Source organism: Mustelus asterias, chromosome 1 (genome assembly GCF_964213995.1).
Source record: "Mustelus asterias chromosome 1, sMusAst1.hap1.1, whole genome shotgun sequence".
Taxonomy (NCBI): domain Eukaryota; kingdom Metazoa; phylum Chordata; class Chondrichthyes; order Carcharhiniformes; family Triakidae; genus Mustelus; species Mustelus asterias.
The window spans coordinates 196190419-196297267 of record NC_135801.1 but is presented as its reverse complement, the minus strand read 5'-3'; the positions used below and the strand labels follow the sequence as shown (position 1 = coordinate 196297267).

General features: G+C 49.7%; 1 protein-coding gene across 1 annotated transcript; it reads right to left on the bottom strand.

Moving 5' to 3' along the window:
• Nucleotides 1-33828: 33828 nt before the first annotated feature.
• LOC144505314 (heat shock 70 kDa protein 12B-like) lies at nt 33829-102773 on the bottom strand. The gene is made up of 13 exons (XM_078231466.1): nt 102558-102773; nt 92057-92131; nt 80593-80693; nt 77857-77981; nt 76330-76516; nt 72895-72999; nt 70042-70158; nt 67593-67764; nt 60760-60846; nt 56442-56546; nt 47425-47683; nt 45307-45410; nt 33829-35698 (listed from the first exon to the last, which is right to left on the bottom strand). The coding sequence occupies exons 1-13, from the start codon at nt 102586-102588 to the stop codon at nt 35058-35060; spliced, it is 2109 nt and encodes a 702-aa protein (XP_078087592.1). The 5' UTR covers nt 102589-102773; the 3' UTR covers nt 33829-35057.
• Between the last annotated feature and the right edge of the window lie 4076 nt (nt 102774-106849).

Genomic DNA, 106849 nt, shown 5'->3' with positions numbered 1-106849 from the left:
AAAGTCCCAACCTATTCAATCTCTCTCTGTAACTCAGCTTCTCAAGTCCCGGCAACATCCTTGTGAACCTTCTCTGCACTCTTTCAATCTTATTTACATCCTTCCTGTAACTAGGTGACCAAAACTGTACACAATACTCCAAATTCGGCCTCACCAATGCCTTATATAACCTTACCATAACACTCCAACTTTTATACTCGATACTCCGATTTATAAAGGCCAATGTACCAAAGGCATTCTTTACGACCCTATCCACCTGTGACATCACTTTTAGGGAATTCTGTACCTGTGTTCCCAGATCCCTCTGTTCAACTGCACTCTTCAGAGTCCTACCATTTACCCTGTACGTTCTACTTTGATTTGTCCTTCCAAAGTGCAATATCTCACACTTGTCTGTGTTAAATTCCATTTGCCATTTTTCAGCCCATTTTTCGAGTTGGTCCAAATCCCTCTGCAAGCTTTGAAAACCTTCCTCACTGTCCACTACACCTCCAATCTTTGTATCATCAGCAAACTTGCTGATCCAATTGACCACATTATCATCCAGATCATTGATATAGATGACAAACAACAATGGACCCAACACCGATCCCTGCGGCACACCACTAGTCACAGGCCTCCACTCAGAGAAGCAATCCTCCACAACCACTCTCTGGCTTCTTCCATTGAGCCAGTGTCTAATCCAATTTACTACCTCCCCATGTATACCTAGCGACTGAACCTTCCTAACTAACCTCCCATGAGGGACCTTGTCAAAGGCCTTGCTGAAATCCAGGTAGACAACATCCACCGCCTTCCCTTCATCCACTTTCCTGGTAACCTCCTCGAAAAACTCTAATAGATTGGTCAAACATGACCTACCACGCACAAAGCCATGTTGACTCTCCCTAATAAGTCCCTGTCTATCCAAATATTTGTAGATCCTATCCCATATCACACCTTCCAATAACTTGCCCACCACCGACGTCAAACTTACTGGCCGATAATTTCCCAGATTTCTTTTGGAACCTTTTTTAAACAATGGAACAACATGAGCCACCCTCCAATCATCCGGCACCTCCCCCGTGAATACTGACATTTTAAATATGTCTGCCAGGGCCCCTGCAAGTTCAACACTAGCTTCCCTCACGGTCCGTGGGAATACCCTGTCCGGTCCTGGGGATTTATCCACTCTGATTTGCCTCAGATTTAACCCCTAAGCTAGTCCCAATTGCCTGCATTTGGCCCATATCCCTCTATACCCCATCTTACCCATGTAACTGTCTAATTGCTTTTTAAAAGACAAAATCATACCCGCCTCTACTACTACCTCTGGCAGCTTGTTCCAGACACTCACCACACTCTGTGTGAAACAATTGCCCCTCTGGACACTTTTGTATCTCTCCCCTCTCACCTTAAACCTATGCCCTCTTGTTTTAGACTCCCCTACCTTTGGGAAAAGATATTGACTATCTACCTTGTCTATGCCCCTCATTATTTTATAGACCTCTATAAGATCACCCCTCAGCCTCTTACGCTCCAGGGAAAAAAGTACCAGACTATCCAGCCTCTCCTTATAACTCAAACCATCAAGTTCCAGTAGCATCCTAGTAAATCTTTTCTGCACCCTTTCTAGTTTAATAATATCCTTTCTATAATAGGGTGACCAGAATTTCACACAGTATTCCAAGTGTGGCCTTACCAATGTCTTGTACAACTTCAACAAGATTTCCCAACTCCTGTATTCAATGTTCTGGCCAATGAAACCAAGCATGCTGAATGCCTTCTTCACCACTCTGTCCACCTATGACTCCACTTTCAAGGAGCTATGAACCTGTACATCAAGATCTCTTTGTTCCATAACTCTCCCCAACGCCCTACCATTAACTGAGTAAGTCCCGCCCTGGTTCGATCTACCAAAATGCACCACTTTGCATTTATCTAAATTAAACTCCATTTGCCATTCGTCAGCCCACTGGCCCAATTGGCCATTCTCAATTGCCCCTTAATGTCGAGGGGTGGGTTAGTGAGGTAAATACATGGTGTTACGAGGATGGGACTTGGGTGGGATAGTTGTCGGTGCAGTTTCGATGGGTTGAATGGCCTCCTTCTGCACTGTAGGGATTCTATGATTAGACTAGGCCTCTCGATTACCAGTCCAGTAACATAGTCATAGAGTTTGACACCGCAAAAAGATGCGCTTCAGCCCATCATGTCTGCACTGGCTATCAAGCACCTATCTGTTCTCATCCTACTTTCCAGCACTTGCTCTGTATGCTATGGCGTTTCGAGTGCTCATCTAACTGCCTCTGAAATATTGTGAGTGTTCCCACCTCTACCACCCTGCTGCAGATTTAAAGAATTTAAATGCCCTGTTTGTGAACATGACTCCACTCACCTGATGAAGTAGCAGCGCTCCGAAAGCTTGTGGCTTGTGCCACCAAATAAACCTGTTGGACTTTAACCTGGTGTTGTGAGACTTCTTACTGTTCTTACCCCAGTCCAACGCTGACATCTCCACATAAGGAAACCAACCCCAGCCTAACCAGCCTCTCTTCAAAGCTGAAACACTCCAGCCCAGGCAACATTCTGGCGAACCTCCTCTGCACCCTCTCCAGTGCGATCACATCCTTCCTATAGCGTGCTGACCAGAACTGCACACAGTTTAAGAAACTACAAATGGTCGTGAACGTAGCCCAGTCCATCACGCAAACCAGCCTTCCATCCATTGACTCTGTCTACACTTCCCGCTGCCTCGGCAAAGCAGCCAGCGTAATTAAGGACCCCACACACCCCGGACATTCTCTCTTCCACCTTCTTCCGTCGGGAAAAAGATACAAAAGTCTGAGAACACGCACCAACTGACTCAAGAACAGCTTCTTCCCTGCTGCTGTCAGACTTTTGAATGGATCTACCTTGATCTTTCTCTACACCCTAGCTATGACTGTAACACTACATTCTGCACTCTCTCCTTTCCTTCTCTATGAATGGTATGCTTTGTCTGTATAGCGCGCAAGAAACAATACTTTTCACTGTGTGTTAATACATGTGACAATAATAAATCAAATCAAATCAAATGAAACCAGTACTCCAGCTGTGGGCTAATGAGTGTTGTACACAACTCCAACATAGAAATCCATAGAAATCATAGAAACCCTACAGTGCAGAAGGAGGCCATTCGGCCCATCGAGTCTGCACCGACCACAATCCCACCCAGGCCCTACCCCCACATATTTTACCCGCTAATCCCTCTAACCTACGCATCCCAGGACTCGAAGGGCAATTTTTTAACCTGGCCAATCAACCTAACCCGCACATCTTTGGACTGTGGGAGGAAACCGGAGCACCCAGAGGAAACCCACACAGACACGAGGAGAATGTGCAAACTCCACACAGACAGTGACCCGAGCCGGGAATCGAACCCGGGACCCTGGAGCTGTGAAGCAGCAGTGCTAACCACTGTGCTACCGTGCCGCCCTCCCTGATGATGAATAACATCTCCCTGATGCTATTGTATTGATGGCACTTTAAATATTGAGTACTCCGATCATTATTGTTACATTGTACCAGCAAATTGCAGTGGGAAGAATCTGGATAGCTCAGTAAGACGAGGAACAGAATTTGGCTCAGACTGGAGCTTACTGCTGTTAAACACTGGATGAGTTCACACAGATATCAGTTGTGAGGCTGAAGATATTCTAGATCCATAGTTTGCTGTTTGGAAGGTTAATTTATACCAACCGTTGAAAGTTAAGTGTGACCATGAAGAGTGACTGATGAGTATCAAATATACTGTCTTATGTTAGAGGGTGGCACGGTGGCACAGTGGTTAGCACTGCTGCCCCACAGCGTTAGGGACCCAGGTTCAGTTCCCGGCTTGGGTCACTGTCTGTGCAGAGTCTGCACGTTCTCCCCGTGTCTTCGTGGGTTTCCTCCAGGTGCTCCGGTTTCCTCCCACAGTCCGAAAGATGTGCTGGTTAGGTACATTGGCCATGCTAAATTCTCCCTCAGTGTACCCGAACAGGCGCCGGAGTGTGGCGACTAGGGGATTTTCACTGTAACTTCATTGCAGTGTTAATGTAAGCCTACTTGTGACACGAATAAATAAACTCAAAAAAAGGAAATGGTTTGGATCTAATAGTTTTAGTGAGGCACTTTCACTACTGCTATGAATGCTGGGATGGCCAACCTTTCATATTTCTTCATAGTTACCTTACCTTTCACAGAGGATATAATGCCAGTATTCTCCAGTGGTGTCGGGCCAGTGCTAAGCAGAGACCGGGAGAGAAAGTCATTGAGATGGCCTTTAAGGAGAGTATAGCCACTGGGGAGTGGTTTGAAAGTGAGGTGAGAGTGACAGCCCTTAACATCAAGGCTGCTTTTGACCGAGTGTGGCATCAAGGAGCCCGAGCGAAACTGGAGTCAATGGGAATCAGGGGAAAACCCTCTACTGGTTGGAGTCATACCTGGTACATAAGTCCAAAGTCCAAAAATGTGCGGATTACATAGAACATAGAACAGTACAGCACAGAACAGGCCCTTCGGCCCACGATGTTGTGCCGAGCTTTATCTGAAACCAAGATCAAGCCATCCCACTCCCTATCATCCTGGTGTGCTCCATGTGCCTATCCAATAACCGCTTAAATGTTCCTAAAGTGTCTGACTCCACTATCACTGCAGGCAGTCCATTCCACACCCCAACCACTCTCTGCGTAAAGAACCTACCTCTGATATCCTTCCTGTATCTCCCACCACGAACCCTATAGTTATGCCCCCTTGTAATAGCTCCATCCACCCGAGGAAATAGTCTTTGAACGTTCACTCTATCTATCCCCTTCATCATTTTATAAACCTCTATTAAGTCTCCCCTCAGCCTCCTCCGCTCCAGAGAGAACAGCCCTAGCTCCCTCAACCTTTCCTCATAAGACCTACCCTCCAAACCAGGCAGCATCCTGGTAAATCTCCTCTGCACTCTTTCCAGCGCTTCCACATCCTTCTTATAGTGAGGTGACCAGAACTGCACACAATATTCCAAATGTGGTCTCACCAAGGTCCTGTACAGTTGCAGCATAACCCCACGGCTCTTAAACTCCAACCCCCTGTTAATAAAAGCTAACACAATATAGGCCTTCTTCACAGCTCTATCCACTTGAGTGGCAACCTTTAGAGATCTGTGGATATGAACCCCAAGATCTCTCTGTTCCTCCACAGTCTTCAGAACCCTACCTTTGACCCTGTAATCCACATTTAAATTAGTCCTACCAAAATGAATCACCTCACATTTATCAGGGTTAAACTCCATTTGCCATTTTTCAGCTCAGCTTTGCATCCTATCTATGTCTCTTTGCAGCCTACAACACCCCTCCACCTCATCCACTACTCCACCAATCTTGGTGTCATCAGCAAATTTACTGATCCACCTTTCAGCCCCCTCCTCTAAGTCATTAATAAAAATCACAAAGAGCAGAGGACCAAGCACTGATCCCTGCGGCACTCCGCTAGCAACCTGCCTCCAATCCGAAAATTTTCCATCGACCACCACCCTCTGTCTTCGATCAGACAGCCAGTTACCTATCCAATCGGCCAACTTTCCCTCCCAATCGGCCAACTTTCCAATTTAGGTTGATTGGCCATGTTAAAATTACCCCTTAGTGTAGGTTAGAGGGATTAGTGAGTAAAATATGTAGCGATATGGGGAGTATGGCCTGGGTGGGATTGTGGTCGGTGCAGACTCGATGGGCCGAATGGCCTCTTTCTGTACTGTAGGGTTTCTATGATTTCTATGATAGGAAGATGGTTGTGGTTGTGGAGGGTCAGTCATCTCAGCTCCAGGACATCTCTGCAGGAGTCCGTCAGGGGAGTGTCCTAGGCCCAACCATCTTCAGCTGCTTCATCAAGGACCTTCCCTCCATCATAAGGTCAGAAGTGGGGATGTTCGCTGATGATTGCACAATGTTCAGCACCATTCGCAACTCCTCAGATACTGAACCAGTCCATGTCCAAATGCAGCGAGACCTTGGACTGACAAGTGCCAAATAACATACTCACGACGCAAGTATTAGGCAATGACCATCACCAATGAGAGAGGATCTAATCATCGCCCTTGACATTCAATGGCATTGCCATCGCTGTACCCCCACTACCAACATCCTGCGGGTTGCCACTGACCAGAAACTGAACTGGACTAACTAATACTGTGGCTACCAGAGCAAGTCAAAGGCTAGGAATCCTCACCTCCTGACTCCCAAAGCCTGTCCACCATCTACAAGGCACAAGTCAGGAGTGTGATGGAATACTCCCCACTTGCCTGGATGGGAGCAGCTCCAACAACACTCAAGAAGCTCGACACTATCCAGGACAAAGTAGCCCCGCTGGATTACCATCCCATTCACAAACTCTCATTCCCTTCACCACTGACAAGAGGTGTGTACCATCTACAAATCTACAAGATGCCCTGCAGGAACTCATCAAGGTTCCAAAGGCAGAACCTTCCAAACCTTGACCATCTTGAAGGACAAGGGCAGCAGATACATGGGAACTCCACCACCTGCAAGTTCCCCTCCAAGCCACTCACCATCCTGACTTGGAAATATATCGCCGTTCCTTCGCAGTCGCTGGGTCAAAATCCTGGAACTCCCTCCCTAACTGCACTGTGGGTGTACCTACATCACATGGACAGCAAAGATTTAGGAGGGGCAACTAGGGATGGGCAATAAGTGCTGAACCAGCCAATGACGCCCATATCCCATTAAAGGATAAGGAAGATGGTGCAGAGTGAGGAGAGCTGGCTGAAGAGCCCTCCATTAATGGGGGATGGGTGGAGACGGCTGAGCACATTGGAACGAATGATGAGTTGGAAAGTTGCAGAAAGTTCATTAAACTGAAGACAAGACTGAGGAAGGGAAAAAAAACAGGCCATCTTCTTCATCCTCCCTCACTATCCTCTCCTCCAAACACTCCTCAACCTCTCTTCCTCCCTTTCCATTCTTCCCCTCTCTCCCTCAACTCAACCTCTGGCTGCCTCCCATCCCCCCCTCACTATCCCCTCCACCCATCCCCTTCCCCCCCCCCCCCAACTATCCCCTTCACCCACACTCTCCCTCTCCCTCACTATCCCCTCCTCCACACTCCCTCCTCTCTCCCTCTTGCTGCCCTCCTGCGATAGCTCTGGATTCCAGAGGAAGGAGCCTGAGACAGGTTGCGAGATGCTTGATAGGATCCGTCTGAGGGTCTGACCCTGTCTGAGGGTCTGACCCTGTCTGAAGGTCTGTCTGAAGGTCTGTCCCAGGGTCTGTCTCAGGGTCTGTCCCTGTCTGAAGGTCTGTCTGAGGGTCTGTCTGAGGGTCTGACTCTGTCTGAGGGTCTGTCTGAGGGGCTGTTTGAGGGTCTGTCCCTGTCTGCGGGTCTGTCTGTGGGTCTGTCTGCGGGTCTTTCTGAGGGTCTGTCTGAGGGTCTGACCCTGTCTGGCGGACTGTCTGCGGGTCTGTCTGCAGGTCTGTCTGAGGGGCTGTCTGAGCGTCTATCCCTGTCTGCGGGTCTGTCTGCGGGCCTGTCCCTGTCTGAGGGTCTGTCCCTGTCTGAGGGTCTGTCCCTGTCTGCGGTTCTGTGTGTGAGTCTGTCTGAGGGTCTGTCCCTATCTGAGGGTCTGTCCCTGTCTGAGGGTCTGTCCCTATCTGAGGGTCTGTCCCTGTCTGTGGTTCTGTGTGCGAGTCTGTCTGAGGGTCTGTCCCTGTCTGAGGGTCTGTCCCTATCTGAGGGTCTGTCCCTGTCTGTGGTTCTGTGTGCGAGTCTGTCTGAGGGTCTGTCCCTGTCTGAGGGTCTGTCCCTATCTGAGGGTCTGTCCCTGTCTGAGGGTCTGTCCCTGTCTGAGGGTCTGTCCCTGTCTGTGGTTCTGTGTGTGAGTCTGTCTGAGGGTCTGTCCCTGTCTGAGGGTCTGTCCCTATCTGAGGGTCTGTCCCTGTCTGTGGTTCTGTGTGTGAGTCTGTCTGAGGGTCTGTCCCTATCTGAGGGTCTGTCCCTGTCTGAGGGTCTGTCCCTATCTGAGGGTCTGTCCCTGTCTGCGGGTGGTCTGGGTGGGATTGTGTCACTCTCTCTCAGGGAGGAGCTGCGATGCAGGAAGCTAAGAGTTGGAGTTCTTGGCTTGGATTTTGTCATTTGGAAATTTCCCCTGCTGTTGAACCCTGCCTCCTGCCCTGTGATTACGCTGTTGGCCTCTCTTGGACACGCGCCATTACATACTCATGCGTATCATCAACTTTATTTCCTGAATGTTTACTTCTCTTGTATGTAATTACCCGAATTCCTTCAGTGCTTAGTAAACACATTCTGCGCTGCTGTGGGTCTCGGGGTTACACTTACCGATCGCAGGCCTCCATCCATGATCTGCAGCAATGGTGTTACGGAGTGACCCGGTGTGTCCACAGGCAGGCTGCGACTGGAGGTTTCACCTGGCTCGCTCTATCCCTCTCTCCCCGTCCCACTTTCCTGCTCCCTGTCCCTCTCTCCTGCCCCCAGTCTCCCTTTCCCTCTCTCCCTGTCTCCCTTTCCCTCTCTCCCCGTCTCCCTATCCCTCTCTCCCCGTCTCCCTATCCCTCTCTCCCCGTCTCCCTATCCCTCTCTCCCCGTCTCCCTATCCCTCTCTCCCCGTCTCCCTATCCCTCTCTCCCCGTCTCCCTATCCCTCTCTCCCCGTCTCCCTATCCCTCTCTCCCCGCCTCCCTATCCCTCTCTCCCCGCCTCCCTATCACTCTCTCCCCGTCTCCCTATCCCTCTCTCCCCGCCTCCCTATCACTCTCTCCCCGTCTCCCTATCCCTCTCTCCCCTTCTCCCGATCCCTCTCTTACCTTCTCCCTGTCCCTCTCTTCTGCTCCCTGTCTCCCTATCCCTCTCTCCTATTCCCTGTTTCCCGATACCTCTCTCCGACTCCCGGTCTCACTGTCCCTTTCTCTTGCTCCCTGTCTCTCCGTCCCTCTCTCCTGCTCCCTGTCTCTTCCTGACTCTCTGTCTCTCCTATTCCCTGTTCCTCTATCTCTCGCTCCCTGTGTCTATCTCTCTCCCATTCCCTGCATCTCCCACAATCTCTTTTTCTATCTACATCGTGCTCTCTCTCTTTCTCTCTCCCTCTCTCTATACTTTCTCCCCACCTGTATCTCTCTTATTCTAACTGTATCACTCTCGCTCCCACAATCTGATGCGCTTTGCGTCCCTTTCACGGTCTCTCGGTCTTTATCAATCCGAACTGTCTCCCCTGTCTTGTTCTCCCTTGGCTTCTCCCAGTCCGCCTCCTCCCTCCCTCTACCTGTGTCTCCTCAGCCCTGGTTCTTTGCGTGCTGTACCATCCTGTGTCGTTCAGTCAGGAAGCACCTCACAGCGAAGGGCCCCAAACCCTACACCAGTGAGTAACTGCTACCGAGGGAAATGACATCAGAGATGGCCGATTAACCTTGGTTGCCCGAGGGTGTGAGGGCAGAGTTACACTGTTCATGCCAAACACTGCTCCGAGTTACAGTTTCATACCAAACACTGCTAGGTGTGGCATTGTAACCTGCTCAAAACACTGCGCAGGCAGCGGGAGAGAGACTACGCAAACATTTCAACGGCATTTGCTCCCGAAGCTTCTAGAAATTTCCTCAACTTTTTTTTAAACTTGCCTGTGTCGAGGTAAGAGATATCAAACCCGGAGAAATTCCTCAGGTACAGCACGGGGTTTGAACATAGGAACACAGGAACAGGAGTAGGCCATTCAGCCCCTCGAGCCCACTCTGCTATTCAATAAGAATAATGGGGAGGCGATGGCCTAGTGGTATTATCGCTAGACTATTAATCCAGAAACTCAGCTCATAGAACCATAGAACCATAGGGATCCGGTTCTAGGGATCCGGGTTCAAATCCCGCCACCGCAGATGGTGGAATTTGAATTGAATTTTAAAATATCTGGAATTAAGAATCTACTGATGACCATGAAACCATTGTCAGGAAAAACCCATCTGGTTCACTAATGTCCTTTAGGGAAGGAAATCTGCCGTCCTTACCCGGTCTGGCCTACATGTGACTTCAGAGCCACAGCAATGTGGTTGACTCTCAACAGTCCTCGGGCAACTAGGGATGGGCAACAAATGCTGGCCAACCAGCGACGCCCATGTCCCATGGATGAATAAAAAAAATCATGGCAGCTCTGTAGCCTGACTCCATGAGCCTGCCCTTCGGCCCAAACCCCTTTATACACCTGCTCAATAAACATTGAGGAAGAGAGTTCCAAAGCTCCACCATTCTCTGCATGTAAAGATGTTTTCTAACATCCCTCCTGAACGGCTTGGCTAGGTTCGATTCCCAGCTTGGGTCACTGTCCGTGCGGAGTCTGCACGTTCTCCCCGTGTCTGCGTGGGTTTCCTCTGGGTGCTCCGGTTTCCTCCCACACTCCAAAGATGAGCAGGTTAGGTGCATTGGCCGGGATAAATTCTCCCAAGTTAGAACATAGAACATAGAACAGTACAGCACAGAACAGGCCCTTCGGCCCACGATGTTGTGCCGAGCTTTGTCTGAAACCCAGATCAAGCTATTTCCTCCCTATCATCCCCAAGTACTCCATGTGCCTATCCAATAGCTTCTTAAATGTTCCTAAAGTTTCTGACTCCACTATCCCTGCAGGCAGTCCATTCCACACCCCAACCACTCTCTGTGTAAAGAACCTACCTCGGACATCCTTCCTATATCTCCCACCATGAACCCTATAGTTATGCCCCCTAGTTACCGCTCCATTCACCCGAGGAAATAGTCTTTGAACATTCACTCTATCTATCCCCCTCATCATCTTATAAACCTCTATCAAGTCTCCTCTCAACCTCCTCAGCTCCAAAGAGAAAAGCCCAAGTTCCCTCAACCTTTCCTCATAAGACCTACCCTCCAAACCAGGCAGCATCCTGGTAAATCTCCTCTGCACTCTTTCCAGTGTCTCCACATCCTTCTTGTAGTGAGGTGACCAGAACTGCACACAATATTCCAAATGTGGTCTCACCAAGGTCCTGTACAGTTGCAGCATAACCCCACGGCTCTTAAACTCAAATCCCCTGTTAATGAACGCCAACACACTATAGGCCTTCTTCACGGCTCTATCCACTTGAGTGGCAACCTTCAGAGATCTGTGGATATGGACCCCAAGATCTTTCTGTTCCTCCACATTCTTCAGAACCTTACCTTTGACCCTGTAATCCACATTTAAATTTGTCCTACCAAAATGAATCACCTCGCATTTGTCAGGGTTAAACTCCATTTGCCATTTTTCAGCCCAGCTCTGCATCCTATCTATATCTCTTTGCAGCCTACAACAGCCCTCCACTTCATCCACTACTCCACCAATCTTGGTGTCATCAGCAAATTTACTGATCCACCCTTCAGCCCCCTCCTCTAAGTCATTGATAAAAATCACAAAGAGCAGATCCCTGTTGCGTAGGTACGTTGGATTAGGGGTTACGGGAATCGGGCAGGGGGTTGGGCCTGCGTAAGATGCTGAGTCAGTGCAGCCTTGATGGGCCGAATGGCCTCCTACTCCTACTATAGGGATTCTGAGGTTCTGTGAAATGATATTGTGCGGGCACTGTGAAAAACCCAACACACTGACGGAAAAGAGATTGTCTTGAGGTGTACAGATGATGAGTCACAGAGTCATAGAGATTTACAGCATGGAAACAGGCCCTTCGGCCCAACTTGTCCATGCCGCCCTTTTTTTAACCGTTAAGTCAGTCCCAATTGCCCGCATTTGGCCCATATCCCTCTATACACATCTTACCCATATAACTGTCTAAATGCTTTTTAAAAGACAAAATTGTATCCGCCTCTACTACTACCTCTGGCAGCTTGTTTCAGACACTCACCACCCTCTGTGTGAAACATTGCCCCTCTGGACACTTTTGTATCCCTCCCCTCTCACCTAGGAGAGGTCAATAACTAGGAGGCACGGATTTAACAAAATTGGTGAAAGGATGAGTGTGTGCGGTGAATGTGTGCGAGAGTGATACAGTTAGAATAAGAGAGATACAGGTGGGGAGAAAGTATAGGGAGAGGGAGAGAGAAAGAGAGAGAGCACGATGTAGAAATTCTCTGTGGAGGTAATCAGAGGAATGGCAGGACGAGGCCACATTGGCACTTTCTGACAAGGGTTCGACAAGGTTCCGCATCATAAACCTCTCAGTAAGAGTGTGCGAGCGTTAGTCTGTGAAGGAAGGTTGATGGTGGGCTCAGTGTCGTAGGACAGAGGTGAATGAAAGCTGGAGTGGATGGCGGAGTGAGCTTTCATATTTTATTCTTTCATGGGATGTGGGCATCGGTGGCAAATCAGCATTTGTTCCACATCCCTAATTGCCCCTGAACTGGCCTGCTAGGCCATAGGCATTTAGAAATTGACTAGAATTAAGCTACAGGGAGGCACTGTGGCACAGTGGTTAGCACTGCTGCCGCACAGCGCCAGGGACCCGGGTTCGATTCTCGGCTTGGTCACTGTCTGTGCGGAGTTTGCACATCCTCCCCATGTCTGTGTGGGTTTCCTCCGGGTGCTCTGGTTTCCTCCCACAGTCTGAAAGACGTGCTGGTTAGGGTGCATTGACCCGAACAGGCGCCGGAGTGTGGCGACTAGGGGATTTTCACAGTAACTTCATTGCAGCGTTAATGTAAGCTGACTTGTGACACTAATAAATTGGCTGGAATTCTCCCATCCGCCCACTACAATTCCCGTGGACCATGTTAAGATCCATCGACCTCGCCTGGGGTTATCCAGTTTGGAGGCAAGCACGGCCGGAGAATCCCATCCATAATCTTTAGATTCAAACTGTAAGACAAAGTTTTTTTAAATCATTCACGGGATGTGAGTGTCAGTAGCTGGGCTGACCTTTATTGAAGCATACTCTTGACAGCTGAGTGGCTTTCTGGGCCTTTTCAGGGGGCCTTTATGAGTCAACCACATTGCTGTGGCCCTGGAGTCACATGTAGGCCAGACCGGGTAAGGACGGCAGATTTCCTTCCCTAAAGGACATTAGTGAACTGGATGAGTTTCTACAGTGGATTGTGGAATTAAGGAATCGCAGATACGATAATGACTTTTAAGGGGCGTCTGGACAAATACATGAATAGGATGGGATTGGAGTTCCCGGAAGGGCTTTAGTTCAGTCGGGCAGCATGGTGGGTGCAGGCTTGGAAGGGCCGAAGGGCCTCTTCCTGTGCTATAACTTTCTTTGTTGTTTGTCAATGTGATTGAGGCTCAGCTGCCCCTCTGGAATGGCCCAGCCAGCCACCCAGCTGTGAAGAAGGCGGCTCACCACCACCTTCTCAAGGGGCACTAGGGGTGGGCAATTAATGCTGGCCAGCCAGTGACGCCCAGGTCCCATGAATGAATAAAAAGGAGCGAGGGGAGTAGGGAAGGCAAGGGAGAAGCAGAGAGGGGGGAGGCTGGCGGAAGGAAATCAAGGGGGCAGTCTGGTGAGAGAAGGCATGATATTGTATTAAATATTATGTAGGATGTGGGTCCAAGATAAGAATTGTTCCTCTAAAGCGGGCGATCGCTGTCTGTCAGGGCTGGGTTTGTCACTGTGTCACACCTGCTCTCTTACCTTGGGCTTCAGAGCAGGAGGAAGGCGGCTTTAGAGTGTGCTCACTGCTGACACAGGTGAGCTTGGTATCAACTTCTGGAGCAGAGTTGGCAGACCAGTGGAGTAGATTCACCACGTGACACTTTGCCATCTTTACAATCTGATCCTCGACTATTCACACCTCCATCTTCAATTCCAATCACACCCCGCGGGCCATCGTTCACACAGTGTTATGGAACATAGAACATAGAACATTACAGCACAGTACAGGCCCTTCGGCCCTCAATGTTGCGCCGACCAGCGAAACCAATCTAAAGCCCATCTAACCTACACTATTCCAATATCATCCATATGTTTATCCAATAACCATTTGAATGCTCTTAATGTTGACGAGTCCACTACTGCTGCAGGCAGGGCATTCCACGCCCTTACTACTCTCTGAGTAAAGAACCTACCTCTAACATCTGTCCTATATCTCTCACCCCTCAATTTAAAGCTATGTCCCCTCGTGTTAGCTATCACCATCTGAGGAAAAAGGCTCTCACTATCCACCCTATCTAATCCTCTGATCATCTTGTATGCCTCTATTATCTCTGTAAGTGTGTCATTGTTTGGGTTGTAGGAATCTTGGCTCCTCTTGTAGGATATCCAGCCGTGTGCAGAAAGATATCCACCTTGGAAATACTGGCTCAGATCACAGCACTGAATGTTAACATCGAAACAAGGAAAATAGGAGCAGGAGGAGGCCATTTGGCCCCTCAAGCCTGCTCCGCCATTCAATATGATCATGGCTGTGTGGAGTTTGCACAGGGCAGTGCAGTGGCACAGTGGTTAGCACTGCTGTTTCACAGTGCCAGGGACCCGGGTTCAATTCCCGGTTTGGGTCACTGTCTGTGTGGAGTTTGCACATTCTCCCCGTGTCTGCGTGGGTTTCCTCCGGGTGCCCCGGTTTCCTCCCACAGCCCAAAGATGTGCCGGTTAGGTGCATTGGCCATGCTAAATTGTCCCTTAGTGTCCTGGGATGCCGAGGTCAGAGGGATTAGCAGAGTAAATGTTCTTATGTAAATACATGGGATTTTGGGGAGAGGACCTGGGTGGGTTTGTGGTCAGTGCAGACTCGATGGGCTGAATGGCCTCCTTCTGCACTGTAGGGATTCTATGATTCAACTCAATATCCTGATCTCGCCTTCCCCCCATATCCCATGATCCCTTTAGCCCCAAGTGCTATATCTAACTGCGTCTTAAAAATATACAGGGGCGAATTTTCCGTTCTCATAGAAATCATAGAAACCCTACAGTGCAGAAGGAGGCCATTCGGCCCATCGAGTCTGCACCGACCACAATCCCACCCAGGCCCTACCCCTACATACTTTACCCGCTAATCCCTTTAACCTACGCATCCCAGGACTCTAAGGGGCAATTTGTTTAACCTAGCCAATCAACCTAACCCGCACATCTTTGGACTGTGGGAGGAAACCGGAGCACCCGGAGGAAACCCACGCAGACACGAGGAGAATGTGCAAACTCCACACAGACAGTGACCCGAGCCGGGAATCGAACCCGGGACCCTGGAGCTGTGAAGCAGCAGTGCTAACCACTGTGCTACCGTGCCGCCCACTACGGGTGATGGGCGGACCACGGAGAGGTTCGTTGATCTGGGGCGCTATTATCTGGTTTTGGGGCGGGGGGCAGCCGGAAATCCCACCCACAATGTTTTGGCCTCAGTTGTTTTCTGTGGGAGTAAATCGCACAGGCGGATGAGCACTGTCTGGTGACCACTCCTGAAGATGTTTGATAAGATCTGGGTCAGGAACCACACTGCATGCTCAGCATTTACTCAGGAAGATTCAACTAGGGATGTGCTGAAGCTAACTGGCCAGACCCTGAGGACAATGTCTTTATCAAAGAACAAAGAACAGTACAGCACAGGAAACAGGCCCTTCGGCCCTCCAAGCCTGTGCCGCTCCTTGGTCCAACTAGACCAATCGTTTGTATCCCTCCATTCCCAGGCTGCTCATGTGACTATCCAGGTAAGTCTTAAACGATGTCAGCGTGCCTGCCTCCACCACCCTACTTGGCAGCGCATTCCAGGCCCCCACCACCCTCTGTGTAAAAAACATCCCTCTGATATCTGAGTTATACTTCGCCCCTCTCAGCTTGAGCTCGTGATCCCTCGTGATCGTCACCTCCGACCTGGGAAAAAGGTTCCCACTGTTCACCCTATCTATACCCTTCATAATCTTATACACCTCTATTAGATCTCCCCTCATTCTCCGTCTTTCCAAGGAGAACAACCCCAGTATACCCAATCTCTCCTCATAGCTAAGACCCTCCATACCAGGCAACATCCTGGTAAACCTTCTCTGCACTCTCTCTAATGCCTCCACGTCCTTCTGGTAGTGCGGCGACCAGAACTGGACGCAGTACTCCAAATGTGGCCTAACCAGCGTTCTATACAGCTGCATCATCAGACTCCAGCTTTTATACTCTATACCCCGTCCTATAAAGGCAAGCATACCATATGCCTTCTTCACCACCTTCTCCACCTGTGTTGCCACCTTCAAGGATTTGTGGACTTGCACACCTAGGTCCCTCTGTGTTTCTATACTCCTGATGACTCTGCCATTTATTGTATAACTCCTCCCTACATTATTTCTTCCAAAATGCATCACTTCGCATTTATCCGGATTAATTCCATCTGCCACCTCTCCGCCCAATTTTCCAGCCTATCTATATCCTGCTGTATTGCCCGACAATGCTCTTCGCTATCCGCAATTCCAGCCATCTTCGTGTCATCCGCAAACTTGCTGATTACACCAGTTACACCTTCTTCCAAATCATTTATATATATCACAAATAGCAGAGGTCCCAGTACAGAGCCCTGTGGAACACCACTGGTAAGAAGTTTAACAACACCAGGTTAAAGTCCAACAGGTTTATTTGGTAGCAAAAGCCACACAAGCTTTCGAGGCTCTGAGCCCCTTCTTCAGGTGAGTGGGAATTCTGTTCACAAACAGAACTTATAAGACACAGACTCAATTTACATGAATAATGGTTGGAATGCGAATACTTACAACTAATCCAGTCTTTAAGAAACAAAACAATGGGAGTGGAGAGAGCATCAAGACAGGCTAAAAAGATGTGTATTGTCTCCAGACAAGACAGCCAGTGAAACTCTGCAGGTCCACGCAACTGTGGGAGTTACAAATAGTGTGACATAAATTCTGATTCTAGGATCGCATGATAAAGACTCAGGAGGAAAAAAGCAGAAATATTTATGTGAAATAGTGTGACATAAACCCAATATCCCGGTTGAGGCCGTCCTTGTGTGTGCGGAACCTGGCTATCAGTTTCTGCTCCGCGACTCTGCGCTGTCGTGTGTCGCGAAGGCCGCCTTGGAGAACGCTTACCCGGATATCAGAGGCCGAATGCCCGTGACCGCTGAAGTGCTCCCCAACAGGAAGAGAACAGTCTTGCCTGGTGATTGTCGAGCGGTGTTCATTCATCCGTTGTCGCAGCGTCTGCATAGTTTCCCCAATGTACCATGCCTCGGGACATCCTTTCTTGCAGCGTATCAGGTAGACAACGTTGGCCGAGTTGCAAGAGTATGTACCGTGTACCTGGTGGATGGTGTTCTCACGTGAGATGATGGCATCTGTGTCGATGATCCGGCACGTCTTGCAGAGGTTGCTGTGGCAGGGTTGTGTGGTGTCTTGGTCACTGTTCTCCTGAAGGCTGGGTAGTTTGCTGCGGACAATGGTCTGTTTGAGGTTGTGCGGTTGTTTGAAGGCAAGAAGTGGGGGTGTGGGGATGGCCTTGGCGAGATGTTCGTCTTCATCAATGACATGTTGAAGGCTCCGGAGGAGATGCCGTAGCTTCTCCGCTCCGGGGAAGTACTGGACAACGAAGGGTACTCTGTCCACTGTGTCCCGTGTTTGTCTTCTGAGGAGGTCGGTGCGGTTTTTCGCTGTGGCGCGTTGGAACTGTTGATCAATGAGTCTAGCGCCATATCCTGTTCTTATGAGGGCATCTTTCAGCGTCTGGAGGTGTCTGTTGCGATCCTCCTCATCCGAGCAGATCCTGTGTATACGGAGGGCTTGTCCGTAGGGGATGGCTTCTTTAACGTGTTTAGGGTGGAAGCTGGAGAAGTGGAGCATCGTGAGGTTATCCGTGGGCTTGCGGTACAGTGAGGTGCTGAGGTGACCGTCCTTAATGGAGATGCGCGTGTCCAAGAATGCAACCGATTCCGGAGAGTAGTCTATGGTGAGCCTGATGGTGGGATGGAACTTGTTGATGTCATCATAGAGTTGTTTCAGTGATTGTTCACCATGAGTCCAAAGGAAGAAAATGTCATCGATGTATCTAGTGTATAGCATCGGTTGAAGGTCCCGTGCGGTGAAGAAGTCTTGTTCGAACCTGTGCATGAAGATGTTGGCATATTGAGGTGCAAATTTGGTCCCCATGGCTGTTCCGTGTGTCTGGATGAAGAACTGGTTGTTGAAGGTGAAGATCTAGGTGTATGTGTGCATAGATCCCTGAAAGTTGGGAATCAAGTAGATAAGGTTGTTAAGAAGGCATATGGTGTCTTGGCGTTTATTGGTAGGGGGATTGAATTTAGGAGTCGTAGCGTTATGTTGCAACTGTACACAACTCTGGTGCGGCCGCACTTGGAGTACTGTGTGCAGTTCTGGTCCCCACATTACAGGAAGGATGTGGAGGCTTTGGAGAGGGTGCAGAGGAGGTTTACCAGGATGTTGCCTGGTATGGAGGGGAGATCCTATGAGGAGAGGCTGAGGGATTTGGGATTGTTTTCGCTGGAAAGGCGGCGGCTAAGAGGGGATCTTATTGAAACATATAAGATGATTAGAGGTTTAGATAGGGTGGATAGTGATAGCCTTTTTCCTCTGATGGAGAAATCCAGCACGAGGGGGCATGGCTTTAAATTGAGGGGGGGTAGTTATAGAACCGATGTCAGGGGTAGGTTCTTTACCCAGAGGGTGGTGAGGGATTGGAATGCCCTGCCAGCATCAGTAGTAAATGCGCCTAGTTTGGGGGCGTTTAAGAGATCCGTAGATAGGTTCATGGACGAAAAGAAATTGGTTTAGGTTGGAGGGTCACAGTTTTTTTTTTTAACTGGTCGGTGCAACATCGTGGGCCGAAGGGCCTGTTCTGCGCTGTAATGTTCTATGTTCTATGTTCTATGTTCTATATTGTGGTCCAGGATGAAGCGGATGAGTTGTAAAATTGCATCTGGAAACTGGCAGTTGTTGGCGCTGAGCACTGAGGCCGTTGCAGCAATGCCATCATCGTGGGGGATGCTGGTGTAGAGTGCCGAGACATCCATTGTGACGAGGAGCGCTCCTGGTTCAACTGCTCCATGTGTGCCGAGTTTCTGTAGGAAGTCCGTCGTGTCGCGACAAAAGCTGGGGGTTCTTTGTACAGAGTTTCACTGGCTGTCTTGTCTGGAGACAATACACATCTTTTTAGCCTGTCTTGATGCTCTCTCCACTCCCATTGTTTTGTTTCTTAAAGACTGGATTAGTTGTAAGTATTCGCATTCCAACCATTATTCATGTAAATTGAGTCTGTGTCTTATAAGTTCTGTTTGTGAACAGAATTCCCACTCACCTGAAGAAGGGGCTCAGAGCCTCGAAAGCTTGTGTGGCTTTTGCTACCAAATAAACCTGTTGGACTTTAACCTGGTGTTGTTAAACTTCTTACTGTGTTTACCCCAGTCCAACGCCGGCATCTCCACATCATGAACACCACTGGTCACAGACCACTGATCACTGACCACAGTGTTAGGCGCTGGGCCTAGATACAGTATAATTACCCAGATATACACCATACGGTGTAATTATCCTGATTCCTCCTCCCAGCAACACTGCTTACCCCCCTCCGACACTCACCCCCCCAACACTGCTCACCCCCTCACCCCCCACCCTGACACTGCTTACCCCCCCAACACTGCTCACCCCCTCACCCCCCACCCTGACACTGCTTACCCCCCCAACACTGCTCACCCCCTCACCCCCCACCCTGACACTGCTTACCCCCCCAACACTGCTCACCCCCTCACCCCCCACCCTGACACTGCTTACCCCCCCAACACTGCTCACCCCCTCACCCCCCACCCTGACACTGCTTACCCCCCCAACACTGCTCACCCCCCAACACTTCTCACCTCCTCACCCCCCCACCCTGACACTGCTCACCCCCCCCAACACTGACCCTCAACACTATCACAACTCCTGGCGAGCACGGGGTTAGATACAGAGTAAAGCTCCCTTGACACTGTCCTCACCAAACACTCCCAGGAAAGGTACAGCACGGGGTTAGATACAGAGTAAATCTCCCTCTACACTGTCCCCCATCAAACACTCCCAGGACAGGTACAGCAAGGGGTTAGATACAGAGTAAATCTCCCTCTACACTGTCCCCCATCAAACACTCCCAGGACAGGTACAGCAAGGGGTTAGATACAGAGTAAATCTCCCTCTACACTGTCCCCATCAAACACTCCCAGGACAGGTACAGTATGGGGTCAGCTACAGAGTAAAGCTCCCTCTACACTGTCCCCATCAAACACTCCCAGGACAGGTACAGCATGGGGTTTGATACAGAGTAAAGCTTCCTCTACACTGTCCCCCATCAAACACGCCCAGGACAGGTACAGCATGGGGTTTGATTCAGAATGACCCCATTTTAGTTAATAGAATTGTTAGAGTAGTTTGATAATAAACTCCAATATAAACTGATGTAAGGGAAGGCAGTGAGTGTCTGTAATGCCTGAAGTTAGATATTTCAGACAGTGTAAGTCAGTTAATAAATGAACACACCTCTCCCCATCTGTGAAAATAAATTTATTGTAAACAGGATAGGTCTCTGGGCAACCGCTCAGAAAGCCTGGAAAGTTAAATCATTCTAACCGCTATAAACCTTCTCTCCCACACCCTGCACCATCTACACACCTCAATTCAGCAATGACCTCCAAACACTCTCGAAACCAGCCTCGAGATGAAAGAATCCTCCCTCAGCTTAAAGGTCAATTCATGGCAAATGGAAATCCACTCAGCCGAGGGCGGAATGGGATGGTGGAGTCTTCCTCAATCCCAGCCTTTCCCAGATGTTGCTGCCGGGCTGCCAATGTGTGTTACACTCCTGAAATTTACAGAGGGCAGGGAAAATCCCAACAGGAGCACTCTGAGCAACATTTCATGTTTGGTCACGGGATGTGGGTATCACTGGCTAGGCCAGTGTTTATGCCCATCCCTAACTGCCCTCCAGAAGATTGAGGTGAGCTGCCTTCTTGAACCGCCATAGTCCATATGTTGTAGATACACCCACTGTGATGTTCGGGAAGGAATTCCAGGATTTTGACCCAGCGACGTTGAAGGAACGGCGATATATTTCCAATTCAGGATGGCGAGTGGCTTGGAGGGGAACCTCCAGGTGGTGGTGTTCCCAGGTATCTGCTGCTCTGGATGGTAGAGGTCGTGGGTTTGAAAGGTGCTGTCGAAGGAGCTCTGGTCAGTGGTTGTAGTGTTTGTAGATAGTACTGAACGTCAAGGGAAGATGGATGAACTTTCGCTTGTTGGAGAAGCTAACTGCCAGCCACTTGTGTGGCACAAACATCACTAACTATTACCAACCTAAGCCTATATATTGTCCAGGACTTGCTGCATTTAGATATGGACTGTTTCATAGAAAAAAAGAACAAAGAACAGTACAGCACAGGAACAGGCCCTTCATCAGACCATAAGAACTAGGAGCAGGAGTAGGCCATCTGGCCCCTCGAGCCCACTCCGCCATTCAATAAGATCATGGCTGATCTTTTCGTGGACTCAGCTCCACTTACCCACCCGCTCACCATAACCCTTAATTCCTTTACTGTTCAAAAATGTATCTATCCTTGCCTTAAAAACATTCAATGAGGTAGCCTCAACTGCTTCACTGGGCAGGGAATTCCACAGATTCAACCCTTTGTGTGAAGAAGTTCCTCCTCAACTCAGTCCTAAATCTGCTTCCTCTTATTTTGAGGCTATGCCCCCTAGTTCTAGTTTTACCTGCCAGTGGGAACAACTTCCCTGCTTCTATCTTATCTATTCCCTTCATAGTCTTATATGTTTCTATAAGATTTCCCCTCATTCTTCTGAATTCCAAGAGTATAGCCCCAGTCTACTCATAAGCCAACCCTCTCAACTCTGGAATCAACCTAGTGAATCTCCTCTGCACCCCCTCCAGTGCCAGTATATCCTTTCTCAAGTAAGGAGACCAAAACTGGACACAGTACTCCAGGTGTGGCTTGACCAGCACCTTATACAGCTGCAACATAACCTCGCTGTTTTTAAACTCCATCCCTCTCGCAATGAAGGACAAAATTCCATTTGCCTTCTTAATTACCTGCTGCACCTGCAAACCAAATTTGCGTTTCCTGCACAAGGACACCCAGGTCCCTCTGCACAGCAGCATGCTGCAATTTTTTATCATTTAAATAATAGTCGATAATGGAGTTTGGATGTGTGGAGTTTGCACATTCTCCTCGTGTCTGCGTGGGTTTCCTCCGGGTGCTCCGGTTTCCTCCCACAGTCCAAAGATGTGCGGGTTAGGTTGATTGGCCAGGTAAAAAAAAAAAATTGCCCCTTCGAGTTCTGAGATGCGTAGGTTAGCGGGATTAGCGGGTAAATATGTGGGGGTAGGGCCTGGGTGGGATTGTGGTCGGTGCAGACTCGATGGGCCGAATGGCCTCCTTCTGCACTGTAGGGTTTCTATGATTTCTATGATAGTCCATTTTGCTGTTATTCCTACCAAAATGGATTACCTCACATTTACCAACATTGTACTCCATCTGCCAGACCCTCGCCCAACCCACTTAGTTTATCGATATCCCTTTGCAGACTTTCAGCATCCTCTGCACACTTTGTTCTGCCGCTCATCTTAGTGTCATCTGCGAATTTTGACACACTACACTTGGTCCCCAACTCCAAATCATCTCTGTATAATGTAAACAATTCGGCCCTCCAAGCCTGTGCCGATCATGATGCCCTAACTAAACTATAAAAGAACCTGCCCTCACTCAGTCCGTATCCCTCTATTTCCTCCCTATTCAGGTACCTATCCAGATGCCTCTTAAATGTTGTTAATGTGCCTGCTTCCACCACCTCCTCTGTCAGCACGTTCCAGGCACCCACCACTCTCTGCGTTAAAAACCTCCCCCGCACATCTCCCTTAAACTTTCCCCCCCTCACCTTGAACCTGTGGCCCCCTTGTAATTGACACTTCCACCCTTGGAAAAAAACCTCTGACTATCCATCCTGACTACACCTCTCATAATATTGTAGACCTCTATCAGGTCTCCCCTCAGCCTCCATCTTTCCAGTGAAAACAACAGTGATATTGGAATAGTGTAGATTAGAGGGGCTTTAGATTGGTTCCACTGGTCGGCGCAACACCGAGGGCTGAAGGGCCTGTACTGCTCTGTAATGTTCTATGTTCTAGTTTATTCAACCTCTCCTCATAGTCAACACCCTTGAGACCAGGCAACATCCTGGTGAACCTTCTTTGCACTCTCTCCAAAGCTTCCATGTCCTTTTGGTAGTGTGGTGACCAGCACTGCACACAATACTCCAAATGCGGCCTAACCAAGGTTTTATATAGCTGCAACATGATTTCCCAACTCTTGTACTCAATGCCCCAGCTGATGAAGGCAAGCATGCCATATGCCTTCTTAATAACCTTGGCCAACTGTGTTGCCACTTTTAGGGAACTGTGGACCTGCATGCCAAGATCCTTGTGTATGTTAATGTTCCGAAGGGTTCTGCCATTTACCGTATAATTCACACCTAAATTTGATCCTCCAAAATGCAACACCACGCATTTGTCCAGATTAAACTCCATCTCCCATTTCTGTGCCCAAGTCTCCAATCTATCTATATCCTGTTGTATCCTCTGACAATCCCCAAAACTATCAGCAACTTCAGCAATCTTCGTGCTATCCACAAACTTACGAATCAGACCCCCTCATTTTCTTCCAGATCATATATATATGTGTATTCTACAAACAGCAGAGGTCCCAGCACTGATCCCTGTGGAACACCACTAGCTACAGATCTCCATTCTGAAAAACACACTTCCACCGCTACTCTCTTCTATAACCAAGTAAGGAGTCTGACAACACCAGGTTAAAGTCCAACAGGTTTATTTGGTTGCAAATGCCATTAGCTTTCGGAGCGCTGCTCCTTCGTCAGATGGAGTGGAAACCTGCACATTTATGGACAGTAGATTTCCACTCCATCTGACGAAGGAGCAGCACTCCGAAAGCTAGTGGCGTTTGCTACCAAATAAACCTGTTGGACTTTAACCTAGTGTTGTTAAACTTCTTACTGTGTTTACCCCAGTCCAACGCCGGCATTTCCACATCATGACTTCTATAACCAAGCCAGTTCGGTATCCATCTTTGATTAGATTTGATTTATTATTGTCACATGTATTAACATACAGTGAAAAGTATTGTTTCTTGCGCACTATACAGACAAAGCATACCATTCATAGAGAAGGAAAGGAGAGAGTGCAGAATGTAGTGTTACAGTCATAGTTATGGTGTAGGGAAAGATTAACGTAATGCAAGGTAGGTCCATTCAAAAGTCTGACAGCAGCAGGGAAGAAGCTATTCTTGAGTCGGTTGGCACATGACCTCAGAATTTTGTATCTTTCCTGGCAGAAGAAGGTGGAAGAGAGAATGCCCGGGATGCGTGGGGTCCTTAATTATGCTGGCTGCTTTGTCGAGGCAGCAGGAAATGTTGACAGAGTCAATGGATGGGAGGCTGATTTGCGTGATGGATTGGGCTTCATTCACGACCTTTTGTAGTTCCTTGCGGTCTTGGGCAGAGCAGGAGCCATACCAAGCTGTGATACAACCAGAAAGAATGCTTTCTATGGTGCATCTGTAAAAGTTGGTGTGAGTCATAGCTGACATGCCAAATTTCCTTAGTCTTCTGAGAAAGTAGAGGCGTTGGTGGGGCTTTCTTAACTATAGTGTCAGCATGCGGTGAGGGGGAGGATGCGGTGTTCCCTCACAGAATCTGAACTGAACATTGCTGATGGCATTAGTGTTGCTTCCTGACTCAATCCCTCATTTGGGCGGCACGGTGGCACGGTGGTTAGCACTGCTGTCTCAAAGCGCCAGGGACCCAGGTTCAATTCCAGCCTCAGGTCACAGTCCGTGTGGAGTCTGCATGTTCTCCCCGTGTCTGCGTGGGTTTCCTCCGGGTGCTCCGGTTTCCTCCCACAATCCAAAGATGTGCGGGTTAGGTTGATTGGCCATGCTAAATTGACTTGAGTGTCATGGGGATCAGCAGAGTAAATTTGTCGGGTTACAGGAATAGGGCCTAGGTGGGATTATGGTTGGTGCAAAAGCACGGATGGATGGATTCCTGATCGGTAAGGGAATTAGGGGTTATAGGGATCAGGCGGGTAAGTGGTACTGATCCACGTCAGATCAGCCATGATCTTATTGAATGGCGGGGCAGGCTCGAGGGGCTAGATGGCCTACTCCTGCTCCTATTTCTTATGTTCTTATGTTCTTATGTGCAGACACGATGGGCCGAATGGCCTCCTTCTGTACTGTAGTGATTCTATGATTCTATTCTATGAACTTTAGTGCCGGAATGGGGAGGGGGGCGGTGAAAATGGCACCTGTCCGGGTTAGATTTACCCTGGGTTTTGTGACTCGGTCGAGTAACGTTGCCAGTTTTATGCCAGTGCTGTACTGGAGCAGGTTGGCTGGTGGAGTGTCTGGTTGGCAGGACTCTGGCTAGCTTGTGAGACAGCTGATACATTCTCAGGGTCTGCAGAGTATCGTGCAGAATGATCTGAATTGGAGTACAGGCCCTCAGAAAGAAGGCAGCTGAAAGTCAACGCTTATATTCAAAAAAGTCTTGGCATCAACGAGATCTCATTTCCTTAAAAAAGTTTATTTTTATTGATACAAACTTACATAGAAAATTTAAATAATGAGTAATGATGGTGCAGAGTAAGTATAATAACATTACGCTTCCAGCCACCCTCCCTCCCCCTCCTGTCACCTGTTGGCACCAGTCACAAGGTGGCACCGAACGGCCATGCCCCATCCTGCCAGGGTGATTGGCAGAATGGGTCACATGCCCGTGTTGAGATTGTTCCCTCAGTGAGGAGGCACCGTAAGGAAAGGTTTAAGATTCAGAGTGGGTTTGACAGGGTGGAGGCTGAGGGGATGCTTCCCCTTGTGCGGGGAGTCCAGAATAAGGGGGTCTCCCACAGAAGATGGAGATAAGGAGGAATTTCCTCTCTCCGAGGGTCTGTTTCCCCAGCGGGCAGTGGATCGTTGAATTTATTCACGACTGAATCAGACATATCTTCAATCGACAAGGGAGTCAAGGGTGGACAGAAAGCAAAGGAGTTGAGACTGGCTCCAAATCTGCCACGATCCAATCAAACAATGGGGCAGGCTCAAGGGGCCAAACGGCCTACTCCAGCTCCAAATTTTAATAATCTTATGCAAAAGACCATTTATTGTCTCAATCCAACTCCTTCCTCCGTTATCTGCTGATGACAACTTATATCAAGGGTGGCACGGCAGTGCAGTGGGTTAGCACTGTTGCCTCACAGCGCCAGGGACCCGGGTTCAATTCCGGCGTCGGGTGACTGTGCAGAGTCTGCACGTTCTGCCCGTGTCTGCGTGGGTTTCCTCCGGGTGCTCCGGTTTCCTCCCACCGTCCAAAGACATGCGGGTTAGGTGGATTGGCCATGCTAAATTGCCCCTTAGTGTCAGGGGGATTGGCAGGGTAAATATGTGGGATTATGGGGATAGGGCCTGGGTAGGATTGTGATCGGTGCAGATTTGATGGGCTGAATGGCCTCTTTCTGCACTGTAGGGATTCTATCATAGAAATCATAGAAACCCTACAGTACAGAAAGAGGCCATTCAGCCCATCGAATCTGCACCGACCACAATCCCACGCAGGCCCTATCCTCATAATCCCCTATGATTCTATGGGTCCCACCCATGCCCCTCCAATCTGATATGGCGTCTCTCTTCCCTATTTCCCAAGGAATCAAACAGCCCGAAGTGGTACCTCTTCATTCCCAGTGTCATAGCGGTTAACCTATCTCCTTATCATGGCATTAGTTGATCCCAAATCCACCTCCTCCTCTATGACACTGTATCACTGCTGACTGCGCTCTTAAAGACTGCAAACCTTACACACCTGTCACCTTGCAGGAGGTTGGGAACTTTGTTCCGAGTGTTGGCTCCCTCCATGTTAAACAAATTCCAGCTGGGACTGGGCGGTAGTGATTAGCTGATTGCTCCTGCTACTGGTCTAACAATCCCGAGGTCGACAGTTCAGATCCACATCTGATGAATCGAGAAACTGAGTTCATTCAACCCGAGTGTTTTTGACCAGATCGGGACCATTGAGATTTCCCAGAATGTTACAAAAACCCAACTGGGTGAACACTTCTTCCAGCGCAGGATCCTTACAATCGGAACCAGTCACGCCTGTACATGACCCGAGGCACATGGTGTGCAGTGGGAACAGAGTGCCCTCAAGGCAACATGGGAAGGACAATACATGGGACCTTGACAGGGCAACCCACATCCCAGATCAAGCACAGAAAAACAATGCACAGGAAAGGGATGGGAAATCAGATATTCCCATTATCCACAGGGAATCATTTAATCCGTGGTATCTCCCACTCTTTACTGAAATAGTCAGCAGTGAATGAACGACAGTCAGACACCTGGGAGGGGCTGAGTTCAACGGAGCTACCGGAGGAGATTAAAGAGATGGGTAGAGTGTGATAGGGGAGAGTGTACATGGGGCATTGAGAGGGGGTTAAATGAGTGGATAGAGTGTGATGGGGAGAGTGTACACGGGGCAGTGAGAGGGGGTTAAATGAGTGGATAGAGTGTGACAGGGGAGAGTGTACACAGGGCTGTGAGGGGGTTAAATGGGTGGATGGAGTGTGATAGGTTTGGAAAGGTGAGAGGATGTGTAAGAAACAGGAGCAGGAACAGGCTGTCCTTCGAGCCAGCTACGACATTCAACAAGATCATGGCAAATCCTCTACCTCAACCTAACCTTCCTGCACTATTCCCATATTCCCCCAATTCCCTTCGTACCCAAATAAATCTCTCCACCCTCTGCCTCAGCGACTAAACATCTCCAATACTCTGCAGAGAATAACTGAGATTCACAACCCTCTGAGTGAAGAAATCCCTCCTCACCTCAGTCCTGAATGGTCTGACTCCCTCATCCTCAGATTGTGACTTATCTCTGAACCAGGGGCAGCATTTTCTCAGGCTTTACCCTTCAAGCCTGTTCAGAATTTTATATTTTCCAATGATGTCAACTGACACTTTTCCCCTCGGACACCCAGATCCCTCTGCACCTCAGAGTTCCGCAACCTCTCACTATTTAGATAATAAGCTGCTTTTTTATTCTTCCTGTCACAATGGACAATTTGACACTTTCCCACATTAGACTCTAATTTCCGAATCTTTGCCCGCTCACTTCACCTGTCAGTGGCCTTTCGCAGCCTCCTTACGTCCACTTCACAACTTACTTCCCTACCTTTTGTCCGCCTTGGTTTCAGATAAAGCTCGGCACAACATCGTGGGCCGAAGGGCCTGTTCTGTGCTGTACTGGTCTATGTTCTATGTTCTATGGGATGTGTGCAGCGTTGGCAAGGCCCGCATTTATCAACATATGCATTAGGAGCAGGAGTAGGCCATTCAGCCCCTCGAGCCTGTTCCACCGTTCAATGAGATCACAGCAGATCTGATTGTAACTTCAGCCCCACATTTCTTCCTACCCCTGATAACCTTTCACCCCCTTGTTAATCAAGAATCTATCCCGCTCTGCCTTAAAAATATTCAGAGACTCTGCTTCTGCTGCCTTTTGAGGAAGAATGTTCCAGAGACTCACCACCCCCTGAGAGAAAACATTTCTCCTCATCTCCGTCTTAAATGGGCGACACCTTATTTTTAAACAGTGACCCCTAGTTCTAGATTCTCCCACAACGGGAATCATTCTCTCCACATCCACCCTGTCAATATCCTTCAGGATCTTACCGGTTTCGATCAAGTCGCCTCTTACTCTTCCAAACCTCAGTGGATACAAGCCGAGCCTGTCCAACCTTTCCTCAGAAGACAACCCGCACATTCCTGGTGTCAGTCTGGTAAACCTTCTCTGAACTACTCCCAACACATTTACATCTGTCCTTAAATAAGGAGACCAGCACCGTACACAGTACTCCAGATGTGGTCTCACCAATGCCCTGTACAAGTGAAGCATAACCTCCCTACGTTTGTGTTTAATTCCCCTCGCAATAAATAATAACTTTCCATTAGTTTTCCTAATTACTTGCTGTATCTGTATACGAGCCTTTTGTGATTCATGCATTAGGACACCCAGATCCCTCTGCATCTCAGAGCTCCGCAATCTCTCAGTACTTTATTTTATTTTTATTTTTATTTTTCCTGCCAAACTGGAGTATTTCACATTTGCCTACATTATACTCCATTTTCCCAATCTTTGCCCACCCACTAAACCTATCTATGTTGCCAATCCCTAATTGCTGCTGAACAGAATTGCTTCCCAGACCAGGTAAGGATGACAGATTTATTTCCCTAAAGGGTGGTATACACATCATTGTGTCATCAGCAAATTTAGTAACCATATCTCCAATCCCTTTATCCTAGTTATTTACATAGATTGTAAACTGTTGAGTCCCAGCACTGATCCCTGTGGCACACCACTTACCATGTCCTGCCAACTAGAGAAAGACCCATTTGTGCCTACTCTCTGCTTCCATGCTCGCCAATCTGTTATCCATGCCAACACATTACCCCCTACACCATGAGCTTTAATTTTCCGCAATAGCCTTTGATGTGGCACATTACAAAATGCCTTCTGGAAATCTAAGTACAGTACATCCATTGGTTCCCCTTTATCCACAGCATGTGTGAGTCTTTCAAAGAACTCCAGTAAACTGGTTAAACCTGGTTTCCCTTTCACAAAACCATGGTGACTCTGCCTGATTAGCTTGCATTTTTCTAAGCATCCCGCTATAATAATAGCTTCTAACATGTACTCCAGAACGGATGTTAAGATAACTGTCCTGTTTTCTCTCTCCCTCCCTTTTTGAATAAAGAAGTTATTGATGGTTCCAAAATAACATTTGATATTTCCAATCTAATGGAACCTTACCCGAATTTGGGAAATTTTGGAAAACTAAAACCAGCGCATCAACTATCTCACTGGCCACCTCTGTGAAGGATGAAGTCCACCAGAACCCGAGGATTTGCCAGCCCGTAGCTCCAGCAATTTGCTCACTGCCAATTGTCTGCTGATGGTAATTTTCCTGAGTTCCTCCTTCCCTTCCATATCCCAATTTCCAGATATTTCTGGGATGTTACTTGTGTCCTTTATGGTGATAATCGAAGCAAAATACCTGTTCAATTTATCTGCCATCTCCTTATTTCCCATTCTTAATTCCCCAGACGGACTTTCTATAGGACCATTGTTCATTTTGTTAATTCCTTTATTTTTCAAGTATCAATAGAAACTCTCACTGTCTGCCTTTATATTTCTGAGGAAGGAGCAGTGCTCCGAAAGCTCGTGATTCCAAATAAACCTGTTGGACTTTAACCTGGTATTGCGAGATTTCTTGCTGTGCCCACTCCAGTCCAACACAGGCATCTCCACATCATTTATATTTCTAAATATCTTTCCTCTCCTCTAAAATTTTTTTCCTCCTTTTTAATCTTTGAGCCAATCTTTGCAGGTCTTTATATTCTGTCCAATCTCCTGACCCACCAGCCGCCTTTGCACAAATATCTGACATTGTCTTTAGCCTTATTATCACAACAACCTGTCCTGATCCCCCCATGCCGACACTATAGTTAAGAAAGCCCCACCAACACCTCTACTTTCTCAGAAGATTAAGGAAATTTGGCATGTCAGCTACGACTCTCACCAACTTTTACAGATGCACCATAGAAAGCATTCTTTCTGGTTGTATCACAGCTTGGTATGGCTCCTGCTCTGCCCAAGACCGCAAGGAACTACAAAGGGTTGTGAATGTAGCCCAATCCATCACGCAAATCAGCCTCCCATCCATTGACTCTGTCTACACTTCCCGCTGCCTCGGAAAAGCAGCCAGCATAACTAAGGGCATAACTCCAGACATTCTCTCTTCCACCTTCTTCCGTCGGGAAAAAGATACAAAAGTCTGAGGTCACGGACCAACCGACTCAAGAACAGCTTCTTCCCTGCTGCTGTCAGACTTTTGAATGGACCTATTTCGCATTAGGTTGATCTTTCTCTACACCCTAGCTATGACTGTAACTCTACATTCTGCACTCTCTCCTTTCCTTCTCTATGAACGGCATGCTTTGTCTGTAAAGCGCGCAAGAAACAATACTTTTCACTGTATACCAATGTATGTGACAATAATAACTCAAATCAAAAACATTGGTTAACCATGAACGGTGTGTCCTGACTTGGAGATTTTCTTTCTCATTGGAATGTGCCTATTCTGTATATTCGGAAATATCAGGACTACTATAGCTCGACCTCTCACTGGCTCCACAACGTGCTATTGCAAGAAACTATGCAGAAAACTTTTTGTAAACTCCTCATCTAAGCTACCTTTAGCCATTTGATTTTCCAATCTGTGAGCAGATGACAATCCCCCAGGATGATGGCGGTATCTTTCTGGCAAGCTCCCAGTAACTCTTTCTATTTACTCCATCTGACTGTGTAGTTAGTTAGGGGACTGTACTCCACTCCCACACTGACTTTGTACCTTTATCATTTCTCATCTACATTTGTCATTCTACATCCTGGCTTCCTGAATTTAGGGCATCCCTCTCTAGGGCGGCACAGTGGTGAGCTCTGTTGCCTCACAGCACCAAGGACCCGGGTTCAATTCCCAGCCTTGGGTCACTGTCTGTGTGGAGTTTGCACATTCTCCCCGTGTCTGCGTGGGTTTCCTCCGGGCGGTCCGGTTTCCTCCCACAGTCCAAAGATGTGCGGGTTAGGTGGATTGGCGATGGTAAAATGTGTGGGGTTACAGAGATATGGTGTGGAACAGGGTCTGGGGAAGATACTCTACCAAAGGGTCAGTGCAGACTCGATGGGCTGAATGGCCTCCTCTGCACTGTAGGGATTCTATGATTCTATATGCTAAAACCATCGTTCATTAACGGAGCCACCCATCCACCTTTTCCGAACTTCCTGTCCTTCCTCAATGTCACTCCCTCCCCAATACTCAGGTTTCAATCTATGTCATCCTGTAGCCATGTCTCTGTAATGGCGATCAGATCATACTAATGAATTTCTATTTGCGCTGTCTATTTTGTTTTGAATGGTATATGTGTTTAGATACAGAGCCTTTAGTTATGTCCTTTTATTATTTTTGTAACCTCTCGTCGAGCCTGCTGAGATTTGTACTCTCTATCCCTTCCTGTCACATTCTGTTCAACATTTCCCGCATCAATACCTTTCTCTCTCACCTCATCTTTACTCTTTGATTGATCACATGTTTGCAAATGTGACCCTTTGTACCAGTGTTTCCGTTTAGAACCCCCTCAACCTCGCTGTTTATGCAGCTCACTGGAAACCGGCCCGGTGTGGTTCAGGGATAGAACTGTTCAGGCCTCATTTTCCCCAGTGTTGGTGTCAATGCACCATGACTGGAATCCACTTCTCCCACACCAATGGTTGAACCATGTAGTAATTTCCCGAATCTCTTTTGCCTGAGGCCAATTTGCATGTAGGTCGGGTAAGATTCCAGCGATCATGACCTTTGGGGTTCTGCTTCTTAATTTAATGCCAAGCTTCTCATTCTGACTCCGCAGATCCTCCTTATTTATCCTGTCCATGTTGTTGGTATCTACATGGATAATAATAACTGGATCCTCCCCTCCCACTGCAAGTTCGTCTCCTCATCTTAGTTTCTGGATGAAAAGTGAACAATCCAGGCTGCCTGTGGGACCATCTTCCATTTTCAGTTAGACTCAGTACCCAATGTCATTTGAGAACCAGGTGGGCCTTGCTGTCACCAGGGATACGGCAGACTTGAGCTGATTGTCCTCATTGTCTAAGAGTCATGTGTGATCTGTCATGTTTGTGTCAGGTAGTGAAGCAGGGACAGCGACGAACTTTACTCTGTATCTAACCCCGTGCTGTACCTGTCCTGGGAGTGTTTGATGGGGACAGTGTAGAGGGAGCTTTACTCTGTATCTAACCCCGTGCTGTACCTGTCCCGGGAGTGTTTGATGGGGACAGTGTAGAGGGAGCTTTACTCTGTATCTAACCCCGCTCTGTACCTATCCCGGGAGTGTTTAATGGGGACAGTGTAGAGGGAGCTTTACTCTGTATCTAACCCCGTGCTGTACCTGTCCCGGGAGTGTTTGATGGGGACAGTGTAGAGGGAGCTTTACTCTGTATCTAATCCCGCTCTGTACCTGTCCCGGGAGTGTTTAATGGGGACAGTGTAGAGGGAGCTTTACTCTGTATCTAACCCCGTGCTGTACCTGTCCTGGGAGTGTTTGATGGGGACAGTGTAGAGGGAGCTTTACTCTGTATCTAACCCCGCTCTGTACCTGTCCCGGGAGTGTTTAATGGGGACAGTGTAGAGGGAGCTTTACTCTGTATCTAACCCCGCTCTGTACCTGTCCCGGGAGTGTTTAATGGGAACAGTGTAGAGGGAGCTTTACTCTCTGTCTAACCCCGTGCTGTACCTGTCCTGGGAGTGTTTGATGGGGGACAGTGCAGAGGGAACTTTATTCTGTATCTAACCCTGCACAATTCTCATCCTTTTTTTTAAGCCTCCCCCCTCCTGCTCTCCCTCACCCGTTTCCAGCTCCACAGTGCTGTGAGATATCTGCGCTTGTTCAATCCTGCCCTGTTTGCACCCTCCCCCGCTGCTCCCCAATTTGAATCACCTAATAATTGGTAGCCTGGGACCCAAGCTTTGGAACTCCCTCCCTGAACCTTAAACCTTTCCATGTCTGTAATTTTCTCTCCTGCTTTCAAATTCTCCTGATAACCTATTTGGTTCCCTGTTCTACTGTCGAACTAAGTGTCATGTTATCTGGAAAAGCTCCGATGAGGTACCTTCCCAATGGGGGTGGGTCGGATCTCAAACACTGACGAGACAGAGTACAGGAATGAGATAGAGAATCTGGTGAACTGGTGCGGCAACAATAATCTCCCCCTCAATGTCAACAAAATGAAGGAGATTGTCATCGACTTCAGGAAGCGTAAAGGAGAACATGCTCCTGTCTACATCAATGGGGATGAAGTAGAAAGGGTCGAGAGCTTCAAGTTTTTACGTGTCCAGATCACCAACAACCTGTCCTGATCCCCCCATGCCGACACTATAGTTAAGAAAGCCCACTAACGCCTCTACTTTCTCAGAAGACTAAGGAAATTTGGTATGTCAGCTACAACTCTCACCAACTTTTACAGATGCCCCATAGAAGGCATTCTTTCTGGTTGTATCACAGCTTGGTATGGGGCTCCTGCTCTGCCCAAGACCGCAAGAAACTACAAAGGGTCATAACGTAGTTTAGTCCATCACGCAAACCAGCCTCTCATCCATTGACTCTGTCTACACTTCCCGCTGCCTCGGCAAAGCAGCCAGCATAATTAAGGACCCCACGCACCCCAGACATTCTCTCTTCCACCTTCTTCCTTCGGGAAAAAGATACAAAAGTCTGAGGTCACGTACCGACCGACTCAAGAACAGCTTCTTCCCTGCTGTCATCAGACTTTTGAATGGACCTACCCTGCATTAAGTTGATCTTTCTCTACACCCTAGCTATGACTGTAACATTATATTCTGCACTCTCTCGTTTCCTTCTCTATGAACGGTATGTTTTGTCTGTATAGCGCGCAAGAAACAATACTTTTCGCTGTGTGCTAATGCTAATATGTGTGACAATAATAAATCAAGTCAAAATTAGGGGTGGCACGGTGGCACAGTGGTTAGCACTGCTGCCTCACAGCGCTAGGGACCTGGGTTCAATTCCCGGCTTGGATCACTGTCTGTGTGGAGTTTGCACATTCTCCTTGTGTCTGCGTGGGTTTGCGCCGGGTGCTCCCACACACCAAACATGTGCGGGTTCGGTGGATTGGCCATGCTAAATTGCCACTTTGTGTTTGGGGGACTGGCTCGGGTAAATGCATGGTGTTATGGGGCTAGGGCCTGGGTGGGATTGTGGTCGGTGCAGACTCGATGGGCCGAATGTCCTCCTTCTGCACTGTAGGGTTTCTGTGATTCTATGAAAATAAATGGTGGTGAGCTGTCCGCCAGGGTTGTTGCACTCAGTGTGTGGTCTACACAGTGACTGGACCTGACTGGACGCAATGAGACAGCCATGAGAGAATCATTGTCCCCTGCCTCTCTGCAATCCCCGTCTCCCCATCAGCCACCCTTACCCTCCCCCAGGTTAGTTGGACAGGAAGTCGATTGACGCTCTCACAGACTGCGAGCTGATCATGTCCACCGCGGTAACCCTGATCTCCGTGTCGCCAAACTGCATGGTGGTGCGTATCTCACGCCGGTGTTTGCTGGGACTGAGCTTGTCTGTGTCGGACAGTTCCAGGCTGATGGTGCCGCACTTGCGTACCTCGGGGTCGCTGATATAAACCACGTCGTCCTGCCCACTGCAGTAGATGTTGATGATGATTTTCCTCTGACCTTGCCTGGCCGGGGTGTAGCTACGTTGTACCACCTCGCCTAACGCCACCGACTGGTCAACGGATACAAACTTGTCGAAAATGTCGGTGCACCACTGGGTGCCATCCTTAACCAGCAGCTTCCCCTTTGGGTGCTTGCCCTCCACAAACCTGTTGAGGACACCCACCCCGTACGTCAGGGGGGAGCGGCGGACACGGACGATTGTAGGGTCCAGGCCAAAGAGCACGGCCCCTTTGAGGATGGTCAGGCCAACGTCCTGCGGGATGATCACTCGGCAGATGTTACCGAACGACCGCTGAACGGCCTGTTGTAGAATGGGAGACTCGGCAAAACCACCCACCAAAAAGAGGAACTTCACCCCACACACCTCAGGCTTCTGCATCAAGTTCTCTGCAAAAGAGAAGATTTCTGCCATTACTTCAATCTCCCTTATCTCAATAAATTAACAACAATCAATATTCAAAACAAAGCATTACTCTATATAAACATTGATGTGAGTGGGAGTGAGAGGTGTTACTCTATATAAACATTGATGTGAGTGGGAGTGAGAGGTGTTACTCTATATAAACATTGATGTGAGTGGGAGTGAGAGGTGTTACTCTGTAAACATTGATGTGAGTGGGAGTGAGAGGTGTTACTCTATATAAACATTGATGTGAGTGGGAGTGAGAGGTGTTACTCTGTAAACATTGATGTGAGTGGGAGTGAGAGGTGTTACTCTGTAAACATTGATGTGAGTGGGAGTGAGAGGTGTTACTCTATATAAACATTGATGTGAGTGGGAGTGAGAGGTGTTACTCTATATAAACATTGATGTGAGTGGCAGTGAGAGGTGTTACTCTGTAAATATTGATGTGAGTGGGAGTGAGAGGTGTTACTCTATATAAACATTGATGTGAATGGCAGTGAGAGGTGTTACTCTGTAAACATTGATGTGAGTGGGAGTGAGAGGTGTTACTCTATATAAACATTGATGTGAGTGGGAGTGAGAGGTGTTACTCTATATAAACATTGATGTGAGTGGGAGTGAGAGGTGTTACTCTATATAAACATTGATGTGAGTGGGAGTGAGAGGTGTTACTCTATATAAACATTGATGTGAGTGGGAGTGAGAGGTGTTACTCTATATAAACATTGATGTGAGTGGCAGTGAGAGGTGTTACTCTGTAAACATTGATGTGAGTGGGAGTGAGAGGTGTTACTCTATATAAACATTGATGTGAGTGGCAGTGAGAGGTGTTACTCTGTAAACATTGATGTGAGTGGGAGTGAGAGGTGTTACTCTATATAAACATTGATGTGAGTGGGAGTGAGAGGTGTTACTCTATATAAACATTGATGTGAGTGGGAGTGAGAGGTGTTACTCTGTAAACATTGATGTGAGTGGGAGTGAGAGGTGTTACTCTGTAAACATTGATGTGAGTGGGAGTGAGAGGTGTTACTCTATATAAACATTGATGTGAGTGGGAGTGAGAGGTGTTACTCTATATAAACATTGATGTGAGTGGCAGTGAGAGGTGTTACTCTGTAAACATTGATGTGAGTGGGAGTGAGAGGTGTTACTCTATATAAACATTGATGTGAATGGCAGTGAGAGGTGTTACTCTATATAAACATTGATGTGTGTGGGAGTGAGAGGTGTTACTCTGTATAAACATTGATGTGAGTGGCAGTGAGAGGTGTTACTCGATACAAACATTGATGTGAGTGGGAGTGAGAGGTGTTACTCTATATAAACATTGATGTGAGTGGCAGTGAGAGGTGTTACTCTATATAAACATTGATGTGAGTGAGAGTGAGAGGTGTTACTCTATATAAACATTGATGTGAGTGGGAGTGAGAGGTGTTACTCGATATAAACATTGATGTGAGTGGGAGTGAGAGGTGTTACTCTATATAAACATTGATGTGAGTGGGAGTGAGAGGTGTTACTCGATATAAACATTGATGTGAGTGGGAGTGAGAGGTGTTACTCTGTAAACATTGATGTGAGTGGCAGTGAGAGGTGTTACTCTATATAAACATTGATGTGAGTGGGAGTGAGAGGTGTTACTCTGTAAACATTGATGTGAGTGGGAGTGAGAGGTGTTACTCTATATAAACATTGATGTGAGTGGGAGTGAGAGGTGTTACTCTGTAAACATTGATGTGAGTGGCAGTGAGAGGTGTTACTCTGTAAACATTGATGTGAGTGGGAGTGAGAGGTGTTACTCTGTAAAGATTGATGTGAGTGGGAGTGAGAGGTGTTACTCTATATAAACATTGATGTGAGTGGGAGTGAGAGGTGTTACTCTGTAAACATTGATGTGAGTGGCAGTGAGAGGTGTTACTCTATATAAACATTGATGTGAGTGGGAGTGAGAGGTGTTACTCTGTAAACATTGATGTGAGTGGGAGTGAGAGGTGTTACTCTGTAAACATTGATGTGAGTGGGAGTGAGAGGTGTTACTCTATATAAACATTGATGTGAGTGGCAGTGAGAGGTGTTACTCTATATAAACATTGATGTGAGTGGGAGTGAGAGGTGTTACTCTATATAAACATTGATGTGAGTGGCAGTGAGAGGTGTTACTCTATATAAACATTGATGTGAGTGGGAGTGAGAGGTGTTACTCTATATAAACATTGATGTGCGTGGGAGCGAGAGGTGTTACTCTGTAAACATTGATGTGAGTGGGAGTGAGAGGTGTTACTCTGTAAACATTGATGTGAGTGGGAGTGAGAGGTGTTACTCTATATAAACATTGATGTGAGTGGCAGTGAGAGGTGTTACTCTATAAACATTGATGTGAGTGGGAGTGAGAGGTGTTACTCTATATAAACATTGATGTGAGTGGGAGTGAGAGGTGTTACTCTATAAACATTGATGTGAGTGGGAGTGAGAGGTGTTACTCTATATAAACATTGATGTGAGTGGGAGTGAGAGGTGTTACTCTATATAAACATTGATGTGAGTGGGAGTGAGAGGTGTTACTCTGTATAAACATTGATGTGAGTGGCAGTGAGAGGTGTTACTCTATATAAACATTGATGTGAGTGGGAGTGAGAGGTGTTACTCTGTAAACATTGATGTGAGTGGGAGTGAGAGGTGTTACTCTATATAAACATTGATGTGAGTGGGAGTGAGAGGTGTTACTCTATATAAACATTGATGTGAGTGGGAGTGAGAGGTGTTACTCTGTAAACATTGATGTGAGTGGCAGTGAGAGGTGTTACTCTATATAAACATTGATGTGAGTGGGAGTGAGAGGTGTTACTCTATATAAACATTGATGTGAGTGGGAGTGAGAGGTGTTACTCTATAAACATTGATGTGAATGGGAGTGAGAGGTGTTACTCTATATAAACATTGATGCGAGTGGCAGTGAGAGGTGTTACTCTATATAAACATTGATGTGAGTGGGAGTGAGAGGTGTTACTCTATATAAACATTGATGTGAGTGGGAGTGAGAGGTGTTACTCTATAAACATTGATGTGAGTGGGAGTGAGAGATGTTACTCTATATAAACATTGATGTGAGTGGCAGTGAGAGGTGTTACTCTATATAAACATTGATGTGAGTGGGAGTGAGAGGTGTTACTCTGTATAAACATTGATGTGAGTGGGAGTGAGAGGTGTTACTCTGTATAAACATTGATGTGAGTGGCAGTGAGAGGTGTTACTCTATATAAACATTGATGTGAGTGGGAGTGAGAGGTGTTACTCTGTATAAACATTGATGTGAGTGGGAGTGAGAGGTGTTACTCTATATAAACATTGATGTGAGTGGCAGTGAGAGGTGTTACTCTGTATAAACATTGATGTGAGTGGGAGTGAGAGGTGTTACTCTATATAAACATTGATGTGAGTGGGAGTGAGAGGTGTTACTCTATATAAACATTGATGTGAGTGGGAGTGAGAGGTGTTACTCTGTAAACATTGACGTGAGTGGGAGTGAGAGGTGTTACTCTATAAACATTGATGTGAGTGGGAGTGAGAGGTGTTACTCTATATAAACATTGATGTGAGTGGCAGTGAGAGGTGTTACTCTATATAAACGTTGATGTGAGTGGCAGTGAGAGGTGTTACTCTATATAAACATTGATGTGAGTGGCAGTGAGAGGTGTTACTCTGTATAAACATTGATGTGAGTGGGAGTGAGAGGTGTTACTCTATATAAACATTGATGTGAGTGGGAGTGAGAGGTGTTACTCTATATAAACATTGATGTGAGTGGGAGTGAGAGGTGTTACTCTGTAAACATTGATGTGAGTGGGAGTGAGAGGTGTTACTCTATATAAACATTGATGTGAGTGGGAGTGAGAGGTGTTACTCTATAGACATTGATGTGAGTGGGAGTGAGAGGTGTTACTCTGTAAACATTGATGTGAGTGGCAGTGACAGGTGTTACTCTGTAAACATTGATGTGAGTGGGAGTGAGAGGTGTTACTCTATATAAACATTGATGTGAGTGGGAGTGAGAGGTGTTACTCTATATAAACATTGATGTGAGTGGGAGTGAGAGGTGTTACTCTATATAAACATTGATGTGAGTGGCAGTGAGAGGTGTTACTCTGTAAACATTGATGTGAGTGGGAGTGAGAGGTGTTACTCTATAAACATTGATGTGAGTGGGAGTGAGAGGTGTTACTCTATGTAAACATTGATGTGAGTGGGAGTGAGAGGTGTTACTCGATATAAACATTGATGTGAGTGGGAGTGAGAGGTGTTACTCTATATAAACATTGATGTGAATGGCAGTGAGAGGTGTTACTCTGTAAACATTGATGTGAGTGGGAGTGAGAGGTGTTACTCTATATAAACATTGATGTGAGTGGGAGTGAGAGGTGTTACTCTATATAAACATTGATGTGAGTGGGAGTGAGAGGTGTTACTCTGTAAACATTGATGTGAGTGGGAGTGAGAGGTGTTACTCTGTAAACATTGATGTGAGTGGGAGTGAGAGGTGTTACTCTATATAAACATTGATGTGAGTGGGAGTGAGAGGTGTTACTCTATATAAACATTGATGTGAGTGGGAGTGAGAGGTGTTACTCTATATAAACATTGATGTGAGTGGGAGTGAGAGGTGTTACTCTGTAAACATTGATGTGAGTGGGAGTGAGAGGTGTTACTTTATAAACATTGATGTGAGTGGCAGTGAGAGGTGTTACTCTATATAAACATTGATGTGAGTGGGAGTGAGAGGCGTTACTCTATATAAACATTGATGTGAGTGGCAGTGAGAGGTGTTACTCTATATAAACATTGATGTGAGTGGGAGTGAGAGGTGTTACTCTATATAAACATTGATGTGAGTGGGAGTGAGAGGTGTTACTTTATAAACATTGATGTGAGTGGCAGTGAGAGGTGTTACTCTATATAAACATTGATGTGAGTGGGAGTGAGAGGTGTTACTCTGTATAAACATTGATGTGAGTGGGAGTGAGAGGTGTTACTCTATATAAACATTGATGTGAGTGGGAGTGAGAGGTGTTACTCTGTATAAACATTGATGTGAGTGGCAGTGAGAGGTGTTACTCTATATAAACATTGATGTGAGTGGGAGCGAGAGGTGTTACTCTGTATAAACATTGATGTGAGTGGCAGTGAGAGGTGTTACTCTATATAAACATTGATGTGAGTGAGAGTGAGAGGTGTTACTCTATATAAACATTGATGTGAGTGGGAGTGAGAGGTGTTACTCTATATAAACATTGATGTGAGTGGGAGTGAGAGGTGTTACTCTATATAAACATTGATGTGAGTGGGAGTGAGAGGTGTTACTCTGTAAACATTGATGTGAGTGGCAGTGAGAGGTGTTACTCTATATAAACATTGATGTGAGTGGGAGTGAGAGGTGTTACTCTATATAAACATTGATGTGAGTGGGAGTGAGAGGTGTTACTCTGTAAACATTGATGTGAGTGGCAGTGAGAGGTGTTACTCTATATAAACATTGATGTGAGTGGGAGTGAGAGGTGTTACTCTGTAAACATTGATGTGAGTGGGAGTGAGAGGTGTTACTCTGTAAACATTGATGTGAGTGGCAGTGAGAGGTGTTACTCTATATAAACATTGATGTGAGTGGGAGTGAGAGGTGTTACTCTATATAAACATTGATGTGAGTGGGAGTGAGAGGTGTTACTCTATATAAACATTGATGTGAGTGGCAGTGAGAGGTGTTACTCTGTATAAACATTGATGTGAGTGGGAGTGAGAGGTGTTCCTCTATATAAACATTGATGTGAGTGGCAGTGAGAGGTGTTACTCTGTATAAACATTGATGTGAGTGGGAGTGAGAGGTGTTACTCTGTAAACATTGATGTGAGTGGGAGTGAGAGGTGTTACCTATATAAACATTGATGTGAGTGGCAGTGAGCGGTGTTACTCTATATAAACATTGATGTGAGTGGGAGTGAGAGGTGTTACTCTATATAAACATTGATGTGAGTGGGAGTGAGAGGTGTTACTCTATATAAACATTGATGTGAGTGGCAGTGAGAGGTGTTACTCTATATAAACATTGATGTGAGTGGCAGTGAGAGGTGTTACTCTATATAAACATTGATGTGAGTGGGAGTGAGAGGTGTTACTCTATATAAACATTGATGTGAGTGGGAGTGAGAGGTGTTACTCTGTAAACATTGATGTGAGTGGGAGTGAGAGGTGTTACTCTATAAACATTGATGTGAGTGGGAGTGAGAGGTGTTACTCTGTAAACATTGATGTGAGTGGGAGTGAGAGGTGTTACTCTATATAAACATTGATGTGAGTGGCAGTGAGAGGTGTTACTCTATATAAACATTGATGTGAGTGGGAGTGAGAGGTGTTACTCTATATAAACATTGATGTGAGTGGGAGTGAGAGGTGTTACTCTGTAAACATTGATGTGAGTGGCAGTGAGAGGTGTTACTCTATATAAACATTGATGTGAGTGGCAGTGAGAGGTGTTACTCTATATAAACATTGATGTGAGTGGCAGTGAGAGGTGTTACTCTATATAAACATTGATGTGAGTGGGAGTGAGAGGTGTTACTCTGTAAACATTGATGTGAGTGGCAGTGAGAGGTGTTACTCTATAAACATTGATGTGAGTGGGAGTGAGAGGTGTTACTCTGTAAACATTGATGTGAGTGGCAGTGAGAGGTGTTACTCTATAAACATTGATGTGAGTGGCAGTGAGAGGTGTTACTCTATATAAACATTGATGTGAGTGGGAGTGAGAGGTGTTACTCTATAAACATTGATGTGAGTGGCAGTGAGAGGTGTTACTCTGTAAACATTGATGTGAGTGGGAGTGAGAGGTGTTACTCTATATAAACATTGATGTGAGTGGGAGTGAGAGGTGTTACTCTATACAAACATTGATGTGAGTGGCAGTGAGAGGTGTTACTCTATACAAACATTGATGTGAGTGGGAGTGAGAGGTGTTACTCTATATAAACATTGATGTGAGTGGGAGTGAGAGGTGTTACTCTATAAACATTGATGTGAGTGGCAGTGAGAGGTGTTACTCTATATAAACATTGATGTGAGTGGGAGTGAGAGGTGTTACTCTATACAAACATTGATGTGAGTGGCAGTGAGAGGTGTTACTCTATACAAACATTGATGTGAGTGGCAGTGAGAGGTGTTACTCTATATAAACATTGATGTGAGTGGGAGTGAGAGGTGTTACTCTGTAAACATTGATGTGAGTGGGAGTGAGAGGTGTTACTCTATAAACATTGATGTGAGTGGCAGTGAGAGGTGTTACTCTATATAAACATTGATGTGAGTGGGAGTGAGAGGTGTTACTCTATACAAACATTGATGTGAGTGGCAGTGAGAGGTGTTACTCTATACAAACATTGATGTGAGTGGCAGTGAGAGGTGTTACTCTATATAAACATTGATGTGAGTGGGAGTGAGAGGTGTTACTCTGTAAACATTGATGTGAGTGGGAGTGAGAGGTGTTACTCTATAAACATTGATGTGAGTGGGAGTGAGAGGTGTTACTATGTAAACATTGATGTGAGTGGGAGTGAGAGGTGTTACTCTGTAAACATTGATGTGAGTGGGAGTGAGAGGTGTTACTCTATATAAACATTGATGTGAGTGGCAGTGAGAGGTGTTACTCTATATAAACATTGATGTGAGTGGGAGTGAGAGGTGTTACTCTATATAAACATTGATGTGAGTGGGAGTGAGAGGTGTTACTCTGTAAACATTGATGTGAGTGGGAGTGAGAGGTGTTACTCTATAAACATTGATGTGAGTGGGAGTGAGAGGTGTTACTCTATATAAACATTGATGTGAGTGGGAGTGAGAGGTGTTACTCTGTAAACATTGATGTGAGTGGGAGTGAGAGGTGTTACTCTATATAAACATTGATGTGAGTGGCAGTGAGAGGTGTTACTCTATATAAACATTGATGTGAGTGGGAGTGAGAGGTGTTACTCTGTAAACATTGATGTGAGTGGGAGTGAGAGGTGTTACTCTGTAAACATTGATGTGAGTGGGAGTGAGAGGTGTTACTCTGTAAACATTGATGTGAGTGGCAGTGAGAGGTGTTACTCTATATAAACATTGATGTGAGTGGCAGTGAGAGGTGTTACTCTATACAAACATTGATGTGAGTGGCAGTGAGAGGTGTTACTCTATATAAACATTGATGTGAGTGGGAGTGAGAGGTGTTACTCTGTAAACATTGATGTGAGTGGGAGTGAGAGGTGTTACTCTGTAAACATTGATGTGAGTGGCAGTGAGAGGTGTTACTCTATATAAACATTGATGTGAGTGGCAGTGAGAGGTGTTACTCTATACAAACATTGATGTGAGTGGCAGTGAGAGTTGTTACTCTATATAAACATTGATGTGAGTGGGAGTGAGAGGTGTTACTCTGTAAACATTGGTGTGAGTGGCAGTGAGAGGTGTTACTCTATATAAAATTGATGTGAGTGGGAGTGAGAGGTGTTACTCTGTAAACATTGATGTGAGTGGGAGTGAGAGGTGTTACTCTATACAAACATTGATGTGAGTGGGAGTGAGAGGTGTTACTCTATATAAACATTGATGTGAGTGGGAGTGAGAGGTGTTACTCTGTAAACATTGATGTGAGTGGGAGTGAGAGGTGTTACTCTATATAAACATTGATGTGAGTGGCAGTGAGAGGTGTTACTCTGTAAACATTGATGTGAGTGGGAGTGAGAGGTGTTACTCTGTAAACATTGATGTGAGTGGCAGTGAGAGGTGTTACTCTATATAAACATTGATGTGAGTGGCAGTGAGAGGTGTTACTCTGTAAACATTGATGTGAGTGGGAGTGAGAGGTGTTACTCTATATAAACATTGATGTGAGTGGCAGTGAGAGGTGTTACTCTATATAAACATTGATGTGAGTGGCAGTGAGAGGTGTTACTCTGTAAACATTGATGTGAGTGGGAGTGAGAGGTGTTACTCTATATAAACATTGATGTGAGTGGGAGTGAGAGGTGTTACTCTATATAAACATTGATGTGAGTGGGAGTGAGAGGTGTTACTCTGTAAACATTGATGTGAGTGGCAGTGAGAGGTGTTACTCTGTAAACATTGATGTGAGTGGGAGTGAGAGGTGTTACTCTATATAAACATTGATGTGAGTGGGAGTGAGAGGTGTTACTCTATATAAACTTTGATGTGAGTGGGAGTGAGAGGTGTTACTCTGTAAACATTGATGTGAATGGGAGTGAGAGGTGTTACTCTGTAAACATTGATGTGAGTGGCAGTGAGAGGTGTTACTCTATATAAACATTGATGTGAGTGGCAGTGAGAGGTGTTACTCTGTAAACATTGATGTGAGTGGGAGTGAGAGGTGTTACTCTATATAAACATTGATGTGAGTGGGAGTGAGAGGTGTTACTCTATATAAACATTGATGTGAGTGGGAGTGAGAGGTGTTACTCTATATAAACATTGATGTGAGTGGGAGTGAGAGGTGTTACTCTATATAAACATTGATGTGAGTGGGAGTGAGAGGTGTTACTCTTGTACTCACCAATGTGAAGCACGACTTGTTTGACAGTTGGCTGGAAGAGCTCAGCAATGGCCTCTGGAGTCATTCTCAGCATCCCCTGGGAGGACCACTTCACCAGCTTACTGCTGTGGGCACATGGAGAGAAACAGCCTCTCAGAATAGGGTTCAGGGCAGTGCGCAATCACCAGTGGCCAACATGTGGGGAACCCAGAGCTTCCGGAAGAGTGGCTTCCTGAAGCTGGTGCTCCTGAGGTCAATGCCCACCCTAGGCTGTGACTGGGTCCAGGACTCACCACAGGAAATGACCCACTGACAGCTCATTAACATCACAGTATTGTGCTGTGATTGGCTGCCTGAGCTGGCGTGCTGGTTGACATTGCTCTGTGTGAACAGGGCATTGAGGAACGGCTGGAGATGAAGGTGGGAATGAGCTGGACATTTGTGTTTGGTGTTACAGCTTACAAACTGATTTGGGAGCAGTGTAAAGGAAGTAGACAAAAGGCGGGTAACTACAGGCCGGTTAGAACAAAGAACAAAGAATAAAGAACAATACAGCACAGGAACAGGCCCTTTGGCCCTCCAAGCCCGCGCCGCTCCCTGGTCCAACTAGACCATTCTTTTGTATCCCTCCATTCCCACTCCGTTCATGTGGCTATCTAGATAAGTCTTAAACGTTCCCAGTGTGTCCGCCTCCACCACCTTGCCTGGCAGCGCATTCCAGGCCCCCCCCACCCTCTGTGTAAAATACGTCTGTAGTTGGGAAAATGCTGGAATCCATCATTAAAGAAGAAATAGCAGGCCATCTGGATAAGAATGGTTCGATCAAGCAGACGCAGCATGGATTCATGAGGGGAAAATCGTGTTTGACGAACTTGTTGGATTTTTATGAAGATGTGACTAGTGCGGTTGACGGAGGGGAACCGGTGGATGCGGTGTTTTTGGATTTCCAAAAGGCGTTCGATAAGGTGCCTCACAAAAGGTTGCGGCGGAAGATTGGGTCACACGGAGTTGGGGGTAAAGTGTTAGCGTGGATTGAAGATTGGCTATCCAACGGGAAGCAGAGTTGGAATAAATGGGTGCTTTTCTGGTTGGCAGATGGTAACTAGTGGCGTGCCGCAGGGATCGGTACTGGGGCCTCAACTGTTTACTATTTACATAGATGATCTGGAGGACGGGACCGAGTGTAGGGTAACAAAGTTTGCTGACGACACGAAGATAAGTGGGAAAGTGAATTGTGTGGAGGAAGCGGAAGGTCTGCAGAGAGATTTGAATAGGCTGAGAGTGGGCGAGGATCTGGCAGATGGAGTATAACGTTGGCAAGTGCGAGGTTATTCACTTTGGAAGAAATAATAGCAAATTGGATTATTATTTAAATGGAAAAAAATTACAACATGCTACTGTGCAAAGGGACCTTGGGGTCCTTGTGCAGGAGTCACAAAAACTCAGTCTGCAGGTGCAACAGGTGATCAAGAAGGCAAATGGGATGTTGGCATTTATCGCGAGGGGGATAGAACATAAAAGCAGAGATGTCTTGCTGCATCTGTACAGGGCATTGGTGAGGCCGCAGCTGGAATACTGTGTGCAGTTTTGGTCCCCTTATTTGCGAAAGGATATATTGGCCTTGGAGGGAGTGCAGAGAAGGTTCACCAGGTTGATACCGGAGATGAGGGGTGTAGATTATGAGGAGAGATTAAACAGATTGGGTCTGTACTCGTTGGAGTTTAGAAGGCTGAGGGGTGATCTTATAGAGGCATATAAGATAATGAAGGGGCTGGATAGGGTAGAGGTGGAGAGATTCTTTCCACTTAGAAAGGAAACCAGAACTAGAGGGCACAGCCTCAAAATAAAGGGGGGTCAGTTTAGGACAGAGTTGAGGAGAAACTTCTTCTCTCAAAGGGTGGTGAATCTCTGGAATTCTCTGCCCACTGAAGTGGTGGAGGCTACCTCGCTGAATATGTTTAAGTCACGGATAGATGGATTCCTGATCGGTAAGGGAGTTAAGGATTATGGGGATCAGTCGGGTAAGTGGAACTGATTCACTTCAGATCAGCCATGATCTTGTTGAATGGCGGGGCAGGCTCGAGGGGCCAGATGGCCTACTCCTGCTCCTATTTCTTATGTTCTTATGATACTTGTTACCTGTTCTTTTTGAGTGCGGTCTCCACGCTGTGGCCTTTATACTTTCTGTAATAGTCGATGAAGGAGAAGGGTAAGGAGATGTTGAGGGGATTAACTCTCTTGGGGGAAGCTGTTCTTTTTCGGGCCTCAAAGGCTATCATCAAATCCACCCAGGCTGCCGGCCGCTTCACCTTAAAACGCTCGATATAATCAGTGCCAAAGATCTGGCACAACATCTTCTCAAAGGCGAGGTCCACTCCGACAGCTCCGTACGGTCCTCCTGTGAGAGAGGGGACAGTGTAGACAGTTAGACACCGGAGAGACGGGATTATCCACGCAATCCACCCCGTGTTTCACAGCGGCGGGGCTGGCCGCTATTGGCCAGGGGCGGAATCTTCTGGTTTCCCATTGAATCACAGAATTCCTACAGTGCAGAGGAGGCCATTCGGCCCACCAGGTCTGCACCGACCACAATCCCTCCCATGCCTTATCCCCATAACCCCATGTATCTACCCTAGTTAATTCCCCTGACACTAAGGGGCAATTTGGCATGGCCAATCCACCGAACCCACACATCTTTGGACCGTGGGAGGCAACTGGAGCACCCGGAGGAAACCCACGCAGACACGGAGAGAACGTGCAGACTCCACACAGACAGTGACCCAAGTCGGGAGTTGAACCCAGGCCCCTTGTGCTGTGAGGCAGCAGTGCTAACCACTGTGCGGCTGTGCTGCCCGTGGTGGAGGTGTGCTGTCAGCAGGACCGGAAGATTCCGCCGGCGTGAATGGCCGGAAAATTCCAACCAAGATGTTTAAAGTTTATTTATTAGTGTCACAAGTGGGCTTACATTAACACTGCGATGAAGTTACTGTGAAAATCCCCTAGTCGCCACACTCCGGCGCCTGTTCGGGTAACACTGAGGGAGAATTTAGCATGGCCAATGCACCCTAACCAGCACGTCTTTCAGACTGTGGGAGGAAACCGGAGCACCCGGAGGAAACCCATGCAGACACGGGGAGAACGTGCAGACTCCACACAGACTGTGACCCAAGCTGGGAATGGAACCCGGGTCCCTGGCGCTGTGAGGCAGCAGTGCTAACCACTGTGTCACCGTGCCCCCGGGAATCGAACCCGGGTCCCTGGCGCTGTGAGGCAGCAGTGCTAACCACTGTGTCACCGTGCCGCCCTGGGTCCTTGGCGCTGTGAGGCAGCAGTGCTAACCACTGTGTCACCGTGCTGCCTTGCTGTCAGATGTAAGCTGTGGGCCTCTCTCTCTCTCCTTGGAATCGGAATGTCATGAGTTCAATCCCATTCCAGAGACTCCAGCACACCATCCAGGCTGACACTTCAACAGAAAGTAGCATTGTGGGAATATTCCTAGGCCAATAATCCCGACCCCTGGACTAATTTTCTGGATGGTTGTAAAATCCCGTCTGGTTCACCAATGGGAAGATGCTGCTACGGGGCAGGAGGTAGGTGAGGAACAGGAGGGGAACAGGATAGATCCGTGAGGGACACTAGTGCAGGAGCAGGGAGGGAAGCCATTACAAATGATTCTCTGGCTATGGTCCGATAGAGAAGAATGAGAGCAGGTGAGAGCAGTCCCAGCCAGCTGGACGACAGTGGGAGAGGAGCTGGAGGAGGAGGGTGTGGTCACCATATCACAGGCTGCAGACAGCTCGAGAGGGACGAGGAGGGAAGGGGAACCTTTGTTCCAGTCACACAGGATTTGATAAGAGGCTGTTTCAGGACTGTAGCAGGAACCTGACTGGATGCAACTGCAAGTTTCAAAATGAAATTGGATAAATGATTGAAAAGGAAATACTTTTCAGGTTGTCACAGAATCATAGAAACTGACAAAATAGATGATGCTATCACTTCCTCACTTCCTCATTACCAGGGAGGTGGTGGCATCGTGGGGTTGTCGCTGGACAAGTAACCCGCAGACCCAGGGTAATGCTCTGGGGACCCAGGTTCGAATCCCATCACGGCAGATGGTGACATTTCAATTCAATCCAATTTTGGTGGCATGGTGACACAGTGGTTAGCACTGCTGCCTCACAGTGCCAGGGACCCAGGGCAGCACGGTGGCACAGTGGTTAGCACTGCTGCCTCACAGCGCCAGGGACCCGGGGCAGCACGGTGGCACAGTGGTTCGCACTGCTGCCTCACAGCGCCAGGGACCTGGGTTCGATTCCCGGGGGCACGGTGACACAGTGGTTAGCACTGCTGCCTCACAGCGCCAGGGACCCGGGTTCGATTCCCGGGGGCACGGTGACACAGTGGTTAGCACTGCTGCCTCACAGCGCCAGGGACCCGGGTTCGATTCCCGGGGGCACGGTGGCACAGTGGTTAGCACTGCTGCCTCACAGCGCCAGGGACACGGGTTCGATTCCGGCCTTGGGTGACTGTCTGTGTGGAATTTGTACGTTCTCCCCGTGTCTGCGTGGGTTTCCTCCGGGTGCTCTGGTTTCCTCCAACAACCCGAAAGACGTGCTGGTTAGGGTGCATTGGCCATGCTAAATTCTCCCTCAGTGTTACCCGAACAGGCGCCGGAGTGTGGCGACTGTGGGATTTTCACAGTAACTTCATTGCAGTGTTAATGTAAGCCTACTGGTGACACCAATAAATAAACTTAAACTCAATAGAAATCTGGAATTAAAAGTCCAATGATGACCATGAAACCATTGTCGATTGTCGGAAAAACCATCTGGTTCACTCATGTCCCTTTAGGGAAGGAAATCTGCCATCCTTACCCGGTCTGGCCTACATGTGACTCCAGACCCACAGCAGTGGGTCTTCAATGCCCTCAGGGATGGACAGTAAATGCTGACCCAGCCGGCGACGCCCACATCTCATAAACAAATTTTTAAAAAATCCTCCTCCAACTGCCATTCAAAATGTTTTGTGGAGTTCACTCTTGTCACCTTTTCAAGAATCTTGCCATCTCATTGGCTGACCTCAGAAAGCTGCCTTTTCCGGCTGAATCTACCGATGTGGTTTATAAAACTGAAAGGAGTAATGGATCCAAAGCTGACCCTTGGAGGAGCACTGCTGCAAACTAGCTCCCTGTCTGAAACTCATCCGTCCACTGCTTTCTGTCACTGAGCCAATTCTGCATCCAAACTGCCATTTCCCCCTTCACAAGCCTCCCGTACTGCCTGCAGAGGGAGGGCAGCGGGGGGGGGGGGGGGGGGGGGCGGGGGTGACTGATTGACTCTGGGACATTTCTGGTACGAGAGACTAGAACCAGAGGGCAGAGCCTCAGGCTAAAGGGACGATCCTTTAGAACTGAGATGAGGAGGAATTTCTTCAGCCAGAGGGTGGTGAATCTGTGGAACTCTTTGCCGCAGAAGGCTGTGGAGGCCACGTCATTGAGTGTCTTTAAGACAGAGATAGATAGGTTCTTGATTGGTCAGGGGATCAGGGGTTATGGGGAAAACTACTTTCTCAGGAGGTTAAGGAAATCTGGCATGTCGGCTACGACTCTCCTCAACCTTTACAAGATGCACCATAGAAAGCATTCTTTCTGGTTGTATCACAGCTTGGTATGGCTCCTGCTCTGCCCAAGACCAAAGAAACTACAAGGGGTCATGAATGTAGCCCAATCCATCACGCAAACCAGCCTCCCATCCATTGACACTGTCTACACTTCCCGCTGCCTCGGCAAAGCAGCCGGCAGAATTAAGAACCCCACGCACGCCGGACATTCTCTCTTCCACCTTCTTCCTTCGGGAAAAAGATACAAAGGTCTGAGGTCACGTACCAACCGACTCAAGAACAGTTTCTTCCCTGCTGCCATCAGACTTCTGAATGAGCCTACCTTATAATTAAGCTGATCTTTCTCTAAACCCTAGCTATAACTGTAACACTACATTCTGTACTCTCTCCTTTCCTTCTCTATGAACGGTATGCTTTGTCTGTAAAGCGCACAAGAAACAATACTTTTCACTGTATACTAATACATGCGACAATAATAAATCAAATCAAATCAGCACGGCACGATGGCAGGGTGGCACAGTGGTTAGTACTGCTGCCCCACAGCGCCAGGGACCCGGGTTCGATTCCTGGCTTGGGTCACTGTCTGTGCAGAGTCTGCACGTTCTCCCCGTGTCTGCGTGGGTTTCCTCCGGGTGCTCCGGTTTCCTCCCACAGTCCGAAAGACAGGCTGGTTAGGGTGCATTGGCCGTGCTAAATTCTCCCTCAGTGTAACCCGAACAGACGCCAGAGTGTGGCGACTAGGGGATTTTCACAGTGACTTCATTGCAGTGTTAATGTAAGCTTTACTCGTGACTAATAAATAAATAAACTTTAAATCAAATCAATGAAAAGGCTGGAGAATGGGGTTGAGAAACTTATCAGCCATGATAGAATAGTGGACCGACTTGATGGGCCAAATGGCCTAATTCTGCTCCTATATCTTATGGTCTTATGATTTCGCACCGTGAGTGATTCTGGGCTGAGGATTCTGGTGCTTCTGTCAGTTCATCAAACAGCCACTGGGTGGTGCCAAATCTCCCGGCCCAGCCCGGCCTTGCTTTCTGCCATTGGGCCTGTGCCAGATTCCTGCAGCCTTGCAGCAAGATTAAGACAAAAAGAAAACCCACCCTGCAAGTACTTTTGTCTGTGTTTTTAAAGACAATTCTCTCTCTGATACAAATGTCTTTCACATCCTATCAGGAAGAGGCAGGGCATGTGTTCCTGGCCTTGAAATGCACGGGTCAAGAGTTCAAATCCCACGATGGCAATTCATACAACACGAAAGAGGGCCATTTGACCCATTATGTCACTGCTAACCCTTTCCTAGAGATATCATGCCTCTGGCTCTCTGGCCAGTGAATTCAATAAGTTGATATGGGGACCTGGCACCCAGAATGTCGTGAAAACTAAATAGGTTTACTCATGTCCTTCAGATATGTCCCTACCTGGCCTGGCCTGGGTGTGCCGCCAGACACTTTCTGAGCTGGCTCTACAAGGCACTCAGTTTCTGTGATAGAAACTAGAAGCAGGAGGAGGCCATTCGGCCCTTCGAGCCTGCTCTGCCATTCATTTGATCCTGGCTGATCATCAAATTCCCCCCATCCCACCATATCCCTTGATCCCTTTAGCCCCAAGAGCTATATCTAATGTGACTTTTAAGGGGCGTTTGTGAGTTTTAAGGGGTGTCTTGACAAATACATGAATAGGATGGGAATGGAGAGATATGGTCCCCGGAAGGGTCGGGGGTTTTAGTTCAGTCGGGCAGCATGGTCGGTGCAGGGTTGGAGGGCCGAAGGGCCTGTTCCTGTGCTGTAATTTTCTTTGTTCTCTGTTCTTTTGTTCCAATTCCTTCTTGAAATCGGACAATGATTTGGCCTCAGCTACATTCAGTGGGAGTGAATTCCACACATTCACCACCCTCTGGGTGAAGAAATTTCTCCTCACCTCAGTTCTAAAAGATTGGCACAACAGTTAGCACTGCTCCCTCACAGCGCCAGGGACCCGGGTTCAATTCCCAGCTTGGGTCACTGTCTGGGTGGAGTCTGCACGTGCTCCCCGTGTCTGCGTGGGTTTCCTCCGGGTGCTCCGGTTTCCTCCCACAGTCCGAAAGATGTGCTGGTTAGGGTGCATTGGCCGTGCTAAATTCTCCCTCAGTGTACCCGAACAGGCGCCGGAGTGTGGCGCCTAGGGGTTTTTCACAGTAACTTCATTGCAGCGTTAATGTAAGCCTACTTGTGATACTAATAAATAATCTTTATCCTCAACAAAGAACAAAGAAAATTACAGCACGGGAAGAGGCCCTTCGGCCCTCCAGGCCTGCACTGACCATGCTGCCTGACTTAATTAAAACCCCCTATCCTTCTGGGGACCATATCCCTCTATTCCCATCCTATTCCTGTATTTGTCCAGACGCCCCTTAAAACTTACTATCGTATCCGCTTCCACTACCTCCCCTGGCAACGAGTTCCAGGCACCCACCACCCTCTGTGTAAAAAAATCTGCCTCGTACATCTCCTTTAAACCTTGCCCCTCGCACCTTAAACCTGTGCCCCCTAGTAATTGACTCTTCCACCCTGGGAAAAAGCTTCTGACTATCCACTCTGTCCATGCCTCTCATAATCTTGTAGACTTCTATCAGGTCGCTCCTCAACCTCCGTCGCTCCAGTGAGAACAAACCAAGTTTCTCCAACCTCTCCTCATAGCTAATGCCCTCCATACCAGGCAACATCCTGGTGAATCTTTTCTGTACCCTCTCCAAAGCCTCCACATCCTTCTGGTAGTGTGGCGACCAGAATTGAACGCTATATTCCAAGTGCAGCCTAACTAAGGTTCTATAAAGCTGCAACATGACTTGCCAATTTTTAAACTCAATGCCCTGGCCGATGAAGGCAAGCATGCCGTATGCCTTTTTGACTACCTTCTCCACCTGCATTGCCACTTTCAGTGACCTGTGTACCTGTACACCCAGATCCCTCTGCCTATCAATACTCCTAAGGGTTCTGCCATTTACTGTATATTTCCTATCTGTATTCGACCTTCCAAAATGCATTACCTCACATTTGTCCAGAAACTCCATCTGCCATCTCTCCGCCCAAGTCTCTAACTGATCTATATCCTGCTGATCCTCTGATGGTCCTCATCGCTATCCGCAAACCCACCAACCTTTGTGTCATCCGCAAACTTACTAATCAAACCAGTTACATTCTCCTCCAAATCATTTATACATATTACAAACAGCAAAGGTCCCAGCACTGATCCCTGAGGAACGCCACTTGTCACAGCCCTCCATTCAGAAACGCACCCTTCCACTGCTACCCTCTGTCTTCTTTGACCGAGCCAGTTTTGTATCCACCTTGCCAGCTCACCTCTGATCCCATGCGACTTCACCTTCTGCACCAGTCCGCCATGAGGGACCTTGTCAAAGTCCATGTAGACAACATCCACTGTCCTACCCTCATCAATCATCTTCGTCACTTCCTCGAAAAACTCCATCAAGTTAGTGAGACACGACCTCCCATTCACAAAACCATGTTGCCTCTCGTTAATACGTCCACTTATTTCCAAGTGGGAGTAAATCCTGTCTCGAAGAATCCTCTCCAATAATTTCCCTCCCACTGACGTAATGCTCACCGACCTGTAATTACCAGGATTATTCCTGCTACCTTTCTTAAACAAAGGAACAACCTATAATCCCTAGTTCTGGACTCCCTCATCATTGGGAACATTCTTTCTGAATCAACTCTGTCTAACCCTGTTAGAATTTTATAAGTTTTCATGAGACTCCCGCTCACTCTTCTAAACTCCAGTGAATATAATCCTAACCAATTTAGTCTCTCCTCATACGACAGATCTCCCATCCCAGGAATCAGCCTGGTAAACCTTCGCTGTACTCCCTCTATAGCAAGGACATCCTTCCTCAGATAAGGAGACCAAAGCTGCATGTAATGTTTTCACACAGGCCCAGTACATACTCAGGGTAAGGTGGAATAAGCAGTAAATGTGCTGTTGTTCTAACGCTAAAAAAGAAGTTATTATAACTTGTGAGATCTTCCCACGAGATAGGATGTAGACGAACCTTCGTCATTGTATTTATGAAGGAAAAGGATTATCCAGTGAACAGGTTAAATGTCCAAAGATGTGTAGGTTAGGGGGATTAGCCATGGGAAATGCCCGGGGTTACGGGGATACGGTGGTGGTTGATAAGATGCTCTGTCAGAGAGTTGGTGCAGACCCGCTGGGCTGAATGGCCTCCTTCCGCACTGTAGGGAGTCTATGTTTGTCCGAGAATCCTCCAAACTGTGCCGGCCATGGGGCCCTCTCCCCTTGGAGTCAGAATGTCAGGATGTCAAACCCCACTCTGGAGATCCCAATCCAGGCTGACAGTGTCAGCGCAGTGCTGAGGGAGAGCTACACTGCTGGAGGAATGCACATGCCTCGCAGGTGAATTGGAAGAGTGGGGGAATTGCCCTGAACTGACTTCACTGAAACAGATGATTGTGTTGCTGTTTATGGGATCTTGCTGTGCAGAGTTTTGCTGCCACTACTCCCCCCCGGCCTCTCCCTCTGTAACCCGCTGCCCTCCTCCAACAAGCCGACATTATTACTGTGACTACACTTTAAATATTTGATTGGCTGGAAGAGGACATCCTGAGGTTGTGGAAGGCGCTATAGAAATGCAGCTTCTATTTAGCTGTTATTTCAGCATCATTTCTAAATAACTAGGAGTTTGAGGTGAAGCTGCCTCCCTCAGGGAGCAGGGCGCAAGGAACGGGGTGCGGGGAGCGGGGTGCGGGGCGCGGGGCGCGGGGCACGGGGAGCGGGGAGGGGGAGCGGGGAGTGGGGCACAGTGCGCGGGGATCGGAGCACGGGGCGCGGGGAGCGGGCGTGAGCAGCGGAGCGCGGGGCATGGGGTGTGGAGATCGGGGCCCGGGGAGCATGGCGCAGGGAGCGGGGTGCAGGGCGCGAGGTGCGGGGAACGGGGCGCGGGGAGCAGGCAGCGGGGTGCGGGGTGACGGGCGTGGGGCACGGGGAGCGGGGAGCAGGGAGGGGGGCAAGGGGAGTGGGACATGGGGCACAGGGATCGGAGCACGGGGCGCGGGGAGTGGGCGCGGGGCACGGGCATCTGGGCATGGGGTGTGGGACATGGAGATCGGGGCGTGGGAAGCAGGGCGCGGGGAGTGGGGCGCGGGGAGTGGGGCGCGGGGAGTGGGGCGCGGGGAGCGGGGCACGGGGAGCGGGGAGCAGGGAGGGGGGCAAGGGGAGTGGGACATGGGGCACAGGGATCGGAGCACGGGGCGCGGGGAGTGGGCGCAGGGCACGGGCATCTGGGAGTGGGGTGTGGGACATGGAGATCGGGGCGTGGGAAGCGGAGCGCGGGGAGTGGGGCGCGGGGAGCGGGACACGGGGAGTGGGGAGCGGGACACGGGGAGCGGGACGCGGGGAGCGGGGCACGGGGAGCAGGCAGCGGGGTGCAGGGAGCGGGCAGCGGGGAGTTGTTCTGTTCAGGCTCTCTGTGCTCCCACTCAGCCTGGTGGCCAGGCTGGTCTCATAGCTTTCACCTGATGCTTTGTAGAGCTCCTTCAGGGTGCCCTGGGGCTGCTCGATCTGGTGAACGGTGAGATCAACAGTGCCTCCGCCACAGTCAGCCACGATGTAACGGTCACCTGGAGAAGGACAGAGGGAGGGTCAGTGCAATAGCCACGTCCATCAGTCAATCCATCAAACAGAGAGAGGGAGAGAGAATGGGGCACAGGATGAGAGATTTGATTTGATTTGATTTATTATTGTCACGTGTATTAACATACAGTGTAAAGTATTGTTTCTTGCGCGCTATACAGACAAGGCATGCCATTCATAGAGAAGGAAAGGAGTGCAGAATGTAATGTTACAGTCATAGCTAGGGTGTAGAGAAAGATCAACTTAATGCAAGGTAAGTCCATTCAAAAGTCTGACGGCAGCAGGGAAGAAGCTGTTTTTGATTCGGTTGGTACGGTGACCTCAGACTTTTGTATCTTTTTCCCAACGGAAGAAGGTGGAAGAGAGAATGTCCGGGGTGCGTGGGGTCCTTAATTATGCTGGCTGCTTTGCCAAGGCAGCGGGAAGTGTAGACAGAGTCAATGGATGGGAGGCTGGTTTGCGTGATGGATTGGGTTACATTCACGACCTTTTGTAGTTTCTTGTGGTCTTGGGCAGAGCAGGAGCCAAACCAAGCTGTGATACAACCAGAAAGAATGCTTTCTATAGTGCTTCTGTAAAAGTTGGTGAGGGTCGTAGCTGACATGCCAAATTTCCTTGGTCTTCTGAGAAAGTAGAGGCATTGGTGGGGCTTTCTTAACTATAGTGTCGGCATGGGGGGACCAGGACAGGTGTTGGTGATCTGGACACCTAAAAACTTGAAGCTCTCGACCCTTTCGAGAGAGAAAGGGAGAGAGAGAGAGAATGGGGCACAAGATGAAAGAGAAAGAAGAAGAACAGTCACAGAACCAGAGAGAGCGAAAACAGGTTACAAAACTAGAGAGAGAGAATGGAGTACAGGATGAAAGAGAAAGAGAGAGAAAGAGCCAAAACAGGATACAGGATGAGAGAGAAAGAGAGAGAGAGAACAGTAACAGAACCAGAGAGAGAGAGAAAACAGGATACAAAACTGGACAGAGAGAATGGAAGACAGGATGAAAAGACAGAGAGATCAGGGTACAGGATGAGTTAAAAAGTTTATTTATTAGTGTCACAAGTAGGCTAACATTAACACTGCAATGAAGTTACTGTGAAAATCCCCTTGTTGCCACACTCCGGCGCCTGTTCGGGTACACTGAGGGAGAATTTAGCATGGCCAATGCACCTAACCAGCACAGCTTTCAGACTGTGGGAGGAAAGCGGAGCACCCGGAGGAAACCCATGCAGACACGGGGAGAATGTGCAAACTCCACACAGACAGTGACCCAAGCCGGGAATCGAACCTGGGTCCCTGGTGCTGTGAGACCGCAGTGCTAACCAGTGTAAACAGGATACAAGACTAGAGAGAGAGACAAGTCACCAGGATCCGATGAACTGCACGCTAGGGTTTTAATCGGAGTGGCCCATTGGGTGAAATTTTTTGTAACTCGCTAAATTCCAGGAGAGTACCGGAAGATTGGAAAACAGCCAATGTGACAGCCTTGTTCAAAAAGGAAGAAAGGCAGAAGGCAGGAAACTATAGGCCAGTTAGTTTAACATCTATTATTGGTGAGACGCTGTAGACAATAATCAAAGAGGAAATAGCTGATAATTTAGGAAAGCAGAATATACTCAAACCTGGTCAACATGATTTTATGAAAGGAAAACCATGTTTGACAAATTTGCTCGAATGCGTTGAGGATGGAGCAGGGAGAGTAGATGGAGGGGAACCTGTAGATGTAGCATATTTCGATTTCCAAAAGGAATAACATTTGATAGGCTGAGGAATCGAAGGCTATGAGGAAATGGCACGGAAAAGAAGCTGAAAAGTAACGTTTATTTATTCGTCACAAGTAGGCTTACATTAACACTGCAATGAAGTTATTGTGAAAATCTCCTGAGGCCGGTATGGATCCGCCATGATCTTATTGAATGGCGGGGCAGGCCAGAGGGGCCTGGAGGCCAATCCCTGCTTCCATTTCTTGTGTTCTTGTGAGAGAGGGAGAATGGGATACAGGAAGAGTGAAAGAGAGAGGGGGTAGAATCGAGAGTAAACCGCTCTTTAACCTGTTTCTTCTCCAGTGGGTATCAGTCCAGCATTGAGTGACTCATTAAAACCCAGAGCCCCGTGGCTTCGCTCTGTGTGGGGTCAATGTCCCTTCCATCCCCAGGCAGCGAGGATCCAACACCGGGTTAGTCAATCAGCAAACCCTATTGGTCAGGGACTGGCAGTGATTCTCTGAGTGTGAGTGTCAGAATGTCAGAGAGAGGGATGGTGACAGGGTTAGAGAGAGGGATGGTGACAGGGTACGGAGAGAGGGATGGTGAGTGGGGTTCGGAGAGAGGGATGGTGAGCAGGGTACGGAGAGAGGGATGGTGAGTGGGGTTCGGAGAGAGGGATGGTGAGCAGGGTACGGAGAGAGGGATGGTGAGCAGGGTTCAGAGAGAAGGATGGTGAGCAGGGTTCAGAGAGAGGGATGGTGAGCAGGGTTCAGAGAGAGGGATGGTGAGCAGGGTTCAGAGAGAGGGATGGTGAGCAGGGTACGGAGAGAGGGATGGTTCACAGGGTCGGAGAGAGGGATGGTGACAGGGTCAGAGAGAGGGATGGTGAGCAGGGTTCAGAGAGAGGGATGGTGAGCAGGGTTCAGAGAGAGGGATGGTGAGCAGGGTTCAGAGAGAGGGATGGTGAGCAGGGTTCAGAGAGAGGGATGGTGAGCAGGGTACGGAGAGAGGGATGGTGAGCAGGGTACGGAGAGAGGGATGGTGAGCAGGGTCGGAGAGAGGGATGGTGACAGGGTCGGAGAGAGGGATGGTTCACAGGGTCGGAGAGAGGGATGGTGACAGGGTCAGAGAGAGGGATGGTTGACAGGGTCAGAGAGAGGGATGGTTCACAGGGTCGGAGAGAGGGATGGTGACAGGGTCAGAGAGAGGGATGGTGAGCAGGGTACGGAGAGAGGGATGGTGAGCAGGGTATGGAGAGAGGGATGGTTCACAGGGTCAGAGAGAGGGATGGTGAGCAGGGTCAGAGAGAGGGATGGTGAGCAGGGTACGGAGAGAGGGATGGTGAGCAGGGTACGGAGAGAGGGATGGTTCACAGGGTCAGAGAGAGGGATGTTGCGCAGGGTCAGAGAGAGGGATGGTGAGCAGGGTCAGAGAGAGGGATGGTGACAGGGTCAGAGAGAGGGATGGTGACAGGGTCAGAGAGAGGGATGGTGACAGGTTCAGAGAGAGGTGGTGACAGGTTCAGAGAGAGGGATGGTGACAGGGTCAGAGAGAGGGATGGTTCACAGGGTCAGAGAGAGGGATGGTTCACAGGGTCGGAGAGAGGGATGGTGAGCAGGGTTCGGAGAGAGGGATGGTGAGCAGGGTTGGAGAGAGGGATGGTGAGCAGGGTACGGAGAGAGGGATGGTGAGAAGGGTACGGAGAGAGGGATGGTGAGCAGGGTACGGAGAGAGGGATGGTGAGCAGGGTACAGAGAGAGGGATGGTTCACAGGGTTTGGAGAGAGGGATGGTGAGCAGGGTACGGAGAGAGGGATGGTGAGCAGGGTACAGAGAGAGGGATGGTGAGCAGGGTACAGAGAGAGGGATGGTGAGCGGGGTTCGGAGAGAGGGATGGTTCACAGGGTTTGGAGAGAGGGATGGTGAGTAGGGTTCGGAGAGAGGGAGGGTGAGCGGGGTCAGAGAGAGGGATGGTGAGCAGGGTTCGGAGAGACTGATAGTGAGCAGGGTTTGGAGAGAGGGATGGTGAGCAGGGTACGGAGAGAGGGATGGTGAGCGGGGTCAGAGAGAGGGATGGTGAGCAGGGTACGGAGAGAGGGATGGTGAGCGGGGTCAGAGAGAGGGATGGTGAGCAGGGTACGGAGAGAGGGATGGTGAGCGGGTTTTGGAGAGAGGGATGGTGAGCAGGGTACGGAGAGAGGGATGGTGAGCAGGGTCAGAGAGAGGGATGGTGACAGGGTCAGAGAGAGGGATGGTGAGTGGGGTTCGGAGAGAGGGATGGTGAGCAGGGTACGGAGAGAGGGATGGTGAGCGGGGTTTGGAGAGAGGGATGGTGAGCAGGGTACGGAGAGAGGGATGGTGAGCAGGGTCAGAGAGAGGGATGGTGACAGGGTCAGAGAGAGGGATGGTGAGCAGGGTCAGAGAGAGGGATGGTGACAGGGTCAGAGAGAGGGATGGTGAGCGGGGTACGGAGAGGAGAAAAGTGAGGATCACGGGTCAGTACCTGTCTCCATCTCCGCCCACAGATCACCGACTCCGCTCTCCATCAGGAAGGTCCGACTCTGCCTCGATCGTCGGAGCTGTTCCCGAGCTGGAAAAGTCAGAGAACCAATCAAACCAATCCCAGACAGACCGGAACATCGGGAATCAGGATAGGCAACATGACTGAAACAGAAATAACATCTCCCTCGACACTGTCCCCATCAAACACTCCCGGGACAGGTGCAGCACAGGGTTAGATACAGAGTAAAGCTCCCTCTACACTGTCCCCATCAAACACTCCCAGGACAGGTACAACACAGGGTTAATACAGAGTAAAGCTCCCTCTACACTGTCCCCATCAAACACTCCCAGGACAGGTACAGCACGGGGTTAGATACAGAGTAAAGCTCCCTCTACACTGTCCCCCATCAAATACTCCCAGGACAGGTACAGCACGGGGTTAGATACAGAGTAAAGCTCCCTCTACACTGTCCCCATCAAACACTCCCAGGACAGGTACAGCACAGGGTTAGATACAGAGTAAAGCTCCCTCTACACTGTCCCCCATCAAACACTCCCAGGACAGGTACAGCACAGGGTTAGATACAGAGTAAATCTCCCTCGACACTGTCCCCCATCAAACACTCCCAGAACAGGTACAGCACGGGGTTAGATACAGAGTAAAGCTCCCTCTACACTGTCCCCATCAAACATTCCCAGGACAGGTACAGCACAGGGTTAGATACAGAGTAAAGCTCCCTCTACACTGTCCCCATCAAACACTCCCAGGACAGGTACAGCACGGGGTTAGATACAGAGTAAAGCTCCCTCTACACTGTCCCCATCAAACACTCCCAGGACAGGTACAGCACAGGGTTAGATACAGAGTAAATCTCCCTTCACACTGTCCCCATCAAACACTCCCAGGACAGGTACAGCACGGGGTTAGATACAGAGTAAAGCTCCCTCTACACTGTCCCCATCAAACACTCCCAGGACAGGTACAGCACAGGGTTAGATACAGAGTAAATCTCCCTTCACACTGTACCCATCAAACACTCCCAGGACAGATACAGCACGGGGTTAGATACAGAGTAAAGATCCCTCTATACTGTCCCCACCAAACACTCCCAGGACAGGTACAGCACAGGGTTAGATACAGAGTAAAGCTCCCTTCACACTGTACCCATCAAACACTCCCAGGACAGGTACAGCACGGGGTTAGATACAGAGTAAAGCTCCCTCTACACTGTCCCTTGTCAAACACTCCCAGGACAGGTACAGCGTGGGGTTAGGTACAGAGTAAAGCTCCCTCTACACTGTCCCCATCAAACACTCCCAGGACAGATACAGCACGGGGTTAGATACAGAGTAAAGCTCCCTTCACACTGTCCCCATCAAACACTCCCAGGACAGATACAGCACGGGGCTAGATACAGAGTAAAGATCCCTCTATACTGTCCCCACCAAACACTCCCAGGACAGGTACAGCACGGGGTTAGATACAGAGTAAAGCTCCCTCTACACTGTCCCTTGTCAAACACTCCCAGGACAGGTACAGCGTGGGTTTAGGTACAGAGTAAAGCTCCCTCTATACTGTACCCATCAAACACTCCCAGGACAGATACAGCACGGGGTAGGTACAGAGTAAAGCTCCCTCTATACTGTCCCAACCAAACACTCCCAGGACAGGTACAGCACAGGGTTAGATACAGAGTAAAGCTCCCTTCACACTGTCCCCATCAAACACTCCCAGGACAGGTACAGCACGGGGTTAGATACAGGGTAAAGCTCCCTCTACACTGTCCCTTGTCAAACACTCCCAGGACAGGTACAGCACGGGGTTAGATACAGAGTAAAGCTCCCTCTACACTGTCCCTTGTCAAACACTCCCAGGACAGGTACAGCGTGGGCTGAGGTACAGAGTAAATCTCCCTCTACACTGTACCCATCAAACACTCCCAGGACAGATACAGCACGGGGTAGGTACAGAGTAAAGCTCCCTCTATACTGTCCCAACCAAACACTCCCAGGACAGGTACAGCACAGGGTTAGATACAGAGTAAAGCTCCCTTCACACTGTCCCCATCAAACACTCCCAGGACAGGTACAGCACGGGGTTAGATACAGGGTAAAGCTCCCTCTACACTGTCCCTTGTCAAACACTCCCAGGACAGGTACAGCACAGAAATCATAGAAATCCTACAGTGCAGAAGGAGGCCATTCGGCCCATCGAGTCTGCACCGACCACAATCCCACCCAGGCCCTACACCCACATATTTACCCGCTAATCCCACTAACCTACGCATCTCAGGACTCGAAGGGGCAATTTTTAACCTGGCCAATCAACCTAACCCGCACATCTTTGGACTGTGGGAGTAAACTGGAGGATCCGGAGGAAACCCACGCAGACACGAGGAGAATGTGCAAACACCACGCAGACGGTGACCCGAACCGGGAATCGAACCCGGGACCCTGGAGCTGTGAAGCAGCAGTGCTAACCACTGTGCTACCGTGCCGCCCAGGGTTAGATACAGAGTAAAGCTCCCTCTACACTGTCCCCATCAAACACTCCCAGGACAGGTACAGCATGGGGTTAGATACAGAGTAAAGATCCCTCTATCCTGTCCCCACCAAACAGTCCCAGGACAGATACAGCACAGGGTTAGATACAGAGTAAATCTTCCTCTACACTGTCCCCATCAAACACTCCCAGGACAGGGACAGCACGGGGTTAGATACAGAGTAAAGCTCCCTCTACACTGTCCCCATCAAACTCTCCCAGGACAGGTACAGCACGGGGTTAGATACAGAGTAAAGATCCCTCTACACTGTCCCCACCAAACACTCCCAGGACAGGTACAGCACGGGGTTAGATACAGAGTAAAGCTCCCTCCACACTGTCCCCATCAAACACTCCCAGGACAGGTACAGCACGGGGTTAGATACCGAGTAAAGATCCCTCTACACTGTCCCCATCAAACACTCCCAGGACAGGTACAGCACGGGGTTAGATACAGAGTAAAGCTCCCCCTATATTGTCCCAGTTGAGGACTTGGTGAGAATGTGTGTGGGTAGCAGTCAGACAGTGAGATTGCCGGATTGGGTCAAATTATACGGAGACATTTTGGGGGATTGGGGAATGACCTGGGGTTCGATAGTGGGCAGTGGGTGCGCATTGAGGGATGTGTGGGTGGTATTAAGGAAGAGAGTGCGCTGTCTATTCTGGAGGGAAGTTATCCTCTCCAGTTTTGGACGCAGTGAATGTTGTTTGGAGCTGGGGTGTGTGTTGACGTGCGGCGTCTGGGGAATAGGCTGCGTGGGAGAAATATTTCATCAGCCCACCTCATTGAATCAGGAAGTCCGATATTGTTGTTTCCCTGACAACATATCCTGAGGGAAATGGCCAATCAGTTGACACGTCTTATTTTGGTTCAGGTCTCGGAGGCCTGCTGATTAACCCCTGCCTAATACTTACTGACCCCAACCAGAGGCTTTGCTCATTTACTCACTGGCTCTGAAGCAATTATTGCCCAGTCCTAATTGCCTTTATCTTTGACAAATAGTGAAGCTTTTCCCTCGCAGACAGGCCTTTAACCCAGCAGATCAGGAAAACACGAATAGTGCTGTGATAGTACGGAACGATGGAGGGAGTGCCGCACTGTCAGAGGGTCAGTGCTGAGGGAGTGCTGCACTGTCAGAGGGTCAGTGCTGAGGGAGTGCTGCACTGTCAGAGGGTCAGTACTGAGGGAGTGCTGCACTGTCAGAGGGTCAGTACTGAGGGAGTGCCGCACTGTCAGAGGGTCAGTACTGAGGGAGTGCTGTACTGTCAGAGGGACAGTACTGAGGGAGTGCTGCACTGTCAGAGGGTCAGTACTGAGGGAGTGCTGCGCTGTCAGAGTTTCAGTACTGAGGGAGTGCTGCACTGTCAGAGGGTCAGTACTGAGGGAGTGCCGCACTGTCAGAGGGTCAGTACTGAGGGAGTGCTGTACTGTCAGAGTTTCAGTACTGAGGGAGTGCTGCACTGTCAGAGGGACAGTACTGAGGGAGTGCTGCACTGTCAGAGGGTCAGTACTGAGGGAGTGCTGCACTGTCAGAGGGTCAGTACTGAGGGAGTGCTGCACTGTCAGAGGGTCAGTACTGAGGGAGTGCTGCGCTGTCAGAGTTTCAGTACTGAGGGAGTGCTGCACTGTCAGAGGGACAGTACTGAGGGAGTGCTGCACTGTCAGAGGGTCAGTACTGAGGTAGTGCTGCGCTGTCAGAGTTTCAGTACTGAGGGAGTGCCGCACTGTCAGAGGGTCAGTACTGAGGGAGTGCTGCACTGTCAGAGGGACAGTACTGAGGGAGTGCTGCACTGTCAGAGGGTCAGTACTGAGGGAGTGCTGCACTGTCAGAGGGACAGTACTGAGGGAGTGCTGCACTGTCAGAGGGTCAGTACTGAGGGAGTGCTGCGCTGTCAGAGTTTCAGTACTGAGGGAGTGCTGCACTGTCAGAGGGTCAGTACTGAGGGAGTGCCGCACTGTCAGAGGGTCAGTACTGAGGGAGTGACGCACTGTCAGAGGGTCAGTACTGAGGGAGTGCTGCACTGTCAGAGGGTCAGTGCTGAGGGAGTGCTGCACTGTCAGAGGGTCAGTACTGAGGGAGCGCCGCACTGTCAGAGGGTCAGTACTGAGGGAGCGCCGCACTGTCAGAGGGACAGTACTGAGGGAGCGCCGCACTGTCAGAGGGACAGTACTGAGGGAGTGCAGCTCAGTCAGAGGGTCAGTACTGAGGGAGCGCCGCACTGTCAGAGGGTCAGTACTGAGGGAGTGCTGCACTGTCAGAGAGTCAGTGCTGAGGGAGTGCCGCACTGTCAGAGGGTCAGTACTGAGGGAGTGCTGCACTGTCAGAGAGTCAGAACTGAGGGAGTGCTGCACTGTCAGAGGGTCAGTACTGAGGGAGTGCTGCAATGTCAGAGGGTCAGTACTGAGCGAGTGCTGCACTGTCAGAGGGTCAGTACTGAGGGCGTGCTGCACTGTGAGAGGGTCAGTACTGACGGAGTGCTGCACTGTCAGAGGGTCAGTACTGAGGGAGTGCCGCACTGTCAGAGGGTCAGTATTGAGGGAGTGCTGCACTGTCAGAGGGTCAGTATTGAGGGAGTGCTGCACTGTCAGAGGGTCAGTACTGAGGGCGTGCTGCACTGTCAGAGGGTCAGTATTGAGGGAGTGCCGCACTGTGAGAGGGTCAGTACTGAGGGAGTGCTGCACTGTCAGAGGGTCAGTACTGAGGGAGTGCCGCACTGTGAGAGGGTCAGTACTGAGGGAGTGCTGCACTGTCAGAGGGTCAGTGCTGAGGGAGTGCTGCACTGTCAGAGGGTCAGTGCTGAGGGAGTGCTGCACTGTCAGAGGGTCAGTGCTGAGGGAGTGCTGCACTGTCAGAGGGTCAGTGCTGAGGGAGTGCTGCACTGTCAGAGGGTCAGTACTGAGGGAGTGCTGCACTGTCAGAGGGTCAGTACTGAGGGAGTGCTGCACTGTCAGAGGGTCAGTATTGAGGGAGTGCCGCACTGTGAGAGGGTCAGTACTGAGGGAGTGCTGCACTGTCAGAGGGTCAGTACTGAGGGAGTGCTGCACTGTCAGAGAGTCAGTACTGAGGGAGTGCTGCTCTGTCAGAGGGACAGTACTGAGGGAGTGCTGCACTGTCAGAGGGTCAGTACTGAGGGAGTGCTGCACTGTCAGAGGGTCAGTACTGAGGGAGTGCTGCACTGTCAGAGGGACAGTACTGAGGGAGTGCTGCACTGTCAGAGGGTCAGTATTGAGGAAGTGCTGCACTGTCAGAGGGTCAGTACTGAGGGAGTGCTGCACTGTCAGAGGGACAGTACTGAGGGAGTGCCGCACTGTCAGAGCGTCAGTACTGAGGGAGTGCCGCACTGTCAGAGGGTCAGTACTGAGGGAGTGCTGCACTGTCAGAGGGTCAGTATTGAGGAAGTGCTGCACTGTCAGAGGGTCAGTACTGAGGGAGTGCTGCACTGTCAGAGGGACAGTACTGAGGGAGTGCTGCACTGTCAGAGAGTCAGTACTGAGGGAGTGCTGCACTGTCAGAGGGTCAGTATTGAGGAAGTGCTGCACTGTCAGAGGGTCAGTACTGAGGGAGTGCTGCACTGTCAGAGGGTCAATACTGGGGGAGTGCTGCACTGTCAGAGGGATAGTACTGAGGGAGTGCCGCACTGTCAGAGGGTCAGTACTGAGGGAGTGCCGCACTGTCAGAGGGTCAGTACTGAGGGAGTGCCGCACTGTCAGAGGGTCAGTACTGAGGGAGTGCCGCACTGTCAGAGGGTCAGTACTGAGCGAGTTCGATCTTCCTTTGTGCCAGGTATGACTCAAACCAATGGAGAGTTCCCCCTGATTCCCATTGACTCCAGTTTTGCTGAGGCTCCTTGTTGTCACACTCGGTCAAATGCAGCCTTGATGTTCAGGGCTGTCACTCTCACCTCCGCTTTCTCTCTCCCTGTCTCTGTGTCTCTCTCCCTGTCTCTCTCTCTGTCTCTCTGCCACTTTCTCTCTCTCCCACTTTCTCTCCCACTTTCTCTCTCTCTCTCTCTGTCTCTTTCTCTCTCTCTCTCTGTCTCTCTCCCACTTTCTCTCCCACTTTCTCTCTCTCTCTCTCTGTCTCTTTCTCTCTCTCTCTCTGTCTCTCTCCCACTTTCTCTTTCTCTCTGTGTCTCTTTCCCTCTCTCTCTCTGTCTCTCTCCCACTTTCTCTCTCTCTGTCCCCCTGTGTCAGGTGCTCGAAGGGCTGAATGGTTTCACACCTCTGCGTGCCTGTGCTGTTGGGGTTTTGGGCAGTTGGTGAAATGGGGAGTTTGGATGAAGTGTTTGACCTTGCCGGAAGCTGGACACGACGGGATTATCCGGTCCGTATCCATTGGTCACCTCGTTCCCGCTTAGCTCAATGAGTTGGTGGAGTCTGAGCTTCCTGCAGTAGATTGAAGCTGCCTCCGGTTCCAGGGCGATAAGCAACTGCTCCGGGTATTCACGAGAGGCTAAGCCAGCCTGGACACAGATAGACAGAGTGTGAGAGAGAGAGGGAGCGAGAGAGGGAGAGAGGAGCAGAGGGAGAGCGACAGAGACAGTGGAGAGGGATGGAATGAGAGAGAGACAGAGACACGCAGAGAGAAAGAGAGAGACAGAGAGCGAGATAGGAACAGAGGGACAGAGGGAGACAGAGATAGCGGGAGGGGGAGAAAGAGAGAGAAACAGGGAGTGGCAAAGAGAGGGCAGAGAAAGAGAGAGAGGGCATAGAGAAATGAAGAGAGAGAGAGAGACAGAGGAAGGAAAACAGACAGAGGAAGAGACAGGGTGAGAGAGAGAGAGAGGCAGAGACAGTGGGAGAGAAGTGAGACAGAAGAGAGAGACAGAGGAGGGAGAAAGGGAGATAGATGGAGAGGGAGAGACGGTAGAGATAGAGACAGAGAGAAAGACAGTGGGAGAGAGAAGGAGGGAGACAGAAAGAGAGAGAGAAACAGATATTGAGTCTGATCACATTGCCATTACTGTTACTATGACACATACATTATCCAGCAAATATCAAGAATGTACCCTATCAGCTGGCTTTCTATCGTACACTCCCACCTTCATATGATCAAATCCACCCATAGCCAGAGACATCCACACCCTGTCAAAGAATTTAAATGTGGAGATGCCGGCGTTGGACTGGGGTAAACACAGTAAGAAGTTTAACAACACCAGGTTAAAGTCCAACAGGTTTATTTGGTAGCAAAAGCCACACAAGCTTTCAGAGCTCCGAAAGCTTGTGTGGCTTTTGCTACCAAATAAACCTGTTGGACTTTAACCTGGTGTTGTTAAACTTCTTAAAGAATTTAAAAACAGCTCTGCTGTCTCTCTCTATCGCTGATCTCACTCTCTCCATTATCACTCATATTCTCTGATCTCTCTCAACCATCTCTCTCTCTGCTATCACTGTCTGCTAACTCTCTCTCTCTCTGTTCAGCCTCTCTGACCTCTTTGATTTCTCTCTCTTATTGCTGTCTGCTAATTCTCTCTATATTCAACCTCTGATTTCTCTCATAAGAACTAGGAGCAGGAGTAGGCCATCTGACCCCTCGAGCCTGCCCCGCCATTCAATAAGATCATGGCTGATCTTTTCATGGACTCAGCTCCACTTACCCACCCGCTCACCATAACCCTTAATTCCTTTACTGTTCAAAAATGTATCTATCCTTGCCTTAAAAACATTCAATGAGGTAGCCTCAACTGCTTCTCTGATTTTTCTCTCTGATTTCTCTACTTTCTCTCTCTGATTTCTCTCTCTGATTTCTCTCACTTCTCTCTGTGATTTCTGTCTCTGATTTCTGTCTCTGATTTCTCTCTGATTTCTCTCTCTGATTTCTCTTTCTGATTTCTCTCTGATTTTGCTGATTTCTCTGATTTCTCTCTGATTCCTCTGATATCCCTCTCTGATTTCTCTCTCTGATTTCTTTCTCTGATTTCTCCCTCTGATTTCTCTTTCTGATTTCTCTCTCTGATTGCTCTCTTTGATTTCTCTCTCTGATTTCTCTGACCTCTCTCTGATTTCAGTCTCTGATTTCAGTCTCTGATTTCAGTCTCTGATTTATCTCCCCGATTTCTCCCTGATTTCTCTGATTGGTCTCTGATTTCTCTGATATCTCTCGCTGATTCCTCTCTCTGATTTCTCTCTCTGATTTCTCTCTGATTTTCTTTCTAATATCTCTCTCTGATTTCTCTGACTTCTCTCCCTGATTTCTCTTTCTGATTTCTCTCTGATTTCTCCCTGATTTTGCTGATTCCTCAGATTTCTCTCTCTGATTTCTCTGATATCTCTCTCCGATTTCTTTCTGATTTCTCCCTCTGATTTCTCTCTGATTTCTCTCTGATTTCTCTCTCTGATTTCTCTGATATCTCTCTGATTTCGCTCTCTGATTTCTTTCTCTGATTTCTCCTCTGACTTCTCTACCTGATTTCTCTCTGATTTCTCCCTGATTTTGCTGATTCCTCTGATTGCTCTCTCTGATTTATCTGATATCTCTCTCCGATTTCTCTGTGATTTCTTTCTCTGATTTCTCCCTCTGATTTTTCCCTCTGATTTCTCCCTCTGATTTCTCTCTCTGATTTCTCTGATATCTCTGATTTCTCTCTCTGATTTCTCTGATATCTCTCTCTGATTTCTCTCTCTGATTTCTCTATCTGATTTCTATGATTTGTCTGATTTCTCTTTCTGATTTCTCTGATACCCCTCCCTGATTCCTGTCTGAATTGAGCAGTGATTATTGACGTGCTATTGTTCCTCACCAGATACGCAGCTTCCCTCATGAATTGTTTGGCTGGTTGTTTCCAGATTGCTGGTACAGTGATTACCCAACGCACATCATCAGTGTCCAGCGCGATCGCAAACTGGTCGTTCAGCTCCTGTTAACGTACAAATATAAACTGTTCCAGAGGAGGATGCGGAAAGTAGCTCACACAGCAGAGAGAACAAATGTCTATTGGTGTAGGTTAAACTCACACGTCCATATGTCAATCTGGCACAACCACCCTGACCGTATCACTCACTCAGAGCTGGATAGATGGGTGTTGCCAGTTTGGAGACAACTCATTCGGGAACTTAAGGTGAAGGAACCCTTAGGGAGCAGTGACCACAATATGATAGAATTTACCCTGCAATTTGAGAGGGAGAAACTGAAATCAGATGTAACGGTATTACAATTAAATAAAGGTATCTACAAAGACATGAGGGAGGAGCTGGCCAGAGTTGATTGGAAAGGGAGCCGAGCAGAGAAGATAGTGGAACAGCAATGGCAGGAGTTTTTGAGAGTTATTCGGGAGGCACAACAGAAATTCATCCCAAGGAGGAGGAAACATGCTGAGGGGAGGACGAGGCATCCATGGCTGACGAGGAAAGTCAAGGACAGCATAAAAGCAAAAGAGAAAGCATACAAAGTGGCGAGGATTAGTGGGAAGCCAGAGGATTGGGAAGCATTTAAAAGTGAGCTGAGGACAACTAAAAAAAGCAATAAGGGGGGAGAAGGTGAAATATGAGTGTAAGCTAGCTAGTAATATAAAAGAAGATAGGAAGAGTTTGTTTCAATATATAAAAGGTAAGAGAGAGGCAAAAATAGAAATTGGACCACTGGAAAATGAGGCTGGAGAAGTAATAATAGGAAACAAAGCAATGGCAGAGGAACTGAATCGTTACTTTGCATCAGTCTTCACGGTGGAAGACACCAGTGGGATGCCAGAGCTCCAGGAGAGTCAGGGGGCACAGGTGAGTGTAGTGGCTATCACTAAGGAGAAGGTTCTGGGGAAACTGAAAGGTCTGAAGGTGGATAAATCACCTGGACCGGATGGACTACACCCCAGGGTTCTAAAAGAGATAGCTGAGGAAATTGTGGAGGGATTGGTGGTGATCTTTCAGGAATCACTGGAGGCAGGGAGGCTTTTGCTACCAAATAAACCTGTTGGACTTTAACCTGGTGTTGTTAAACTTCTTACTGTGTTTACCCCAGTCCAACGCCGGCATCTCCACAGCAGGGAGGCTCCCAGAGGACTGGATTGTAGCTAATGTAACACCATTGTTTAAGAAGGGAGGGAGGCAGCAGACGGGAAATTATAGGCCGGTTAGCCTGACTTCAGTCATTGGAAAGATTTTAGAGTCCATTATTAAAGATGAGATCACAGAGTACTTGGAAGTGCATGATAAAGTAGGACTGAGTCAACACGGCTTTGTCAAGGGGAGTTCAAGTCTGACAAATCTGTTAGAGTTCTTTGAGGAGGTAACAAGGAAGTTAGGTAAAGGAGAACCAGTGGATGTGATTTATTTAGATTTCCAGAAGGCCTTTGACAAGGTGCCGCAAAGGAGACTGTTAAATAAGTTAAGAGCCCATGGTGTTAAGGGTAAGGTCCTGGCATGGATAGAGGATTGGCTGACTGGCAGAAGGCAGAGAGTGGGGATAAAGGGATCCTTTTCAGGATGGCAGCCGGTGACTCGTGGTGTGCCTTAGGGGTCAGTGCTGGGACCACAACTTTTCACAACATACATTAACGATTTGGAGGAAGGAACTGAAGGCATTGTTGCTAAGTTTGCAGATGATACAAAGATATGTAGAGGGACAGGGAGTATTGAGGAAGCAGGGGGCTGCAGAGGGACTTGGACAGGTTAGGAAAGTGGGCAAAGAAGTGGCAGATGGAATACAATGTGGAAAAGTGTGAGGTTGTGCACTTTGGAAGGAGGAATGGAGGCAGAGACTATTTTCTAAATGGGGAAGTGCTTAGGAAATCAGAAGCACAAAGGGACTTGGGTGTCCTTGTTCAAGATTCTCTCCAGGTTAACGTGCAGGTTCAGTCGGCAGTTAGGAAGGCAAATGCAATATTAACTCTGGGTCTGTACTCGTTGGAGTTTAGAAGGATGAGGCGGGGATCTTATTGAAACTTACAGGATACTGCGAGGCCTGGATAGAGTGGACGTGGAGAGGATGTTTCCATTAGTAGGAAAAACTAGAACCAGAGGGCACAACCTCAGGTTAAAGGGACGATCCTTTAAAACAGAGATGAGGAGGAATTTCTTCAGCCAGAGAGTGGTGAATCTGTGGAACTCTTTGCCGCAGAAGGCTGTTGAGGCCGGGTCATTGAGTGTCTTTAAGGCAGAGATAGATAGGTTCTTGATTGATAAGGTGATCAGGGGTTATGGGGAAAAGGCAGGAGAATGGGGATGAGAAAAATATCCACCGTGATTGAATGGCGGAGCAGACTCGATGGGCCGAGTGGCCTAATTCTGCTTCTATCTCTTATGGTCTTATGGTCATTGTGGCTCCAACAAGAGAAGGTTTATTAAACTAATAACATATATATAAAGATTAAGGGTTTGACATGAACATGTGCACAGGTCCACTCTTCTCCTGCCTGGCTCCAACTGAGGGTCCTCTACATCCCAGGACGCGCGCCCTCGCTCCCGATTGGCCAGGCTTCCCACACGGCCTCTCCATAGGGACCGGTCTGATCGTGTGGCCACCAAGGATCACTCCTTAAAGGGGCCACGCTATCACAGCGGGGTCGGGAGAATCCAAACACCCACCAGTTGGCGAATATCCTGAGCGGGCCCCAAGTGTGAAAGGGCAGAGTTCAGCCCATTGCAGCCTCCTAACTGACCTTTAAGGCATGCTTCCGGAAGTATCTCAGTGCGTGGGCGAACACGTCGAGGGCTTTCACACTCTTCCCGTTTACAGCCTCCAATTCCGTTTCCATGGTGAGGTCCTGGAGAAACGAGACAACACATTTCACATTTCAGCATTGTAGAAAGTTCCGGAACCAGGGATTGAGGTAGCGGAATGGCCCCATGTATCCCGGCACGGCAAGCAGACCCAGGGCTGGGCGAAACTCCATTGCATCCTGATCCCAGGAACCTTCCCGCTTCCCAGAGTGTGTTACTCTCAGAGGGAAAGGGATTCCTGAGGATAGAGAGAAACAGGCCATTCAGCCCAGCCAATCCATGCTAGTATTTACCCTCCACTCAAGCTACTTCCCATCTTTCATAGCTAAACCTATCACCGTCCAGCTCCCCGTCCAGCTCCCCCTCCACTGTTCCATTCACCTCAACCACTCCCTCTGGTAGTGAGTCCCACATTCTCACCACCAAGAACTTCCTTCCGATTTCCCTATTGGGATTCTTGGTGACTATCGATAGTCTCGAGTTTTGCCCTTCCTGACAAGCAGAAATATTCCATACCCATGCGATCAAATCACCCAATGGCCTTATATTTTCCAAAGTAATAATCCCAGCCTCTCCTGATAGGATAACCTTGTACAAGAACAGAAAATGCTGGAAAATCTCGGCAGGTCTGACAGCATCTGTGGAGAGAGAACAGAGCCAATGTTTCGAGTCTGGCTGACCCTTTGTCAGAGCTGATCGCCTGGGGCAGCACGGTGGCACAGTGGTTAGCACTGCTGCCTCACAGCTCCAGAGACCTGGGTTCGATTCCTGACTTGGGTCACTGTCTGTGTGGAGTTTGCACATTCTTCCCCGTGTCTGTGTGGGTTTCCTCCGGGTGCTCCGGTTTCCTCCCACACTCCAAAGATGTGCGGGTTAGGTACATTGACCGTGTTAAATTGACCCTTAGTGTCGGGGGACTAGTTAGGATAAATGTATGGGGTTATGGGGATAGGACTTGGATGGGATTGTGGTTGGTGCAGACTCGATGGGCCGAATGGCCTCCTTCTGCACTGTAGGGATTCTATGATTCTATAGGTACAACATTGTAGTTCAGGTACCCTCCAATAACTCGATGGCGGGGCGATTCTCCAGGCCTGCTGCACAGGGGGCCAGGGAGCATCAGCAGCGGGTCTGTGGCAGGACCTGTGACTGACGTCCAAATTGTGAGTCTCCCAGGCCGTGTTTTTTGACATGATCAGCCTGGCGCAGGACAGGGACGCGGGGCTGATTACCATATTCACATTTCCATATGGTTAATGGGTCCGGGACGGTTGTCTCTGGGCCAGCCAGTGTCTCCCCGCCCCCCCACCAACCCCCCTCTCTGCCACCCCAAAGTTGGGAGAGGTTCCCGCCAATGGGGACCAGGTGTGATCATCGCCCCACTTGACAGAGGCATTGAGGCCCCCCCCAGGAGGTCAGGGGCACTGCCAGCCTGGCACACTGGCACTACCCACCAGACACCCAAGCACTAACCACTGGGCACCGGGCAGTGCCAAGGGGGCGGAGGCCAGAGGGAGGCAGGGCCTAATGTAGGGCAGGGCCGGTCAGTGGTGGTGTTGCAGTGCGGTGCGGGGGACCAGATATACTGTGTGTGATGCATTGGGGATCAGTGGGAGAGGGAAGGAGGAGGGCGATTGGGGCTGCACATTGCGGGGGGGGGGAGGGGGCGGCAATCAGGTGGGTGTCGGGTAGCCGGCGATTGGGGGGGAGGGGGTGTGTGCCAGTATGGGGTGGGGTTCAGGCTGTGCCCCTTACCAGTGTGAATCTCTCTGAGGCACTCTGTGACGCACAGTGTGCCGGATACTCGTTCAGGTAAGTACGCCCAGAAAACGGGTGGGAAATTCTCCCTCTCTCCCGCCCATTGGGCACTTGGTTTCCTTGGGGAGAATCGCCCCCGATATCTTTTTAACAATATGGTAGACTGAATTTCAGACTCAACTCGAGATTCACGCGCTGGGCGTCGTTTCAATTCGAGCCCATAACACAGACAAAGGAACAATATACCCACATATTCAGCGGAGTGTTAGATTGCAGATTGCTATTCTAAATATTTCAGTACTTTCAATGATTCATGTGTGTGTCCTCGCAAATCCCTTCAATTCCATTTAAATTCTTCATTTCCAAGAAATACCTGACTTACTCATCTTTCTGAGCAGACATCATACCTCACACTAACTGTGTTCAAATTCATTCAGCAATAACACATCAACTCAGAATTTCCATTCTCGATGTTTACATCAAACACTCCCAGGACAGGTACAGCACGGGGTTAGATACAGAGTAAAGCTCCCTCTACACTGTCCCCATCAAACACTCCCAGGACAGGTACAGCACGGGATTAGATACAGAGTAAAGCTCCCTCTACACTGTCCCCATCAAACACTCCCAGGACAGGTACAGCACAGGGTTAGATACAGAGTAAAGCTCCCTCTACACTGTCCCCATCAAACACTCCCAGACAGGTACAGCACAGGTTTAGATACAGAGTAAAGCTCCCTCTACACTGTCCCCATCAAACACTCCCAGACAGGTACAGCACAGGTTTAGATACAGAGTAAAGCTCCCTCTACACTGTCCCCATCAAACACTCCCAGGACAGGTACAGCACGGGATTAGATACAGAGTAAAGCTCCCTCTACACTGTCCCCATCAAACACTCCCAGGACAGGTACAGCACAGGTTTAGATACAGAGTAAAGCTCCCTCTACACTGTCCCCATCAAACACTCCCAGGACAGGTACAGGAGCAGCGCTCCGAAAGCTAGTGGCTTTTGCTACCAAATAAACCTGTTGGACTTTAACCTGGTGTTGTTAAACTTCTTACTGTGTTTACCCCAGTCCAACGCCGGTATCTCCACACCATGACTACCATCGACACCGTAAACCGCCGGCTCCAAGTGGAGAGGATCTGCAAGAAGATCACGCATATCGACACAGACATCAAGTTTCTACACTGTTGGCCTTTAACCTGGTGTTGTAAGACATCTCACCATCAAACACTCCCAGGACAGGTACAGCACAGGGTTAGATACAGAATAAAGCTCCCTCTACACTGTCCCCATCAAACACTCCCAGGACAGGTACAGCACGGGGTTAGATACAGAGTAAAGCTCCCTCTACACTGTCCCCATCAAACACTCCCAGGACAGGTACAGCACGGGGTTAGATACAGAGTAAAGCTCCCTCTACACTGTCCCCCATCAAACACTCCCAGGACAGGTACAGCACGGGGTTAGATACAGAGTAAAGCTCCCTCTACACTGTGCAATCTAACACTCTGCTGAATATGTGGGTATATTGTTCCTTTGTCTGTGTTATAGCTAGCTGGTTATTGTTGCTGCTTTCTCTGCCACATGCTCTGTGGTTTATACTCACACAGGTACTGTGAATCCTCATCTTAAACTTCTCAAAGTACAGCCAATGCCTGGCTTCCTCGGGATCCAGGTCATGGTAGTGATCCCTGGCCGTGAATCCCAGGCTGTGGAAACTGCCATCTGGGCTCAGGAGCAGGCTGGTGGGAGTTTTCTGATTGGCCACTCCGGGATCGCCACCCTCCCATCGCCTGGAAATAAATAAACAAGAAGCAATATGCTTTGTGATTGGCAATGTTTAATGTGAACCAGCTTCCTCCCTTCCCACTCTATACCGGAGCAGTAACACCAACCCATTTCACACCGTGACCCAGACAGGAGGCGTTTACTGTCTGCCTGTCATCCCCCTGCTCCACCACATCAGCACTGATTTCAATACATTCTCCAGCTCGCTATCTGGCCAAGTATGTGTTCCCCCATGAAGCTCAGAATTAACACTCATTTACCAATTAACAAAACTACTATAAAACCAGACGTGTCAAGTAGGGCAAGCTATTAACATACAGTAATAAATATAAAATGTATGATAATTACTCTTCTAAATACCCTAACTCACTCTAACACAGACACTTTCTCACACACACAGATACTTACACAGATATTTACACACACACACACAGACATTTACACACACACATTTACACACACACATTTACACACACACATTTACACACACACATTTACTCACAGACAGACATTTACACACACATTTATACACAATGCGTACAAATATTTATATACACAGACATGTAAACACACATTTACACACAGACATTTACACACACACATTTACACACAGACATTTATACACAGTGCACTCACACACACACATTCACACACACACACACACACACACAAGGTTAAAGTGATAGAAAAGAGAGTAATGTAGAATGCAGAACAATATCAATGGACTGGTCGGTGGGCACGAAACTGGCGAATGGAATTGAACCCAGGAAAGTGTGAGGCATTTGGGGAGGTCAAACAGGGTCATGGATGTCACAGTAATTGGGAGGATGCTGAGAGGTGCAGAGAAAGTGAGAGATCTCGGAGTGAGTGTCCACAGATAGTTGAAGGTAGGAGGACAGGTCAGTAAGGTGGTTCGGAAGGCAAGTGGGATCCTTTCATCGATTAGCCTATTTACTTTAGCAGAGAGGCCAGTGATGAGGGGATTTAAAGTGATTGATAGAAAGATGAGAGGGAACTGAGGAAGGGTATTTTCACCGGAGGATTGTTGGGGTCTGGATCTCACCACCTGTCAGGGTAGTAGATGCAGAATCCCTCACCTCATTGAAAAGGTGTCTGGATGGAACCTCAAGTCCTGTAACCTGCAGAGGGCTAGGGAGCGATTGCTGGAATGTGGGATAAGGCCTGGTGGGCTGTTATTCAGCTAGCACAGACTTGATGGGCAGAGTGGCCTTCCTCTGAGCTGTAAGCTTTCTCTGAATCTATGATGAAAGCTCTGATGTTGTGTCCCTCTTTTCAGTTACACTCAGCTATATTCAGGAAAGCAGCACAAATATTGGCCGGGTACCTCATCATGTGGATGGTCTCGGGGTCCTGAACCAGGCTGAACGCATAGCCACTCGCGGTGGTCCCAAAGTCAATGGCTACCACCACACTGAAAGGCCGATAGCGCGGTGTGCTCCCGACAGACCTCTGTGAAAACAATTAGGAAAGTGTCAGAAAAGGCCATGGTTTATGGAGAATGTCCCTTTATACAGCAGCTGTGAACAACCCACAGGGTCCAAATCCTGGAATTCCCTCCCTAACGGCATCGTGGGTCAACCCACAGAACATGGACTGCGGCGATTCAAGATGGCAGCTCACCACCACCTTCTCAAGGGCAACTCGGGATGGGCAATAAATGCTGGCCCATGTCCCATGAATCAATTGTAAAAAAAAAGCTAATCTCCACAGTGCAGTCACTGCTGTAATGTACAAAATGCAGCAGCCAATTACTGCACAGCAAGATCCCACAGACAATGTGACAGTGACCAGACGACATGTTCTTTTTTCCAATGTTGGTCAAGGGGTTGGGGGGGGTAATTATTTGAATCATAGAATCCCTCCAGTGCAGAGGGAGACCATTCAGCCCATCGAGTCTGCACCGACCACAACCCCACCCAGGCCCTATCCCCGTAACCCCACATTTTCACTCTGCTAATCCCTCTGACACTAAGGGGCAATTTAGCATGGCCAATCTACCTAACCCACACATCTTTGGACTGTGGGAGGAAACCGGAGCACCCGGAGGAAACCCACGCAGACACGTTGAGAATGTGCAAACTCCACACAGACAGTGACCCAAGCTGGGAATGGAACCCGGGTCCCTGGCGCTGTGAGGCAGCAGTGCTAACCACTGTGCCATCGTGCCGCCCATCAACACGGCACGGTGCCCAGGACACAGGGGAGAACCTTCCCTGCTCTTCTTCAAAAGGGTGCCATGAGATTTGTTTTATACCCACCTGAGAACGGGCATGTGGGGGCGGGGGGTGGGGTGGGGGGCGGGGGGGGGGGGGGATCGCGATGGGTAATGTGCAATGCCTGATCCAAAAGCAGCACCTCTGACAGTGCGGCACGCCCTCGGGTAGGTCGGCCTGGATTGGTGCGAAAGGATCAGGAATGGGACTCGAACTCAGACCTGAGGATCTGGAAGTCAGAATGTGACTGACTGTGTGGCCACAACATCAGCAAAGAAAAGCCACATCGCAATGCAGCAATACTGAACTCACAGATAGTCCGTACTTTATACACAGTGGGTGAAAAAAAGGGGAAGGACCCCCCTCCCCCTCCCCCCTTCCTTCTACCCCTCTCCTCCCCCTTCCCCCTCCCCCTGCCCCCCTCCCCCTCCCCCCCTGCCCCTCTCCCCTCCCCCCTTCCCCCCTCCCCCTCTCCCCCCCTCCCCGTCCCCTTCCCCCTTCCTTCTCCCCCTCCCCCCTTCCCCCTCCCCCCTCCCCTTCCCCCTCCCCCTCCTCCCTCCCCCTCCCCCCTCCCCCCTCCCCCCTCCCCCCTTCCCCCTCCCCCCTCCCCCTCCCCCTCCTCCCTTCCCCCTCCCCCTCCCCCACCCCCTCCCCCACCCCTCTCCCCCACCCCCCCCTCCCCCCTCCCCCACCCCCCTCCCCCTCCCCCCTTCCCCCCTCCCCCCTCCCCCCCCTCCCCCCCTCCCCCCCCCTCCCCCCCTCCCCCCCTCCCCCCTCCCCCCCTCCCCCCTCCCCCCCTCCCCCCCACATCCCCCTGGCCGCTTGGTGCTGTCCAGTCTGTGTGTGCATTATTTAACATGGGAGTTAGGGTGTATCGGTGAATGCTGACTCTGTGTGGGAAATCTGTTCCACATTCCGGATCTCATTACATTGAACAGGAGACGGTTCCTCAGAACCTTGCTTTAACAGGGGGAGGCGCTGGCCTAGTGGTATTATCACTAGACTGTTCATCCAGGAAACTCAGCTCATGTTCTGGGAAGCCGGGTTCGAATCCTGTCACGGCAGATGGTGGAATTTTGAATTCAAAATAAAAAAAATCTGGAATTATGAATCTACTGATGACCATGAAACCATTGTGGGGAAAAACCCATCTGGTTCACTGATGTCCTTTAGGGAAGGAAATCTGCCGTCTGGTCTACACGTGACTCCAGAGCCACAGCAATGTGGTTGGCTCTGAAATGGCCCAGCAAGCCTCTCAGTTAAAAGTTTTATTTATTAGTCACAAGCAGACTTACATTAATTTACATTGTACTAGCGTTGCAATGAAGTTACTGTGAAAATCCCCTAGTCGCCACACTCCTGCACCTGTTCGGGTAACACTGAGGGAGAATTTAGCACGGCCAATGCACCCTAACCAGCATGTCTCTCGCACTGTGGTAGGAAATCGGAGCACCCGGAGGAAACCCACACAGACATGGGGAGAACGTGCAGACTCCGCACAGACAGTGACCCGAGGCCGGGAATTGAACCCGGGTCCCTGGCGCTGTGAGGCGGCAGTGCTAACCACTGTGCCACCGAGCCACTAGGGATGGGCACTAACTGCTGGCCCAGCCAGCGACACCCATGTCCCACGAACGAATAAAAAGAAGGCTCAATCTTCCTCGACACTACTTTTCCGTCTTTATGCCCTCCCTCAGGGGTAAGTGAGTGCAGTAATAGTAACATTTGCAGGCTGTTTCCGAGTCCGACGGATTGCCGTGTTACTCTGAGCTGAATGATTCTGGGATAGTCAGAGGTGGGGGATATACCCACAGGGTCACGCACTGGCTCACTGCTGTGTTACATACCGGCGACACCGATGGGGTGAGGGGGGCAATGCTGTAACTCTCGGGGTTCTGCGGGGAGCTTGGGGCAGGAAGATGTCTCGATGGCCTTTCACCTCCGGCATCTAAGGATCAAAACAAAGAAAAATGAGAGGCACAGAATTGGAGATTACCTTTTCTGCAGAGACACGAGGCCATTCAGCCCCTCGAACCTGCTGCACAGGAACAGGAGGAGGCCATTCAGCCCCTCGAACCTGCTGCACAGGAACAGGAGGAGGCCATTCAGCCCCTTAAGCCTGTTACACAGGAACAGGAAGAGGCCACTCAGCCCCTCGAACCTGCTGCAGAGGAACAGGCGGAGGCCATTCAGCCCCTTAAGCCTGTTACACAGGAACAGGAAGAGGCCATTCAGCCCCTCGAACCTGCTGCAGAGGAACAGGAAGAGGCCATTCAGCCTCCTTACCCTGATGCACAGGAACAGGAGGAGGCCATTCAGCCTCCTTACCCCGTTACACAAGAACAGGAGGCCATTCAGCCCCTTTACCCTGTTACACAGGAACAGGAGGAGGCCATTCAGCCTCCTTACCGCGTTACACAGGAACAGGAGGCCATTCAGCCCCTTTACCCTGTTACACAGGAACAGGAGGAGGCCATTCAGCCCCTCAAGCCTGCTACACAGGAAGAGGAGGAGGCCATTCAGCTCCTTTATCCTGTTACACAGGAACAGGAGGCCATTCAGCCCCTTTACCCTGTTACACAGGAACAGGAGGAGACCATTCAGCCCCTCAAGCCTGCTACACAGGAAGAGGAGGAGGCCATTCAGCCCTTCAAGCCTGCTACATAGGAACAGGAGGAGGCCATTCAGCCCTCTTACCCTGTTACACAGGAACAGGAGGCCATTCAGCCCCTTTACCCTGTTACACAGGAACAGGAGGAGGCCATTCAGCCCCTCAAGCCTGCTACACAGGAAGAGGAGGAGGCCATTCAGCTCCTTTATCCTGTTACACAGGAACAGGAGGAGACCATTCAGCCCCTCAAGCCTGCTACATAGGAACAGGAGGAGGCCATTCAGCCCTCTTACCCTGTTACACAGGAACAGGAGGCCATTCAGCCCCTTTACCCTGTTACACGGGAACAGGAAGAGGCCATTCAGCCTCCTTACCGCGTTACACAGGAACAGGAGGAGGCCATTCAGCCCTCTTACCCTGTTACACAGGAACAGGAGACCATTCAGCCCCTCGAGCCTATTCAATCAATTCATGGCTCTTTACCTGAGAACCTGCCTTGGTTCTATAAGCTTTCAGCAGATTGTACGAGGTTTGGAATTATTACAGACCTCCAGCTCCGACAGTTTATTTTTGGCCCAGAGTTCTAGATTCCCACTCCCGCCCTGTGTGAGGATATAATTCCTGACATCTACCCTGGGTGAAACAGAGAGCGCTGGATAAACTCAGCAGGTCTGGCAGCACCTGAGGGGAGAGAAAGCTTAAGGTTAAAGTTTATTAGTGTCACAAGTAGGCTTACATTAACACCGCAATGAAGTTACTGTGAAAATCTCCGAGTAGCCACACTCCGGCACCTGTTCGGGTACACTGAGGGGGAATTTAGCACGGCCAATTCACCTAATCAGCACGTCTTTCGGACTAAGCTGTGGGGCGAGATTCTCCGGCCTCACACCCACGTGTTTCTCAGCGGGGGGAGGGGTCGCTCTGTTCACTGGCGGTGGGATTCTCTGGTCCTGCCAGTGTCAGTGGATTTTCCCATTGCCGCCACCCCAGCAGGGTGGGGGGGGAGGGGGGTGGGGGGTGGGGGGGGGGTGGGGTGGCTGCATTGCCAGCGAGACGGGAGAATCCACCAGCGGGAATGGCCAGGGAATTCCGGCCAACATTTCGACTCTGTGTGACCTTTCACCCCTGAGCAGCCTGCCTGCCCCCCGACCCATTCCCACCCCCACCCCAACCCTCCTGCCCCAACCCTCCTGTCCCCACCCCACCCCCACCCTGTCCCCCTCCCGCCCGCACCTCCCCCCTCCCCACAGAGGAAGTAGTTGGCATATCCATAGCAAATCCCATAATGCTGGTAAACGGCTGAGTGAGACCAGTCCCACATCTTCCTGAGTGTTTGAGGGCAGTCTGTGAAAGTTTCTTATCTCTCAGTGTCTCCACAATCTGCAGCTTGACGTCACTGAGTGACTGATTCCAGATTAACCTCCTTCATCAGGGTCTGGAATTCTGTTCCTCTGACGCTTGGGAGAGCGTCTGACAGACCAGGCTTCGAATAATAGAACCATACAGGCCTCAGCCCACCATTCAGACCATCGGGTCTGTGCTCCCCAATCGGTCCCATTCCCCTCCTCTCTCCCCCCTGTCGTCCTGTCTATCTCTCCACTTGTCAGTTTGATGCTGAGATTAATGATCATGAACCCTCGTTATTTGTCTGGCTGGGACAAAGTGTATTTATTTAATATTTCAGCCAATCCCCATGTGTAAATCCCAATTTTAGATCCCAATTCATTAAATCCATTGAATCCTTAGAATCCTTGCAGAGCAGAAGGAGGCCATTCGGCCCATCGAGTCTGCACTGGCTCTCTGAAGGAGCATCTAATCCTGGCCTATCTCTAATTGTGTGAGAGAGTGGGTGTGTGTGAGGGTGTATGTGTTAGAGAATGGGTGTGTGCAAGGGAGTGTGCATGGGTGTGTAAGAGAGTGGGTATAAGGGAGTGTGTGTCAGCGAGTGTGTGTGAGTGGGTGTGTGTGAGTATGTTTGCAGGGTGGGTTTAGTGACTGTGCAGTCACCCTCACTGTCCCAGTATCCCTGATCCCTGAGCAGGCTGAGGTTGTGGATCATTTTCAGATTGCTGTCTGTCTCCAGCGATTGGCGACGGGACGGGGAACGAAGGAAGGATCTGAGTGCCCACAGCAACGCTGGCAGAGCTTCAAACATGAGTCATATTGCTTTAAGCTGTTGAGGTTTGGGGTTCTGTCACCAACTCCAATTACTGAATTACTGTCACCATCTAACCCTCAATGGAACCAAATTATACTCATCCCGTCTCCTTCTCTCTCTCTCTCTCTGCATCATTCTCACCCTCCCTCTCTATCTGACACTTTCTGTGTTTACTAGTCCATCTCTGCCTGTCTCCCTCCTTCCCTCTCTCTCTCTCCCTCGCCCCCTCCCTCCCTCTCTCTCTCCCTCTCCGTCCCTTTCTCCCTCTCCCCCTCCCTCTCTCTCTCCCTCCCCTCCCCTCCCCTCCCCTCTCTCTCCTCCCTCCCTCTCTCTCCCCATTTCACTCTCTCTGGCACTCTGCGCCTTCCCTGGTTAGCCCCCCTCTCCTTATGTAAGGCTCTCTTTCTCGCGTGTCCCGATCTCACTCTCTCACTTCCTTCCCTATTTCACTCACACTGTCTCTCCCTGCGCCCTCTCTCTCTCTCTCTCTCCTCCATATCCCTCACACTGTCTCTCCCTGCGCCCTCTCTCTCTCTCTCCCTCCTCCATATCCCTCACACTGTCTCTCCCTGCGCCCTCTCTCTCTCTCTCCCTCCTCCATATCCCTCACACTATCTCTCCCTGCGCCCTCTCTCTCTCTCTCCCTCCTCCATATCCCTCACACTGTCTCTCCCTGCGCCCTCTCTCTCTCTCTCCCTCGTCCATATCCCTCACACTGTCTCTCCCTGCGCCCTCTCTCTCTCTCTCCCTCCTCCATATCCCTCACACTGTCTCTCCCTGCACCCTCTCTCTCCCTCCTCCATATCCCTCACACTGTCTCTCCCTGCGCCCTCTCTCTCTCTCTCCCTCCTCCATATCCCTCACACTGTCTCTCCCTGCGCCCTCTCTCTCTCTCTCCCTCCTCCATATCCCTCACACTGTCTCTCCCTGCGCCCTCTCTCTCTCTCCCCCTCCCCTATATCCCTCACACTGTCTCTCCCTGCGCCCTCTCTCTCTCTCTCCCTCCTCCATATCCCTCACACTGTCTCTCCCTGCGCCCTCTCTCTCTCTCTCCCTCCTCCATATCCCTCACACTGTCTCTCCCTGCGCCCTCTCTCTCTCTCTCCCTCCTCCATATCCCTCACACTGTCTCTCCCTGCGCCCTCTCTCTCTCTCTCTCCCTCCTCCATATCCCTCACACTGTCTCTCCCTGCGCCCTCTCTCTCTCTCCCTCCCCTATATCCCTCACACTGTCTCTCCCTGCGCCCTCTCTCTCTCTCTCCCTCCTCCATATCCCTCACACTGTCTCTCCCTGCGCCCTCTCTCTCTCTCTCCCTCCTCAATATCCTTCACACTGTCTCTCCCTGCGCCCTCTCTCTCTCTCCCTCCTCCATATCCCTCACACTGTCTCTCCCTGTGCCCTCTCTCTCTCTCTCCCTCCTCCATATCCTTCACACTGTCTCTCCCTGCGCCCTCTCTCTCTCCCTCCCCTATATCCCTCACACTGTCTCTCCCTGTGCCCTCTCTCTCTCTTCCTCCTCTATACCCCTCACACTGTCTCTCCCTGTGCCCTCTCTCTCCCTCCCCTATATCTCTCACACTGTCTCTCCCTGCGCCCTCTCTCTCTCTCCCTCCCCTATATCCCTCACACTGTCTCTCCCTGCGCCCTCTCTCTCCCTCCCCTATATCCCTCACACTGTCTCTCCCTGCGCCCTCTCTCTCTCCCTCCCCTATATCCCTCACACTGTCTCTCTCTGCGCCCTCTCTCTCTCTCTTCCTCCCCTATATCCCTCACACTGTCTCTCCCTGCGCCCTCTCTCTCCCTCCCCTATATCCCTCACACTGTCTCTCGTGCATGCTCTCTGATTCACTCTCAGTATTTTGGGCATGGTATTTGCATTTCTCTCTCAGATTATCTGAATCAGAAGCAGGAACAGGCCATTCGGCCCCTCAGACCTGCTCCACCAATCGGTCTTATCTCACTTTTTTGTCTGTCCCCTCGTAACCCTTAACCCACAGACCACAATCAGTAAGGATAGGCAACAACACCTCCTCCACGATCATCCTCAACACCGGTGCCCCACAAGGCTGTGTCCTCAGCCCCCCTCCTATACTCCTTATACACCTATGACTGTGTGTCCAAATTCCCCTCCAATTCGATTTTCAAGTTTGCTGACAACACCACTGTAGTGGGTCGGATCTCAAACAATGACGAGACAGAGTACAGGAATGAGATAGAGAATCTGGTGAACTGGTGCGGCAACAATAATCTCTCCCTCAACGTCAACAAAATGAAGGAGATTGTCATCAACTTCAGGAAGCGTAAAGGAGAACATGCCCCTGTCTACATCAATGGGGACGAAGTAGAAAGGGTCGAGAGCTTCAAGGTTTTAGGTGTCCAGATCACCAACAACCTGTCCTGGTCCCCCCATGCCGACACTATAGTTAAGAAAGCCCACCAACACCTCTACTTTCTCAGAAGACTAAGGAAATTTGGCATGTCAGCTATGACTCTCACCAACTTTTAAGGATAGAAAGCATTCTTTCTGGTTGTATCACAGCTTGGTATGGCTCCTGCTCTGCCCAAGACCGCAAGAAACTACAAAAGGGTCGTGAATGTAGCCCAATCCATCACGCAAACCGGCCTCCCATCCATTGACTCTCTCTACACTTCCCGCTGCCTCGACAAAGCAGCCAGCATAATCAAGGAGTGATGAGGGGAGGAGAGGTGAGGGGAGGGGAGGGAAGGAGGGAGGGTAGTGAGGAGAAGAGGGAGGGGAGGTGAGGGGAGGAGTGCGGGGACAGGAGGGAAGGAGTGAGGGGGGGAGGGGGCAATGGGAAAGCCCAAATATTGATCCTTGGAGAGATTTGAAACTTGATGCCAGCGTTATTCTCGCTTTGATTGTGAAAATTCCTTCCAACATTCGTAACCCACTGACTAAAACATCTCAAATTCCCCTGGAGACCGAGTGTGAGGGAATAGTGCGGAGTATAGATTGGATTTCCCAGGGAGGGAGATACTCACACAGTGTTTCCGTGCTGTGAGTGATGCTGGCAATGTGATCCTCACAAAGAGATGATGGAGCTCCTCAATAAATACAGGCCGGAGGTGTGGGACACTCCGGGGTTCGGGGGCTCTGGATCTGGGATTGCAGAAAGGGGGGATTGGGATCTGGGACTGCAGGGAGGGGAGATTTGGGATCTGGGACTGCGGGGAGGGGGAAAGGGTTTGGGATTTGGGACTGTGGGAAGGGGGTGTTTGGGATCTGGGACTGCGGGAAGGGGGGGTGCTTCGGGATCTGAGACAGCGGGGAGGGGAGGGTTTGGAATCTGGGGCTGCGGGAAGAGGGGGCTTCAGGACCTGGGACTGCGGGAAGGGGGGGGTTTGGGATCTGGGACTGCGGGAAGGGGCAGGGGTTGGGATCTGGGACTGCGGGAAGGGGGCGGTTTGGGATCTGGGACTGCGGGAAGGGGGGGCTTCAGGATCTAGGACTGCGGAAAGCGAGGGGTTCGGGATCTGGAACTGCGGGAAGGGGAAGGTTCAGTATCTGGGACTGGAGGGGAGGGGTTCGGATCTGGGACTGCGGAGGAGGAGGGGTTTGGGATCTGGGACTGCGGGAAGCGGGGGGTTTCGGGATCTGGGACTGCAGGAAGGGGGGGTTTGGGATCTGGGACTGCGGGGGGCCAGCGGGAGTGGGGAGGGGGCCGGGGGCCAGTGGGGTGAGGGGGATGCCGGGGGTGAGCGGGGTGGAGAGGGGCCATGCCGGGGTCCAGCGGGGTGGGGGGGGGGGTGGGGGTGGGGGCCAGGGCGGGGGCCAGCGGAGTGGGGAGGGGGCGTGCCGGGGGCCAGTGGGGTCGGGGGGGGGCCGGGGGCTGGGGGCCAGCAGGGTCGGGGGGGGGGCAGCGGGGGTGGGGGTGATGGGGGCCAGCAGGGTGGGGGGGGTCGGGGGGGTCAGTGGGGTGGGGAAGGGGGGTGGTGGGGGCCAGCAGGGTGGTAGGAGGGGGCGGGGGTGGGGGGGGGATGCGGGGGCAAGCGGGATGGAGGGGGCCGGGGGCCAGCAGGGTGGGGAGGGGGGGGGCAGGGACGGGGGTGTCCAGCGGGATGGGGAGGGGGGGCAGGGACGGGGGTGTCCAGCGGGATGGGGAGGGGGGCAGGGGCGGGGGTGTCCAGCGGGATGGGGAGGGGGGGCAGGGGCGGGGGTGTCCAGCGGGATGGGGAGGGGGGGCAGGGCGGGGGTGTCCAGCGGGATGGGGAGGGGGGGCAGGGGCGGGGGTGTCCAGCGGGATGGGGAGGGGGGGCAGGGGCGGGGGTGTCCAGCGGCGGGGGTGTCCAGCGGGATGGGGAGGGGGGGCAGGGGGCGGGGGTGTCCAGCGGGATGGGGAGGGGGGACAGGGGCGGGGGTGTCCAGCGGCGGGGGTGTCCAGCGGGATGGGGAGGGGGGCAGGGGCAGGGGTGTCCAGCGGGATGGGGAGGGGGGGCAGGGGCGGGGGTGTCCAGCGGATGGGGAGGGGGAGCAGGGGCGGGGGTGTCCAGCGGGATGGGGAGGGGGGCAGGGGCGGGGGTGTCCAGCGGGGCGATACATTGTTCACTCACGGACTCAGTCTGGGATCCACTCACAGAGCCAGTGGAGATCAGCAGAGAGTGGTTATTGAGCGATGAGGAGTGGGTGCCAATGGGAGGATTGGGTGAAGGAGGTGAGCTTTAGAATTGTTTCTTCGGGTGCGGGCGTCGCCGGGAGAATATTATTGCCGTCTCGGGCGGACTGTGAGCTGCCTGGTCGATCCGTCGGCACTGATTCAGCACAGGGCTGTTCAGAGCCAACCTGGGTGGTTTGGGAATGGAGTCACAAATAGGCCAACATCCAAATCAACTTTACTGAAACCTGCTTTCCATTTTCTATATTTCCTCCGATCATTCACATTTACAAATAGCAGAGTGATATTTAAACTAATCTTCGATAGCTTATTCCATGACAAATTCACAGCATTACCGCCCTATACAGGGGAGACACAGTACAGAGGTAGGAGCGAGGGATATGGGGGGAGGGTGGGTCAGTGGGGTGAGGGATATGGGGAGGGGGTTTGTGGGAGTTGGGGATATGGGGGGTTAGTGGCTGTTAGGGATATGGGGGGTCAGTGGGAGTTGGGGATAGAAACATAGAACATAGAAAAACTACAGCACAAACAGGCCCTTCGGCCCACAAGTTGTGCCGAACACATCCCTACCTTCGAGACCTACCTATAACCCTCCATCCTATTAAGCTCCATTTACTCATCCAGGAGTCTCTTAAAAGACCCTATTGAGTTTGCCTCCACCACCACTGACGGCAGCCGATTCCACTCGCCCACCACCCTCTGTGTGAAAAACTTCCCCCTAACATTTCCCCTGTACCTACCCCCCAGCACCCTAAACCTGTGTCCTCTCGTAGCAGACATTTCCACCCTGGGAAAAAGCCTCTGAGAGTCCACCCGATCTATGCCTCTCAACATCTTATACACCTCTATTAGGTCTCCTCTCATCCTTCGTCTCTCCAAGGAGAAAAGACCGAGCTCCCTCAGCCTATCCTCATAAGGCATGCCACTCAATCCAGGCAACATCCTTGTAAATCTCCTCTGCACCCTTTCAATCTTTTCCACATCCTTCCTATAGTGAGATGACCAGAACTGAGCACAGTACTCCAAGTGGGGTCTGACAAGGGTCTTATATAGCTGCATCATTATCCCCGGACTCCTCAACTCAATCCCTCGATTGATGAAGGCCAGCACACCATACGCCTTCTTAACCACCTCCTCCACCTGCAGGGCCGATTTTAGAGTCCTATGGACCCGGACCCCAAGGTCCTTCTGATCCTCTACAGTACTACGAGTCTTTCCCTTTATATTGTACTCCTTCATCCCATTTGACCTACCAAAATGGACCACGACGCATTTATCTGGGTTGAAGTCCATCTGCCACTTGTCCTCCCAGTCTTGCATCCTATCTATGTCCCTCTGTAACTTCTGACATCCCTCCAGACTATCCACAACCCCACCAACCTTCGTGTCATCGGCAAACTTATCAACCCATCCCTCCGCTTCCTCATCCAGGTCATTTATGAAAATGACAAACAGCAAGGGTCCCAGAACAGATCCCTGGGGCACACCACTGGTGACCGACCTCCATTTAGAAAAAGACCCATCTACACCCACTCTCTGCCTCCTTTGGGCAAGCCAGTTCTAGATCCACCGGGCAGCAGCCCCTTGGATCCCATGCCCTCTCACTTTTTCTAGAAGCCTTGCATGGGGGACCTTATCGAACGCCTTACTAAAATCCATATAAACCACATCTACCGCCTTCCCTTCGTCAATGTGTTTAGTCACATTTTTGAAGAACTCCACCAGGCTCGTAAGGCACGATCTGCCCTTGACAAAGCCATGCTGAGTATTCTTGAGCATACTAAACCTCTCTAAATGCTCATATATCCTGTCCCTCAGGATCTTCTCCATCAGTTTACCAACCACTGAGGTTAGACTCACCGGTCGGTAATTACCTGGGCTATCCCTATTCCCCTTCTTGAAAATAGGAACCACATCCGCAATCCTCCAATCCTCCGGCACCTCTCCCGTCTCTATCGACGACGCAAAGATCATCGCCAGAGGCTCTGCAATCTCTTCCCTCGCCTCCCACAGTAACCTGGGGTACATCCCATCCGGACCCGGCAACTTATCTATCTTGATGCCATTCAAAGATTCCAGCACAACCTCTTTCTTAAAGTCCACATACTCAATCCTTTCAGTCCACCGCAAGCCCACAGTACATCCACCCATGTCCTTCTCCTCTGTGAAAACCGAGGCAAAATACTCATTGAGCACCTCTGCCATTTCTACTGGTTCCGTACAGACTTTCCCACCTTCACCTTTTATAGGCCCTATTCCGTCATGTCTCATCCTTTTACTCTTCACATATTTATAGAACGCCTTAGGGTTCTCCTTAATCCTACCTGCCAGGGCCTTCTCGTGACCCCTTGGCTTGGCTTTCCTCATTTTCTTCTTTAGTCCCTTCCTACAAGCCGTATACTCTTCTAAATCCCTATCTTCGCCAAGCTCTCTGAGACTTTTGTACGCTTTCCTTTTCTTCTCGACTAGGTCCCGCACAGCTTTCATGCACCACGGTTCCTTTAACCTACCAACTCCTCCCCGTCTGCTCGGAACATTGTCCTGTAGAACTCTCGACAGACATTCCTTGAAAAACTGCCACCTCTCTTCAGTACATTTCCCCGAGAATACCTCCTTCCAATTTACTCCTCTAATTTGCTGCCTTATGTCTTCATATTTCCCCTTACTCCACATAAACACTTTCCAAGCTTGCCTAATCCTCTCTTTTTCCAATGCAAGCCTAAAGGAGATAGAGTTATGATCGCTATCCCCAAGATGCTCTCCCACTGAGAGATCTGACACCTGTCCAGGTTCATTGGTCATGGGGATATGGGGGCATCAGTGAGAGTTGGGGATATGGGAGGAGATGGGTCAGTGGGAGTTGGGGATATGGGGGGTCAGTGGGAGTTGGGGATATGGAGGGGTCAGTGGGAGTTGGGGATATGGGGGGGGTCAGTGGGACTTAGGGGTATGGGGGGTCAGTGGGAGTTGGGGATATGGGAGGGGTCTGTGGAAGTTGAGGATATGGGGGATCAGTGGGAGTTGAGGATATTGAGGCAGTGGGAGTTGAGGATATGGGGGAGGTGGGAGTTGAGGGTTTGGGGAGGTGGGTCAGTGGGAGTTGGGGATATGGGGGGGTCAGTGGGAATTAGGGATATGGGGGAGATGGGAGATGAGGATATGGGGAGATGGGTCAGTGGGAGTTGGGGATATGGGGAGGGGGGTCAGTGGGAGTTGTGGATATGGGGAGGGGGGTCAGTGCGAGTTGGGGATATGGGGAGGGGGGGTCACTAGGAGTTGGGGATACGGGGAGGAGGGGTCAGTGGGAGTTGGGGATATGGGGGGTCAGTGGGAGTTGGGGATATGGGGGGTCAGTGCGAGTGGGGGATATGGGGGGAGGGGGGTCAGTGGGAGTTGAGGATATGGGGGAGGTGGGAGTTGAGGATATGGGGGAGATGGGTCAGTGGGAGTTGGGGATATGGGGAGGGAGTCACTGGGAGTTGGGGATATGGGGAGGGGGGTCACTGGGAGTTGGGGATATGGGGGGAGGGGGGTCAGTGGGAGTTGGGGATATGGGGAGGAGGGTCACTGGGAGTTGGGGATATGGGGGGAGGGGGGTCAGTGGGAGTTGGGGATATGGGGAGGGGGGTCACTGGGAGTTGGGGATATGGGGAGGGGGGTCAGTGGGAGTTGGGGATATGGGGGGTCAGTGCGAGTGGGGGATATGGGGGGTCAGTGCGATTGGGGGATATGGGGAGGGTTGTTACTGGTGATGAAAATGTGTGTGTGCAGCCTATAATTCCTCAGGCTCTGACACTGTACAGTTGAGTGTAGGAGGTGGAGGAGGTGGAGGAGGTGGAGGAGGTGGAGGAGGTGGAGGAGGTGGAGGAGGTGGACTCCCTCGCTTTTCCGGGACAGAGTTTCCTACCTGACAGTAACTGAGCCATGTTAGAGTCCATTCCCGCACTCATGTTGCATCTACTGCTGTTGTTCGAACCGTTTCCTGAAAAAGAATACAGTTTGTATCATTTGATTTATTATTGTCACATATATTGGATTCAGTGAAAAGTATTGTTTCTTGCGCGCTATACAGACAAAGCATACTGTTCATAGAGAAGGAAACGAGAGAGTGCAGAAAGTAGGATGACAGCCATAGCGAGGGTGTAGAGAAAGATCAAATTAACATGGGTTAGAACCATCCAAAAGTCTGATGGCAGCAGGGAAGGAGCTGTTCCTGATTCGGAACGAGGTTGAATTTGAGGGTATTCCGGGGACAGGAGGCGAGAGGTCACCTCACTCCAGCGCCATCTTGAATTTATACAAGATGTTCGGAGGGAAGATGTACTAGCAATTTTGAATAAACTGAAGGTCGATAAGTCCCCTGGGCCTGATGAAATATATCCTAGGATTCTTTGGGAGGCAAGGGATGAGATTGCAGAGCCTTTGGCTTTGATCTTTGCGTCCTCACTGTCCACGGGGGTGGTGCCAGAGGACTGGAGAGTGGCGAATGTGGTTCCTCTGTTTAAGAAAGGGAATAGAAATGACCCTGGTAATTATAGGCCGGTTAGTCTTACTTCGGTGGTCGGTAAGTTGATGGAAAAGGTCCTTAGGGATAGGATTTACGACCATTTAGAAAGATGCAGCTTAATCCGGGATAGTCAGCACGGATTTGTGAAGGGCAAGTCTTGCCTCACAAATTTGATTGAATTTTTTGAGGAGGTAACTAAGTGTGTAGATGAAGGTAGTGCAATTGATGTCATATACATGGATTTTAGTAAGGCGTTTGATAAAGTCCCCCACGGTCGGCTTATGAAGAAAGTAAGGATGTGTGGGGTAGAGGGAAGTTTGGCCGATTGGATAGGTAACTGGCTATCTAACAGAAGACAGAGGGTGGTGGTGGATGGAAAATTTTCGGACTGGAAACCGGTTACCAGCGGAGTGCCACAGGGATCAGTGCTTGGTCCTCTGCTATTTGTCATTTTTATAAATGACTTGGAGGAGGGGGCTGAAGGGTGGATCAGTAAATTTGCTGATGACACCAAGATTGGTGGAGTAGTGGATGAGGTGGAGGGCTGTTGTAGGCTGCAAAGAGATATAGATAGGATGCAAAGCTGGGCTGAAAAATGGCAAATGGAGTTTAACCCTGACAAATGCAAGGTGATTCATTTTGGTAGGACAAATTTAAATGTGGATTACAGGGTCAAAGGTAGGGTTCTGAAGAATGTGGAGGAACAAAGAGATCTTGGGGTTCATATCCATAGATCTCTGAAGGTTGCCACTCAAGTGGATAGAGCCGTGAAGAAGGCCTATAGTGTGTTGGCGTTCATTAACAGAGGATTTGAGTTTAAGAGCCGTGGGGTTATGCTGCAACTGTACAGGACCTTGGTGAGACCACATTTGGAATATTATGTGCAGTTCTGGTCACCTCACTACAAGAAGGATGTGGAGACACTGGAGAGAGTGCAAAGGAGATTTACCAGGATGCTGCCTTGGTTTGGAGGGTAGGTCTTATGAGGAAAGGTTGAGGGAACTTGGGCTTTTCTCTTTGGAGCGGAGGAGGTTGAGAGGAGACTTGATAGAGGTTTATAAGATGATGAGGGGGATAGATAGAGTGAACGTTCAAAGACTATTTCCTCGGGTGAATGGAGCGGTAACTAGGGGGCATAACTATAGGGTTCATGGTGGGAGATATAGGAAGGATGTCCGAGGTAGGTTCTTTACACAGAGAGTGGTTGGGGTGTGGAATAGACTGCCTGCAGGGATAGTGGAGTCAGAAGCTTTAGGAACATTTAAGAAGCTATTGGATAGGCACATGGAGTACTTCGGGATGATAGGGAGGAAATAGCTTGATCTGGGTTTCAGACAAAGCTCGGCACAACATCGTGGGCCGAAGGGCCTGTTCTGTGCTGTACTGTTCTATGTTCTATGTTCCATGTAAGACCTCAGCTGAGTTCCGTAAGAGGATCATTTAAACCCGAAACGTTAACGCTGCTTCTCTCCTCAGATGCTGCTCAGTTTATCCGACATTTCCTGTTCTAATTCTGTGATTCCGTTTATCCCTGAAACCATTCTCGTGAATCTCCTCTGCACTGTGTCCATTCTTTCTCAAATATGGCGGCCAGAACTGGACACTGTGCTCCAGATGAGACCTCAATTCACCATTCTTCTCAACAAGACAGCGAGGTTTTCAAAGTGCTGGATGTACAGAACAGTCTGAGGGTGGGTGGGGGGGGGGGAGGGAGAGGGGGGTGCGGGGAGGCGGCAGGACTCTCTGGACGTGGGTCGATGTTCCACTCTGAGACCTGTGGACAAAATCACTGAGGGAGTGCTGCATTGTTGGAGGCGCTGTCTTTCAGATGGCACGGTGGCACAGTGGTTAGCACTGCTGCTTCACAGCTCCAGGGACCTGGGTTCGATTCCCGGCTTGGGTCACTGTCTGTGTGGAGTTTGCACATTCTCCTCGTGTCTGCATGGGTTTCCTCCGGGTGCTCCGGTTTCCTCCCACAGTCCAAAGATGTGCGGGTTAGGTTGATTGGCCATGCTAAAAAATTGCCCCTTAGTGTCCTGGGATGCGTAGATTAGAGGGATTAGTGGGTAAAATATGTAGGGATATGGGGGTAGGGCCTGGGTGGGATTGTGGTCGGTGCAGACTTGATGGGCCGAATGGCTCTTTCTGTACTGTAGGGATTCTATGATTTCTATGATTTCACAGCGCCAGGGACCCGTGTTCGATTCCCGGCCTGGGTCACTGTCTGTGTGGAGTTTGCACGTTCTCCCCGTGTCTGCGTGGGTTTCCTCCGGGTGCTCCGGTTTCCTCCCACAGTCCAATGATGTGCGGGTTAGGTGCATTGGCCATGATAAATTGTCCCTTAGTATCCCAGGATGCATAGGTTAGAGGGATAGGTGGAGTAAATATGCGGGGTGACAGGAATAGGGCCTGGGGTAGGATTGTTGTCAGTGCCGACTCGATGGGCTGAATGGCCTCTTTCTGCACTGTCGGGATTCTATGATCCTATGAAATACATAAATCAGGCCTTGTCTGTCTTCTCTGTTGAATGTAAAAGATTGTACACCTCTAATGGTTGGAAAATCAGGGATTTGCCCCTGGTATCCAAGCCAATATTTATCCCTCTTCACTGAAACAGGTGATTAGGCTGTCGTCACATTGCTGCTTGTGGGATCTTGCTGTTCGCACGCTGGCTGCCCCCCCCCCCCCCCCCCCCTCGCCCCCTTACCCCCACCCTGCGGACAACAGTGACTACTAGACAACAGCTTCACCTTCTTTAGTGGTAAAAAATTGCAGCATGCTGCTGTGCAGAGGGACCTGGGTGTCCTTGTGCAGGAATCTCAAGGAGTTGGTTTGCAGGTGCAGCAGGTAATTAAGAAGGCAAATGGAATTTTGTCCTTCATTGCTAGAGGGAGGGAGTTTAAAAACAGTGAGATTATGTTGCAGCTGTATAAGGTGCTGGTGAGGCCACACCTGGAGTACTGTGTACAGTTTTGGTCTCCTTACTTGAGAAAGGATATACTGGCACTGGAGGGGGTGCAGAGGAGTTTCACTAGGTTGATTCCGGAGTTGAGAGGGTTGGCTTATGAGGAGAGACTGAGTAGACTGGGGCTATACTCATTGGAATTCAGAAGAATGAGGGGAGATCTTATAGAAACATATAAGATTATGAAGGGAATAGACAAGATAGTAGTAGAAAGGATCGAGAGCTTCACGTTTTTAGCTGTCCAGATCACCAACAACCTGTCTTGGTCCCCCGATGATGGCACTATAGTTAAGAAAGCCCACCAATGCCTCTACTTTCTCAGAAGACTAAGGAAATTTGGCATGTCAGCTACAACTCTCACCAACTTTTACAGAAGCACCATAGAAAGCATTCTTTCTGGTTGTATCACAGCTTGGTATGGCTCCTGCTCTGCCCAAAACCGCAAGGAACTACAAAAGGTCGTGAATGTAGCCCAATCCATCACGCAAACCAGCCTCCCATCCATTGACTGAGTCTACACTTCCCGCTGCCTCGGCAAAGCAGCCAGCATAATTAGGGACCCCACGCACCCCGGACATACTCTCTTCCACCTTCTTCCTTCGGGAAAAAGGTACAAAAGTCTGAGGTCACGTACCAATTGACTCAAGAACAGCTTCTTCCCTGCTGCCGTCAGACTTTTGAATGGACTTACCTTACATTAAGTTGATCTTTCTCTACACCCTAGCTATGACTGTAACACTACATTCTGCACTGTCTCCTTTCCTTCTCTGTGAACGGTATATTTCGTCTGTATAGCGCGCAAGAAACAATACTTTTTACTGTATGTTAATAAATCAAATCAAATCAAAGATAGAAGCAGGGATGTTGTTTCCACCGGCAGGTAAAACTAGAACTAGGGGGCATAGCCTCAAAATAAGGGGAAGCAGATTTAGGACTGAGCTGAGGAAGAACTTCTTCACACAAAGGGTTATGAATCTGTGGAATTCCCTGCCCAGTGAAGCAGTTGACGCTACCTCATTGAATGTTTTTAAGGCAAGGATAGATAAATTTTTGAACAGTAAGGGAATTAAGGGTTATGGTGAGCGGGCGGGTAAGTGGAGCTGAGTCCATGAAAAGATCAGCCATGATCTTATTGAATGGCGGAGCAGGCTCGAGGGGTCAGATGGCCTACTCCTGCTCCTAGTTCTTATGTTCTTATGTTTAATATCCATTCGTGGAACATTGGCGTCGTTGGCTGGCCAGCATTTATTGTCCATCCCTAGTTGCCCTTGAGAAGGTGGTGGTGAGCTGCCTTCTTGAACCACCTGATCATATCAACTGTCCCAAGGTGCTTTGCAGGAATGATTACCGAACAAAATATAACACAGTAGGAGGTATTAGGTGAGGTGACCAAAAGCTTGGTCAAAGAAGTAGTTTGTCAGGAATGTCTTAGAGGGAAAAAAACAGGTAAAGAAGGTGTGGAGGTTCAGGGAGGGAGTTCCAGAGCTTTGAGCCCCGGCAACTGAAGGCACAGCCGCCAATGACAGAGCAACTAAAATCGTGAATCCTCAAGAGACCAGAAACAGATGAACTGTGGGAGGGTTGTGGGGCTGGAGGAGATTACAAAGATAAGGGAGCGTGAGGCCATGGAGGGAATTGAAAGCAAGAATGTAGGTTTTTCAAGTCATAAGATCTCTAAAGGTTGCCACTCAAGTGGATAGAGCTGTGAAGAAGTCCTATAGTGTGTTAGCTTTTATTAACAGGGGGTTGGAGTTTAAGAGCCGTGGGGTTATGCTGCAACTGTACAGGACCTTGGTGAGACCACATTTGGAATATTGTGTGCAGTTCTGGTCACCTCACTATAAGAAGGATGTGGAAGCGCTGGAAAGAGTGCAGAGGAGATTTACCAGGATGCTGCCTGGTTTGGAGGGTAGGTCTTATGAGGAAAGGTTGAGGGAGCTAGGGCTGTTCTCTCTGGAGCGGAGGAGGCTGAGGGGAGACTTAATAGAGGTTTATAAAATGACGAAGGGGATAGATAGAGTGAACGTTCAAAGACTATTTCCTCGGGTGGATGGAGCTATTACAAGGGGGCATAACTATAGGGTTCGTGGTGGGAGATATAGGAAGGATATCAGAGGTAGGTTCTTTACGCAGAGAGTGGTTGGGGTGTGGAATGGACTGCCTGCAGTGATAGTGGAGTCAGACACTTTAGGAACATTTAAGCGGTTATTGGATAGGCACATGGAGCACACCAGGATGATAGGGAGTGGGATAGCTTGATCTTGGTTTCAGATAAAGCTCGGCACAACATCGTGGGCCGAAGGGCCTGTTCTGTGCTGTACTGTTCTATGTTCTATAATATTGCCTGAGTGGGAGTGGGTGTAGTGAGCACATGAGTGATAGAGGAACGGGATTTAAGACAAGTTAAGGCACGTTGCCAGAGTTTTGATGACCATAACTTTACAGAGTGGGGGAACATGGGGAGGCGATGGTCTGGTGGTTTTATCTCTCGGCTATTAATCCAGAAACTCAGCTAATGTTCTGGGGAACCGGGTTCGAATCCCGCCATGGCAGGTGGTGGAATTTGAATTCAATAAAAAAATGTCTGGAATTAAGAATCTACTGATGACCATGAAACCATTGTCGGAAAAACCCACCTGGTTCACTAATGTCCTTTAGGGATGGAAATCTGCCACCCTTACCTGGTCTGGCCTACATGTGACTCCAGAGCCAGAGCAATGTCGTTGACTCTCAACTGCCCTTGGGCAACTAGGGATGGGCAATAAATGCTGGCCAGTGACACCCAGGTCCCACGAACGAATATAAAAAAACAGGTGTTTGTCACAGTAAAAGGTAGAGGTGACGAAGGTGTGAATGAGAACTTCAGCAGCAAGTGAGTTGACACAGAGGGAATGTGAACATAGGCGCCTTAGAGAATGAGACTGGGGAAATAATAATGGGAAACCAGGAAATGTAACTCGACTGTTAGGGTGGCACGGCAGTTAGCCCTGCTGCCTCACAGCGCCAGGGACCTGGGTTCAATTCACGGCTTGGGTCACTGTCCGTGCGGAGTCTGCACGTTCTCCCCGTGTCTGCATGGGTTTCCTCCCACGGGCTTCATTCGGCAATCTCAGCCATTTCATCTTCCTGCACTCTTGGGGCAGGTCCTGCAGCTCCTTGGGGCAACTCAGATTCCACCCAAAACACCGCTCTCTGTCCTCTTTGCTTCTCTCTTCAAATAAACTGCCTTTTCTTTCTCAAGTTCCATTTTTCCTTAAACACCAAATCACAGCTTTTGCTTCTGAGAATCATTTTCTCTTCATTTTTTTCTGTATATTTTTTAACTCTTGACTGTACCAGCCAATCCAGGTTCATTCCGCATCCGCCCCGCAGGGTCTGGCAATAGCTCAACATCTCATGGGTCTGTTCACCCAAAGACAGGCATTCGGGATGAATATTCCTTTCTCCAGCCTTTAATTAAAGCAGGATACTCACAGGTATCGGGCCACAGGCAGTGTTCTCACAATCAATCCCATCCTTGTCGCCAATGTAATGATGTATGATCACAGACTTTGTCAGGAATGCAAAAGGGCGGAATGGTGGCACAGTGGTTAGCATTGCTGCCTCACAGCGTCAGGGACCTGGGTTCGATTCCCGGCTTGGGTCACTGTCTGTGTGGAGTCTGCACATTCTCCCCGTGTCTACGTGGGTTTCCTCCGGGTGCTCCGGTTCCCTCCCACAGTCTGAAAGACGTGCTGGTTAGGTTGATTGACCGAGCTAAATTGTCACTTCGTGTCAGAGGGATGAGCGGGGTAAATTCATGTGGTTACAGGAATAGGGCCTGGGTGGGATTGTGGTCAGTGCAGACTCGATGGGCTGAATGTCTTCCGTCTTTACTGTTCGGATCCTAGTATTTATTAATGTGGAAAGACTGTATGGAGGCCGGCAGCTCCCTGGCTGCCCTGAAGGAGCCTATCGGCTGTCCCAGTCCCTACATGTCTTCAATATGCCTTCTGCCTAAGGACTCCACCCCCAGGGTAATTACCGACTCTCAGTCCCAATTGGTCTCTCAAACCAGATGATCCTCTGTGTTGTCCTTAAAGGGACAGTCACCACAGCTGGGTTCTGGATGACCTCAGGTTTATGAAGGGTCGAATGTGGGAGAGCAGGGGGGACGGGGAGGAGTGGAATATTGGAGTCTATTGGTGATGGATGTCATGGTTGAGTGTTTCACCAGCCAATGAACTGAGACGGGGTGAAAGCCAGGCGATGTTACGAAGGTGGAAATAGAAGCCATCTTCCTAAAGGCATTTGGCTGAAATTAAGGTCAACCGGGGGTCAAGTAAGACACCGAGATAGTGAAATGAAAGGGGCTGAGATTCAGACAGTTGTCAGAAGGTGGGATGGAGTCGCTGGCTGATAAATGGGGCTTTAATCAGGGAGTAACAACAATGGCTTCGACTTTCCTGAGATTTAATTCGGCACGGTAGCACAGTGGTTAGCACTGCTGCTTCACAGCTCCAGGGACCCGGGTTCGATTCCCGGCTCGGGTCACTGTCTGTGTGGAGTTTGCACATTCTCCTCGTGTCTGCGTGGGTTTCCTCCGGGTGCTCCGGTTTCCTCCCACAGTCCAAAGATGTGCGGGTTAGGTTGATTGGCCAGGTTAAAAATTGCCCCTTAGAGTCCTGGGATGCGTAGATTAGCGGGTAAATATGTGGGGGTAGGGCCTGGGTGGGATTGTGGTCGATGCAGACTCGATGGGCCAAATGGCCTCCTTCTGCACTGTAGGGTTTCTATGATTTCTATGATTTCTATGAATTGGAGGAAATTTCCACTCATCCTGTACCAGATGCCGGATAAACATTCTGAGAAGTAAAGGCGCCGAGGGAGGGGCTGGAGAGCAGAGTTGGGAGTTCCTCAGCAAGATGATTGAATCTGGAATATGTGTAGACTGAGGGGTAAATAGTGAACCAGGAAATTGGGGTTCCTCCCCTGCTCTCGAATGCAGACTGTGGGATCTTTTACACCCGTCGGACAGAGCAGACAGGGGCTTGACTCAATTCCATCGGTTCCCTACAGTGCAGAAGGAGGTCATTTGACCCATCGAGTGTATACCGCCTCTCCAGAACAGCATCTAACACAGAATCACCCCCTCGCCCGATCCTGCAACCCCACACCAGGGCTAATCACCTTAACCTACACATCCCGGGACACTAAGGGGCAATTTAGCACGGCCAATACACCTAACCCGCACATCTTTGGACTGTGGGAGGAAACCGGAGCACCCGGAGGAAACCCACGCAGACACGGGGAGAAAGTGCAGACTCTGCACAGACAGTGACCCAAGGCTGGAATGCTGATTTGAAATACGGCATTTCCAACAGTGCAACACTCGCTCAGTACTGACCCTCTGACAGTGCAGCATTCCCTCAGTACTGACCCTCTGACAGTGCAGCACTCCCTCAGTACTGACCCTCTGACATTGCAGCATTCCCTCAGTACTGACCCTCTGACAGTACAGCACTCCCTCAGTACTGATCCTCTGACAGTGCAGCACTCCCTCAGTACTGACCCTCTGACAGTGCGGCACTCCCTCAGTACTGAGCCTCTGACAATGCGGCACTCCCTCAGTACTGACCCTCTGACAGTGCAGCACTCCCTCAGTACTGACCCTCTGACAGTGCAGCACTCCCTCAGTACTGATCCTCTGACAGTGCGGCACTCCCTCAGCACTGACCCTCTGACAGTGCGGCACTCCTTCAGTACTGACCCTCTGACAGTGCAGCACTCCCTCAGTACTGACCCTCTGACAGTGCGGCACTCCCTCAGTACTGACCCTCTGACAGTGCGGCACTCCCTCAGTACTGAGCCTCTGACAATGCGGCACTCCCTCAGTACTGACCCTCTGACAGTGCAGCACTCCCTCAGTACTGACCCTCTGACAGTGCAGCACTCCCTCAGTACTGATCCTCTGACAGTGCGGCACTCCCTCAGCACTGACCCTCTGACAGTGCGGCACTCCCTCAGTACTGACCCTCTGACAGTGCAGCACTCCCTCAGTACTGACCCTCTGACAGTGCGGCACTCCCTCAGTACTGACCCTCTGACAGTGCGGCACTCCCTCAGTACTGATCCTCTGACAGTGCAGCACTCCCTCAGTACTGACCCTCTGACAGTGCGGCACTCCCTCAGTACTGATCCTCTGACAGTGCAGCACTCCCTCAGTACTGACCCTCTGACAGTGTGGCACTCCCTCAGTACTGACCCTCTGACAGTGCAGCACTCCCTCAGTACTGACCCTCTGACAGTGCGGCACTCCCTCAGAACTGACCCTCTGACAGTGCGGCACTCCCTCAGAACTGACCCTCTGACAGTGCGGCACTTCCTCAGTACTGACCCTCTGACAGTGCAGCACTCCCTCAGTACTGACCCTCTGACAGTGCGGCACTCCCTCAGTACTGACCTTCTGACAGTGCAGCACTCCCTCAGTACTGACCCTCTGACAGTGCAGCACTCCCTCAGTACTGACCCTCTGACAGTGCAGCACTCCCTCAGTACTGACCCTCTGACAGTGCAGCACTCCCTCAGTACGGCAATGGGAATGTGGGGATGGATTATAGTTTGCTGTCTGTGGGGTGAGGATGATAGCTGGACTTTGTGCTGGGGGTAAGTCTGTTCACAGTGTAGCAGGTGGGGACTGGATCTGGGTGGTGTCTGCGATGCGCACCCGGTTGAATATCCATCTCCATGAATGTTCCTCTTCCTGTTACGGGGCGATCCGCTAGTTCCCGAGGAGCAGTTGAGGAGGGAGAGTGGGATTATGACAGCAGCTCAGGAGATCCAGAAAGGGTTAAAATGTAAATAAATATCCCATTGGGAGGAAAACAAAGCATTAGGAGAAACCCTAAAGCTCGGAGAGGAACAGGGTCAGATTAAAAACACATTCACTAAACTTACCTTGTCCGCCCGGTTTTCTCATCCACAACATTCCCTGTGTGAAGTCAGATCCAGGGAATTCAGTCCCAGTCTCCTGGTGAAAGTGGAAGGTTGGAGTGGTGAGGAGGAGAGTGGAGGAGTGGGTTAAACGGAGGGTGAAGTCTCCCTCTCTCTATCCCATACAGCGGAGGGTGCTGTGGCTCTGCCCCAGCTCCCGATCTCACCCTCAGACTGAACAAGCTGGGCTCCTGGGTTGTGAGCAGAGTCAGGGGCAGCACTAACTAACTGCTCCAAACTGATTTCCCCAAGCAGCCCCTCCTGACTGAACCGCTCGCTCCCACACTTAACCCTTCGACAGCTTCTGCAGTTTAGCTGTCAGGAAATACAGACACACACACTCTGACACACACACACACACACTCACACTCTCACTCACACACGCACACTCTGACACACACACTCATACACACACACACACTCACACACACACTCACACTCATACACACACACTCACACTCTGACACACACACTCATACACACACACACTCACACTCTCACTCACACACGCACACTCTGACACACACACTCATACACACACACGCTCACACACACACTCACACTCTGACACACACACTCATACACACACACACATACTCACACTCTGACACACACACTCTGACACACACACACTCACACTCACACACACACACACACTTTGACACACACTCACACACACTCACACACACTCATACACACACACACACACACTCACACTCTGACACACACACTCATACACACACACACATACTCACACTCTGACACACACTCTGACACATACACACACACACTCACACTCTGACACACACTCACACACACTCACACACACTCATACACACACACACACACACTCACACTCTGACACACACACACTCATACACACACACACTCACACTCACATACCCACACACACACCCACACACACACCCACACACCCACTCACACACACTCACATACCCACACACACACTCACACACTTTCACACACCCACACACACACTCACACACACACTCACATACCCACACACACACTCACACACCCACACACACACTCACACACACACACACATACCCACACACACACACACACTCACACACACACTCACATACCCACACACACACACTCTCACACACGCACTCACACACACATACTCACACACACTCACACTCTCACACACACACTCACATACTCACACATGCACTCACACACACTCTCACACGCCCACACACACACTCTCACACACTCTCACACACACTCATACACGCACTCACATATACACTCATATACACACACACACACTCCACACACATACTCACTCACACCCACACACACTCACACACATGCCCACACACACACTCACACACATGCTCACACACACATACTCACTCACACACTCACACACACACACATGCTCACACAAACACGCACACACTCACACACACACTCACACACTCACTCACACACACACACTCACACACATGCTCACACACTCACTCACACACATGCTCACACACATGCTCACACACACACACTCACACACATGCTCACACACACACACTCACACACATGCTCGCACACTCACTCACACCCACACACACTCACACACATGCTCACTCACACCAACTCACACACACATGCTCACACACACTCACCACACATACACACACTTACACACTCGCACACACACACACACACACTTACACCTTTGTGCACACACACCCACTCTCACACATTCACACTCATACACACACTCACACAAACACACACACTCACAAACACTATCACACACACTCCCATACATCCACATTCATACACACTCACACATACACACACAAAAATATTCTCATGCACTCACAAACTCACACTCACATACACATTCACATATGCACTCACATACACAAACACTCACATACACTCACACAAACAGACTCACACACTCTCACTCTCACATTCACGCACACTCACGCACACACTCACACACACTCACTCACACATCACACACATGCACTTGTGCTCACACACACTCTCACACAGGTTTGACAAGGTACCGCATGGTAGGTTGTTGCATACGGTTAAATCTCACGGGATCCAGGGTGAGGTAGCCAATTGGACACAAAATTGGCTTCTTGACAGAAGTCAGAGGGTGGTTGTAGAAGGTTGTTTTTCAAATTGGAGGCCTGTGACCAGCGGTGTGCCTCAGGGATCAGTGTTGGGTCCACTGTTATTTGTCATTTATATTTATGATTTGGATGAGAATATAGGGGGCATGGTTAGTAAGTTTGCAGATGACACCAAGATTGGTAACATAGTGGACAGTGAAGAAAGTTATCTCCAATTGCAATGGGATCTTGATCAATTGGGCCAGTGGGCTGGCGAATGGCAGATGGAGTTTAATTTAGACAAATGCGAGGTGATGCATTTTGGTAGATTGAACCAGGGCAGGACTTACTCAGTTAATGGTAGGGCGTTGGGGAGAGTTACAGAACAAAGAGATCTAGGAGTACATGTTCATAGCTCCTTGAAAGTGGAGTCACAGGTGGACAGAGTGGTGAAGAAGGCATTCGGCATGCTTGGTTTCATTGGTCAGAACATTGAATACAGGAGTTGGAATGTCTTGTTGAAGTTGTACAAGACATTGGCAAGGCCACACTTGGAATACTGTGTGCAATTCTGGTCACCCTATTACAGAAAGGATATTATTAAACTAGAAAGAGTGCAGAAAAGATTTACTGGGATGCTAATGGGATTTAATGGATTGAGTTATAAGGAGAGGCTGAATAGACTGAGACATTTTTCTCTGGAGCGTAGGAGGCTGAGGGGTGACCTTATAGAGGTCTATAAAATAATGAGGGGCATAGACAAGGTAGGTAGTCAATATCTTTTCCCAAAGGTAGGGGAGTCTAAAATTACTGGACATAGGTTTAAGGTGAGGGGAGAGATACAAAACTGTCCAGAGGGGCAATTTTTTCACACAGAGGGTGGTGAGTGTCTAGAACAAGCTGCCAGAGGTAGTAGTAGAGGCGGGTACAATTTTATCTTTTAAAAAGCATTTAGATAGTTACATGGGTAAGATGGGTATCGAGGGATATGGGCCAAATGCGGGCAATTGAGATTAGCTTAGGGGTTTAAAAAAAAAGGGTGGCATGGACAAGTTGGGCAGAAGGGCCTGTTTCCATGCTGTAAACTCTATGACTCTATAAGATCCCAGGGATAGCTCCCCCCCCGCCCCCCCCCCCCACTCTTCCCCCCACTTCATCCCTCTTCCCTTACCTTTTCTCCCCCTGCTTCTCCTTTTCTACATTCTACCTCTGCCCCATTCCCCCCCTTCCCCAACATCTTCATCTGTCACAACTTACAGCTTCTCTGCCATTCACATCCTTTATTCTCTGTGTGAACAGCCATTAGCAGCCTTTTGCCCTGGTTTCTGTGGCTATGACTCATCTTTCATTCCCTCACCCTGCAGTATAAATATCTCCCACTTTCTGTGCCGTTTAGCTTTGACAAAGGACTGAAAACGTCAGCTCTTTTCTCCCCTTACAGATGCTGCCAGACCTGCTGAGATTTTCCAGCGTTTTCTCTTTTGATGGCAGCTGTTCTCTTCTTTGTCCCAGTGTCCCACACGGTTCCAGATGTTTCTCAGTCTCAGTGTCCCACACGGTTCCAGATGTTTCTCAGTCTCAGTGTCCCACACGGTTCCAGATGTTTCTCAGTCTCAGTGTCCCACACGGTTCCAGATGTTTCTCAGTCTCAGTGTCCCACACTGTTCCAGATGTTTCTCAGTCTCAGTGTCCCACACGGTTCCAGATGTTTCTCAGTCTCAGTGTCCCACACGGTTCCAGATGTTTCTCAGTCTCAGTGTCCCACACGGTTCCAGATGTTTCTCAGTCTCAGTGTCCCACACTGTTCCAGATGTTTCTCAGTCTCAGTGTCCCACACGGTTCCAGATGTTTCTCAGTCTCAGTGTCCCACACTGTTCCAGATGTTTCTCAGTCTCAGTGTCCCACATGGTTTCAGATGTTTCTCAGTCTCAGTGTCCCACACGGTTTCCGATGTTTCTCAGCCTCAGTGTCCCACACTGTTCCAGATGTTTCTCAGTCTCAGTCTCCCACACGGTTTCCGATGTTTCTCAGTCTCAGTGTCCCACATGGTTCCAGATGTTTCTCAGTCTCAGTGTCCCACACTGTTCCAGATGTTTCTCAGTCTCAGTGTCCCACACTGCTCCAGATGTTTCTCAGTCTTAGTGTCCCATATGGTTC

Excerpts from the sequence above, each read along its gene's own strand:
- LOC144505314 (XM_078231466.1), bottom strand. The coding sequence starts at position 102,588 with ATGTTGTGGATGAGAAAACCGGGCGGACAAG. Across the intron at positions 70,159-72,894 it reads TCCGGAAGCATGCCTTAAAG|GAGCTGAACGACCAGTTTGC; the intron begins GTCAGTTAGGAG and ends GTACGTTAACAG. Across the intron at positions 60,847-67,592 it reads CGTGTCCAGCTTCCGGCAAG|CTCGGGAACAGCTCCGACGA; the intron begins GTCAAACACTTC and ends TGACTTTTCCAG.